This window comes from Pristis pectinata, chromosome 20 (assembly GCF_009764475.1).
Source record: "Pristis pectinata isolate sPriPec2 chromosome 20, sPriPec2.1.pri, whole genome shotgun sequence".
Classification (NCBI taxonomy): domain Eukaryota; kingdom Metazoa; phylum Chordata; class Chondrichthyes; order Rhinopristiformes; family Pristidae; genus Pristis; species Pristis pectinata.
Genome location: NC_067424.1, coordinates 15661754 through 15783649, shown reverse-complemented (window position 1 = coordinate 15783649; position 121896 = coordinate 15661754). Strand labels below are relative to the sequence as shown.

The window sequence follows — 121896 nt, the reverse complement described above, 5'->3', positions numbered from 1 at the left end:
AGTATCTCTGAAACATCTGGACGATGTGATTGGGTTTCAAATGAGATATTGGAGGATATTTTCCCCTACCGTTCCCCTTCCCCCTAAATCACGCAAAGATAACTGCGAGCATTAGGATGGTCAGTGTTACCCAAAACTGAAAGAAAACAACAAATAAATAATTCTAACTTTCTCCCAATGTCTGATGATTCATCCTGACGACACCCGGGTTTCCAGCCACGCAGCAGATTGGCTCGCAGGTTTACTTGTCTGTCTGTTCTCTCCCCGAGGCTGGGTAAACTTTGAACGAGTTGCAGCTTTCTTCTGGAAGCAGAGGTCCTGCAGGAGGAAACTGAGAAATCCCGAAATCCAGGCGATTTCCGCCTCTCGCTTCAGGAGGAGAGAGAAAGGGGGAGAGAGGCGGTATGTGAAGGGGTTTTAGTGGAATCACTGGGGAGGCGAATCTGAGTCACAAACAGCTACAAGCTAAGCGACCCAGAGGAGTTCAGAGGGAACCAAAGGAACCTTCCCGAGACAGTGAAGTTCGAAAAGAAAATAGTTGTAGATTTTTAAAACAAGTTTCAAAGTTGAAGAAAATTCCGAACTTTTGAATTAAATTTTTTTTGGCCTCAGTCAAATCGATAAGGTTTGCAAAGTTTATTTTTTAAACAAAAGACTTGTGTGATTCATTCAGCAGAAGGCACAACTTGGACCGGGAAAGTTTCAGGAAAGTTTGTACAGTGAACCACCCCAGAACCCCACACCAGGCGATGCTTCGCGCTTGGGCAAGTTATTCATCCTTCAGTAAAGTGGCTTTAGAACAGATTTAAAGGGACGGTTTAACGAGTGGCCGTAGCTTTGTTCGTTCACCGAGCTCCGTTTCCACCCGCAACCGATGTCTCAATGTCTCAAGGTAACAACAAGGGCTGCAGTCACACACAGCAGGGATCAGCAGCGCCTACAGCGCAAGGAACCCGACTGTCCCGGGACAGAGGTAAGGAGGCCCAGTCAACGGGAGGGTGAGAGAGAAATACTCGGAGCAGACAGGGATACACAGGCACAAATATAGACACACACACACACACACACACACACACACACACACAAATATAGAGGAAGCAACTCGCAGAAGCAGAAAGAAAGACGCAGGTACAGACAGACACAGACATACACAGGCAGAGGGCAAGAGAAACAAACGGGAACACACAAACACAGGCAGAGAAAAAGATACCCAGGTTGGAGTGAGACAGACAGACAGACACACACACACACACACACACACACACACACACACACACACACAGCATGCCAGAGGGATAAAAGAGAGGGAGACAAAAAGACAGAAACATTCAGCAGAGATAGAAGTAAAAGAATACAGTTAGAAACAAAAAATAAACAGTATACAAGGAGACACAAATAGAAAACATAATCTCATAAAATGAAAAATATAAATGGACACGCACATAAACAGAAACAGATGCAAATGTATACGGAATTACACAAAGGCATAGAACATTGACAGGTATAAAACACACCCACACATATAAGCATTGATCCAGTGTGGAACACAGATGTTACATCAGATACTGCATTAACATGCACACAAAAAATATGGCACCTTACATGTAATATGCAAACGTACTAAAATGTCATGTGCAACATAAATGTGCAAACTGAGACACACACAGAAACAGATGAAAGGATAACATACATCGACAAAAGGCATTTTGTTTTGACATAACTGTTGAGCACTTCCAACACTTTAAATATAATATAAAACAAATTCAATCACGTTTACTGATAGAACTATAGGTGACAAATTATTGGGCACCTCAGTGTACAGAAAAGTACAGATAAACAGGGAATTAGAGCAGTGGGTGATGGATGCATAGATTAGGATATATTAACAAATATACAAAATAGCTAGCCTATGGGAAAACACACACATGCACACGAACTTAAGGCACACCCATTTACGCATACGCTCCGAAAACATAACCTGATACAAAGACACACACACACACACACACACACACACACACACACACACAGTCAAGGCTCAACCAGACATAGATGGAGAAATAGACACACACCCAGATACTCATGCCCAGATATGTTGATGCACACATATGATTCCATTCTGTTTAATTACTTTAATACCAATGTTGTATTGTTGAAAACAAACAATGTTTAACATTTCCTTTACATTGAATGAAACATTGGATATTTTGTTTATGAACGAAATCTAACATGGTGCATTAATTGTGATGATCCACAGAGATGAGTTTTTTTTAAATCATTTATGAGCTAAATTGGTGCAATTGTAATCTGTGTTAGAAGGTTGTGGGTTTGAGACCCTTCAGAGACTTAAGTATGGAATCCAGTGTGGTACTGAATGGATGCTGTGCCGTCTTTCACGTGCAATGTTACGCCAAAGTCTTATCTATTCTCCGGAAGATACAAAAGATCCCATTTCATTATTTTGATAAAAAGGTTATTATGTCCAATACTTAACCCTCAGCCGTAATCTCAGCGCTATTTGTAGGAACTTAGGTTTATAGATTTCTGTTGCACCACTTCAGATGTTACACTGCAATCTTTGCACCATTCTGCAGTTTTTGGGCTTGTCATTGCATTTATTGTTTATTCTTACCATGTTTACTCTGTGACCGTCATGTGAACAAGGAATTTTATTGCACCATGGTGTATATGACAATAAACTAAATATTCAAAAGTGCTTCAATGAACTTCTTGAAGTTGTGGAAGAAACTATATAACAGCAAATCTTTCTTTATTAAAGTTATAAAACTGAGTGGTATACAATTCAATCTTATTGCTAAATATATAAATGCATATGAGCAGGAATGATGGGAGTACATTCTCCACTGACTTTTTGCAGAGAGTATTTGATGACCAGCAGACAAGTAGCTGTTTTAATTTCTATGTAAGGAATATCAATTTGCTTCTGGCTGGGCAGATTTGTTCTGACTTTCCAGCATTCAATTACTCTGTTTACCAACATGTAAAATAAACCTCTTGTATCTTAGTACCGAGGTGAGTTAGCAGCAGGCCGGATACATCCAAGAGGTTGCCGAACACACCAAGAACCTCCAGGCTCCCCTATGTATCTACAATTTAGAGGGTTATTTAGCCCATCTAACCTCACCTATCTGGGCTTCTATTCTTTCCATTCAGATCATCTAACTAGCTCCCAGATCTCTGCCCTTTTGCAACTCTGGTCTCTGTCACATCTACAGTTTTAATTGGCCCACCACTGGTGTTATGCTCACATTGGGAATTCTCTCCCTAAACCTCCCTGTGCTCCACTCCTCTCCCCTCCTTTGGAAAACTCTTAGAAAGATCCTCTTTGACTAAGTTTTGCTCACTAATATCTCCTAATATGGCTCAATGTCACATTTTGTTTGATGAAGTTTTTATGAAATGCCTTGGGAAATGTTACTGCACCATGTAAGTACAAATTGTTATTGTTGCAGGTGAATTAAAATATCGATATTAAAATAAAATGTGCTATTCATGAAGGATTTACAATGGGACATTATGGTAAAGTTGCCACAGCCAGATTAGAGATTCCCAAATTCATTCACTGAACAGCGTGGGTGGTCAGGGTATAAATTTCATAATATTCATAACCTTCCATGCTCGACTTCAGCTCATGTACTTCATCTAATTCTGGAAGGACAGCAAGACCTCAGAGAGGGTCAGAGCTAATTAACAGGAATGAAAGCAGCCATGTTGGATTTAATGATGTGGAGAGAACAGAGAAGTGGGATTGTTTTCCATAGAGAAGGAAACGTTAAAGGGAGTTTTATTAATGGTTTTAAAATAAGGGATTTGATAGTGCAATTCTGGATGTGTAGTTTTTGGTAGTATAGTTATGGTTGCCACACTACAAAAGGACATGATTCCACTGGAGAAGATACAGAAGAGATTCGCCAGGATGTTGCCTGGGATGGATTGTTTCAATTTTGGGGAAAGACTAGATAAACTTGGCTTGATTTCCTTGGTCCAGGGGAGGCTGAGGTGAGACCTGATAGAAATATTCAAAATTATGTGAGACATAAAATATGCTAGATATTAAGAAGTTTTTCCCAGGGTAGAGGTGTCTAAGATCACAGGGCACAGATTTAAGGTGAGGAGGAAGAGGCTTAGAGAGAATCTGAGGAAGAAGTTTTTTCACCCTGAGGGTGATTATAGTCTGCCATGCACTGCCTGAGAAGGTGATGGTGGTGGTAGGTACTCACACAACATCTAAAAAGCATCCGGATAAGCATTTGAAGTGCCAAGGCTTTACAGGCAATGGACCAAACACAAGTAAATGGGATTAGCACAGATGGGTTGGCAGGGAAATGGTGGGCCGAAGGGTCTATTTCTGTGTTGTATGACTCTAATTAGAGAGAAGCTGTTTCAACCAGCAGAAACATTGGTAATTGAAGGCACAGATTTAAGAAAGTTGGCAAAAGGACCAAGGGGAAATGGGGAGATGTGTTTTTTTTAATTCAGTAAATTGTTCTGATCTAAAATTTACTGCTTTAAACAGTGGTGGAAGTGGATTCAATATCGATTTTCTAAAGGAAATTAGATAAATATTTGAAAGGGAGTATTTTGCAAGGCTATGCTGAAAAAGCACAGGAGTGAGATTAATCGAATCATTCGTTCAAAGAGCCAAAACAAGCACGATCGGCCAAATAACTTCTTCAGATGCAAGTTGGAACATGTCATCCCTGATGAATAACAAGGAAGGACCAAGGAAAATGTCTCTTTTCATTCCAGAAAAGAGCTGAATTGTGGAGGCTTTAAAGTGCATACAGGATATTAAATGAAGTAACCAAAGTCACATTGAACATTGGTTTAAAATTTGAGTGAATATTTGAACAATGGGACACAGTTTAGAATTGAGAAAAGGAAGTTTAGGGTAGATTGTCAGCAGGGATTTATAGCACCTATAAAGTAAAGAAGCATCCCAAGGTACCACATAGAACATTGGCAGTGAGCCACATAATAACATATTAAGGCAGGGGACCAAAAGCTTGAGTTGAGAGCTGGGTTATAGACACACAGATAACAATTTTTAGATTGAAACATTCTCAGTTGGAAGTATTCCAATTAGAAACTAATGTGGGTCAAAGGTGAAGGATGAACAGGGTTGAGAATGAGTGAGAACACTAGCTGCAGAGTTTAAAATGAATCTAGTCTATTGTTCATTGGAGGTTGGCCAGGATAGCAGTGGAATCATAAAGAAGCTTGAAATGCAGAAAAGACCATCTAGACTGTTGAGCTGCCATTTATCTTGCACCCCAGACACACTAATTCATCAATGACGGTTCTGAAAAGTTTCTCACTAAAACTAAATCAGATTATTGTTCAAACCTCACCTTCCTTTGTATTCATAAACTTGTCTTCCTTGATGTGGCATTTCCATACACTTAACTTGTCCACTTTTAAAAGGTTCTTTTTAAGCAGTTGACTGGCACAATCTTGATTTTTCTTCCTGGCCATCTGTTCCACACACTAACCATTCAATGTGAAGGTGGTGAATGGGGGACGTAGGGGTAGTGGGGGTGGGGGGAGTGGGGAGGTGAGGGGAAAGGAATGGGATTGATGGGATTGGTGTCAGAACCAGCATGGACTAGATAAGCTGAATGGTTTCCTTCTAACCTTTCCATTCTCACATTCCCAACTTAGCTTGTCATTTCCTGGGTAATCCAATTCCATCAATATTTAAAATACTTACAAATATCCTAAAATTGTTTTGATAATTTAAAAAACAAATTATTCAGCTGGTTTCTTCACATAACTGTTAATGAAAAAGATGCTGAGATTACTTATGGGAACCATAGCCCATAGGTTTGTTCCTGACTTTCAGTTCTGTCTGCGCGGAGTCTGCATGTTCTTCCTGTCACCCCATGGGTTTCCTCTCTGTGCTCTGGTTTCCTCCCATATCCCAAAGATGTGTTGGTTAACTGGCCACTGTAAATCGCCTCTAGTCATAGAGTTATACAGAATGGAAATAGGCCCTTCAGCCCAACTGGTCCATGCCGACCAATGTGCCTAGTCCCATTTGCCTGTGTTTGGCCCATATCCTTCTAAACATTTCCTGTCCATACACTTATCCAAATGTCTTTTAAAGGTTGTTATTGTACCCAGCTCAACACCTTTCTCTGGCAGCTTGTTCCATGTATGCACCATCCTCTGTGTGAAGAAGTTACCCCTCAGGTCCCTTCTAAATCTTTCCCCTCTCACCTTAAACCTATGCCCTCTAGTTTTTGGTTCCCTTTCCCTTTCACGGTGTGCATTCACCCTATCTATACCCCACATGATTTTATACTCCTCTGTAAGGTCATTCCTCAATCTCCCATGCTCCAAGGAATAACATCCTGGCCTGCCCAACCTTTCCCTATAACTCAGGCTCTCAAGTCCTGGCAACATTCTTGTAAATCTTCTTTGTTCTCTTCACAAAAAATTCTACTTCCACTTCTATTCCGCTTCCTATGCCCATACAGACATGTCTATCCACGGCCTCCTTTACTGTCACTTTGAGGCCAAACACAGGTTGGAGGAACAACACCTCATCTTCAGTTTTGGTATTCTCCAACCCGACGGCACAAACGTTGATTTCTTTAACTTCCGGTGAACACTCCCCTCCCCTCAGTTTTCCCATTCCCCTGCCCTTTGTTTTCCCTCATTCCTGTGGCCCCCTCACCCCTTATCTTTCCCCTTCCCCACCTCCATGACTACCCGTCACGTCCCCACCTCTTTCCCTTTATTCCATGGTCTACTCTCCTCTCCTACTGGATTCTTGCTTCTTCAGCCATTTGCCTCTTCCGCCCATCACCTCCCAGGTTCTCACATCATACCCCCTCCCCCACCCATCTACCTTCCCCCCTCACCTGGGCTCGCCTATCACCTACCGGCTTATGCTCCTCCCCCTCTCCCTACCTTTTTATTCTGGCTTTGCCCTCTTCCTTTCCAGTCCTGATGAAGGGTCTTGAACCAAAGTGTTGACTGTTTATTTCCCGCCATAGATGCTGCCTGACCTGCTGTTCCTCCAGCATTTTGTGTGTGTTGCTCCAGATTCCAGCATCTGCAGAATCTCTTCTGTCTTTATTGCACTCTTTCCAACTTAATGATGTCTTTCTTATAACAGTGAAACCAAAATTGTACATGATACTCCAAGTGAGGCCTCACCAGTCTCTTGTTCAACTGCAACATAACATCCATACTCTTATACTCAATGCCCTGATTGATGAAGGTCAGCGAAGTGCAGTGTAGGTGGGTGGTAAGGAGAATTAGGGTGGAGTTGATGGGCATGTGTAAGAGTATAGGTTACAGGGAAATAAGTGGGAAATAAGATTGATGGGATTGCTCTGAGAGCCAACATAGACTAGATGGATGGCATGGCTTACTACGTCATAATGAAAGTATAGAAAGTAATTGTGGAGAGATGTGAGTGAGGGGGAGTGGAGAAATGCAGCTAACGTGAGTCAGTTGTGGAACTTTGAATTCCATATTACAGCTGGAGTATTAGTCCCATCCGTCCACTGTACAGGGGCTATATTGGGGCCTTGTGAGGCTACAGAGGAGCTCAAAGATGATGAACTTGTTCCACTCAGAGAAGAGAAGATTAAGGGGAGGTTTTCAAAAATATGAAGGGTTTTGATAGAACAGATGGTGAGAAACATTTTTCTCAGTAACAGCTTCATCAAAACATAAGAGGACACAGATTTTTTGACAATTAGTAAAAGTAACTTCAAAGAAGAAACTGTTTACACAGTGAACTGCTGACATGATCTGGAATGCATTGTCTAATAAGATAGTGGAAGCAGATCCAAAAATTACTTAAACAAAACAATTGGAAAAATGCCCAAGGGAAAGAAATTTGCAAGTCTTTGGAGAAAGAAGAGGGAGTGGGCCAATTGCATTGCTGTCAATGGACCAGGACAGGCATGATGGCTGGAATAGCCTCCCTCTGTGATATAGATCACAATGGTTCTAGAGCTCCATTCCCTAAACTTAATGTTACTGATTGCTCCTCTTTAAACTTTCTTTTACACATCAACGCTATAGATTGGTCCTTGATGGAATGTGACAGCATAAAGGAACAATTTTGTGCTACAATTTCCAAACCTGATGTGCACCCTGCATTTTCAAAAGTATCTGTAGCTTTTCCAGCCAATCACGTAAAATAAGCTTTAGGCCCTTTACCTATGGAAATGAGGGAACTAAGGCCTGTTTTAAATGCCCTTTTGAAACTGAGACAATGGCAGGGCTGCCTTCACCCTGGGCGGTCAAAGATCCTTTATGCCGACAGATCCTTATGCAATCATAAAGGATCCATAAAGATCCTTTATGCAATCAGTGTCTAATTGTTGCTTTGGAACTGGGAAGAACAAGAAACTTGCCCAACACCAGACCCATAACTTGAATATATAGAGAACATTTAATGTAGTAAAAGCTCCTAAGACTTTTCGCAAGAGCAATATTTGACAATGTTACATGAGGAAATATTAGAGCGAGTGAATATGTAAGATAAAAACTGTATTAAAGGAGGAGAATGAGCTGGAATGGTGGAGTGGGTTTAGAATTTGCAGAACTTAGGGTGCAGTGGTCTGAAGATTTGATCAGCAGTCATACACTGATTGACGTCCCATTGTTGCCTCCCCTTATTGAGGTCATTGCTCCCTCCACTCCCAGCACAATTCATCCATTGGGACGTAACATTAGGCATCAGTGCTTAGGATGATTAAGGAAGTGGTAGGCTGGATAGAAAGAAACTGGTTAGTTTGTTGGAGAGTGTCCGGAAAAAGGAGGCATTATGTTAAAACTGAAGTTAGGGTGTTCTGGGGTGATGTCAGGAAACATTTTAACAGCGATGGAAACCTGGAACTGTACTATTGGCTATTGAGGGAGATAGTCAATTGAACATTCCAAAACTGAAGCTGATAGATTTTTGTTAGATGAGATTATTAAGACTTATGCATCAATATAAATTGATGGAGTTAAAATACAGATCCACACTAAACCAATTGAATGGAGTATGAAGGAGCAGAATAGCCTTCTGTTCCCATGTCCTACCCCATATACCCCATGTTTATGTTTCTTTAAAGATTAGATGTTCAAAAGTAACAGATAGTATCTTAAATATGGCTTTCAATATTCTGAATTATGTTAAAATAACTCATTTTGACTCGCAATCATATGGCTTTGACATTTGACTGCCATTCCCCACCATTCTGGCTAGCTGTGCTTAAATTTTCCCCTTTTAACTTTGACTAATAGAAATCCAAGATCACAGACAGATCTCATGTTGTATGGGCACCCCACATTGTAACATCACATGGTAAAACAAGAAAATGCAATAGCCAATTTGCATACTGAAAGATCCTCAAAACAGTATTAGTGTGACCTGTTGGTTGGATTAAGGATAATGTCAGCTAGGGTACCAGGGATAATTCCCTTGCTCTTGTTTTGAAATAGTGCTATGTTTATTTTTCACATCCTCTGAGAGGTCAGATGGAGCTTTATTTTAATATTTTACCCAAAAAGAAGCACCTTCTTAATACTAAATGTTACAATTGATTTTGTGGTCAAGCCTCTGGAGTAGGGTTAAAGCAAAAGCCATCTTATGTGGAGGCAAGTGCTACCAACCAAGCCAGCTGAGGGAAGTAATGAAAGAACTTTGCTTCAGATGCTTGCGATTAGGTTGAGTGCAATTCCATTGCAGGTGACAGGGAGATCTGAATATCCAGTCTTCAGACAGGATAACATGTAAGCACAGTAGCATGAGTAGGGATAATAGAAGAATAGAGGAAGGGAAAGAATACAAAAGAAAATATGTGGAACTTCTTCTAATTATTTGCAGAGATTTCCAAGTATAGAGATTGGGTCAGGTTGAGCTAATTAAATACAGATTCTAATGTTTTTGACATGCTGTTTATAAAGTCTAGAATATTTTTCACAACATACTTACATTGAGGAAATATGATGGCATTTGTCTTGTTCTGAAATTATCCCAAATAAATGGCTAGGCGGACTCAGGAACCAGTGGAAACACTGGAGACCGTAACATGAGCTCTTTCTTTGCCTTCACCTTTCGAGTTTACAGTATTGGGGAATGTATGTATGTACTACAAAAAATGCACCGAGGTTTAAATGGTCGGATTGACAAATCTGGAACTACAGATGGTGTCCTGAATGACAAATAAAATCCTTCTTCACTGCTACATTTCCTCTACAGGATGGAGAGAGAGACTTGACCTCATAAGATGGTGTTCAAAGTCTTGGAATGCACCATTCTTGTAGAAATGGGGAGAGCTGAGAGCCATGTTGATGTAACGTAACTAGTCCTGATGTTGCAGTTCAAGAGTTTGCAGCTCCTGTTCTAAACTGGATGCAGATTCTGTGCCACCTGCAGCATGAATGGATAACCTTGTGAGAAAAATAAAAGCAGACTATTAAAACTTCTGTGAATATTTAAAAGTTAACAAAAATCAAAAGTCAATGAGACCTCTTGCAGATTGACACAGAAGAAGTTATATTATGGAAATAAGTGAATCACAGATAAATTAAATAAAAATTATGTGTCTACCTTCCTGGAAGAAGGAACAAGTGGAGAGCAGCAGGTTAAGAGAGAATGAGGAGCTGAAGGAAATTACCATTAGTAAAAAAAATATAGTTTTGGAGAAAGTAGTGTGATCGAAAGCCAATGAATTCCCAGCACCTCTTGAGCTGCTTCCCAAAGTTTATAAAGAGTTGACTTTGGAGATGATGTTGTTGTCACTTTCCAAAATTCCATAGATCCCAGAATGATTTGAAGGTACCAAATGTGATCCTAATATTTAAAATGGGAAGGAGAGAGAAAATAGGGAACTACAGATCAGTAGCACAGAAGATACAAGAGGGAGTGGTAATAGGGAATAATAGAAAATAATAATAGGATTTTGGCAGAATCACCATGGATTTATGTAAGGGAAATCCTGCTTCACAAATCTGTTAGTTTGTTGAGGTTGTATCCAGAGGAATAGGTAAAGAGGAGGCAACTGGTGTACTTGGAGTTTCAGGAGGCCTTCGATAAGGTGATACAGAAGAGGTTATTAAACAAAACCAGAGCACATGGGATTGGGAGTCATGGAGTGGTGTGGATTGAGGGTTGGTTAACAGATGGAAAACTGAAGGAATAAATGGATCATTTTCAGGTCAGGAGGCAGCAACAGTGGGATGCTGTAGGGATCAGTGCTAGCTTTCCAGTCATCAAAATTTACGTCAATGATCTGATGAGACAACTGAATAGGATGTCACGTTTGTTGATGATGCACAACTGGGTGGCAGTGTGAGTTGTGAGGAAGGTGTAGGGAGGCTTCAAGGGAATGTAGACAGGCTTAGTGAGAATAGCTGAAGACATGTCAGTTGGAATATAATGTGGAAAAAATGTGAAATCATCCACTTTGGTAGAAAAATAGAAAGGAGACATTTTTAAATGATGAGAGAATGAAAAAATATTAATGCTCAGATGGACCTGGGAGCCCTTGTACACAAATTACCAGAACTTAACATGCAGATACAACAAGCAATTAAGAAGGCAAGCTATGTGTTGGCCTTTACTGCAAGAGGATTAGAGAATAAGAATAAAGATATCTTACTGCAACTATATAGGGCCTTGGTGAAACTGATCCTGAAAAATAGTGTACATATAATCTTAACACAGGTTTGATCTCCCTACTGAAGGAAGGATATGCATCTAAAAAAGGGAGAACCATGAAAGTTCACCAGACTGATTCCTGGGATGAAAGGAGTGGCCTATGAGGATAGGTGAAGTAGACTGGCCAATGCTATCTAGAGGTTACGAAAACAAGAAGAAACCTTTTGCTTCCACAGATGCTGCTTGACCCACTGAGTTCTTCCAGCTTTCTGTTTTTTGTATAAAATGCTCCTGTGGCTTGGAAGAGTAGATGCAGAGATGATGTTTTGTCTGGCCGAGGTGCCTAAAACCAGGCATCATGGTCTCAAAATAAGGATTAGTTGTTCGGGGCTGAGATGAGAAGAAATTTCTTCACCCAGAGGTAGTGGCTGTTTGGAATTCTCTATCCAGGTGTGTTGTGGAGACTCGGTCATTGAACGCATTCAAGGCAAAGGTTGATAAAATTAAGGGAATCCAAAAATATGGGATTAATACAGGAAAGTGTTGCTTACGTAAAAGATCAGATGTGACCTTATTGAATGGTGGAGCAGTCACGAGGGGCCAAATAGACCATTCCTCCTCTTTACATTATTTTCTTAAACCACTGCACCTGGTGTGTGTGCATATAGATAGTGGCTGGAGTCAATGAGCAAATAGTGCAAGTGTGAGTGCCTCAGACTGTACAGCATTTATTTAATGCCTGGGACCAAAGATAATTTTCTAGTTCTGACATTGCAGGACTGCCCTCTTACAAGCTCTGGTCTGTTATTGTTGATAATAGATAACCTCTTGATTTTAAGCAGAAAAAGTTATTGCATTCACACACCACCTTTCATGACCTTCTAAAGTGTTTCATAGCTAATGAAAACCTTTAAAAATGTTTTAACCAATCTAATGCAGGAAGTAGACCAAACAACTTATGCACTGCAGCCCCTACATCAGGAATATGATAATTCCCAAATGATTTGTCTCTCTGTGGTTGGTTGGTTGGTATTTAAATGTTGGTTGGAGTAATGGGGAGAACGCCTTTGCTTTTTGCAAAATGCCATGAAGCTTTTTTTATATCTTCCTCTGAGGAGACATGGAGCCCTTAATATCTTGTCTAAAATCTGACAACTCCATATTGTCCTTTTAATAGTGCACCATTCTACCTGTGGGTTAAGGTATAACATCAAAGGGTTTGAGTCCCCAGGGGTGGATTCTGAAAGCAAGAATGGTACACATTGAGTCATGAAGCCTGGCCAGTTTCAGACTTCCATACTCATTGGTGAATGACTCTGGAATATAGATAGGATCACAGGTTTTTCCAAGATAACAATATATTAAATACTAATAGGGAATCCGTCTGTGATTTATTTCTTGATGGACATTGGTAGAGTACTTTAGATAGAAAGATATTCTTTCCCTTTACATATTCCTTCCACTGGCAGAAGCTTCAAATGAAGGAGTGCTGATATGGCACTACTGGAGCTGTCCAAGATCAGGTTGGCTTCGTTGTTCGCATTCATTCCTAAACAGTCACATAGCTGGAGACTGCAGCACTCAAACATATAATGGACACCTTCCCGGTTGTAATTGAAGAAATACTACATTATTGGAGGTACCAATTTTTGGAATGGTCAATAACTGCTGAAGATGCCAAGTGACTTTTATTTATAGCAGTGAGTGAAGTTCTCTTGGCCAACATTCATCCCTCAAGGCAACATCATTGGTGAACAGATTAACTGCTTGATTACCTCAGTTCTGTTTGCCAGATATTATTCCATACAACTTGGCTTCTGTATCTGCCCATGTAATCTCATTGACTATACTTCAAAATAATCCATTATTTGTGTGGAAATATGTGTGGTTAACTCTAAGCTGTGTGTTGCACAAATGCAAGTCACTTAGTGCCTGGCTGAAAGAGGAAAGTGTAGGCTGGGCTGATTTGGATAATTTATAGGAGAGTCCAAAGATGGAGTAGGTTTCAACATAATCAAGGGCCACCTCTCTGAGTTTCTTACCTGTTAGTCACTGGGGAAGACTTGGAACAGAAAGACTATCTTTCCTCCTTAGAATGAGCATTGGCTCATTTCACTCTATTTCTTTGTTGCTCTGTGTTCAGTGTCCCCTCATATTGCTGAGCTCAGTCTGATGAGTTATACCAAGCTGTGAGGAATGTCATCATATTTGTTGGCTTTCACCATCAGCAGACATGGCTGTCCATACCCCCTGGGGACTAAAACCTGAATGAGCAAACTTCCAGGTTCAGAACTATGCTGATTTATCTTTTTTGTTTAATTTCTTTGTTCACAGGATGGGGACAGCACTGGCAATACCAGGATTTATTGTCCATCCCTAAATATCCCTAAAATGAGAGGTAGTTAAAAGTCAACTGTGGCTCTGGAGTCACATAAAGGCCAGGTACAGTAACGACAGTGGACCTCCATCCCTCAAGTATATTCATGGACTGAATAGCTTTTATGGTGATAATTTGTTTCATGGTCACCATTACTAACAATAGCTTTTTAATCCAAGGGAGGTTTATTTCATTGCTTAGTGCTCCTGGAAGGATTAGAAAGGGATTCTGTCATTGTTTGCTAACTTGTGACAAGCAGAGTGTGGATGGCAGATGAAGGTAGAATTGACTGAAGCTTTCCATTGTAGAATAGTCCAAAGCCAGTAACTGTTTAGACACTTCCATGTAGAGCAATGACAGTAGTGGAGCTGTATACCAATGAATATCTTTGAGAAGGAGAGCAGAAAGTTAGAGAATTCTCCTCCTAGGTTATGGAGTTAGCCCACACCATTTTAATTCCCTTTTCTCTTTTGGATCTAGTTGCTTAAATTCATTACAGGAATAAGTGGCAGATATTTCTAAATACATCAAAATCTGTGGTTCCATGTGCTTTCAATATTTAGCTCTGGGTGCTACAGGCAAACAAATATTTTTCCTAAATGCTGTAACCACCAGATAGCATTGCCTGCAGTGAGCTGATGTGTTCAGGTGTTTGATGGAATCAGGTGACACTATGCTTGTTGACACTCTTGCTGCCAAGAACTGCTCTGGCTCAGATGTTTCCTGTTTTTTTGGCACGTGGGACTGGATTGCAAAAGGACTTTGTTTTCTTTTGGTGAAACTTGTGGTCATCTGGATGAGAGATGTGTGTGCAGAAACAGGATGGTTTCTACTTTTAACATCGGTTTTGGACTGGTTACAGTTCAGGTTAGATACAGAATAAAGCTCCCACACAGTAAAGCTCTGCGTTGACCCACCAAAAACCTCCCAGGACAAGGACAGCACAGTTTGGAGACCATGAAGCTCCATCAACGGTCTGTCCAGCGAGGACTCCTTAAGGCAGTTTTGTCCCGGAGATTCATGAGGAACTGGACACATTGCCTATAAAACACATGATAGCCAGCACACAGCCACTTTTACTCCCAGCAGTCTGGGCTTGGTTCCAACAGGATTAAAAGATACTGAATTCCTAATAAGTTTTGGCAGAGTGTGTATTGAGGTGTAGCTGACCACAATAATCTTGCACAAGCTCAGAATAAAAGCAGGCATGATTCCTTGTGTCATTCAGAAACATGAGAAGTTATTTTGATATTGTGTGACAGGCAATCATCAGCTGATCCTTTTTTTTTAATGAAGTTAATGGAAAGGTGAAATCGGTTGCCAATTCGCTTTTTGCCATTACAGATGGTCAAAGGCATCAAGTGAACTTGGTAGAAAAGGAATGTTTTTCCACAAAAGGCTACACTCCTGATCCCACCAAAGCTTCATGGTTAGGACAGGATTGTCTGTTTACCCTATTTTGGTTGGATTCCTTATGTCTATATGGGGATGGGAGAGGCAGGGGGGAGGAAGCTAGAATTCAGACAGCTTATTGTGGATATTCTTGGAGGCACTGCCTTTGGAAGCTGGAATACCTTGAGCTGATCAAAAAAACTTTGTGGCCATTGGTGCCAGGGTAGAAGCTCAGCCTTGATATCCTCCTGGAGTTCAATCCTTCCCTAAAATTTCCTGGACAACAGGTTCTCCCATTTCTCCAGATTGCCAAACGGATGGAGCCAGACCCTTGGAATTTCAATTGGGCAATGATGTCCCTGACTTCAACAGAAGCCTGCATGATTTCTGCATTAGATGTACAGCAAGTGATATTAGTCCCTGTCTAATACACGTTTTGGATTATTGCCAGGGAGATTAGAATACATTGTTCTAAGGAGCGACCATCATTGTTCCCTCCTGGAACAATTAAGTTTTGTTAGCACTGTACTGCATTGAGATTCCACTGATGTAACTCCATTCACTTAGCTTCTATCTAATCCACCTTCTCTCTGTATTGACCCCCACACACTGATCTCATGCCCTGATCAACAAACACCTATATTGCTCCTGGCTCCAATTCCCTTTATCTTCCCTGGATCTAATCCCCCCCGATCCCCCAATCACCCCTGCCATTGTATTCTCCAATGAAGACCACAATCTCCATCTCCCACCCTCCATGCACCACAAGGTGGCAGTACCAAAGTAAACATCCCTGGGCCTGCCTTTTCATATGGCTGCCTCCTCCAAGGTCCCACTTATCCGATGGCCAAACTAAAAACTCTCCCCAACTTCTCCCAGCCCCAGTTGGCCTTTCCCTCCCTCTGGACCAAGCATTGGTCCATGATGGCAGAAAAAGAGTGTAATGTTAATTTCCAAGCCCACTGGCATGAACGAATTGTACCAAAAAACAAACTTCCGGAGGAACCCAGTAGGTCAGGCATAAACGAAATCAGAATCGGATTTATTGTCACTGACTTATATGATGTGAAATTTGTTGTTTTGTGGCAGCAGTACAGGGCAACGATATAAAACTACTATAAATTACAAAAATAGTGCAATAAAAAAAGGAATAACATGATAGTATTCATGGATTCATGGACTCTTTAGAAATCTGATGGCAGAGGGGAAGAAGATGTTCCTGAATCGTTGAGTGTGGGTCTTCAGGCTCCTGTACCTCCTCTCCAATGGTAATAACAAGAAGATGGTATGTCCCGGGTGGTGAGGGTCCTTAGTGATGGATGCTGCCTACTTGAGGCACTGCCTCTTGAAGTCCTTGATGGTTGGGACAGTTGTGCCCGTGATGGAGCTGGTGAGTCTACAACCCTCTGCAGCCTCTTGAGATCCTGTGCATTGGAGTCTCTGTACCAGCAGCTGTAGAGAGAAATAGACAGTCAACCCTTCATTTTGTGTCTCAATGAACCTATTAGCCAATTGGCAGCCTCTTGCAGCATAATTTTTTATGCATTTACATACTTTGACTATCAATGCATCTTTTTTACTTTTTATCTCCCATTGGAATCTTTCTAGTCTTTAATAGATAACCGTGAGGGTCAGTCTTCTCTGTTGCTTTCCTTCTTGTTCCTGCTTAGCTCTGAACATGCGTACTACCTACATCACATTGAATCTTCCTCTTTAACTAAGTAGTTCTCAGGACCAACCCTCATTGACAGTATCAGTACAGCTTTTGAAAAGTTAAGTTCCCTGTCACCTAACTACTATTCCTTGATTGGTTTTGTTCCTTTGACCTACAACTGTGGGCCTTTGATGTCAACTGAGGATTTGCAATTAACAAAAAATAATGAATGCTTAATTTTTTTCCCAGCTGACACCAAGACTGACAGGGAATGGAACCTACAAGCAAAATCACTGAAATTAAGAATTTCAAAAAAATTGTGCATTGCTACTTTTAGATATTCAGATTGTAAAATTACTCATAATTATCCTTGATTCAGACTCAAGAAAATACATTGTGAGATGGCTAGAACCTTCTAAAATTGCAGTCTATAATATCACCGTAACACACAGCTGCAACTGAAGTGACAAATATATTTAGAGGGAAAAGAATCCATTTGAGCAGAAAGTGTTTTTGTTTTCATCTCTTTAGTAACTGGTCTCACAAAACTAAAAGTGGAGTTGTAATAAACACGTTTGGAAAAAATTGAAATTGTTTCTTTATTAAGGATTACAAATGGAATCTTCCAAAATACTGCAAAAATGGTACCACAACCTTTTTCGTCCTCATAGGCAGCCCCTCAGGATTGTGGACGACTTACTCCCACTCCAGTTTTGTGGGTTCTGAGGTGATGCCAATGTGGGAACCACAGACTCTTCCAGAGATGGGGCAGGAGGTGACTCGGGGATTTGGGGTAGGGAGTAGGTAGATTATGAGGTACTTTGCTCCCTCCGCCAGTTACACAGCGCTTTCGCATGCTCTCGGGGCATGGACTCAAGGTTCTCAATGCCATTCTGAATGCTCCTCCTCCACTTTGAGCAGAGGTTCCCTGGAGGTTTTGAACACATCCTTGAACCTTTTTCTCTATCTACCTGGTAATCTCTTCCAGTGATTGAGCACAGAAGAGAGGGTCTGCTTGGTATTGGATATCAGGAGCCTGGTATTGGACATACAAACAACATGGTTTGCCCAATGGAACCTAGTGCATATAATTAAGGCCTCAATGCTGTGTATGTTGGCCTGGGGGAAAATTTTTGGTCTGGTTATCCTTCCAGAGACAGCACTGGTGACATTTTCCAATACCCTGAGGTGTCTGTGTATATAGTCTAGGTTCCAGAAGCATATCGGAAGACAAGGATTGTTGCTGCCTGGAAGGGCATGAGTTTTATGCCTGGTCTGAGGTACTCAATCAACTAAAAACAGTGCTGTTGAATAATAGGACAGTGACTGATATTATCCAATGGATTATCACATGGTTAATATATTCAAAAGATTGTTTACTCCACTGCTGTCACATTTTGTCCTGTACTGAATGATACCCATCCACTGAATCTCTTTCCACATGTACATTCGATCCTGTAATTTTCCCTAGGCTTTGTCCATTTATGAGTTCTTCCCACTGCTGAAATTAATCATAATTTTATCCACAAATGCTATGGAGGATTTTCTGGAAAGGCATGTTAAATCAACAATGCATGACAGAGTGGGAATGTTTTCATGAGGACTTGTTATACAATTCTGCAGTGCAAAATATCCATGATCTTGCTTGCCTATTCTGGGAGACCTTTCCTTCAGGCATTCCAGCATTATAGTTTTGGTTGGCATGGGGGGAGGAGGGAGCTTCTTTGTGGCGAGGATAGGAACATCAAATGGCGGGGGGTAATCAGGGGACCAATAGTCAGATCAAGATATTGAGGGAAGTGCTGCTGATTGGCTGTTGGGATAGCAAAGGGAGATGTGATTGGGTTGGGTAGGGCAAATATGATTGCTTTGGGGGATGGGAGGTGGTGGGAATTGTGATTGGTTGAAGACATAGGGTGGTCTGAGAAGAGTTGGTGGGAACATAGCACATTACAGCACAGTACAGGCCCTTCAGCCCACGATGTTGTACTGACATTTTATCCTGCTCTAAGATCCATCTAACCTTTCCCTCCCACATAGCCCTCCATTTTTCTATCATTCATGTGTCAATCTAAGAGTCTCTTAGATGTCCCTAATGTACATTCCCCCACAACCTCTGCCGGCAGTGCGTTCCACGCACCCACCACTCTGTGTAAAAAAAAACTTGCCTCTGACATCCCCCCGATACCTTCCGCCAATCACTTTAAAATTATGCCCCCTCGTGTAAGCCATTTTCACCCTGGGGAAAAGGTTTCTGACTGTCCACTCAATCTATGCCTCTTATCATCTTGTGCACCTCTATCAATTCACCTCTCAAAGAAAAAAGCCCTAGCTCACTCAACCTATCCTCATAAGACATGCTCTCCAATCCAGGCAGTATCCTGGTAAGTCTCCTCCGCGCCCTCTCCAAAGCTTCCACATCCTTCCTATAATGAATTGACCAGAACTGAACACAATACTCCAAGTGTGGTATGACCAGAGTTTTATAGAGCTGCAACATTACCTTGCGGCGCTTGAACTCAATACCCCGACTAATGAAAGCCAACATACCATACGCCTTCTTAACAACCCTATCAACCTGTGCGGCAACCTTAAGGGATCTATGGACGTGGACCTCAAGATCCCTCTATTCCTCCACACTGCTAAGAGTCCTGCCATTAACCTTCTATTCTGCCTTTAAATTCAATCTTCCAAAGTGTATCACTTCACACTTTTCTGGGTTGAACTCCATCTGCCATTTCTTGGCCTAGGTCTGCATCCTATCAATATCCTGTTGTAACCTGCAGCAACCTTCTACACTATCGACAACACCGTCAATCTTCACTTCATCTGCAAACTTACTAACCCACCCTTCCACATCCTCATCCAAGTCATTTATAAAAATCACAAAGAGCAGGGGTCCCAGAACAGATCCCTGCAGAAGGGTTAAGATTTCTAGTTTCAGGAATATACCTTATCCATAATATAAAGTAAATTTAATTAGTAAATGCCTTATATTCATTGTGTCATCATTCTCTTACAATGCATCAATGCCACTCATGTTTCTTCAATCAAGTTTTTAACTTAAGAGCACCTTGCTGAGGCAGGTTCCTAGCACTGGGCTTGACTGTCGGGGACCTGTTCACACATGCCTTCTTTAGGTACACTGAAATAGGCCTTGCGCTTCTGCATGAGTGTCCCACGTCATCTGGATAATAAGCAGGCTTGGGCAAATGTCAGGAAGGAATAAAACAGACTTCTCTCTCTGGATTGCTGATTCTTAGTTTGGATTTAGGAAAGATAAAATCAAAGAGCCAGGAGTGTCTCCTTCCTCTAAATCTATGGGACATACTTTTATTTATGAAAAGGTGGAATGAGACATGGTGGTTTTAGGAAGTCTTGGGTGTAATTGCTGATTTAAGTCTGCCTGGAGGTGCTACATTGAATAATTGTGTTAGGAACTTTAGCTCTGATTAGGTGCAATGTAGTTTGGTGGTGTGTGAAGCTTCCATACACCCACTTCCACTAACAATGCAGAGTTTAGAGACTGAAGCAACTGAATATTTCAGGAACTGAGGGAAAAGCTGCAAACCTTCTCGGCGGCTGTACTGGAGATTCAGTTGGGGGATATCCAGAAGACAAGGCACATTTGAAAATTGTTACCAATTGATTGGCTGATTAACAGCAGCAAATAAAAGGAAGGTAGGTATAAACAGAGTGGCCATTTTGGGAGTGGCCATTGTGTGAGTGGACCAGTGTTAGGGTGGGGAGCTGAGGCTTTAGCTCAAGAGGCTTCAGCGAGAAGAGGCGAAGGTAAGTCTCCGGCAAGTTTCTTTCTTTCTCTGGTGTTTCCTTCAGTGCCAGGCCAGAGTAGTTAGAATGGCTCCAGGGTCAGTGGTGTGTTCAGCTTGTGAGATGTGGGAGCTCTGGGAGACATTCAGTCTCCCTGATAACTACATCTGCAGGAGGTGCATCCAGCTGCAGCTCCTTACCATGTTAGGGAAATGGAGATGCAGCTGGATGACCTTTGGCTCCTACAAGATAACGAGGAGTTCATGGGTAAGACCTATAAGGAGGCAGTCACTCCAAAGCTGCAGGAGACAGGTAGCTGGGTGACTCAGGAGAAGGACAGGCAGGTAGTGCAGAGTTCACCTGTGGCCGTTCCCCTTAATAACAGGTATAACGCTTTGGATACTGTTGGGAGGGACGACCTACCAGGGGAAAGCCATGGTGACCAGGTCTCTGGCACTGAGCCTGGTTGTGTGTCACAGAAGGGAAGGGCGGAGAAGAGGAGAGCGATAGTGATAGGGGATTCCATAGTAAGGGGGACAGACAGGAGATTCTGTAGACGTGAAAGAGATGCCCGATGGTATGTTGTCTCCCGGGTGCCAGGATCAGGGATGTCTCGGATTGGGTCCATAGCAGTCTGAAGGGGGAAGGTGAACAGCCAGAGGTCGTGGTACATATTGGTACCAATGACATAGGTAGGAAAAGAGATGAGATCCTGAAGAGGGAATATAGGGAGCTAAGTAGAAAGCTGAAAAACAGGACCTCAAGGGTAGTAATCTCTGGATTGCTGCCTGTGCCACGCACCAGTGAGAGCAAGAATAGGTGAATTTGGCAGATGAATACGTGGCTGAGGAGTTGGTGTAGGGGGCAGGGTTTCGGATTTGTTGATTATTGGGATCTCTCCTGGGGAAGATACGACCTGTACAAAAGGGACAGGTTACACCTGAACTGGAGGGGGACCAATATTCTTGCAGGCGATTTGCTAGAACTGTTGGGGGGGGGCAGTGGTTTAAACTAGTTTGGCAGGAGGATGGGAACCAGAGTGATAGGTCAGAGGTTGATGCATTTCGTGTACAAGTAGATGCAGAGTGTAGAAAGACCATGAGGAAGGACAGGCATTTGAAAGGGTAAAATTGCAATCAGTTGGATGGGCTGAAGTGTGTCTACTTTAATGCGAGAAGTATCAGGAACAAGGGTGATGAACTTGGGTAAGAGCATGGGTAAATACATGGAACTGTGATGTTGTGGCCATTAGAGAGACTTGGCTGTCACAAGGGCAGGAATGACTGCTGGATATTCCAGGGTTTAGATGTTTCAAAAGGGACAGGGACAGAGGTAAAAGAGGTGGGGGAGTGGCTTTGCTGATCAGGGACAGAAAAGCGAGGAATGTCCTGGAGGGATCGTCCACCGAATCAGTGTGGGTGGAAGTCAGAAACAGGAAGGGAGCGATCACTCTATTGGGAGTATTCTACAGACCACGCAGTAGCAGCAGAGACACTGAGGAGCAGATCTGGAGGCAGATTTTGGAGAAATGCAAAAATAACAGAGTTGTCATAGGTGATTTCAACTTCCCTAATATTGATTGGCACCTCCTTAATGTAAAGGGGATAGATGGGGCAGAGTTTGTTTGGTGTGTACAGGAAGGATTCCTGACACAGTATGTGGACAGGCCGACTAGAGGAGAGGCCATTCTGGACCTGGTACTAGGCAATGAGCCTGATCAGGTTTCAGATTCTCTCAGTGGGAGAGCATTTTGAAAATAGTGACCATAACTCTAACATTTACCATAGCCTTGGAGAAGGATAGGAGCAGACAATATGGGAAAGTATTTAATTGGGGGAGGGGGAATTATGATGCTATTGGGCAGGAACTTGGGAGCATAAATTGAGAACAGATGTTCTTGGGGAAGTGCATGGTGGAAATGTGGAGGTTGGTTAGGAAGTACTTGCATGGGGTTCTGGATATGTTTGTCCCATTGAAGCATGGTAAGGATGGTAGAGTGAAGGAACCATGGTTGACAAGAGATGTAGAATATCTTGTCAAGTGGAAGAAAGAAGCTTACCAAAGATTTAGAAAGCAAGGATCAGACAGGGCCCTGGTGAGTTACAAGGTAGCCAGGAGGGAGCTTAAGAATGGACTTTGGAGAGCTAGAAGGGGGCATGAGAAGGCCTTGGCGAGTAGGATTAAGGAAAATCCCAAGGCATTCTACATGTACGTGAAGAATAGGAGGATGACTAGAGTGAGGGAAGGACAGATCAGGGATAAAAGTGTCTGGAGTCAGAAGAGGTAGGGGAGGTCCTTAATGAATACTTTGCTTCAGTATTTACCAGTGAGAGAGACCTTGACGTTTGTGAGGATGGCATACAACAGGCTAATACTCCAGGGCATGTCGATGTGAGGAAAGGGGATATGCTATAACTTTCAAAAAACATTAGGATAGATAAGTCACCAGGGCCAGATGGGATATATCCAAGGTTATTATGGGAAATGAGGAAGAGATTGCTGCACCTTTGGTAGTGATCTTTACATCCTCACTGGCCACAGGAGAAGTGCCAGATGATTGGAAGGTGGCAAATGTTCCTTTGTTTAAGAAAAGGAGTAGGGATAGCCCTGGTAATTGCAGGCTATTGAGTCTTACTTCACTGGTGGGCAAATTACTGGAGGAGATTCTTAGAGACAGGATTTATGGGCATTTGGAGAAGCATAGGCTGATAAGGGAAAGTCAGCATGGCTTTGTGAGGGGCAGGTCGTACCTCACAAGCCTGATTAGGTTCTTTGAGGATTTAAATTGATTTAGGTAGAGCACTAGATGAGGTGTATATGGATTTTAGTAAGGTGTTTGATAAGGTTCCTCATGGAAGGCTCATTCAGAAAGTCAGGAGGCATGGGATCCAGGGAAGCTTGGCTGTGTGGATTCAGAATTGGCTCACCCAATTCAGAAGGTGGAGGGTGGTTGAAGATGGAGTGTATTCTGACTGGACGTTGGTGACCAGTGGTGTTCTGCATTTTGTGATTTTTATAAATGACTTGGCTGAGGATGTGGAAGGGTGAGTAAGTAAGTTTGCGGATGACATGAATGTTGGTGGTGTTGTGGATAGTGCAGAAGGTTGCTGTACATTACAACAAGACATTGATAGGATGCAGAGCTGGGCTGAAAAGTGACAGATGGAGTTCAACCCAGAAAAGTGTGAAGTGATACACTTTGGAAGATCGAATTTGAAGGCAGAATACAAGGTTAATGGCAAGACTCTTAGCAGTATGAAGGAACAGAGAGATCTTGGGGTCCACATCCATAGAACTCTCAAGGTTGCCATGCAGGTTGATAGAGTTGTTAAGAAGGGATATGGTGTGTTGGCTTTCATTAGTCGGGGTATTGAATTCACGAACCACCAGGTAATGTTGCAGCTCTCTAGAACTCTGGTTAGACCACACTTGGAGCATTGTGTTCAGTTCTGGTCACCTCAGTATAGGAAGGATGTGGAAGCTTTAGAGAGGGTGCAGAGGAGGTTTACTAGGATGCTGCCTGGATTGGAGAGCATGTCTTATGAGGATCGTTTGAGTGAGTTAGGGCTTTTCTCTTTGGAGAGAAGGAGGATGAGAGGTGACTTGATAGAGGTCTTCAAGATGATAAGAGGCATAGATTGAGTGGACAGTCAGAGACTTTTTCCCAGGGCAAAAATGGCTAACACGAGGGGGCATAATTTTAAGGTGATCGGAGGAAGGTATAAGGGGGATGTCAGAGAAGTTTTTTACACAGACAGTGGTGGGTGCATGGAACGCACTGCCAGCAGAGGTTGTGGGGGCAGATACATTCGGGAAATTTAAGAGACTCTCAGACAGCCACATGAATGATAGAGAAATGGGAGGGAAGGGTTAACATTTGGGAGGGAAAGGTTAGGTAGATCTTAGAGCAGGATAAAATGTTGGTATAACATTGTGGCCCAAAGGGTCTGTACTGTGCTATAGTATTCTATGTTAAGAGGAAGGATATCCCCCTGCCCCTCTCTCCTCTGTGGCTGCAGGTGCTGCTCTGCTGGTCTTCTTCCATTATTCCATTTTATCAAGGGGTTGTCTAGCAAGATCTCCACCTTCAAGTATTACCTTTCTCTTGGTGACTCCTATAAAGCTTGAGTAGCACAATGTTCACTCTTTTTAGGTAAAATCTTCAAAGTCCAGATGAAGATTTAGTAGAACATTGGTGAAATCTTGGCAAAGGATCCCAATATGTCTCGAAGTTCTCTTCAAGCATTGTCCAACTCCATTAAGGAGTGAACAGTGGAAGCCCTGCATGGCTTTGAGGAGCCACAGTAGTCATCACCAATGAACAACCCTCCTGTTCAGCTGGTTGTGGTTAGGAAAGTAAGTGAGTAAATTGGCAGCTTCTTTAATTGCCTCTGACATGCTTCTAAATTGTCAACCAAAGGCTTAAAGATCCTCAGTAGCCATTTCTGCAGCTGCTTCATCTCCTTTACTGAAGTGATATCTTGCACTCAACACCTTATCTTACCCACCTCAGAGGCACAGTTTTGCCTGAAGTGCAACGGGAAAATTACAATTAGAATTGTACAACACATTAGGGGTTAATGTCTGTTTGAAAGACCTGTCAAATCAGTAATATTTCCTTGTTTTTTCTCCCCCACATTCCAGCAATTCTTTTTTCTTTCAAGGTTATATGCAATTTTCCCTTTCAATTTTACAATTAAACAATTTCCCTTTCAGTTTGTGTATTCCAGACCACATCAACCTACTGCATAAAAAATCTTCTTGTCTCTGCTGTTTTATTTCGTCAATGATTATAAATCTGTTACCACAAGTTTGTCCCTCAGTTTTGAAAACCGCCATCAACTCTCTCATTAACTTGCTCTGCCCGAAAGGACAACAATCCTGCTTTTGTAATCTTGTCACAGGTTCTCCCTTTTCAGTCTATCAAAATTCATTTGTTTTGAACATAGTAGTTAAAATTGTACTTCAAAAATTATTCATTTATAAACAATTTGGTATTAGGGATACTTAAAGGCAAGAAGTTTATAAGTTTGCTTGTGTGGTCTGGTGGACAGGTTACTTTGTGCAATTTATGAAATGTGGATTAATGCAGATTATTTTGATTGACATCAAGAAAGATGTATCCAATGAGGCTAGGTTTTGTTATGTGCAGATCCACAAAATGAAATTGGCAATAGTTGTGCAGAAATTGGAATCAATTCAGTAATTTTGCTCAGACAAACTAGACGGGAGATGTAAGGGTCAGATTCTGATCGGAAGCTGGCACTTGTATCATTCCTGACCCAGACAGGGCTCAAGGCCAGTTTAGACAGCAAAAGTAGAAAAGTAACCTGCCTTGGTGAGCAGAAAAATGTAAATGGTGATATCAATGACAGAACCAGGAACAGAAGGGAGTTTATCAGGGCCATGGTGTGAAACGGTAAAATGGGTGGTGCTCTGCTCTGTTTTACTTTTGTATTGATTTCATCATCTAGAGTTGGAGTTACACTCAACAATGGAATTACAAGTTTAAATATCTGGAAAAGCATGCACAAAATTTATTTTGTTTAAATATGACCATATTTTCAGGACAAATCGAGAAGGCTGTTAATTCACCATATGAGACCCTGAGCTCTATAAATACAGGTAAATAGTGTAAAAGCAATGAGATGATTGGGTTGAATTTTGAGGGCTGGTTGTTGCACAGGATCGAATTTTACTTGGGGGAGTGAATGTTGAGAAGTCATAACCTTGCAACCAGTGGCTTTCTCTCCATGAATTGAGGGCCATGCTTTAAGATTTTGATGTGAAACATCCCCTGCATGTTGCCTTTCTTTCACCACCATCTCTATCCCCCAAGAACTGTAAGTACAGGAAGATTTAGTAGATCTCATACCATACTGATCCAATCGACCACCCCACCTCCTCTCCATCCCCCTAACCATACCATACCAATCCAAACAACCACACCACCCCTATCTGTCCCTCTAACCCTGATTTCAACATAGCAAAGGATGGAGAGGGACAAGATGGGGTTGTGGCTTTTAGACAGAACGGGTAAGCTGAGAAGAATATTGATCGCAGTATCAGAAAAATAGAGAGATAACAAAAAGGATGAAAGAGAGATAGAAAGAGTGAGGGAGACAGTTGCAGGTAAGATTGGATTGCCTGAATTGTAGATGTTTCTGTAACTCATCACTAATCACCAGGAGAAGCAGTGGAATGGGACTCATAAATCAAGGGGAGAGGTGCCTCCGGTCACAAAGCACTGACTGAATCTCTTAATTATAAAGAATTTCTTGCTATTGAAGCACTCTATAAAGTGTTCAGCTCTTATTAATTGTCTGTGTCCATGCGGAACATTGATGAGGGTCAAATGAACATCTACGATTTGAAAATGTAGGGCTGAGCAAGCTCCTTTTTTAAAAACTAATTTTGTTTAAAACAAAAATGTAAAAGCAGTTCGCCATTCATTTGAAAATAAGATCTAAATTCATTAGTGATTTATCTTTTCAAACCATGGTCACATGAAACATCAAGTTAATGTTGCATGTTGGTTTGCAGTTATTAATAACTGTTACACCTGGCCCAACTAGAATCAGACTCCGAGTTGTAACGCACATTGTCATTTTGGAGTCAGTCTTTTTCCCTTTACTGGGAGAGAGTTATGGGATTTGGATCTTCAGTGTTGGTCACTTTGGGATCAAATCCTGAAATAGACCTAAGAGGAAAATGAAAATTTCCCAAACCTTGTGGTATGAGAGAGGGCCATTGCTATCAGAATAAGAACAGCGTGTGTATATATACAGCATCTACAATATTTCACTGTTGTATTATATAGCAACTATGACAAAATGTGAAATGCCAAGGCACTTCATAGGAGATTTACCAAACAAGATTTTATAATAACCAATGCAAGTAAAAATTAGAGCAGATAGCCAGGAGCTTGGCCAAAGATATATTTTAAGAGGTACCTTTAAAATAGGAAAGAGAGGCAGGGAATCCTTGAGCTTGGCACCCAGCTTGCTTAAGTCATGGCTGCCTAGGGTGGAGCAATTAAAATTGGGCATGATTAAGAGGCCAAATTTAAGAGTGCAATAGATACTGGAGAGTTAGAGCTGGAGGTGATTATGCAGATAGGGAGGGTCGAGGCCATAGAAGAATTTGAAAACAAGGGTGAGGATTTCAAACATCATTGTCTAATGGGAGTCTAACAAGCAAGAAACATGGTGTGATTTGTAAACAGGAGTTGATGGAAGAGAGGACACAGGCATTGGAGTTTTGGATAATCTCAAGTTTCTGGAGGCTAGAATGATGGAGGAATTTGCTGGACCAGGAAAGTCAAAAAGATAACAAAGATTTTTCAGCAATAAATCAACTTTGGCAGAGGCAGAATAAGGAGGTGGTACATAGGATTATATTAGTGATGGCATCGAGGTGCAGTCCAATGCTCATCAGAGGCAGATAAGACACCCAGAGGAGACATAAGAGACTGCAGATGCTGGAATCTTGGGGGAGAAAAACAGACCACCAGTGGGCCAGGCAGTGGAGGGAAATGGGCAGTCGATATTTCAGATTGAGACCCTGCATCTGGACTCCAGGATGTGAACAGCCTGGTTATGTTTCAGAGGGTTTCCTGGAAGAGTAATTGCTCCATTTTACTTAGAGGAATAGGTATGCAAGTCTTCTTAACTAATACAAATGGACTCTGTGCTTCAATCTCATTGATTGACACCTTTAGCTGGCCTCCTGTGACATTGTAATTAACTCATGTACCTATTTAGTACAGTGTTAAAGCTGCGTAGAGGCAAGTGTCCTTGAACCTGGACTCACCTGGGTTCTGTATTGAATTTATAAGAGTTACAGTCTCTAATATTGCAATACCCATTCAGTGAAAATAAGTGGTAAGAAGTGCTCAAGATTACAACAAGAGGCTTTTGGTGGCTGCAGTCCTCTCCAGGTTATGCATGCCTGCAGTCACCAACATTTTGCAGTGTGGTTGCCAGAAATATCTCACCTTTTCCCAAACAGGAGACAATAGACAGATCTGGGAGCAGCCACTTTCTCTGCCTGGCTCCTTACAGTAAGATCACCAAAGTAATACTGGCATTTGTAATCATTATTAAGCAATCAGAACATCTCGTCTTCCTAGTTTTGTTTCAGAGGCTATGATTTCCTGTGTTTTATGGTTTACTTGCTCTCTGGTCCACTGCATAGCAAACGCTTCCAACACAGGAATGTTTTTGGGTATACAGTGAGCGCTGTTGCTTCCAAAACTACTGGTCATTCACACATTGCTCACACCACATGCATCAGCAGGTAATTGCAGGTGGACTGACTTTAGAGTTGAAGTGCAATTGGCAATATCTTCACTCCTTTCCTCTAATTGTTCTTCCCCTGTCAGCAAATAAGGATCACCTGGGCTTTGAGTTGCAGACAACAGTGGCTGTTCTTAGCACTCCAAGCTATCAGAACATTGTGTATACATTTTACTCTTTCACTTCATGGCATCCTGATCTAACCTGCCAAAATCCACATTTTCTTGCAGGAGCAGCTGGACAGTGAGAAGGTGCAATAACTGGCTGATCCTTTTCAGCCCAGAAGCACTTGGTGCCAATTATAAAACCAGAGCTGCATTTTTGGAGTCCTTCAGCCTAGAAGGAGACCATTCAACCCAGTATTCCAGTACTGACTCTTAGAAAGAATAATCCTGTTAGTTCCCCTATCTTGTCCTTCACTTATAGCTATGCAATATTCATTATCCTTTCAAATACTTTTTTAGTTATCTTTTTTTGAAATACCATCAGACCATAAGATATAGGAGCAAAATTAGGCCATTTTGCCCATCTAGTCTGCTCTGCCATTCAATCATGGCTGATTTTATTTTGGAATACTGAATCTGAGAGTGAACATTGAGTATGCTCTTTGTGCTTTGATGTAGAGCACAAAGTGGATAGAGTTTTACATAAATCAGTGTTGTCTCTTCCCTGTGTCAATGGGATATAGAAGAAGGAGTTTATGTGCATTCCTCTGAGAGAATTGTACAATGCTCAGAATATGAACATGATTAATCTTGAGGACCACTGTTGCAGAATAAATTTTACAGAGAAGAAATGCCCAAGGAGCCTGTTTTGTTTTCTCTTATTTTGAGCAGGTGAGAAGGTGAAGGAGTAGGGGGAGGAGAGAGAAGAGTGGGTGGACAGCAGGAAGGAGGAGGATGAGAGGAGAATGGAAAGATGTAGCACACCAGGAAAGGTTTGTAGTATAGGTTTCACCCTGCTACCTTTGTTTGAATGTGAAAATAGTGAGGGAGAGGAGAAAGCAGTAGAAGTAAGTGATTTGGGGATGTTGAGAAGGACAGAAGTTGCAAGGTGGAGATGAGAGCATGAAATCCATACTACAAAACTTTCCTTGTGTTCTGTCTGGGAGTGTGAGTGAGAGCTGTGTGCCAAGGGATGGAATGCTTCACTCTTCATGTTTCTGTGCATTTCTTGATTTAATTTCATCAACTCATTTACGATTATTCAAAAATATGTTGATTGGAATGTTGCCCTTCCCATCTATATTGGCTCCATATGGCAGCTCTAGCTCTTTAAATAACTCCTTTGTAACTTTGTTTTCTTTGTTTGTTAAGTTAGGGGCCCTCGGCCTTCACTCCCATTCCCTTAGGAACTCTAATTCAAGAGCACTTTGTACATGTAAAAACCTTCAGACACTCAGGCAGTGTACACCAGCACAGTTTATCTAATGGGAATCCTACACAGACAGAGACTCATTCCTTTGTTAAAAAGTCTTCAAGTCAAACTATGACAGGACTCGCTCACAGTGAGATTTTGCTAATCTTCATTTTTGTGCACGTTTTTGACCGGGTCAAGCCCTGTTTATCTCAGTTTAAAGATTGCAATTATATGTTGTACGAGAGCCAAGGTTAAGAAAGCTTCATATATGCCATAGAATGATGGTGACGCAAGAGACTGCAGATGCCTGGATTTGGAACAGCAAACAATCTGCTGGATGAACTCAGCAGGTCGAGCAGCATATCTATGGAAGGAAACGAATAGTCGATGTTTCAGGTTGAAATGTGATGCAGCATTTCGACCTGAAACATCAACAATTCCTTTCCTCCACAGATGCTGCTCAACCCGCTGAGTTCCTCCAGCAGATTGTTTGTTATACCAGAGAATAATGTAACTAGATAAAACTACCAGGTTACTGGCAAAACCTTTCTTAAGCTTCTTGCTGTTTGTCCAGCTGGGATTGTCCCCTTGTTTAAAGCATTATGTTGAAAGATTGACAGAGCAAAATCTGTAATTCAGGTGTTGATCCAACAACTTCTTCAGGGGAAACCTCAGTTCCTTATTTATAACAATAAGCATAGTGTTTGGTCACCATCTCCATTTTGATTTAAACAAAACTGCTGAATTATTTCCTTTCTCAAGAAGGATGAAATGGCTGATAATTCAACATTGACATCTATAGGCTTTTTAAAAATGTACTTATTTTTCAGCACTGGGCTTCAATGCCAAGGCCAGCATTTATTATCCATCCCTAATTACCCTTGAGAAGGTGGTGTTGAGCAAACCTCTTGTATTGCAGCAGCCCACACCATTCTGCTATGGAAATATATCACCAGACCTTCATCGTTACTGAGTCTAAATCTTAGAACTTCCCACTCCACAACACTGAGAAGTACCTTCATCAGAAGGTCTGCAACAAGATTCAAGAAAGCTGCCCAGAACACCCTTTCAGGGGCAGCCTTGACAGTAATGCCCAGATCGTGTAAAGTAAATAGATAAAAATGGAAAAGTGTACTCCTTCATCAGCTACTGGGGACAATATGTGGAAATCAGGAGGAGCTTTCCTGTTCTATATTTGACCTGATGCTTTGATGCTTCATTATCAGTGATGAGGCCTCCTTGGGCGACTCACTCCTAATTGTTTACCACTGTGCTGCCCTCTCTGGTGGGTCTACCCTACCAGTGTCTCAGTTCTATGTCTCTCTCTTAGAGTATGAGGATGACTATACCAGGCTGTAATGTGACTAGTGTATGGACAGCTCTCCCAATTTAGACACCAGTCCCCAGATGTTTGTGAGGATGACTTTGCAAGGTGTACTGTGCTGGAAACAACATTGACTTCTCCAGATTCAGTGCAGGGTTGATGACGGGTGGCCTGATCAGATTTATTCTTTCTCTGTTTCAATATAGCAAATAACAATACAACTCAGTGGTTTGCTAAGCCATTTCAGAGGGCATTTAGAAGTCAACTTCATTGGTTGGTTTGGAATCACCAGGTACGGATGGCAGGTTTCTTCCCCATTAGCCTACCAGATGGGTTATTACAACAATTGGATAGTTGTGTAGTGGTATTTTAAGAAAAGAATTCCACATTACTAAGTGAATTTGAATTTCACGGCTGCAGTGTTGGCTGGGACTCCACGCCACTGGATTACTGATCTGGTTGTAAAACTGCTGTACCACTACCGTACCCAATGGACAGTTCTGTGATGAACAGCTGATGGTACACCTAAATTAGCATTGTCATGTAGTTTAAAGATTGCCCACTGGGCTAGTAACCTCGGGATTATGAGCAAGTACATCTGTTGTTAAATTAATTTCAATTAACTGTTAATTTGTGAGTCAGTGCAAGAATAAGTATGTAAACCCAACATTTATGAGTGATGGATGTTGGTCACTTGCCCATCCCACCTACTCACTAAAGTCCCTGATCCCACCTAAATCTCACCGTAAACCATGACCTCACCTAGACACCTCACAACATCCCACAACCCTACCATAGACCACAGTGACCACTTCCCTTCTTCTCACTACATTCCTCAGTTCTAGCTTCCACCACATCAACCCACCTAACTTCCTCCTCAACACAGCCCTCAATCCCACCCACCCACCTCAGCACAGCCCTCAACCCCACCTTCTCAAAATGTTTCCCTTCTCCCTTCTCAAACATATGCAACTCATATTTGTCCCTTTTTATACAACCTACATCAGTGCACTTTCCTAACTCAGAAGTCATTCTCTAAGGAAGTGTCTCTTGTTAATAGAGTTCCCATCCTTCCATTCTTATTCCCTATTTTATTTTCACCTTTACTATTTTGTAGACTTTCCTGCCCTTGGAAGTTTTTCCAACAGCCAGGAACTTCCCTAAGGAGTGAAAGTAAATTAAAGAAAGTCAGTGAAGCATAAATTGTACACGTCTCATCAGTGAAGACAGCCGAATGGGTCAGAATGCCCTTTTCAATTCCCTCACCAGAATTTTTGTTGCATTGATATCCTTCTGGTAAAATAGTTCATTTTAAAACCTGAATCTGTTTGCTATGCTATTCAGTGTAGTTCTCCAGTGTCTGAGTTAATAGCAAACAGCAATGTGCATATTTATACTTTGAGATTGGATTCAGACAGCTTCATGGTCAGACTCATGCTTGAGGTTATGTGACTCATTGCTCACACACAACTTTTTCATTTACACAGGTTTATTTACGCTTTTGTCACATTTCCACAAATGAGTGTTGGAACAGAAAACAGATAAATAGCAAGAGCACAAATATCAAACTGTTTGTGTTGCTTCTGTCTGCAGCCATTTTTTACAGCAGAAATAGCTTGGGTCTGCAGAATACTGTGGAGAGATAAATGGTTGCATAGAATTACATAGAATCCACAGTGCAGACACATCCCATTGAACTGAAACAGTGTACACCACATAAACCTCTCTCCACTCTAATCAAGTCTTTTATTGAAGTGAATAAAAGGCAATGTGCATTGGGCTTCTGTAGGGTTTAATTCCCGATCTCTACCTTTGTGTGATGTATCAATGATTTTGATACATGTAGAGATTATCATTAAGAAATTTGCGAATAATATCAAAAGTGACATTACGGTTAATAGCATCCAGGAAAGCTTTAAGCTCTGGGGAGATGTTTAACTGGGCAAATGGAACTCAAAACAGAAAATAACTCAAAATAGAAAATCCATTTGAGGAAGGCAGAGGAAAGGAGGACTGGTTAAATAAGAAGAAACTGAATAGTGCAGAGAAATAGAAAGATCTGTGAGCATTTTCCACAGATCCCTAAAAGTAGCAAGAGACAGATAAGATGCATACAAAGCATATGCAATGCTTGCTCTTATCAGCTGAAGCATATTACAGCAGGAAACTCGTATCAGCTCCATATAAACAGTAGTTGGGTGACAGCTGGACTATCACATATGGTTGTGGCCACCACATCATGGGAATGATGCATCAGAGAAGGTGCAGAGGAGAAGATGTTGCCAATTCCAGAGAATTTTAATACTATTGGAATAATGGAGGCTAAGGGAAGTTTTAATTGAGATGTATTAAATTATGAGAGACCTGGACAGAGTGAGCAGAAAGTAGTTTCCATTGGCTGTAAGGTCATAAGCTAAGGAACACAGATTCAAGTAGTCGGTGGAAGGATTGGAGGGAAGTTGAGGAAAGAGTTTTCATCCAGAGAGGTACTGGGGTCTGGAATTCACTACCGGAAAGTGAAGCAAAAATACAGAATTATAAATTGCCTGGATGAACTCCTGATGTGTCATAACCAACAAGGCCACAGATTGGAGATTGGGATGTGGAATTGCATGCATGTCTCTTTCTTTCCTGACATCAACAAGATGAGTAAAATGGTCTCCTTCTGTCTTGGTAATGCTTCTCTTTCCAGACTCCCCTGTATCATTCTGTTTCTGTCTCCTTCAGGATGGCATCAAGACATGCCCTAATGGTACCTACGGTCTCTGCTTCAATTAGTCTATGTAGCCCTAAGTTTCATATTCTTACAGCTCTCCATGTGAAGGAGTCTATCTCAAGTTCAAATTATCTCCATGATGTGTTGAAGCCTCAAGCTGTCAACCAAGTCGCCCATCAGCGCAACCACAACTGAATATGTTCAACTTTTTCCTCCCTCTGATTGTGTTTGAAAACCTCTGGTTCTGTGGCTACTAATAGATGAATAGCATCAGGCTTTAGGGAGGATCTGCAGTGGCTGAATTTTTGGCCTATTTTCTCACATAAAAGAACTACTGATTGTGGTGGGCTTGACATGGTGACTCAGTCAATGTGAAGGAAATTTGTCATTCAACAGATCCTCCTACAATGCTGGGCACAAAGGAATGTTCTTGTGTCCCCAGCAACCATCCATGGCAAACAACCATTAGCAATGATCTGGAAAGTTAGTTCTTACTGTGTAAACAGCTATATTCCCCAAAATGCTGACATTCTCCTAATTTTAATTGAACACAAGCTTTGGGTTTTAAAATAAGCAAATGGTTTTTGAGAGCCACAGGAATATTTATTTACTGTTTCCCTCAGAAGAGCTACAACAAGCAACAAACAAATAAACCAGTTTTAGAATTTTTTTATTTGTTTGGAATGAGCTTTATGGCTCTTCTTGGCATTGTCTTGTGTGGGTTTCTTCATCCTTATCCCACAGAAGGATGATTTTTAATGTAAGTATGTTTATTGGCTTAAGAATTTGTATCTGTGCTTTTGCAAAATTGCCAAGGATTGAAAATAAATAAAATTAGTGTTGAGTTTAACTTAATCTAAAAATTCGCTTTAAACTTCCTCGTATTTTGTGGATCATGAGGACTGAATAATCTTTGCTGGCAACTCTACTTCGCTCACAAGTCCAGCTCATACTGAATGTGGGCTCTGATATCAAAAAGATTTACCCAAACAGAGGCCATTTCATCTCACACTTCACCCACAGGGTGACCTGCACATAATTGAAAGAAAGAATGTGAATTATGTGACACCGTTCATAACTTCAGGATGTCCTAATACACTTTGCAGTTAATTAGGTACTTTTGAAGTGTTGTCACTGCTGTAGGGAAAGCAATACTCAGTTGTGAAAAAGCATCATTGTAAGATTGACTCGATCTCTTTTTAAACAGTACATTTAATCTTGTTGCAGGTAATGAAGATGAAGGCAGAGAAGATCACGCACTGTTGAGAGAGGACACTGCACCATTCGAAGAGCAGGAGGTAGAGAACAAGACAGGGAGTCACAGTTCACCAGTAGATACCATAACGTGTAAGTCCAACTGCTTGTCAAATTCAGGCAAGCTAGAATAATTTCTCCTCTTCCTTTATTTGCCACTCCAGGCATCATTATCCAGAAACAGACATCAGTTTCCAGATTTACACTGATAATCCTCAGCTCCAACACACCATCATATCTCTTGAACCTGCCACTCTCTGTAAATTGGTAGGTTGCTTGTCTGAATGCTCAAACTGCTTTTGTAAAAATTTACTTCTAAAATGGCAGGACATGTTAAGAGAGTGGTTAGGAACCTGAAAATCCATGATTACAAGCTTACAATATAAAACCTTGGACATTCTGTTGCACCTTTATAAAAAAAAAGACTGCTTTGGCCACATTTCATCCAATTTGTATCATCTTGTTTGAGGAAGAATGTCATGACTTTGAGAAAATTTGGAGAAAAGATTTACTTGCATGGTTCTAGAAAAGGAAGATTTCAGCTACCACGTTAGACTGTTGATACTGAGGTTTTCCTCTTTGGAGCAAAGACATTTGATAGAGTATACAACCCCTTTGGTACCTTGTTCTGGTGGTCACTCCACTGAGTGAGCTTGGACCATGATTGTTAACAGGCAAACCAAACAGGCATCAGAACAAATTGAATTCAGCCCTCACCCATTTTCCAAAGATGACCCTCCCTCACGTCAAAAATTCACTCAGATCAATTTTGGTAACTTAACTATACTCAACCAAATCAATCCAGGCCAAGAATCAATTCTGGACCACGTTGGTTTGAGTGTCTCAGTACCTCACTGGGCAATCTGGAAATGTGGTCATGTTACATTACCCTGTTGTTTCTCTTTGTGCTCTTTATTAATACTGGGCAATAACAAAGCAGTAACAGCAAGGTACGTGGCACAAATCCTCAACTTGAGTGTATTGCTGTGCAAGATGTAAGTAGAGAATTGGGAAGGGTATGGAAAAGTAAGGAAAGGAGAAAAGGAGGGAACATGTGAAGGATAGGTTGGATGTGAGTAGGGGAGGGAGAGAGAGAGCAAAGGAGTCTTGCAAAGTAGCTTTACCTATGCCCTCGCACAAGATTTCAGTGTGTCTTTTCATGGGGGTGTAGGTGCAACATGGGGCCTTGCATCTTAGGTGGGTAATGTATTTGAAAGTTGAGTATTGAATCAAGACTGAAAAGGGAAGAAAGGGATTAAAGAAGCTACTTCATTCTCAAACCAGTCTTTGGGTTCCTGGCTGCCAAAGTCGAGCTCCTATTGCTAAATATAAATGCACAAATTGTGTGAGTTTTAACTGAAAGCTGCAGAGACAGAGTGAAGCTTCACCAATCAAACATGTTATGAAGGCATGATATCTTTGCAAGGAAGAAGGAACCTTTCAGGGGAGTTGTTGCAAATGACGACAGAATTGAAAATGTCAGGCCTTGAGCTTCACTTCAAGATTGTGAATGTCTTTCAGTTTGTATCAAAAGGGGCAATTCATGATGGAGGAACAAGAGAACTGATTCAACAAACTCACCACATTTCCCATCTCTCAAACCTTTCAAAACAAGAAACAAGTTGTAGAGACTTAATTTTGTGCAGCAAGTAGATGTGGTCTTGAATGCAATGCATTAAAGTTTTGTGGAAGCAAATTTAATACTAACTTTCAAAATGGAATTTATAAACCCTTGGAGTAGAAAAACGTTCAGGGTAACAGAGGAAGTTGACTAAACACCAATGCTCAGCTCCAGCTGGTTACTACTCCCAGGAGTTAATCCTGGACATCCTGACAATCATGGAGCTAGCCAGAATGATGCTCCAGCTGACTGTTCAACCAAATGTGGTCAGAAGCCCAGCAGAAAATTGGAGACCTGTCTGCACACTTGAAAAACGGTTTGGACAGCCTAGCCAAAAAAATCATACTGTCCATTTCAAACTTGGAATGCTGGCAATCTTACCTCTTTGCCATTGTTTGTCAAACAGTGGCACAGATGGTGATGCTTAGAAAATCCTACTGTATAGTATGGGTCTCATTAACAGTGCCTTGAATTGCATTCATTCTTTCATACCAATCTCCATGAAAATAGCCATTTGCCAAAATATCCTTTTTAATGTGGTTGCATTTGGCAGGAAACCTGAATTGTTCTGGATTCTTGTCTATTATTATACCTCCTGGCAGGTGGCAAAAATTGACTAGCCTGTCTGCAGGCAAACACAGTATGCACCACGTAGGGACTGTCACGACACACTCTTGGGTAGACAGCAGGATGCAAGGCCAAGAACAAAGCTTAAAAAACAGATTTAGTTTTAAAGCATGGTAAGTGACGTAATCAACTTTGGTTGTCACTGAAGACAGCTGGAAAGACTATATGCAAATGAGATAAAATTGGCATTGAAAATCTTTATAATGTGATTGTTATTATTGCAATAATATGCTTAGAGTAAATGCCCTGTGGGTCCAAAGTATTTTTCTGATTGATGTATACTGATAACTTCTTCAGGATATTTTTGTAGTTAAAACAGAATGATACAAATCTATTCCTTGGCATGCTGCTTAGGTTTCTTGTGAAACTCCGCTCTCCCATGTCATGACTACCTTTTTATCTACTCTTAGGCTCTGCCCATACCTAAGTAAGTGTTGGTGTGGAGGGAGGGGTGCAGTAGGAATAAGTTTGGGTTGATGTTAGGGATGGGGATCAAGGGAAAGATTGTCGGTGGATGGAATGTACCTGCTGTGGCCGCTTTAGATGATAGTTAACAGCATTGAACTGAAGTCATATAAAGGCTAGAAAGTGTAGAGAGAATGGGCTCCCTCCTCTAAAGGACATTAGGAAACTACTTGTATTTTTATGATTATCTAATTGCCTCATGATCATTTTTCTTTAAATTGAATTCAAATTGTCAAACTGCCATGGTATGATTGAAGATCTCATTGTCTGGATTATTAACACAAAGCATCTAGATTACTGATCCCATGGTACAAGCTGTAAAGCATCAGACAGCATGCTGATACTCCACAGGCTGAGAGAGCTGGATGGCATGGTGAGTCAGCATGCTCTACTTTTGTCACCAGACACTGTTTGAATCCAACACAGTGATGGGTTGCAAGTCTCTTCTATTCACCACAGCAAGGCTCTCCCGTGAGAATAAAGGGGGACCACTGTCAGATAACTATAGAAAAGTAATTTGTTATAAAAAAGGTTAATCGATCCCCAGGTAGATAGGTATAGATCCTCAAGCAATGAAGAAAGTAACAGAAGATGCTCTGCTATCTCCTACAAAATACAAACTGCTAGAGGAACTCGGCAGGTCAGGCAGAATCTGTGGAGGGAAATGGACAGCCGACATTTCAGGTTGAGACCCTTCATTTGAACAACTCATCATACCAACACCTTGACCATGACCCCACCATCTATACATTACAGACCTCATCACTTCAGGAGATCTCCCCTGCACAGCTTCCAATCTGATCGTTCCCCAACCCCATACTGCCCATTTCGAACTCCATCCAGACTCTATACAATCCCATGTCGCAATTTGTCATTGCTTCTTAGATAATAAAATTCTGTCTGGAGTGAAAGCTACTGCTGAGATGCTTCATGGTGTGAGGATGATTTGGGCAAGTGTAGGACAGGGTAAGTTAGCATCATTTTTAGACATAACCAAAATCTATCATTTGAAGGAAATTCTAATACTTAGAAATTAATGGTTAAATTAAGTCAGGCAGCATGAATTTATTAAAGGAGGCACAAGAGTCTCAGCTCTCCACTCTGTCCTGATGCAGGGTTTCAACCCGAAATGTCAACAATTCCTTCCATCACCCACACCTGCCAACCTCCCACCTCCCCCCCCCCTCCCCATGCCCAGAGATGCTGCTCAACCTTGCTGAATTCCTACAACAGTTTGTTGCTTATGAATTTATTAAAGCCAATCCTTGTTTGCCAGAGTACTGAAATTTATGAAGTAGTGACTAATTGTGTGGATAAAAGTAAATAAATCCATATGTAAGGCCAATTGCACTTTGAATAGAGAAACAGTGTAAGAATAAATCAGCTCTGATAAATTTGTACATGACATTTTTTCAGCCACAGTTAAAGTACTGCATGCAGATGTTGTTACCCCATAATAGAAAGGCCATAAAAGGCACAGAAAGATGCCTGGGAAGGGAAACTATAATCATGAGAAGAAACTTGAGACACTTGAACTATACCCACTAGAGCAGGCAAGGCTAAGAAGAACATTTCTGGTATTTGAATGTTTAGGTAGGATAAATAGGGAAAGATTATTTCTTCTTTTACAAGGCAATGCCAAGGGGCATTGATTTAAAGAGAATTTGGAGGGAGATTTTTTTTTCTTTTATTATATACTGAGTTGTTAGAACAAAATGCTTTGCTATCGGGAGTGGTTTATAACAAGAGCACGAGAAATAAAATCAGGAGTAAGCTATAGTTTCCTCTGGTCTGCTCTGTCGTGCAATATAAGATCATGTCCGATCTTATACCTCAAGCCCCTTTGTCTTGTCCAAAAATGAGATCATCTCCCATTCTTCCTTTCTCCCTTGAGTATTGACCAATCCTACTCAATCTCTCCCAGTCATCCTACCTCAAATTGTTTCTGAGACAGGTTCTTTAGGTAAGAAGACTAAAATTGTCTAGATGGATGCCATTGCATCTTTCAAAGGAAAATTGTTAATTATTTTGAAGCCAAGGAAGTACAGAACTACAGGGAAAGTTCAGCTATGCAAATAATTTGGATTAATGCAGGACTGTGGAAGGGAGCAGTGAACAATGTGATCAGTTTCAGCTGATGTGTGGTAAGGGAGGGTGGGACGGTAGGATTAATTGGAATTTCTGCAGAACTATTGGGAGGGAAGTAGTAGCGATGTTATTTGGATTGGTTAAGCAAAGAACCTGAATGGTTTCCTTCTCTAGTTGAAGCTTTTGTGGTTTTATGGAATGAATTTGTCTGTATCAGCCCAGTTCCAGGGCACGTTTGCGCATGAAAATTACCCATAGTTAGACACAAATTACCACTGGTTGATCGCTTCACACATTGACACCACAGGAGTGTTGGCGAGAAATGAAAATGTCACAGTGCTAGAGATGGAGTTACCATGTGCTGGTGTAAAATGGAGGGACATAATGTTGCAGCTATATAAGACCCTGGTCAGACCCCACTTGGAGTACTGTGCTCAGTTCTAGTCGCCTGACTACAGGAAGGATGTGGAACCCATAGAGAGGGTGCAGAGGAGATTTACAAGGATGGTGCCTGGATTGGGGATCATGTCTTATGAAAACAGGTTGAGGGAACTCAGCCTTTTCTCCTTGGAGCAACAGAGGATGAGGGGGGACCTGATAGAGGTGTATAAGATGATGAGAGGCATTGATCATATAGATAGAGGCTTTTTCCCAGGGCTGAAATGGTTGCCACAAGAGGACATAAGTTTAAGGTGCTGGGGAGTAAGTATAGAGGAGATGTCAGGGGTAAGTTTTTTACTCAGAGAGTGGTGAGTGCGTGAAATGGGCTGCCGGCAACGGTGGTGGAGGTGGATACGACAGGGTCCTTTAAGAGACATTTGGATGGGTACATGGAACTGAAAAAAATAAAGGGCTGTGGGTAAGCCTAGTAATTTCTAAGGTAGGCACATGTTCGGCACAGCTTTGTGGGCTGAGGGGCCTGAATTGTGCTGTAGGTTTTCTATGTTTCTAAAATACACTGCACTTACATAGTGACATACCTTTTGAAGTCAGGTGTCCTTGATCTGACATAAAACTTGCTTAATGGCTATGCAAGAAGGTAAGTCTTGTGTGAGGATCAGACATCAGTGATGGAACTGTATCAGTGTTGCACACTTGCCTGACCGATTATTCTCTTCCAGTATATAAATAACAAAACTTCTGTTCTAAATTCAGACCTCAAAATATTCCATGCAGCCCCTTCCCAAAAAAAGACTGCACTGCAATGCCACCTTCCCCAGCAGCATTTGAAAGTTACTTTGTCGTCAAGTAAGAGGAATCCTGATTTAATATGTCAACTTACAAGTGACCAATTCTCCATCAGCCCTGTTGCCAGAGGCCAGAGATAACATATCCAATTGTTTCACAAGCTGACTCGGTGGTTTTGTCCTGGAAGCAAACATCCCAGGAGAAGGGAACAGTGGCAGGAGAGAGAGAACATAGAAACCTGCTTATTTCAAAGGCGTGGGCACATTGCCAGAGTTCAGGCTGTGTTGAGATCAACTTGCTTGAAGCTTGAGACATAGCTACAAAGAGCAGTTTCATGGTTTGTAGTTATTAAACAACGGGAAATCTCTCAATTACAGTACCTACAATCACTGATTCCTGCTGTGGCCCCCAAGGTATTTGCTTTGACAAGTCTGGTTTGGGGAACAACTGTTCTCTCCAATCCTTCTGGGTTGAGATCTGCGGAGATGAATTTGCCGTAATGAGTTTTTCAAGATTTCCTTTGTTTTTTTTTGTGTGTTTTAGAGGGAGGAGAACAGATAGGTCCCAACCGTAAACAGGAAAGGAGCACAGTCTATTTATGCAAATGAGGTGCAAGTTCAAAAGGGTACAGGTACAGAAACAAAAGTCAAGTGCAGTTTATTGTCATGTGCACAAGTACAGTGAGGTACAGGTACAATAACACATTTTCTTGCAGCAGCATCACAGACACGTAGGTACAGACAACACACAGAATATAAATTATACATTGAATTATACCATCATGTGAAAATAAAGACTGCAAAGACAAGACATCACTGCAAACAATAGACTCAATCAGAGACAAGTCCAAGGTTGTGCAAGAGGTGGTCAGTAGTGTTCCATTGCTGAGGTAGGATTAGGGTTGTGCAGGTTGGTTCAAGAACCAGATCATTGTAGGAGAGTAACTGTTCCTGAACCTGGTGGTGTGGGACTTCAGGCTTCTGTACCTCCCGTCTGATGGGAGCAACAAGAAGATGGTATGATCAGTATGGTGGGGATGGAAGAGTGGGCATGAAAAGTCTTTAATGATGGCAGGTCAGTTCAGAAGGTTATTAAATAAAAATGCAAGACTCTGGGTTTCATAACTATTTGCAATGAGTACAAAAGCAAGAGAATTGTGGTAAATATTTAGAAATCACTAGTGAGGCCTCAGATAGAGTTTAATGTCCAATTCAGAGTATAGAACTTTGTCTATCAAAGCCTTGGTGAGCATGCAGAGAATTACTAGAATTATACATGGGATATTGGACAGTAGATATGTGGTAAGACTGAAGAAATTGTGATTGAATTTGGAACTGGAATTGGAATTGGTTTATTATTGTGACTTGTACCGAGGTACAGTGAAAAACTTGTCTTACATACTGTTCGTACAGATCAATTCATTACGCAGTGCATCGAGGCAGTACAGGTAAAACAATAGAGAACACAGAGTAAAGTGTCACAACCACAGAGAAAGTGCAGGTAGTCAATAAGGTGTGAGGTCATAACAAGGTAGATTGTGAGGTCAAGAGTCTACCTTATCATACTAGGGAACCGTTTAATCGTCTTGTAACAGCGGGATAGATGTCCTTGAGCCTCGTGGTATGTGCTTTCAGGCTTTTGTATCTTCTGCCTGATGGGAGAGGGGAGAAGAGAGAATGCCCGGGGTGGGTGGGGTCTTTGATTATGCTGGCTGCTTTCTTGAGGCAGCGAGAAGTATAGACAGAGTCTAAAGAGGGGAGGCTGGTTTCCATGATGTGCTGAGCTGTATCCACAACTTTCTGCAGTTTCTTGCAGTCCCGGGCAGAGCAGTTGCCGTACCAAACCGTGATGCAATCAGATAGGATGCTTTCTGTGGTGCATCAATAAAAGCGGGTGAGTATCAAGGGGGACATCCCAAATTTCTTTAGCCTCCTGAGGAAGAAGAGCTTTCTTGACTGTAGTGTCTACGTGGTTTAACCAGGACAGGCTATTGGTGATGTTCAGTCCTAGGAAATTGAATCTCTCAACCCTCTCAACCTCAGAACTGTTGACGTAGACAGGAGCATGGGCACTGCCCCCCTTCCTGAAGTCAATGACCGGCTCTTTTGTTTTGGTGACATTGAGGGGAAGGTTGTTGTCATGACAATATGTCACTAAGCTCTCTATCTCCTTCCTGTACTCTGACTCATTGTTATGAGATACGGCCTACTATGGTGGTATCATCTGCAAACTTATAGATGGCATTAGAGCAGAATCTGGCCATGCAGTCATGAGTGCATAGGGAGTAGAGTAGAGGGCTGAGGACACAATCTCGTGGGGCACCAGTGTTGAGAATAATCGTGCCGGAAGTGTTGCTGCCTATCCTTACTGATTTCCTTAAAGCATGAAATAGAATTATTCAAAGTGTTCAGAATTAAGAATGGTTTTGATAGGAAAAGTAGAGAGTGAGTGGTTCCACTTGCTAAAAGATTTGTAATCAGAGGACAATGTAGAAAATCAACAAAAGACACTGAGTTGAGATTAGAGAAAGTTTAAAATAAAACACCCGAGTTATTGTGATCTGGAAAGTCCCTGCTGGAAACTATGATGAAAGAAAATTCAACAGTACAGAAGTGACTCACACAGTCTCAGGTCCTGTGTTTGATGCCCATTCTGTGTTCCTTTACAGCCTGGAATGACTTGGAGATTCTGGGCTTGATAAAAAGACTCAAGTAACTCTCCCAAAACATTTAAGTTTATTGAAGTAATATTCATCGCCTTTCATTGGTTTTATCAATAATTCAGCAGTTCATAGAGTAAAGGCAGCAATCTGTAACCAATACCCAAATTGTAAAAGTAAAATACTGCAGATGCTGGAGATCTGAAATTAAAAAAAAACACAAAGAGATAAGGCAATGGCTGTGGGGAGTGAAACTGTTAAAGTTTCAACTCAATGATCTGTCATCAAAACTGGAAAAAGTTGGAGATAAAACAGATTTTGAAATTCAGAGAAGAAGAAAAAAGAACAAAATGGAAGGTCAAGAGCAGGCTGGAAGGCAGGGGAGACTAAATGACTAAAGGGATGATTGTACAAGGCAAAACAAAGTAGTAATGGCATTACGAAAGTTGATGTTTGAAAAAAAATCTTTGGAATATTAAAGGGTTAATTTACAAGAATATGTTTCAAAAAGTTGGTAGTATTCTCCTGAGGTCAGAGGTTGAATTGCAATCTTAATCCAGGTGTTTAAGATATTAAAGGTATTTGGTTGAGTAAATGCAGAGGAATGATTTTCTCTGCTGGGAGGGAATCCCAAACAAAGGCAGCACTATCCTAAAACTAGAGTCAGGCCACTTAGATGAAATGAGATGCACTTTTTCATTGCAGAATTAATAGAGATCTGGAGCTCTGTCTCTCAAAGGTTTGGCGATACTAAGGGGCAATTAAAATCAAACCAGAGATCAACAGTTTAAGGAGGGTGAATGGATTAAAGGATATGGAGAAAAGGCAGTTAAATGTAGTGTGGTACAGATTTAATTAAATGGAGCAGGGTCAATGGGATGAATGGCCTCCTTGTGTTCTTTTGTTTTTATAGTCCTTAAATCCATTTTACAAGAAATGTTTCTTCCCTCTTAAAACATTCCATGCTATTGACCACATACGGATCAGTTTGGCACTCTTGCCTCCAGATCACAAGGCTGTGGGTTAAAGCCAGCATCAGGGCTGGCGTGTTTAATCCAGGCTAACCCTGCAGGGGTGCTTCATTATCAGAGCTATCTGAGATTGGACTGTGCGTTCAGGTGAGGTTTTGTTTGGAAGGATTTTGAAAATCCCACTGTAATATTTGAGAAGAACGTTGAGCTCCTCAGTGTCTCAGCCAATCTCCCTCACCCATTGAGAAAAGGCGTGTCAACCAATCACATTTTTTAAATGATTTTTTCATGTCGATATTAAATGAAAGCATAGGTTTTATTCTTGTATTCTTCTGGACAGTTGATACATTTTCTTCTAACATAGAAGGAGGCCATTTGACCCATTGAGCCAATGCCAGCCCCCAGAGTACTCCCATCAGTCCCATTCTCCCTCTTAATATCCCTGTAACCTATTCGCTCTCACATGTCCCTCAACACCTCTGATTCTCATGCCACGCACCTACACTGAGGGCAATATACAGTAGCCCATTGACCCATCAATGTGTCTGTAGGTTGTAGGAGAAAACTGGAGCAGCAGGGCGGGGAGGGCGCAGCTAAACCCATGCAGATGCAGGGAGAACATGCAAACTCCATACAGGCCAATCAGAGGCTAGGATCAAAACTGGGTAAATGGAGCTGGGTGACAGCAGTGCTATCTGCTGCAAAGCTGGGCTACCCATGAGCTATGGCACCTCGAATAACCTACTGGAAAGTGGGTTAGACGTAGTTAAAGTAGATTATACCTTGGTTTTAAATCCCTCCAACTCCATTCCTACAGAAAATCCAGCAATGCCAAACATCTGACAATTGAATCTTCGAAATGCCTCTTGCGACCACCTGAACATAAATGAAAATCCAAAAAACTGCAGAAGGTGAAAATCTGAAACAAAAATGCTGGAAACAATCCGCAGGTCTGTGGAAAGAGGAATAATGTTAATATTTTAAATCTGATGAAGGGTCTTTGACCTGAAAAGTTAACTCTGTTTCTCTTTCCATATAGGCTTCCTGATCTGCTGTTTGCAGCATTTTCTGCTTCTGTCACCTAAAGATAGATATTTGATTCCCTTTAAGAGGAACTACAAACTTCATAAAAATTTAGACTTGTTAAAAGTAGTTGGAGGAACTGTATTAATTGCTATCTTGACAAAACATTTCAATAAAGCAGATTTTCCTGCCATAATTATTTTGAGATTCAATCTTACAAGCCCTGATTGTTGTTTTTGTGGATGAAGTACAGGCCAACCCCAGGTAACTGACAGCTTACGTTTTTACAGACATCCTAAAGTCGATTTTGTCCCTAAGTCAGAAAATACACAAACGTTATTCAAGATGTCAACCATACCTCCACAGTATTGTAATGAATGGCATCAGAAACACATTAGACTGATAAGAAAGAACAATTACTAAAAGTAGGGAGAGAGAGGAAACTCGTACTGTCATTTGTAGAAAACTTCGGTTCAGCTGCATTGGAGTACTGTGTGCAGTTCTGGTCACTCTGTTACAGGAAGGATGTGGATGTTTTGGAGAGGGTGCAGAGGAGGTTCACCAGGAAGCTGCCTAGATCAGAGAATATCAGACAAGGAGAGGTTGGACAAACTTGGATTGTTTTCTCTGGAGCACCAGCAGCTGAGAAGAGACCTGATGGAGGTTTATAAAATGATGACAGGCATAGATAGGGTAGATAGAGTCTTTTTCCCCCACAGTAGAAATGTCAAATACTAGAGGACACAGCTTTAAGGTGAGAGGGGGAAAGTTCAAAGGAGATGAGTGGGGTAATTTTGGTAGATGCCTGGAACACACTGCCAGGGGTGGTGATGGAAGCAAGCACAATAGTGGTGTTTAAGGAGCATTCAGATGGGCACATGAACAGGCAGGGAATGGAGGGATACAGATCATGTGCAGGCAGATAGGTTTAGTTTAATTTGGCATCATGGTTAGCACAGATATCATGGGCTGAAGGCCCTGTCCTATGCTACACTGTTCTATGAATGTATGTATGTACATCAGACTTTTGAATTCAATAATGTTATGGGAGTTTGTTCGTACCTAGGGGGTGTCCATGAGTCAGGCATTCGTAACCTGGGGACAGCCTGTATGAGTCTGTCGAGTAGCAGATGAACCAGGAACACAGTGGATTCCCTTTCTGAAAATTTAATTCCCCTTTCTTGCATCATCCCCTGCAACTTCCACTTTGAAATTGCCCTCCAATATGTGCACATTAGATTCTGTAGCTTGTAATGCTTTTTCTTTTGTTAATATTATGCACTTTAACCAGGCTATTAATTCGTTTAGGTAGTGTGCATGATGAATTAGATAGTATGTACTTCCTTGGAGTAATGAGTTAGATGGGCTGAATAGTCTTTCCTTGTTTCTTCTTTGTTAAATCATGGATATGTTAGAGCACAGGTAAAGGTAGTTCAGCCTATCCTGCCCATGTTGATACCAAATGGAGTGATCTAGCTTACTCCCACTTGCAAGTTATGTCTTTCCAGGTGCTCAGCCAGATACATTTCAAATGTGATGAGGTTTTCTGCCTCCACATCTCTTTCAGGCAGTACATTTAAACTCAGTTTACCCAATCCCCGTCTTTGAGGGAAAGGACATGAGTCATTGATGACACTCTACCAAGCTTTAGCAACTTAGTAGGAATCAAAGCTTGGCAGTACATTTCACTTGTTGATGTGGCACACTAAGTGACATGAAACTGAAAAGATTGCCACAGACTGATGTTGTAAAAGCCTCACCCTGCTGCCAGCTTTAAGAGCCCTCACTGAAATGGCTTCAGGCAGCTTCAGTCTGATTCCTTATAGATCTACTGTTCTGAGCACTCTAAAGTAGACTGGAGCCAACAGGGCCAGCTTTTATCGATAATAACGAGAAGCCACAGTTCTTTTCTGAATGGTGCTGTGGGATCTTACACATCGACCTGGGCCATGGATGGCATTGACTTAACATATCATCTAAAGAACGGCAAATTCGATCATTCAGCACCATTCCTTTCTGCACTGAATTTGATGAGTCAGATACATACTGGAGAACGAGAGAGAGCTTTGAATCCTGAGGCTAAGATAAGAATGTCAAAAAATGATAAAGGAATAGAAAGCTGGTGAAAGCAGTATCATGGACCTGGGGACATAGAGTCATATGGCATGGAGGCATACCCTTCGGCCCACTGAGTCCATGCTGACCATCACAAATCCATTTCCATCAATCCCATTTTCAGTCTCCCCACATTTCCCTCAATCCCCCAGATTCAACCACTTACCTACAGAAGGAATAATTTATAGTGGCCAACTAACCTCCCAACCCCTGTAGGTTCTATAATGCCTATCACTGCCTCAGGATATCCCAATGCAATTTTACAGCTCACGTTTGAATGCAGTCACTGTTGCAATGTAGGGAATACTATCACTTTGTGCACAACTAGTCCCCACAAAGAGCAATACCTGAAAGTGAAAAGACAACGTACTTTAAGTTAGACCCGAAACTTTAACCTACTGTTCTATTTCAGGTACCAAAAGTTCAGCAGTACTGATTTGAGTTCTGACCTCAGTTGAGATTATTTTAGGTAAGGCCTCCTGTAATGAGTGCTGACTCAGCCTGATGAAGCACAATGGAGTTTATTCAAAGCATAGTGCAGGCTATGCCTCTAGACGAGATAGGGCCTGGGAGAAGTAAGAACATGTTGTTTGTTTGATTTGTATTGAGTTGCATGTGAATATAATGCCAAAAAATTGCTAGCACATTTTCCACAGACCTTCAATACCAAACATATTCCTTTGGCTTAGTTATAAATAACAGATTGAGCTCCAGATGAAGGAGAGCTGGAGTTTGCCAGCAACAGGGAGATAATCCTTTGGGTGACGGCAAATATTTTCCAAACAGTAGAGTTTCAGAGATTTTAAGAACAGAGAAAGGTCACTAACTCAACACTGACTAGGCCTTTCAGTAAATTAATTCCAGCTTCTCATTCTAGTGTTCAATCTCTTCTCCATCTAGCAAATGGGTCTATTTAAACTGCCTGCATTAATATTCTTCCTTGACACTCTAGAATGTCTCTCTCACTCTCTTGGTGTGAACCTTCTCCCTGACTTTCCTGCTGCCTCCAACTTTCCATATTTTTAACTTTTGTCAATGACTTGCATTTCTACCACACATTTAAGGTAGGAAACTATCCTAAAGTGCTTTACAGGAGAAAAACTGGACATAATTTGACACCACGCCACACAAGGAAAAATTAAAATCAGTGCCATTAAAACCAGTAACCAAAAACTCAGTCAAAGAGATTTGTTTAGGTCACAGGGATAGGAAAGAGGAAGACTACTGAGGATTTAAACATAAAGATGTGAATCCTGTATTCGGATAAAACACCCTCAGCAGTTCTGTAATAAAATCCTGAGATCCCGATATGGCAGCTTTACTATTAAAAGTTGTACAGGTATATATTTCCATTGTTACGAACTGTGACGTCCTCTGGAATCTCTGGGTGATATTTCCAATTAGTTCAAAATTAAACACAGTTTTGTCTTGGACTATAACTGTGCAAAAATCCTTTTACAAAAGAGCTGAGTGGCTGGTGGAAGGTTCTAGATCTAGGCACCTTGGATTATGTTTAAGTGCAACCCTATGGATCTCTGAATCATCTCTCTGGATGGTCTGAAATTGGGATGGGTGTTGTCGCTGGCAACCGCAGTCTGTAATCCCACATAATGAAACTACAGCAACAGTTTGTTTAGAGACAACTCCTTTCATGATAGTTTAAAATTCTTATGAGCATCTTCTCCAAACTCAGATACCTACAATGTGGTGCGGTGAAGTCAATGGAAATAAAAATCAGGAACAAGATGCAAGATGATTGATTCATTATCACCTGTACCAGTTCAGGTCAGGTCAGCATGACATCCAATGTCTATAAACATACTTTTCTTCCAGATTTGGATTGGGCTGCCCCACATTTGGATACCTGCACAATATAATCCAGAGAGTAAAAGCCTTGACAAAGGATTGGCACTTCTTTTTCGCACCATAGAGTTAAATGAGGAGAGTAGCAGAAGGCTGACAGTTCATTAAAGGACACATAATTCCCTTTCTGTTCATGACTTTCAGGCCTGGATTCTTGGATTGTGTACTTAGCATGTGGAGCTCTCTATCGAGAATGAGAATGTCCGAATTCTCCCTCTTATTTACACTCGTCTCTTGAGGTGGAATTTTTGGTTCCTTATAACTTCAAATCATCAAGCTGCAGCAAAGTTTCAAGTGCAGCATATCCTTTTTACTAGTCCATGCTCTCAGTGCAAAAACTTATCACTTAGTTCATGGCAGAAGTTTGGACATCGACTACTCACAATTTACTCATCGTATGCCAGCGAAGCCAAGGAGGTTACACACTATAATTTCCAGTGTTTCACTGGTAGGTGAGTCTCTCCAAGAGGGTGGAAAATAATTCTATAAAACTCATGGTGGCTCACCACATTTCTACTGCTGTCATATGCTCTTTCCAGCTCTGGTTGTAGCAGAGGTTACTTAGTGTGGTGAGCAAATTTGTTGTTTCTAATTTTACTGGTGTTTTAATATGCAAAATTACTGCCATTGTTATTTTCAAATGTTTCGAGTTTATGTAGTCAACTTGGCAAGAAGTTTTCTCTTCCCCCCCCATTTGTCATACCCTCACTTCCCTTATTCACCCTAACCACCACACAAATTCCACAGTGAGCCAGGCCAATGATTGGTTAAGTAGTAGGCATGGTTGTTCATTAATATTTTCCAAAATCAACTCTGTCCTTGGGTGACTTGGAATGTAGAAAGGAAGCAGGAAGGGATGACTCAGGATGCCAGGCACTCATGAACCAAGCCAGTCTTTACATCAGGGGTTTTTAGTTTTAGTTTTTAAAGGGGTTTTTACCTTTGGTTCTTAACCCGATGCACAATGGAACAGCCAGATATTTTCAATGGGAATAAATCCAGATACTCCAGGGCATCTGAGATGTCCTCTTTCAGGGAACATGGCTTCCCCCGCACTATGGTTAATGGAGCCCTCTCCCGCATCTCCTTCATTTCCTGCACTTCTGCTCTCACCTCACCTCCCCACAGACAGAACAGGGATAGAGTTTCCTTGGTCCTCGCCTTTCACTCCACCAGCCTTCGCATCCAGCACATCGTTCTGGCCACTCTTCACCTTCCTTTCTTATCAGATTCCATAATCTGCAGCCCTCTGTCGTCTCTACTTCTCACCTCCCAGCCTCTGTCACTATTTCCGCCCTTCCCTGCCACACCTGGCTCCATTTGCCAATCATCCCCTCCTGACCCGGATCCACCTATTGCTTGCCAGTTCTTGCCCCATACCTCCCCTCACCTCTTTACACTGGCTACCTACCCTTTAGTCCAGATAAAGAGTCTCGACCTGAAACATCATTGTTTTGCTCCAGATACCAGCATCTGCAGTCTGTTATGTCTCCAAGCACAGATACTGGTGTCTGAAAGCTGAAAAATTTGGCAATTTCAAAATGTCTTGTAAAAAAAAATCCACTTTTCTAAAGTTCAAATTTCTCATCCCCACAGGTACAAATTCTTCATTTATAACCAACTAAGTTAGGAATAGGTATAGACAACTTAAGCTGGCTCAGCCACTTGATAAGATCTTGCTTGCCCTGATTATAACCCTAGCTCCACATTCCTATCTCCTGATGATAACCTTTTAACCCCTTGCTTATCAAGTACTTAACTGGCAATGCATCCAGTCTTATTAACAGCAGGTGTTGTAATTCCAACCTTATCCCATCTGGACTGAGGGAACACGAGGTGCTTATTTCATCATTCACTAGGATCCACATCTCTCTGGTCAGCTTGAGTTCTGATGCATACATTTGTGAATAAACCTGTGTACATTTCTTCTGTCTGTTATTCACAGCATGATAATATTAAACACTTCACTGGAAATGCAGAGGAAATCATCACGAGAAATATCACTGCACACCCAGCAGAATTCTTGGTTGGCTTGTCCTCCCCAAAGCAGCCTTCTCTGCAGCTGTTTCCACAATACACTGTATATATGAAATGTGCTTGCACAGCTTCAAGCTCAAAGGATCAGCCAACTTCTCTTCAGAAACTCTTCATCCTCAATCTCACCCTTTATGTCTATTTCTATGCTTCTCTAGCTGACTCTCTTGCTATTATGGTTGGGCATTTTTCTTCATATTTAGGAACTTTCCTGATTTTTAACTCATCCGTTATCAAGCACTTCCATCTTCCCTTTCCTTGCCTCTGTCAAATTTCCTATGTCATATTTCAGTGATTTTTCACAATATTTTAAAAATGTATTTCTCTGTGATGTACAACATACTTATAACAAGAAGCCATTAAGGGGAATATTTGTAGTTATTGTACAATTGGTCCAAATCTCTGCTCCATCCAAATGTAAGGGAAGGAAAGAGCTTGAATTTATATAATGCCTTTAACAACTTCAATGTCCCCAAAATAATTTCGGAATCAGAATCAGATCTATTATCACTGACTTGTATGTCATGAAATTTGTTGTTCTGTGGCAGCAGTACAGGGAAAAGATATAAAATTACTATAAAATACAAAAGTGAATAAATAGTGCAAAAAAAGGAATATAATGAGGTTCATGGGTTCATGGACCGTTCAGAAATCTGATGGTGGAGGGGAAGAGTCAATGAAATAAATTTGAAATATAACCATTATCGAAATGTAAGGAAAGATGACAGCTAATTTGAGTGTGGCATTCCACAAAATGCAATAAGATAATAACTAAATTAGCTGATCTTTTGTATTCGTTCAAGGCCAAATATTAGTCTGTTCACCATAGAGAACTCCCCTGTTTTTTCTTATTAGTGGGTGCAGCCATTTCTGCTCACTTGAGAGGGAAGCATTACCTAAACCCTCAATCTAACAGGAAAACTTGTTAAATGTCATATTGCTTTTTATTAAGATTTCAGTTCAAAGTCTGAGGCCAAGGACCTTCTACTTTGCTGCAAGTCTTCAGGAATGTGCAGAAGAATTAAAAGTTGACCACTGTACACACACATTTTAAACGTATATGTACATTCTTAATGTGGTTAATGATTAATGGGGTTGGCCTGTGCCCATCCCTGCTGTTTATTAGATCTTTTGTTCCTGATCATCACGCTGCTGTGATAATCACCCTACCTGCAGGTGGTAATCGAAAGGAAGGAGAACCATAGAGATTCATTGAGATCAACCTGTCCATGCCTGCGTTACCTTCCACACCAGCACATAATACTAGATTGGCACTGCACTATTTCACCTTCTCCCTAAAAGGCACTATTATGTGCTAGGATAAAGTTTTCCTTGTGCTTGACAGCTCAATGGTAAATTCAATCAATAGCAGTTGGAACTTTCCAAACTGTCAGATGTGAGTTTCAAGAAATGTTGTGCAATTAAATGGCCAAAAGAAGTTGTGTACATTTTATTGGCAGAACAAGCTACAGGGGCTAAATAGGCTTCTCCTCTCAATGAAACAGGGAGACATTCAAAATTGGAGCCATTGCTTGTAGTAATGTGGACCTAAAACTGGAGGTCAGTGAAGGGCTTAGCCTATGAAATGATCTCTTGGCCATCAGTTCCCTGACCAGGACATGCAACCACCTGCTGTCAATCTACTGTCAACATTTCATTTTAGTATATGTTTTCCGAGTGCAAGAAATCAATAGCTCATCTGGGAATGAAGCAAGGGATCTGGTTTGGAGATTTGCTTGGAATGGGTTAAAGGGCCTGTGATGCTGGCTCACTGTTAGTCTGGTTTCCAGATGCCATCTGAAGTCATGATTAGGAATTTCTGCTGGCTCGCTCTTTATTGCATAAACACAACCACAACCTGCCTCAAAGATCTAAGTGAATTTCAGCAGCAAATCATTCTCCCTTTCGGACACCAAATTATAATTTTACACATGAGTTGACACACATTACTGGCATGTGTCGTAAAGCTTTACCCGTGATCGCTCCTGGCCTTGTCACCTGTATGAGCCGGTTCCCAAACAGATTTTTGTCCTGGCAACTCCACCGAAGGCAGTATTTTTTGAGTCTGTACATAGGGAGAACAATTTTAACAGAAACCTATAATGGCAGCCCATCGCTTCAGCACAACCTTGGTAGAAAATGAAACAATACACAAAAAGTGCTGGAGGAACTCAGCAGGTCAGGCAGCAGTCATGGAGGGAAGTAAACAGTCGACGTTTCCGGCTGAGACCCTTCATCAGGACTGGAAAGGAAGAGGGCAGAAGCCAGAATAAGAAGGTTGGGGGGGGGGGGGAGGGGGATGGGGAGGAGGAGGAGCACACGCAGGCAGGTGATAGGTGAGTCCAGGTGAGAGGGGGATGGTAGGAGGGTGGGGGAGGGGGAGAAGATGTAATAAGCTGAGAGCTGACAGATAGAAGAGGCAAAGGGCTGAAGAAGAAGGAATGTGGTCAGAGAGGGCAGTGAACCATGGAATAAAGGATGAAGGAAGGGAGGAGAGGAGATGGGCAGGTCATCAAGGCAAGGGAAGGGAGCCACAGGAATAAGGGAAGGCAAAGGAATGGGGGGGGGGGAAGAAAAAAGAAGGGATGGGGGTTACCAGAAGTTAGAGAAATCGATGTTGAGGCCATCAGGTTGGAGAGTCCCAAAGTGGAATATGGGGTGTTGTTCCTCCAACCTGAATCTGACCTCAGTGTGGCAGTAGAGGAGGCTGTGGATATACATGTCAGTATGGGAGTGTGATGTGGAATTGAAGTGGGTGGCCACCGGGAGGTCCTGGCTGTTGCGGTGGACGGAGCAAAGGTGCTTGACGAAGTGGTCACCCAATCTGCGTCGGGTCTCGCCAATGTAGTGGAGGCCGCACCAAGAGCACCGGATGCAATAAGTGACACCGTCGGACTCACAGGTGAAATGCTGCTACTTCGGCATTCTGATCTATCTCCACAGATCATTACTGTTAACTCAACCTCTCCACTTTCATAAGATCACCCAGTGCATTGATAACAAATCTAAGTGATTAGCCTGCTTCCCCACTATCAACACCTGCCCCACCACAACTCACCACCACACACCCCCCCCCCAACCCCCAGCACCGACTCACCAGATAGTAGCTGAAGGAATGGAAAAAGTGAAATGCTTTCATTCATCATCCTGCAAATGCTTGCAGAGCAGCACATACTGTAGTTTATCCCAATGCTTGCTAACTTTGGAGAGGCAAGAGACTGCAGATGCTGGAATCTGGAGCAGAAAATAAACTGCTGGAGGAACCTGTGGAGGTAAATGGATGGATGCCATTTCAGGTCAGGAGGCTGAATCAGGACTAAGGGTGTAGAGGGAAGATAGTCAGCATCTTGAAGTGAGGGGGGAGGGGTGTTGAGACAGAGCTGGTAGGTGATAGGTGGAACCAAATTGGGGGGGGGGGGAATGTTGGGCAGATGGAACCAGGGAGGGGAGGGGATCGGAAAGGTGAATCAAGGGGGAAGAAACCCAGGTGGATTGGTATGTGGGTGATGGACAGATAGAACCAGGTGGAGGAGGATAACGAGGGGGGAAAGGATGGAAAAGATGAACAAAGGGAAAGAGAACCTGGATGGACTGGTGCGAGTGGAGAGGACCGTTGGTGGCGGGGGGGGAATGGGGGAGATGGGAAAGTGGAAAATTCATCATTCATACCATTGGGTTGTAGGCTTCCCAAGCGGAACATGAGGTTTTGTTCTTCTAGTTTGAATTTGGCCTCATATCATGGCAGTGGGGAAGACTCTTTAACAGGAAAGCTTTGCATTTGTATAGTGCCTCATACAACCACATGACATCTCAATGAAGCACCCTTGCAGTTTAATCTCTCAGAAGGTATACAGTACAGAAATCAATATGCACACTGCAACAGTAAAATAGTGACAAGATCATTTGATTTATGATCATGGATTGGGGGAAAAATATTAGGCCAGTTTAATGGGTGGAACTACCCAGCTGTTCCTCAAACATTGTCAAGAGCTCTTTAACACCGATCCAAGGGAATATGGGGAAATCATTTTAATGTCTCATCTGAAAGATTGCACTTATTGGCTGTGCAATATCGCTCCAGAACATGAGGATTGACTATACTCTGGAGAGCTCTGGATAGATTATGGATCTGGAGAGGGGCTTGAACTCAGAGCATCCTCATTCCAATGCTCTTTATATGTTGTTGCCAAAAATGCTGATAAATTCAAGTAAAGTTAATCCCAGTGCATAAGAGAAAAATGTATTTCAATACACTTTTTAATATGTTGAACAGGAGTGAGGGCCTGAGATTGCCTAAGGTTATATGCAGGGAAAAGATGTGGTATGGGGAAGAAAATAAGTAGAGAGAAGATTGGGAGGGTGAGCGGAGGGAGAAAAATTTTGGGCAAGGTGTTGGGGAAGATATTAGATGATGTGATGGGGAGAAGACTGTGGTGCAGGCGGGTGCAGTCTTTGAGAGATCTGAAGAGCCATGGAGGACAAGTCTCGTAATGGACACTGTTTGTGTTGGTGGAAGGGATAAGAGAGATAATTTTGAATATAAAAATCAGCATATTATTGAGATAATGGCTGCTTTTCTTAATGCTTTACAGCGCTAGCGACCCGGGTTCAATTCCGGCTGCTGTCTGTAAGGATTTTGTACGGTCTCCCCGTATCTGCGTGGGTTTCCTCTGGGTGCACCGGTTTCTTCCCACATTTCAAAGGTTAGGAAGCTTTGGGCATGCTATGTTGGCGCCAGAAGCACGGCAACACTTGCAGGCTGCCCCCAGAACACTCTACGCAAAAGATGCATTTCACTGTGTATTTCCATGTACATGTGAATAATAAAGAAATGTTATCTTCCAAACTTTGACAGTTGTTGAATCTTTCCACAGAATGGAAGAAATCAAATGCAGCCCTACTATTTAAGAAAAGAGGAGGAGAGAGAGAGAGAGAGCAGGGAACTACAGATCAGTTAGCCTAACATCAGGAGTGAGCAAAATGCTAGTTTCTGTTATGAAATAAGTGATAACACAGGATTTAAAAAATAATAGGATTGGACAGAGACAACATGGACTTATGACAGGCTTGCAAGACTTTTTTAAAATATGTGACTAGCAGAATATAAAAGGGCAGATCAGTTTAAGTGATATATTTGGACTTTCAAAAGGCCTTCAGTGAAGTACCACAGGAGAGGCTAATAAATGAAATTAGAGCACATGGGAGGTTATATACCTGTGTGGGCTAGGGCAGGTTAATTGAAGAAAAGAGAAGGTAGACATAAATGGGTTATTTTTAGGTTGGGATGTTGTGAGTAGTGGGTGCTGCTGGGGCCCCAGCTGCTCACAATGTACAACAAGGATTCGATGAGTGTAATATATCCATTTGTGTTGATGATACAGTGGGAGCTGTGAGGAAGATGCAGAGAGGGTTCCGAGGGATATAGACTGGCTAAGTGACTGGAGGAGGATGTGGAAATTGGAATAACATGTGACAAGGTATTGAATCATCTACTTTGATAGAAAAAATAGAACAATTGATTAATTTTTAAATGAGTTTAAAAAGTGCTGGTGTTCAGAGGGACCTGGTTGCCCTTGCACATGAATTGCTGAAAATTAGCATGCAGGTACAGTAAGTAAAAAGACCAACAGTATATTGGCCTTTTTTACAAGAAGATTTAAGTGCAAAAGTAAGATGATTTCTTACAATTATACAAGGTCCTGGTGAGCCGCACCTGGAACTGTGCATAGTCTGGTCTCCCTGTCTGAGAAAGGATATACTTGACAAAAAAAGGGATTGCAAGAAAGGGTCACCAGATTGATTCCTGGGACAGGAGGATTGTCCTGTGGGGAAAGATTAAGCAGACTGGGCCTGTACTCTCTGGGTTTAGAAGAATGAGAGGTTATCTCATTGAAACATGAAAAATTCTTACGAGATTTATCAGGGTAGTTGCAAGCTGAGATATCTAGAACCAGGGATCACAGTCTTATAATAAAAGAATGGCTATTCAGGACAGAGATCAGGAGAAATTTCTCTTCATCCCACTTCAGGAGGAATTCTCTACTTAAGAGTGCTGTGGAGAATCATTCATGTGATATATTTTGGAAAGAGATTGATAGATATTTAGATGTTAAGAGAATCAAGGGGCTTGGGGTTAGTACACAGAAGTGGTGCTGAAGTTAAAGACCTGTTATGATTTTGATGAAGAGCAGAGCATACATGAGGGGCCAAATGTCTAAACATGCTTCTACTTTGTGTTTCTAAACGTAGTTCCATGCTCTTAACAGGAATTTACCTGATGGAAACAGCTGGAGAATTTTTTATGACAGTTTTCTCAGTAGTGGCTCAGGTAGGGATGAGATCTTTTAGTAACAGGAACAGGCCTCAACCCTCTGGTTAAGACCAGCTCCAGTGTTCAGGTCCTGAGCTGTTCAGTAGTTGTTTATCTGCATTAAAGAACAGTGCAAGTGATATCACTGACTCCTGGAGCAACCTTCCCAATGGCCTCCTGCATGTGTGTGTCATACTCATGGGGTATTAGGATAGAGTTTACTGAAACACATCATGCATGCAGAAAGTTGGACTTAACTTTCTCTAGGACTTGAATTGTTTCAGTAAATCCTAATTGTGTTCAGCATTCAGAATTCAAATACCCTTTTTAATAGATAGGGCATAAAAACACTGCACTGTACATTGGAATTTCTAGATCTTATTGCACAGAGAGTGGTTATGATCTAGAACATATTGCCTATAAGAGTGGTAGAAACAGAATCCGTCAAAGCTTTGAGAAAAGAGTTGGATTAGCACATAAAGGAAAGTAATTTGCAAGAAAATGGAAAAAAACTGGTCTGGAATTTAACAGATTACTCTACAAGGAGCCAGCATGGACTCAATGAACCAAATATTCTCCTCCTGTTTCAAAATGATTCTATGTTTCAATATCATCTGAGTGAAAAAAGTTCTACCACCTTTTTCTTCATTCTTCCATTGATAATTCTATCTATTCATCAGCCAGTGAAACAGTCTTTCATGACTCAAAATCCACAATAATCTTTCAAACGTTTATTAATTTTTTTTCAAAGAAAACCAACCTATTTTTACAAATTCTGCTCATGACTACAACCTTTCAGTGAATCTTCACTGCATCTTTTCATACCTTTACAATCTTTGAGATATGAGTTGTTGTAAATATACAGTATTGAAAATGAATATATATTTCTAGTGCTTTGATTATGTTGCAAACAATTAGGCAGCATTTCTGTCGGTGTCATATAAGTTTTCATAATATGAGTTGCAGACTTTTAATTGTTGTGGGAGAGCAGGTTATTTAAACAGAGGTATATGTAGTCAACAGGTATTTAAAGAGCTACAGCCCACATTCCTTGATAAACAGACATGTCTAACCCATGTTCTAATGTTCTAATGAGAAACTCAGTTTGCAAGAAGGGCAGCATGGAGGAACAAGATGGAGAGTTAGTGCTGCTGCCTCCATGCTCCAGGCACCCATGTTTGAGTCTGCTCCCAGATGCTGTCTGTACGTTCTCTCTGTGACCACGTGGATTTCCTTCAGGTGTTCCAGTCTGCTCCCAGATCTCAAAGGCATGCTGGTAGGTTAACTCTTAGTGCAGAGAAGTGGCAAAAAGAATCAAAGAGGAGTTGATTCTTTGTGTGAGAGAATAAGTTGCAGGGGTAGAGGTAAATTAGGAGGAGGGCTATAGGAATAGTGGGATTGCTCCCCTGGGAGCCGACACAGATGTGAAGGACTGAATGATCTCCTTCTGTGCTGTTATAAGTATAATGTAGACAGGCCAGCTCACATCTGATTAAACATAACGTGGTTCTGATTGCATTGATTATAGAGAGAGAGAATTACTCACACTGATTATTCATTTGCCTTTTACATCTCAACCACTAATTGTATATTTTCCCAAACACATTCTTAGCAAATGTAATGTATGGGTGTGGTTTAAACAGACATAATAATAACTTCTGTATGCCAGAGCTGTGAGATTTTTTTCACATCCTGCTTTTTCTGTAGTTAATACACAACCTGTTTTAACCTGTCATCTCTGCTTGTTAATTCAGGTGAAGCGTGCGCAAATAGCAAGGATGTAATGACCCTTGAACATTCTTAAACCACTGTGCACCACAGCATCTACCACCTGCAGTCACTGACCTGAGAAATCTTTACTATGCATCTAACCTGTGTTTTGATTGTATTGGGAACTTTTAATGGGAGAGTGTAGAGGAAGCTTTACTCAGTATTCACCTGGTGCTGTGCATACCCTGTAAGGATTTGATGAGCAGCATAACTTTACTATCTAACCTGTGTTGTGTCTTCTCTGGAGTGGTTGAACGGAAGGGAGCTTCATCCTTTGCCTAACTTCTGCTATACCTGCCTAGGAGACTTTGATATTGGCATTGGATACCAACAATAGAAACAATACACAGTTCCCTCATTACCATACCTCATTTTAATAGGCATAAGGTGAAAGTTAGAAAAAGAATCAAAGTGAAAGTAAAATACTTAGGAGGCACTATAGACATTTGAGGAAGCAAAGGATGATTTAAGATTCTATAGTACTTCTGATTTTAATGGCAGCTTTCCAAGTAGCAAATGAACTGACTGTCACATTTTGGCTTTGAGTCACTGCTTTGGATTGTTGAGTTAGTTAGTCATGTGGTGGTAGTGTTTCAGGGATTATGAGTTCAAATTCCACCCAAGAATTTTAACAGTTTTAGTTTTAAAAAGATTTGCTCATCAATCAGCATTAATAAAAGTAACTAAGACACAAACCATTTGACACAAAAAACAAACTGGTTCACCACTGTTCCTTCAGGGAATTGAACCTGCTGACATTTTTTGGCTAGAATTTGTGCAAATGTAGAGACGCTCCATGTGTTAATTGGCACTTTGACAGATAATTTGTGCTGCTTCATCAAAAATCGCACTTTGCCATTTATTTCTTCCAGTGAATGCAAGAGAAAGAAAGTGTGAGAGACTGCCAGAGAGATAGAGAGAGAGAGAGAGAGAGAGAGAGAGAGAAGTGGAGGGGGTTGGTGGAAGACAGAGAGAGGAGAAGACACAGCTGGATAGCCAGAGGTAAAAACAAGGATAATCATAGAGTTGTACACCACAGAAATGGGTCCTGTGGGCCATCACATCCATGCTGACCTTTTTGCCCATCTACACTATAGAAGTGTGTGTGAAAGAGGGAGAGCTATAGGGGGAAAAAGACAAATGAAACATAGAGAAAGGAAAGGAAGCAGAAATGCAGAGAGGTACAAACCATTCTACTGAATGTATCAACCAAGTCCAGAGAAAAATCTGGAGACATTTTCAAGAGTATTGAAGTTTAATTGAAATCAGTGAGTTTTCTTTCTCTGTAGATGTGTGAATTTATGAAGAGTGTTTTCAATTATTAAAAATATTTACAAACTAGCGAATTTTGAGGTCAAGACGTATGGTCTAAATTTACAGTGCCTGAAGTGAACAGAAGCGTCCATTAAACTTTCAAATAACATTCACCATGAAGGAAATTTTAATTTATGCTGTCTGTTTGTGATTTGTTAAATTTCATTTCATTATTTTCCCCATAAGCTTTAATGTGTATTTAATCTGTTATCTATCATCTGTTCTTCAGGAATAGTATTGAGATTCTCACAAAGGATCGTGAATCTAGGCATGAAATTAACCCGTTCATTTGCACATCCAAAGACTGCCTGTGTCAGTAGGACAGCGGGTATAGCTGAATCATATTATTAATTGTTTTCACACACTGAAAGTTAAACCAGTGTTCTTCATGCCATGGAGCAGGTAAATATGCTTCATTTCCTCATATACTGCTGGGTAACAGTTAAATACTCCATTCCTTGGGAGAGAGGCATACAGCAGGTAAACACGCTTCATTGCTTGGGATGATGCTGTGGAACAATCAAAATTAATTCCCTAGCACAGAGGTAAATGAATTTCCTTCCTTCAGACAATATTGTATGTCAGATAAATCCAGCTACTTATCGTAATACCTACATTATGCAAAGAAAATTAAGACAAAAGCTATTTAACACACTTCATGTTAGATTTCCATTCAATCTATATAATTATTTAGTACTACCCACTTGCCCGAATGGCCTGGTTCTGTGTTATATATGCTCAATAATACTATGAAGCACAGACTGAGATTTGAACCTGTGATCTCTTATGGCTGTGCAGTAACATTCTGCAATGTTATTTATTGTTCTTTTCTTCCTTTGATCACTATGAAATCACCACAGTATTTGTCCATACTTGCACTGCCATTACTCAAAACTTGGGACTAGCAATATTCTAAAGTAGATCACTAATTTCTTCGGAAACATTTGAAGACACAGTCATCACACATCTCACTGGAACTCAGTCCTATCCATCTGAATATTTTTCTAACTTTTCCTTGAAATAGCCCCAGTGGTGGCTATTGCTTAGAGCCAGTCTCCAGAGTTTTAGTGCTTAGTATTCCCTCTAATCAAAAGACTTAAAGTAAATAAGAGAGAGATAGAGATATCAGGAGATGTCATCTAGTTCAAGAAAAAACCCAACAGATTGTTGGGTCTCTTTCTGGAGTGCCAGGTAACAAGACTTGTAATCTGTGAATAAGGAGTGAGGTGTTAAGTACTTAAATTCATCCGTGAATCTCTGCAAAACAAATCTCAGTTGGCTACTCCTTAACAAGAGCCATCACAGTCAATCCAACCTGTTCTTTGCTCAACTTTCAACTGCATGATTATTTGGCTCCTTAGGGATCAGAAGCAAGGCCCTGTCAGATTTTACCATTCCCCAACCCAAGAGAATAATGGGAGCTTTGGTGATTTTGTTGGTACGTTGCTAGGATCAGCAGAGAGTAAGGGAAAGCCAAATCACGAGGAGAGAGAAGGGAAAAGGATATTGCAGTAGGTGTAATCCTGTTTGTGAACAATAAGTGTAACTTTAAAGATGTTGCCACTTTGGGGATTGTTAATGTTACTAACTGCCCTCTGGGCTGTGACAGCATGTATAGATCCAGAGGGAGTCTGTGAAAAGCACTTGAGCAAGTCTATACACACTGCAGTAGCCTTTATTAGAGGTTAAGAAACCACTGAGAACACATACTTGGAGACACAAGAGACTGCAGATACTGGAATGTGGAGCAACATGAAAAGCACTGGAGGAACTCAGTGGGCCAGGCAGCATCTATGGAGGGAAATAGACAGTCGGTGTTTTAGGTCGAGACTTTCATCTGGACTGAAAGAGTAGAGGAGAGATGGCCTGTTGATAGCCAGATAATTTTGATGTGGACCATCATGCAGATGGAAGGGACTTGTTCAGTGCTGTAAGTTGATGAAAATGGGTGACAGCCTGCTAAAGAGACAGTTAAGGTTACCATCAGAGCATGAAAACCAAAAATGTTACGAATCATTTCCAAGTGTGTTTTCATATTATGATAGGATTTCCACCCAACCCTATCAAATTGTTGATGTAACTTAATCAACCATTAAAAAGAGAAACCATGATGTAGAGAAAAGTGTTACAGTCTATCAAGAAAAGCCTCAGCAGTAACTCTCTTTTGGTATACCAACAGTGCACTTAAACATGATTACAATAGTGAAGCAGTGATTAGCCGTGTCATGGACAGTGCCATGTCAAACTTATTAGTTATGCATCTTTTATTTCTGATCAAAAGCGGGAAAAATTACACACAGATGGAGAACGAGACTTTGGAAATTATGTTTGGATTTACCAGGTTTCACCATTTCTTACTGGGAAGTCCATTCACACCCAGTTACTGATCAGGTTATGCTGACCAAAATCTGTTACTTCCATGATGAAACATCAAGAAAGCAGTGGTGAGCAATCCTATTTTCTCAATATGACTTTGGCATTGAGAATAGGGTATCCAAATGTTACAGTGGATGCCTTGCTTGACTACCTTATGAAGAAGACAAAGTGAACTTAAAAATTGAGATTTATTCTCTACAGGCGGTAGAAGGCACTTTCCCTGTCACAACAATGACAATGGACTGATTAAGGAACAGGGTTGAAAGGAGACATGAGGTTGTTTCATTGAAGACACTATGAATTGTCCACCAAGGTTGCATAAATTGGAGACACAGGATAGTGCAATTGAATGAATTGCAAATCAGGATTTCAGAAGAATTCTTAAAGGACACTTGGGAATTGTGAAGATGAAGGCTTTTGCTAAAGGATTTGTTCTTTGTCCTGTCATTGACAATGATATAGAAGAAGTAACAAGTAGATATACTGTGTATGGGGACTGCAGCAGACATACTGTTAAAGCACCATTTCAGGTGTGAAGTGGCCCAAAATATCATTACAATAGGTCTATATAAATTATTTGAAAAAAGACGAGGGCAAGTATTAATTGACAACCATTCAAAGTGGGTAGAAGTCAAACATGTGGGAATCATACAACAACCATAGTGTGCATAGTCTTCCAGAAGAAATTAGACAAGATTAGAGCAAAGGAATAAAGAACTATTTCACTTCTCCTTCACCTCACTTCTCCTTACTACCCAGCTTCAAATGGGGTAGCAGAAAGAACGCTTTGAACAGGTAAGGAGGCATTGAAGAAACAGGCCATAAATGATCATTCAAACATTGCAGTGAAACATGGACTTATAGCAGTTTTCCCAGCTATCAATTGATGGCACACTCCTCAACAGCCTTCAACAGCTGAAATGCTATTGTAGTCTTGTTCACCTCTATTTGAAAGCAAGTGGGAAGGAAAGGTACTTGAAACAGTGTAAGCATTACAACATAAGTCACAAGGAGAAAAGCTCAGTATGCATGTTAAGAGCTTGTGTGCTGAGACCTTCCAATGAGTTGGAGTTGATCAGGCAGGGTATTAGGGAGATAGTATAATTATATGATTCTCAAAATTATCTTGTGAAGATGAGAAATTTTAAAACTCTAGGTATACCACTTGCTCCTAAGGCACAGTGCTCAGGATAATAGTGGAGTAGAGTGAAAGATGAAAAATGCAGTTTCTGAAGTGAAAGCCACAATTGTTTAAGAATGATCATTTACTATTTCTGTTGAAACTCAAGATGAGGCAATGTCCTTGAGTCCAAACCTGGATGATACTTCAAGAACACTGGGTGAATCTGTGAGTTTAAAACTGAAACATTAGCACCAATGTGGAGTTCACAGAGAGTGTGAAATACTGTGACTAAGTTAAATTTGTAATATCACTCAAAGTGTTTCTCGGTGTGTAGCATATGTAATAATGGTTGTGAACAATAATTGTTAATTTAATGCTGTCATCTCTTTAAGGATTTTGCATGTGACTTACTGCTCTGTGGGCTGCATAGAAAGTTCCATGTAGAGCACTTGAATAAATTACAGTTTGTTTGAGTTCCTTGTGCCTCATGTATACCAGCTTGTACAGTCTGCAACAGACTTCATTAGAGGTTAAGAATCCACTAAGTACATGAACATTACAGATAATATATTTCAAATTCAAAGTACAGGAAAAAATTTCTCAGGTTTCAAAGCATTGAAGCTTCCCCGGCAGCTAGGAGTTAAAACAATTCACTCTGATGCCAGCTTAATAATGGCACTCCATTTGTGTGTTTTCATTCTGGCTCGTGGTGCGAAAATGTAAGATTGAAAGCTTGTATTTATTAACAGCTTTATTCTTTGGCTGCTATTAAGGTACAGAGGAGTGTTTTTGCTTTGTGCATGCACGACATGCAATGAAGGCATGAAGGACGAGTGTGTGTGTGTGTGTGTGTGTGTGTGTGTGTGTGTGTGTGTGTGTGTGTGTGTGTGTGTGTGTGTGTGTGTGTGTGTGTGTGTGTGTGTGTGTGTGTGTGTGTATCACTGTTAGTCATGGATTTTTCTTCATTTATTCCTGGTTCTGATCAAGCCCTATTTATTTTCTCATCTATGCATAAATAAGTGGTCTTAAGGAGTTTTCAAAAGAGGCAACCATGTCGGTATGGGACAGGAGTTACAAATAGGCCAGGCTGGTTAAAGGGAAGCAGGACTCCAAAATGGGTTCCTATGACAGTCTGACAGCTTCAGGGACCTTTGCTGAGGAAGCACAAGAATTACTGGGAAAGGAGCAGGGGATGGATGGGTGGAATAGGCAGAGGTAAATGCAGGAAGGTGTTGCGTGTTGGGGGAATTTCTGCAGAGTTTTCCTCATAATGCAATCCACCTTCAACCCCCACATTGAAAGCCCTTGACCCTTTACAACTTGAATTTATGCAGTGCAGCATACCAAGGCTTCCTCTCTTCCATGGTGGTTACATCTCCACCTCTTTACTTCCAAGGGACCAGTGTGTGCTAATTTCAGCAACTCAAAACCCAATTAACTTCATCCATTAGAGGATTGGCTGGAGTTAGCCAAGTGTTTTCCAAGTGTTTTCTACTGCCTAAATCACCCAGAACTTCATCGACTGACAGAGAAAACTGAACCCCATCCCTCGCTACTTCTCTCCACCACAAACTAACTTCTTAAGTCCCTCTTCCTTCTCTAGTTATCCTTCCACTGACAAATATTTGGAGTTCATCTAAAGCAGTTGTTGCTAAGGTTGACTTTATCCTTTCATTTACCTTTGATATTCCCCCAATGAAAAGGGACTTGGGGGTCCTCGTGCAGGATACCCTAAAGGTTAACCACCAGGTCGGATCAGCGGTAAGGAAAGCGCTGGCATTCATTTCAGGAGGAATAGCGTATAAAAGTAAGGAGGTGTTGATGAGGCTCTATGGGGCACTAGTGTGACTTCATTTGGAATACCGTGTGCAATTTTGGGCCCCTTATCTTAGAAAGGATGTACTGATGTTGGAGAGGGTTCAGAGAAGATTTACGAGGATGATTCCAGGAATGCAAGGGCTTACATATGAGGAACGTTTGTCGGCTCTTGGACTGTATTCATTGGAGTACAGAAGAATGAGAGGGGACCTCATAGAAGCATTTTGAATGCTGAAAGGATTGGACAGAGTAGATGTGGCTAAGTTGTTTCCCTTGGTGGGTGAGTCCAGGACTAGAGGGCACAGTCTTAGAATTGGGGGTACCCATTTAAAACAGAGATGAGGAGAAATTTCTTTAGCCAGAGGGTCGTGGATTTATGGAATTCATTGCCACATACAGCTGTGGAGGCTCGATCATTGGGGGTGCTTAAGGAGGAGATTGATAGGTATCTAATTAGTCAGGGTATCAAGGGTTATGTGGAAAAGGCCAGGAATTGGGGCTAGATGGGAGAATCGTTTAGCTCATGGTGAAGTGGCGGAACAGGCTCGAAGGGCCGAATGGCCTACTTCTGCTCCTTTGTCTTGTGGTTTCCACCTGAAAAGTTGACAATTCCTTTCCTCCCAAAGATGCAGCTCGACTCAGATTGTGTGTTTCTCTGACGTTCCCCTCGGTCTTAGCCCTCCATCTATCTTTTTCTCTGTTATAAGGAGCTAAAAGAGAGCTAACAGGTCCCAGCTCTCCTTGCCACCAGACTTGCCTTATGCTCTCAGGGCCCCATTTTCACTGTACTGCTGATAACTCTTGCTAACCCTGGCATTGTTTATATTCCCTTTTCCTCATGTGCTGTCTCCCTGTCCCTCTTGCATCAACTCCCACCCACCACATGCACCTTGAGCTCCTCTTCCTTCTCAACTACTGTCTGTTCAATTCCCCTTTCCTGTCCCAAGTCCTTCCACAAAGTTGTTAATTTCAATGGGACAAAAATAAGGCAGTATTTGCACAGGCATACAATCAACTAGCAGATTACTGCAGATGAAAATGAAAATATATTCCAAGGAAAATGCAAATTTAGGAACAATTTTAAGTGTCCCATCCACACCCCTGATTTTTTGTATGTTTGTGTGTGTTTCTGTATGTTTGATTTGAATTTTACATTTTTGTGTGGGTATGTGAGTTTAAGTTTTTTGTATCTGAGTATGTATGTAAGTTTACGTATGTTTATGCATGTGAGTTTGTGCTTGTTTGTGAAAGTGAGTTTGTGTGTATAAGTGTGTACAATTGTATGTGGGTGTGTAAGGTTCTGAACGTCCTTGTATGAATGTGTGCTTGTGTGATGAAGGAGCTGCCAAGGCATATTTTGGATTTACATCATTTCCGCAAGTACTGCCTGCAGAGAGGTAGAGAACTTTAAAAACTGGACTTATTTTAAGTTTTGCAAGGTTTCAATAAAACCTCTATTTGATAGCTGTGCTTTGTTTCTGTTTGAGAAAAATGATCATTGAGCTAATATTTTTACAGACAACAAACACATGCATTTGATATCATGTCCAAACCAGCAAACCTGCCCCAGGCTGGTTTTGCATACTCCAAAGCACGAAGTGGCATTGCTTCTGTTACTATGATCTGAACTCCTTCAAAACATAACCTGCATTCAGGATTTGCAGAAAAAAAATTAGCAGTTAGCTGGTCAATGTTTTCATCTTTCTCTGCCTCAAACTTGTCCAAAGCTGATTGGTTCAATCTTCTCTCTCTTTATTGGGTATATGATTGCTACATGATGAGTGAAGGTGGTATCTCAAGTCTTGTATACACATAAGATGGCTATAATTATTTTGTGGCCAATTGATAATCTCATACAAAATTGTCATGGCCCACACATTTGCTGTTTGGTGGTGATTGATGCAGAAGTGCTACATGTAAGGAGATTGACTAAGATTTAAAATCTTGTAGGCAGGACATGGTCAAAACAAACAAATTGACCATTGGAATGCTACTTGTTGTCTTTGTGAGAGGATTGTTAACATCAGTCCAGTCTTCTATTGTTGGGTCAAAATTCTGCATTCAGAGTACAATGGCAACTTTCAGTCTGTACCTACTCTTTGTTTTATTTACTGATCTTTATTCTCAAGCCTCCATTTTGTGTTTCTTTTGTTTGTTCTGTTTTAAAATAATGTTATTAAAACATCAACTAACCAAATTAAAATATTGCCCATGGTGTCCAGGAAGCACTCTCTCTGCAGTGCCCACCTGTCCCAGAAGGCCTCGAGTGACCCTGTAGACACCATGTACTCCCTCTTCAGAAGAGGGCAAACAATCAGCAAACCCTTCCCCCAACCCCGAAACCACTTGCCCCTCTCTGCACCGTGCCCAAAATCAAGCGTGTGAGACTGCAATGTAAACAAACTTAGCCATGCTCTATCTGCCGTAGGAGTCTTTGGTGGAACAATGGTTTATTCTCTATCTAACCCTGAAGTGGTGAAATTTATATGAAAGAGAGACAAGAGTGCATAGTGACTACAAAATAATCCATGTACCAGATCAAATATAAATGATTCCACTTTACTATTGGAAGAGGATGTCTTCCAGTGTCCTGGGGCCTATATCTATGAGACCTTTCTGTACACACATTTCCTGCTTTATAACAGGAACTATGTTTCTAAAAGTACTTTATTGACAGTGAAGTGCTTTGGGAGGTCCTGAGGGTGTGTTTGCATTGAACATGCATGAAATATAGGTTGTGCATTCACAGGACATGAATTCTTGCTTATCAAACTATCTGTGTGAAAGAAACGGCAATGACTAGACTCATTGCAGGATTTTTTTTTACAGTCAGTGAGTTATAATAGATTATTCTACCCCAGAAAAATGTGGATGCTATTATCATTAAAACTTTTCAAATCCGAGATTGACTAATAGATTTTTGGGCACCTACACTATTTAAGTGATTTGGGGATAGAGCATGAAAGTGGACCAGCTGACAGATCAGCCAGGCAAGAAGGTGCGAGAGATTGTATGCTTCATTCTGCTTATATTCAGTGTGTTCTTTTGTTGTGTGAGGCCACTGGGTTCTAGTTTTGCTATGAGTGTTGAAACCTGTTCTGGAGACCTCATTTAGTCTATCCTCAGGTTCATTGAGGTCATAGAGTCATGGAGCTGTACAGCACAGAAATGGGCCCTTTGGCACACCGTGTCCATGTTAACCTTTTCTGCTGATCTACATTAATTTCATTTGCCCACAATAGGACCATATCCTTCTGAGTCGTACCCATTTAAGTGTCTGGGTAAATGCCTCTTAAACATAGTAATTGTATCTAATTCCTCCACCACCACTGGCAACACATTTCAGATATAAACCACTTACTGTGTAAAAAAAAGTTTATCCCTAAGATCCTCTATGATATCTTCTTTATCAGACTGTTTGAAGATTTCTGAACAGTTGGATAAGATTGTTAAGAAGGCATATGGAACACTCCCTTATTAGTTGAGGTTTAGAATTTAAGAGCAGAGGGGTCAAGCTAGAACTGTGTAAAACATGAGGTGGGTCACAGTTTACTGCATCCAGCTTGGTCACTGCACTACAGGAAGGATGTGATAGCACTGGAGAGGGTACAGAGGAGATTTATAAGGATGTTGCCAGAAGTGGAAAATTTTAGTTTTAGGGAAAGATTGTTTAGGCTTAGTTTATTTACTTTGGAACAGAGGAGGTTGAAAGGCAATTTAATTGATGCATATAAAATTACAGAAGGCTTAGATGAACTGGACAGGAAGGATCTATTTACCCTTAGCAAAGAAGAAAATAAGTAGGAGACATAGATTTAAGATAACATAGATAAATGAGAGGAAGTTGAGAAAAAGATAATTCACCCAATAAGAACAAGGTTGTACTCACAGCCCCAAACAGTGATAGAAGCAAAGACACAATGTGTTTTAAAAAAACATATGAATGTGCACATTATATGCAATAACTTACAAGACTCTAGATCCACACCTGGGAAATGAGATTAAAACGAATAAGTTATCAGCTGGTATGGACGTGGGTGGCCTCCTTCTGTGCATAAATATCTATAATTCTATTTTGTTTAAGGAAAAATATCAGTTAAAACATATCAACTAAACATCACAGCAACAGAACCGAAGCCATGCATGAACAACACCACAGGAGGCTTGCAGAGCTGTCACTTAGTGTTTTTCTACAGGGTATTGCTCAGGAAATCATGCAAAGTCTAACACAAGTTACACTCAGTTCATCCCCTAAAACTGCGCCTACTAATCCTCTGCTCCTGGGACCTGCACCAACAGTACTCTCTCCAAGTGTTATACTGTAATAACACTGTACCTAATACTAATGTATCCCATGGTTTTACAGTGATGGACCTGTACCCACCATACCCCAGTGCTGCCTAGCTAACCTGCAATTTAGAAGGACAGACTGTAAAGCTTCCTCAGTTCCAGTGAGGACTTTAAGTTAATTTTAGACATCACAATCACAGCTTGCTAAAATCCCAATGGCATTGCTGGACATTATAAACCATGCTGCAATATGTCAATGAATGATTCACCATGATTTTTTTCCCCACTCTAATACAGAGAATGAATCCTGTGAACAGTGAAAATCATGAATCAAATCAGAACAGCCCACAGATGTGTTAATGTCTCTGCTCTGGTCTGTTTGTTTTGTTCACGCCACCAACTAATTTGGCTTCCTTTTAATTTTCTAACAAGGTCCAGACCAAGACTTATCCTTCTCATTCTCTTTTCTCTTATTAATACTTTTGATGCCCACATCCTTTACTGGCTATATTATAATTAAAACAAAAACTGACCATTCCCAGGAAACCCCTGACTGAGCATTCCCAAAGACGCAAAGTAGGGAAAGACAGTGGGGACTGGAGATGGGAAAGAAAGTTAAACCTTGGAATGAAGTTTCCAAACCAGAATGAAGTAAGGAGCTGTATTGCAGTGATCAGTAATGCAAAGCAAATTGATTCAGATAGGAACCAACCACAGAATGTTTCTTAAATTAAAAAGTTAAAATTAAATTGCTTGAGTGACTTGATGTGAAGTGAGATGATTGATTTCAGTTTCCCAGGGTCTTTATATTCTCTCCAATGCACAGCTTTTAATTAGCACAGGCAGATAATGTAGTGTATTTGTATAAAATGGGGCCATATTAATTCAATCAGGATTCAGGCACCATTATCTCACCTTGGACATGCAGGGCCTTTTAATTGAAATCTCATTAGCTGTACCTGTCTGCACATCTCTGTGGGTGATACCTTGTCTTCTGAATTTAATAAATTGTGGGCTCAATCCAGAACCAAGGATTTGAGTACACAAAAATTCCAGTGTAATACTGAGTGAGTACCACACAATTGGATGGTCCATACTGTATTAATGATGTACTAAAAGAATGTTGTACTGAGGAACAATACCCAGGGAGTGCAGTATTGACAGAGAGGCAATATTGAGGGTGTGCTGCATTGTCTGAGGGTCATTGCTAAGGTGCTGTCCTTCAGTGGGCCTGTACTGAGGGAGTGTCGCACTCTCTGGGGGTCATTGCTGAGGGACTGCTGCACATTCTGTGGGTCAGTGCTGAGAAAGTACTGTAGTGTCAGAGGGTCAGTACTAAGGGAGTGCTGCACTATCCAAGGAGTGCTGCAGTGTCTGACTTCCTTTTACTTTTCCAACAGAGTCCAGGCCAAGGCTTATCCTTCTTATTTCCCTTTCTGAGGGAGTACTGCTCTGTCAGTAGGCCAGCATTGAGGGTTTCTGAGATGGTGCTGCACTGTTTGTGCTGAGGGAATGCTCCACTGTCTGTGAGTCAATACTGAGGGAGTGTTGCAGTGTTTGACAGTCAATGCTGTGGGAGGATGGCTCTGTTAGTGGGCCAGCACTGAGAGTTTCTGAGGGAGTGCTGCAGTGTTTTAGGGTCAGTGTTGAGGGAGTGTTGCACTGTCAATGAGTCAATCACATACTGATAACTATTTGTTGAAGCTTCAATCCATATGGTAAAGATGCTTCCACAGAATTGTTGGGTCGAAAATTCAGCAAATTTATCCCAGTAATGATGAAGGAACATTGTGGTCTGCTGCTTGCTGTGTGACTTAGAGGGGAGCTTGATGGAAATCCCATGTGCTTGCTGCCTTTGTCCTTCTAGTTGGTGGAGTTAACGTTGGAAATTAAAGTTTCTTTTATTTTGTCTTGTCAAAAGGTCAACCGAAGGCTACCCCTTCAACAAGTTACTTCACACCGGGAAATGCTGCACTAAGCTCTGCGTCATCGCAAAATGCAGTCAGACAGGACACCCAGCCAAACAGCACCATCACTGAAGCTGCTTACAAGCCACAGAGTCCAGTTACCCTCTCTCCAATTGGGCCCAGAGTGCACAGCAGTGGTGTGGCATACTCAACACCATCAACCTCACACAGCAAGCACAGCAAACTGCAGTCCTACCCATCCATCAACAGCCACAGCAGTAAGAAGAGCAAATCCAGTTCCAGGTCAACGGCATCTCAGATCCCTTCCGATGCAGAGGAAGGTGAGTGTTGGCCAGATCACCTGTCATGGATAAAGCATCTGCATCTCTGACATACATATTTTATTGTAAAGAAATGACCAATAAACAGAATGGCCAAGGACTTGCCGACATTGATTTACAGTATTCGGTCAGGCTCACCTCATGTGATTTCATGGTGAAAAGTTGCTGCAAAATGCCAGCCCGAGCTCAGGGGTGAGGCACTATGTTCTGCTTCCAAGTCTTGCCATGTTGGTAAGGGCAGAACATGCTACATCAATGAAAGTGCTGACAAGAAATTTTATGGGTAGCTAACCCAATCCCTCAGTTTATCTGACTGTCAAACTGTCAAATGCTATGAAAGTTTCTGAATGTCCCTGATCAGAAACGGTCAATACATTCCAGAATTTTTAAAGTGGATCGAACTATTAAACACAAATGAACAATTATTTAAAAATTCTAAAAATATAAAATGTACTAAAGCACAAAATTACATTTTAAAAGCATCTATGTAATTTCAAAGAATTAGAGAAGGGTCTGAAAATAGTAACATTTAATCCCTCATTACTATTTCCCTCCAATTAAATCAATATAGGAGACCCCCATGCAACAGGTTAGACCTGCATCAGTTTTTGTCCTAGTTCCATTTTGTGATTCCTGGGAACTGCTGCAACTTTGCTCTCTACTACTAAACTTTATATTAAATCTACTATCAGAGTACAGTTGAGAAATCACTGGCAAATAGCAGCCAGCAAATTTGGGAAATCCATGTTCTTTTGCATACACATTCAAATCTTGAATTGCTGGCACTAACGTGGAGGACTCTCAACTTTGTCCAGCAGGAAAAACACTCACTGATTACAATGGAGCCCAACTTGTTATGGTGAATGGCTTCTTGTGGTGTGTAACCTTAAATAAACAAATAACATTCAGGATCCAATTCCTGTTGAAGAGCTAATCTTAAATGGTGTTGCTGAATTGACTTGATTAAAGTAGTGACGGATAAAAGGAAGAGATAAGCACCATTGCTGCTCACATTCATCACTTGGAAACCGTCAGACCCCTTTGGAAAGTGCATGAGGTTGGACATTCAGTGAGAGTAGAATCAGGACGGCACTCAGGGTGGATCAACACACACAAAGTGCTGGTGGAACTCAACAGGTCAGGCAGAATCTATGGAGGGAAACAGTCAACGTTTCAGACCAAGACCCTTCATCAGGACTGGAAAGGAAGAGGGCAGAAGCCAGCATACGAAGGTCAGGGGAAGGGGAGGAGCACAGGAAGGCAGGTGATAGGTGAATCCAGGTGAGAGGGGGAAGGTGGGGAGGGTGGGGGAGGGGGAAGATATAAGAAGCTGAGAGGTGATAGGTAGAAGAGGCAAAGGGCTAAAGAAGAAGGAATCCGGTAGGAGAGGGCAGTGGACCATGGAATAAACAGAAAGAGGTGGGGAGTAGATGGGCAGGTCATGAGGGCAGGGGAAGGGGCAAGAAAAAAGGTGAGGGAGCCACAGGAATGAGGGAATACAAGAGGGGGTGGAAGGAGGGAGGAATTAAAAAGGGGGGGGGAGAAGAGGAGAGGGGTTACCGGAAGTTAGAGAAATCGATGTTAAGGCCGTCAGTTTGGAGACTCCCAAGGTGGAATATTAGGTGTTGTTCCTCCAATATGGCAGTACAAGAGGCCATGGATAGACATGTTGGTATGGGAGTGGGATGTGGAATTGAAGGGAGTGGCCACCGGGAGATCCTTGCTTTTGCAGTGGATGGAGCAAATGTGCTCATGGTGGATCAGTCTGTTACTACTGAAAAAATACATGGTTACTTGGGTGTAGTAAGGTTAATACTGCCATAGGGGTAGAAACTGGAAACACAAATTAAATATGAGAAAGTATTTTCAAGCTGAAACTGGTACTCTCATGACTAGGAGCAGTTCACCTCACGAAACATGGAATTTTAGCATTGTGTTTGCCACAAGTTCAGACACAATCTCAACTTTCTGCCCATTTAAGTGATACTACCAAGGACACACACTATTAGATAGAATACAGAAATCAGCTTTCTTCCTACTCCTGATCCTTACCCAATTGACCCCTGGTATAGCGAGAGGAGAAATCGGACAGGGTTCCTGTATGTGATTTGCCTCCAAATGACTCCAAGTTTAGAAAGAGGGGAAATCCATAGGATTCCAACTCCCAAATATTGTCTGCTGACCATTGGGTTAGAGTGAAGGATATCAGCCATGGTCTCGGCTTCTGATTACCTACCAGTGACTCCCATGTTAGAGAGTGAGAAAATAACTCAGGTTTCCTGTTTCCAATTAACCATCAGTGACTCCTAAGTTAGAGAAGAAATCAGTCACAGTTCTTGCTCATGATCTCTGGCCAATGATTATGCTATACACTGGGTGCAAATAGAACTGGGCTTGGCTCTAATATCCTCTACAGATGGAACGCACATGTAGACAGGATCTTTACTGGTCAAAGTCAAAATGATAAACACCTCTGATATCTCTCTATCTCTCTTCCATAGACTGCTGCGTGCACTGTATTCTGGCCTGCTTGTTCTGTCAGTTCCTCACCCTGTGCAATATCGTACTAGACTGTGCAACCTGCGGCTCCTGCACCTCCGACACCTCCTGCTGCTTCTGCTGCGGCTCAGAGGAGTGCGCGGCCTGTGACTTGCCATGTGACCCAGACTGCGGGATCGTGGATGCATGCTGCGAATCGGCGGACTGCCTGGAGATCTGCATGGAGTGCTGTGGCCTCTGCTTCTCCTCTTAAATGTGAATCCTGGGAATCTGGACTGGTGTTAATGAGCGTAGGACCAGATGGTTGGTTGTGATGAATCTTCGAGGTTCTATGACAAACAAGGAACAGTTTGCAAATCTCTTTTGCCCAAGAAATTGATGGTTGTCAAGACATAAAGATACGACGGATGTCAGAGTGATGTTAGTGGCATCTATTTCAGTTTTTTATTAGCAGACTAGAAGGTTTGCCAAATGTTGTTCAAACCCTTCAACCTCCAAAGCTTTCCGTGAACACATTTTTGTTGTTCGCCTTTATCCATTAGAATATTCTTCTGATAATCTCATGTTGAATCAAAGATTCAGTCTTCAAGGACAAGATCCTGATGTTGCTTCATCAGCAAGTGGAGCAGGAAGAGGTATTGTAGGTGGAAGGTTGTTGAGGGGAATCTGGTCAGATTGTGAGTGAGCACTGCTAAGGAGGAGTTAGTTCTATGCTCCTGACCCCCACACTGCTCGGTCAACATCTACCTCTCATGCCTCCCAGTGGATGATTTACTAAGAGGCTTTGACAAAATCCAGACAGAAAATCAATTCACTTCCTATGCTTGACAGTGTTACAATATTACATTGGTTTCTGGTAGGAGAGGATGTTCAGCCCATCTAACCCACATATCCACAGTTTTTTCTTTGCTGCATTTCAGGCAAACCTGAATCCCATTGGGAGAGTAAAAGATGGCTAGTTTTGAAACCTATTAATGTTACTGGGGCCCAGAAATGGAAGATTATTGCACCTGTTTTACAAGAGAAAAATAGAAAGGATTTAACAAACTGCATCCTATAGATGCCTAAAAGATATCCTTTCCAACATTATGTCAGACCACTAAAATAGGAGTTAGGCCCTTTGTATACACTAATAAGTAACCAGAACTAGTTAGTGAAGGTTTTAGGTTTCAGGCCTCGCATTGCTCTGGTCTGTTTTTCCACGTGTGAAGTTTATTATGAAGAATGAAAATTTCTATGAAACCAGGAAAAACAATTGTTTCCTGAGTTCATTATATTTCCACTGGTCACCTTGTGTTATTATGGTCCCTCCCATTGCCCTGCCCCTTTCCTCCCTTTACTGCTCCTGGTCTCCGAATTTCAATAAAGTGACTCAAAGAATGAAACACCTATAGAGGCCCTAGATGAGATCATTTTTAGAAATCGTAGTCAAGATTTAATCCTGTTCTACTTGTATTGTGCAATTATTTGCTGAGTTTTCTTCTCCTGCTGGGTGTGGAATGGAGATTCATCCTTGTTGCAAGTGCATTGAACTTTGCTTCTAAAGTTCAGTTCCATTGATCAACTTACCACTTTCCCATTTAACTCAGACAGTAGAAGACAAGTTTTTACCCATTGACATTATTCTCCATTACCTTGTAAAGAGGCAATTAAGACTAAACTATAGATATAGAAAGCTGCTTGACCACAGCCAAGTCCAACACTGGTCTTTCCTTTTCACCACAACCTTCTCCAGTTCTCCATTCCCTGCTCCTAGACAATATCAGTCGGGGTCGCAAATAGAAAAAAAAAACAGATGCCCAGAAACCTGAAATTAAAAGAGAAAATGCTGAGGACACTCAACAAGTCAGGCAGTATCCATGGGGAAAGAAACAGAATTAACTTTCCAGGTTGATGACCTTTTGTCAGAACTATTGATAAAAGGTTCTGATAAAGATCATTGACCTGAAACATTACTTCTGTTTCTCTCTCCACAGATGCTGCCTGATCCACTGAATATCTCCCAGCATCCTTTCTTTTTGTACCTGCAAAGGTTTGCTAGACAATTATCATGACCAAGAGCAATGGCTAATCTCCCTCTGTCTGACCAGGGCCACTGTGCTTAACCCCAATTTGTCTAAAAGATTGACCTAGCTGGAAGCAAGTCTGTCTTGTGCAGTCCCTAGCTATCAATAGAAATAGACTGCTCAGTGGATGAACTCACTCAGTTAGGTTTTTAACCTTAATCACATCTGACCATGTGCTTTAACGGCAGGTGTGACATAGATGACCAAACTTCTGCTTGATGTGTGATAATATTTTCTTTGGAACATGTAATCAGCACAAGTTATAGGAACTAATGTGCAATGGATGAGAAAATAATATAAGTTTTACAATGAGGTATCAGTATGACTTGAAGTCAAATTGAAAAAAAGAAGGAAGCAGAATATTTGTTTATCATGGTGACATGCTGTGGTCTGTCTTATAGAAAGCTAAAAGCACATACAGTAATAAATTTTTAAAAAGGACTTAGATAAATATTTGAACAGATGCGTTTGCTGGCTGGTGGGAAAAGAAAAGGGGAATGGACCAATCGGGTGCCTTTTTCAAAGATCCAGCACAGTTCTAATAAATTGAATGGATTTCTGTTATCTTCTTTGAATTCTACCTTGAGTTAACATAGTAACTGGAACTACTTATTTATCCCATTACTGGAACACTGTTGTATCAATCTACTAGAACACTGAAACAGAACACAGCTGAATTAGTAAGAGTGTTGATTGTAATTTCTGTGTATTCCAGTTTGATGCAATATATTTTGAGTTGCTGTGTGATGCTATAGATTGAATAGTCACCCAGGCAGAATGGCCCTCTTGTGAACGGAGCTATAACAAGTTGTCTGCAAGTTTAATATTTTGCCAAGATTTTTTACTTTTAATATTTTGCCAAGATTTTTTACTTTTAGGGAAGCTCTCTAGACCTTTCTTGTATTCCTCAATTATCCACTAAGCGTAATGGTCAAGGTTGTTCAGATGATTGGGACTGCTCGGTTTACAATGCTCCTGCACCCCACACACTCTTACCTCCTCCCTATGTTCTCACATTGAAATCAAGATTCATTGCACCAGATGCTCCAAAATCTCCTTCCTTAGGATATCAAACTGTGAAACTCCCAAATCCATCAAGTGTAACATTAAATAAATGGCTAACAGTTAAAGAATTAACATGTAAGTTGCAAGAAACATTATTCATTCAAGGCAAAGAAAACTGACAGGAAAAGCGATCCAGTTTGTCAAGAGAAATTAAAGATAATATTAAATCAAAACCAAAGGCTAAAAGTGTTGCCAAAGACAGTAGTGTGCCTAAGGATTGGGAACATTTCAGAATCTAGCAAAAGGAGAAACAAGGCATCGATAAGAAGAGAGACACAAGAGACTGTAGATGCTGGAATCTGGAGCAAAAACACAAAAAGCTGGAGGAACTCAGCAGGTCTGGCAGCATCATTGGAGGGATATGGACAGTTAATGTTTCAGGCCAAAATCCTTCATTTGGATGGAAGATAAGACAGTCATCTGATAAGAAGAGAGTGGGATACAAGAGCATTATAGCCAGAAACAAAAGGGGATTGTAAGAGATACTAAAGATATGTAAAAAAAGAAAAAAATAGCTAAAATTAGTGTAGATCCCTTAAAGACTGAGACAGGAGAAAATATCTCGGGGAGTAGGAACATGTTTCCATGGCATAAAACCTCTCAGAAATAATGGAGAGCTACAGGTTTGGGGTGAATGAAGAGCTACAAGAAATTAACATCATAAAAAATATAGTAAAGGAGAAATTAATTGGACTGAAACATGATAGATTTGCAGGCCTGTTGATCTGTATCTTAGCCTTTTGAAGGGGTGGCTATGGAAATAGTGAATGCACCAGTTGTCATCTTCCAAAACTCCATCAGTTCTAGAATAGTCCTTGCATATTGGAAGGTAGCAAATGTAACCCCACCTTTTAAGAAAGGAGGGATAGAGAAAACAGGGGACTGTAGATCAGCCCATTGTAATGAAAATGCTGGAATCAATTATTAAGGAAGTGGTGATGGGGCACTTAGAAAATAAGAACAGGATTGGGCAGAGTCAGCATGGAGTAGTGAAAAGAAAATCATGTTTGCTAAATCTGTTAAAGATTTTTGAGGTTGTAGCTATCAGAGTAGATCAGGATGAACTAGTAGTGTGGTGCTTTTGGACTTTTTGAAGGCCTTTGAGATGTTATACACAAGAGATTATTAAAAATAAAATAGAGCACAGTATATTGGTTAATAGTCAGAAAAAGTAGAAATAAACTAGTCATTTTCTGGTCAGAAGATGGTGAGTAGTGAGGTGCCACAAGAATTGGTTTTGATCACATACTACACCATTGCTTTGGTTGAGGGGAGTGGCACTTTAAAATTAGAGTTGGGCTGAGTAGAATTGAAACCATAAGGATTTTACCATGCAAAGTGAGAAACTGAACTTTCTGTCCCTAAAAGAATATGTATGTGCCTAAAAGATTATTTCTAGGTGTGCAGTGTATTATCAGGAAAACACAGGTAAGAAAACAGCTATTGTGGATTATAGAATAACTGAAGTGTTTAGTGACACAAGTTCAGGATGCAGTCATTCTAACCTGCAATTGTTTGCTGTAAAAATAAAGGCAGATTTGCATTCCTACAAAACCTTTTGCAACCTGAGGATGTCCCAACGTGCTTTATAGAAAATGAAGTATTTAATGAAGTACAAATTAGGTAGCACATTGGTACAGCTAGAAAAACTGTTGTGTCATGGCCCCAGTGACTGGGGTTCAGTCCTGTTCTCTGATGCTGAGTGCATGGAGTTTGCACATTCTCCCTGAGACTGCATCAATTTCCCCTGGGTGCCCTGGTTTCTTTCTACATCCCAAAAATGGATTGGTTGGCAGGTTAATTGGTCATTGTAAATTGCCCCTGGTGAATAGGTGAATAGGTGAATGATAGAATTTGGGGAGAGTTGATGGGAATGTGGGGAGAATAAAATGGGATGCATGTAGGATTAGTGTAAATGAGTGGTTGATGGTCAGTGTGGACCCAGTGGGTGGAGGGACCTGCTTCCACATTGAGTGATTCTATCACTAAGATTGCTACACCATTACAATACAGGAAATGCAGCAATCTATTAACATATAGCAAGCTCCCAAAAAAAATCCAATTTGATAATCTGTTTTAATGTTGCTGGTTGAGGAATAGGTGTTGGCCAGGACACCATAGCTAATTCCTTGCTCTTTGGAATGTGTCAAAAGATCTTTTACATCCACCTGAGAGAATAAACTGGAATAAAACAGAAAATACTGGAACTGCTCAAAAGACCAGGCAGCAACTATGAAGAGACAGAGTTAGTGTCTCAGGTCAATGTCTCATCAGGACCATCAGAGATATCAAAACCAGAATAAACTGGATATGGATTTAATGCCTTGCCCTAAACACAGGATGGTACAGTATTTCATTAGTACTGTTTTGCTTTTTAAGACCTTAACATTCAGAGACAAGAGTGGTATTAACAGTGAAACACATATAATTACTGTAGTGATACAGGTAAACATTTGATATAAAACTGCTAGAGGTCTGACACCTTTCCTGCCGATCATTCCAACCTGATCATGGAAGCATAGCTGTATACATGGTATTAAAGGTATCTGCAGAAAAGATTTATCTAGCATGAATGGGCATGGACTTAAAATTATCACTGGAAAATAGAAGGGATGGTGGCATCTTGTTCTTGGAATGGAGAAGGTGATGAGGAAATTAAAAAGGTTACAATTTTGAAAGATTTAGATAGGAATATCATTTTCCATTGTCTAATGGAGCAAAGACTAGAGGGTACAGTTCCAAGGAAATGGCAAAAGAGCAAAAGATGGCAATAGTGAATTGTAAAATGAGTGCTTAGGACGTGCAGTGCTCTGTGTGATAGGTTGCTGGTTCAATACCAGCCCTCAGAATGGAATTGGTTATAAAATTGAGGTGGGAAAATATGCAAGATTTTGGAAAAAAAAGTGAGGGAAACTGGGACTAACTGGAATGCACTTCAAAAGACCCAGCACAGACTCAATGGCCTGAATCATCTTTTTCTGTGCCATCTTATTGGTCTATCTTTTACCCACCATGACGACATACACTTCTTTCCTTCATTAGTTCTTATGCAACATAAGCCTGTCAAACTCCAGACTGATAATTTATTGCTAGTATGTAATATTACAATCAAATTGAATGAATCGTAATGTTCTCATTTGAAAATGCAGCCCATTGTATTTGTATTCCTGGGCAATTTTGTGTTGTCACGCTATTAGTGTAATATTGTTTAATATGGGAGATGGAATGGCATAACCATAGATGTCCTTGCTACCAGCAATATAGTTACTAAGGGGGTGTGAGGACTTGTAAAGTTACCCCTCAATAAGTCACTGCTGGTCAAATGCTGTAGAGCAAAGGTGCAGTAATATGGACAGAAAAACATAATATTGTCAATGCTGGAAATCTGAAATGCTGAAAATACTCTGCAGATCAGTCAGCATCTGTGGAGAAGGTAACAGAGTTAACATTTCAGGTCAATGAGCTGTTATCAGAATTGCAAAAGCATTGACTGCTTCCTATGCTCTGCCACTGGTGATTGTGCCTTCAACTGCATTGGCCCTGTGTTCTAACATTCCCTGCCTGAACTTTCTCTGCCTCGTTCTCCCTCTTTAAGGTGCTTATTAAAACCTACCTCTTTATTCAAGCTTTAAGCCACTTGTTTTAATATTTCCTTGTGGCTCAGTGTCAAGTTTTGTCTGTTAATGCTCCTGTGAAATACCTTGGGATGTTGTACTACATTAAAGATGCAATATAAAGGCACATTACTGTTGTTGTCTCTTGATCTTTCCATTGGCCAGTTATACATTTTCCTGTGTTGGAATTATCTAAGGTTCTGCTCCTGTAGGTAACACAGTACTCTTTTTTGGAAAATGTATAAGATTCATGTAAAATCATGTGCCAGTGCATAACACCTGGGTTCAGCATTGATGAATGGATTTTGTCTTAGGCAGCGGAGGTTGAAGGAAACCCATGGAAGCTCACTACAATCACAGCTTTCTAGAGAGTTGGGAGTGGTGTCAAGCTTCCAATTTATCCAAAATCCTTTGAGTTTAATTTCTGCCTAATTAACCTATTTTAAATTCACCAAGGCCCACAACAAGATGACATGGTTCTTGGTATTGAATAAATATGATAATTACTTCCAATAAAAGCTTTATTCCCCCCCTTGAGTCTTCTCCATTCTTTTCATACTGCTTGGTGAGATGTAATGTTTGGAGAGTGATTACCTTTCATTCCTCCAATCAGTGGCTAGTCTCCAGTTGTCCATCAGAGTGTTGATTGTTGGAAGTTCATTTCCATGTACAATTTATAGTCTGGAGAGAGGCCATTTGGCCCATCCAGCCCATAGTGGTACTCACCCACCAACAGAACAACATGTGAACCCATGTACACATTTTAACTTTAACATGGGTCTTTGCTTCAGCAACAACATTATTAGTGTACTGCACAACTTTCCAATCCACAGTTTAAAAGTGTTGGGGCCACAAGGTTGGAATTATGGCCCAACCCAATGTTTCCCCATAAGAATCCTGATTCCTGGTTCCTCATCCCACTGACTCCTTCATCCCTCTGTTCCCCTGGTGCTGACCCCAGACTGAGCCTGGGACTATCCTGGGCTGCGTGGTTCAATTCCACATCTGGCCTCGTCGGTGTATCAGCTGCTGGAGTTCAGGAGAGGAACAGAACAACTGTATTCAGGGTCACTCTTGACGGTGCCCTAGAAATTGCTGCGTTGTGAGATAGGTGAAGTTGTTTGCTGCACCTCTCAATTCTCAATCTGAACTGCATCGTGCAACAAGATGCAGTTCAAAGAGTGATAGATGTCTTGGAAGGGGTCAGAGGAAGGAAATTAGAGAAGGATGTTTTTCTCTGGGTGGCGCTACCTTGCAGCAGTCCAGAAAGCAGATGTTGGCACCTTAATTAAAGACATCCACTCCCAGTGGGCAGACGTGTCTGTGTCAGAAAGATTGGGGTTAAAGGGACAAAGGATCTTCCAAGGGATTTGTGGCAGACTGTAAATTGACAGTTGCATTTTGTAAAAAAATGTGTAATGAATGCAAATTAAATGTTAATTTATTTATAACTGTCGCAAAAATCAGACAAGACCCGTGTTGTTTGAAAAGCCCACTTGTATTAACTGTGCCTGCCCCCTGATGTGATTCAAATGAGTGACTTATTGTGTTGCCATTTCCTCGTGCTTTATCTGTTTTGGGTCTATAATCCTGGCACTTTTGCTTTGCACAGTTAGAGTGTGAACTTACACTAAAGCCCTCGCCAGTTGATTGCGTCTGGTGAAGCTAATAATGGGAACTTTAGCAAAGAGGTCAGCTTGACCTAACAGCAAGTATGACACAGTAACCCTACAGTACTGGATGCAAATCTCCTTGTTTAATTAATATTTCCACATGTGTACCTTTATACAGCTTTGGCCTGATAGCAATTCACTTGGAAGGTGGTGGGTGAACTGCAACAGAGTTTAATGAACGTATTAAATATGTTTCTAAGCTCATTAAAGCTTTTAGAATCAGAAAGTTTTCTGTTTAGATTTTTGTCCATATGAGTGTTCCATTACTAAGAGCACTTGAGATCTGTCTGGTAGGTGTAATGTCTCTTTTGTCCCTGGGACCTGAGTTTAAATTCAGAACAGAATGAGGAAGCAAAATTTTCCTTTGCATGTGTTCTAAATGTGCAGGTATAATTCATGGGTTTGTCTTGGATCATTAATTGCTCATTTTGCATTGATCTTATTTGATGGCTTAATGTCTAAGTATCTAATAAGCATTACAATCCTTATTCAGAACTCAGCAGAGACCAAGAATTATGTGGTGTGGTTTCACTTTCATGATCTTCTCCTTTCTGTTTTACCTGGATCTTTCTGCAAACAAAACTAAAGGCAGGTTGCATGTGTGCTTGAATAAAATGTGTACTCTGTCTGCTCCTTCAGAAATATCTGAAATAACTAGTGGAAAATCGTTCTTTCCCCCATCTCTTTTTCATCCACCAAATAAAGAAAACTTGCAGACTTTTCACAATGCTGGGATATTCCCACAGCTGAGCATGATGTAAATTATAGCAGCTTCATTCATCGTCATACCTGAGATACTGGGCATGTTCAGAACTATGTAACGTATTCTTGAAAGGGAAATGTAACATCGTAGTACAAAAATTGCAACATAGCAAATCAACGCCGCACCAAAGTTAAAGGAACACAAAACTTTTGAAATGTAATGACTTTTCTAGTACAGGAAATATGACAGTCAATCTCTGCACAGCAAGATTCCAGGAACAACGCGCTGTTAATAACCAGATCATCTAATTTCATTGGGGTTGGTCAAGTATATATGTTAGCCAGTAGATCAGGGAGAATTCTCCAGCTCATCCTTGAAGGAATGCCATTGGACACTTAGAGAGTAGTTAGTTTAATCACCTTACTAAAGAGGATGCACCCCCAATAGGTCTGGCAGCCTCTCAGAATTGCACTGGGAGTGTCAGCCTGGAGTATTGTGCTCATTTTTCTATATTGAGACTTAAAGCTGCAGGGGACCTGGACTACAGCCAAAGCCCCCATTTCTAAGACAGATAATGTACCCTTGTACCTCCTTTCTTGAAAGCTGTACGTCATAGGGAAGAATGCTACCACTGAGCCAGAAATGGAACTGTACGAGTTCCAGCAGTTCCTTAATTCAGTAGTTCTTTAGGAATTAGTAGAGATATCAATCTCAGCTAAAGTCTGATAGAAGATGACAGTAGGTTAGTTGATCAAGTTCAGTCAGGTCTACGTTCTGCCAAACTGTTTGGGTTGGATGAGGTTGGTCCAATCCAGCTGAGTATTTTATCTAGCTTAATTCATCTCAGTGTCAGCAGCAAGATATGTGTGTGGTTTTTTGCAATGGAGTGGATGGGGATTGTTGCCCACATCAGGAAGTGGATTCCCAGTCATTGGCTTTAAGTTTGCCCCAGTTCCACCATGCTCATGGAGGGAGGACAAGGGATTTGCTACTGCCTGACCCGCTGAATTTTTCAGCATCTTCTGTCCTTTATTTCAGACTTCCAGCATCGGCAGTTGTCTGATTTTCATCTGGAGTGCCTTTTTCTAGGTTGGATGTCCAGTCTGACTTGGTACACTGCAAATGCTTCCAGGACAGGTCAAGCAGAACAATAATGTTCAACGTCGGGCCCAGACTGTTTATTTTGGTTGTGATCAGATTGGATTTGGATTGAGTGTTAATTTTATACTTATGCAGCCCTCTCATCTATGTGGCAGATGCTGGAATCTAGATGAAAAACACGATGATGTTGGAGGAACTCAGCAGGCCAGGCAGCATCCGTGGAGAAAAGCAGGTGGTCAATGTTTCAGGTCAGGACCCTTCTTCAGGACTGAAGATAAGAAAAGGGGAAGCCCAATATATAGGAGGGAAAAGCAGAGCAGTGATAGGTGGACAAAAAGGGGGAGGCGGGGTGGGCACAAGGTGGTGAGAGGTAGATGCAGGTAAGAGATAGTGATAGGCAGGTGTGGGGGAGGAGGGGAGAGCAGATCCACTGGGGGATGTGTCAAAGGTAAGGAGAGAAATAAAAAGGGGGTAGGAAAAAGAGAGAGAGGCTAGGAAAGGAAAGGAAAAAGAAGCATGGTGGGGGGTGTTTGTGGGGAAGGGGTGTGGAGATTACCTAATTTGAGAGAATTTAATGTTCATGCTGCTAGGCTGCAAGGTTCCAAGCCTCCTCTACATTGGCAAGACCAAACACAGATTAGGTGACCATTTCGCAGAACACCTGCGCTCCATCCGTAACCGCGATCTGCATCTCCCCGTTGCCAGTGCCCCTTCAACTCTGCCTCCCACACTATCACAGGTATGTCAATCCTTGGCCTCCTCCACTGCCAGGAGACTTCCAAGCACAAACTGGAGGAACAGTGCTTCATTTTCCGTCTTGAAACCTTGCAGCCTAATGCATGAACATTGAATTCTCTCACTTTAAGTAATCCCCACACCCCTTCCCCACCCCTCCCCCCAAACATGCTTCTTCCTTTCTTCCCTTTCCTAGCCTATCTTTCTTTTCCTTACACCCCCCCCTTTTTATTTCTCTCCTTACCTTTGACCCATCCCCCGGTGGATCTGCTCTCCCCACCTCCCCCGCACCTGCCTGTCACTATCTGTTACCTGCATCTACCTTGTGCCCACCCCACCTCCCCTCTTTTGTCCACCTATCACGGCTCTGCTTTTCCCTCCTATATATTGAGCTTCCCCTTTTCCTATCTTCAGTCCTGAAGAGGGGTCCTGACCCGAAACGTTGACCACCTGCTTTTCTCCACGGATGCTGCCTGGCCTGCTGAGTTCCTCCAGCATCATAATGTTTTTCCTCTCATCCTTGTGATGGTCTTGTCAGGTTAGACATTATCTTCCCCTGACCTCCATGCTTTTCAGCAGTGGCTCACTGGACAGTGAGAGGAGCAAGAAATCTGTCCAGATCATCCCTTTGCAAGTACTGAGGCACATAATCCAACCACGTTAGGTGTAGTTTAGTAAAACATCATTCACTGAGGCATCAGTGGAGCGATTACGGACAGCCCTAGATACTGTCCTGATGTAGAAAATTACAAGCAGGGTATAAGGAGCTTGATAAAAGAGCTTCAGTGCTTATATACAAATTACAATTTCATTTTTTTCTAATAACATTTTCATTCAGAGTAGGATTATCCTTCCAGCAGCATTTCTGTGCCTTGCATATTAAGAAGCAGTATCTCCATCCGTTACTGGCATAGGGGTATAACAAACCTTCTGCTCTGAAAAGAGTCCCCTCATAAACCAGTCACTTGCGTAAACACCCTCTGTTATTAATAGAAGTTGCTTTTTTTAAGTTTCTCAAGGGAAGAGTTACAGAATCAGCAAGCCTGCCATGTTCCACTGAATGACTCACTTTGCAACTATCTAATTAACAATAACTTATTTTTCAAAATTTCACAAGCAGAGAAATTGGGCTCCATTGCAAAGTTGTTTTCTCCCCCATGCTACAGGTGTTGAATTGCATTTCATTCACGAATCAGGATCCAACATTTGCAACCTAGAGAATCGTGTGGCCCTTGGTCCATCACGCACACATCAAAACATAAGTGTAGTCGGCAGCTGGGGGTGATAGCAATATTAGTGCAGCACTAGTGATCCTTCCCTGCCAAATCAAATTACTCATGCACCATGTATACTGCACATGGGAAACCTGGCAACAGGAAGAAACCACCACCCTCCCCCTCACCATCCACGAGATTTAAACAGATACACAATTACTTGCAGATTTGTTGAAGTTCAGTACTGCTGTTAAAATTGTTCCACAGTTTGCAAGCAGGTTCACCTTCAGTCCAAAGAAATTGGATGTTTTGGTTATGCCCTCAATGGGTCTCTTGCATGACAAGAAGCAGGTGCAGGCCAGCCATAGATCCAAAGACATGGACACTTTGAATAAAGAGGCAGTAAAATAAGGACTGAGGGACTATGGTCAAGAGGTCCATCCTCCAAGTGTTTTTTTTAATTCATTTTTCACTACCATCTGGACATTTCTGGTAAGGCCAGCATTTACTGCCTGTCCCTAATTGCCCTTGGGAAAATAGCAGGGAAGCACATTCTTAAACAACTGCATTCCTTCTGATGAAGTTAGCCCCACAGTATTGTTGGGTAGGGAGTTTCAGGATTTAGACTGAGTGATATTGAAGGAATAGCAATCGATTTCCAATTCAGGATGGTGTACAACTTAGAAGGGAATGTATAGGGAGTGGTATTCCAATGCACAGGAAGTCCTTGTCCTTCTTGATGCAGGAGTTGCAGGTTTGGGAGGTGCTGTTGAAGTAAGGTATAAGGTAAGGTATCTTTACTAGTCACATGTACATCAAAACACACAGTGAAATACATCTTTTGTAGAGTGTTCTGGGGACAACCCACAAGTGTCGCCACACTTCCGCCGCCAGCATAGCATGCACACAACTTCCTAACCCGTACGTCTTTGGAATATGGGAGGAAACCAGAGCACCTGGAGGAAACCCACGTGGTCACGGGGAGAACGTACAAACTCCTTACAGACAGCAGCCAGAATTGTACCCTGTTTGCTGGCGCTGTAATAGCGTTACACTAACCGCTACCACTACCATGCCTGCCCAGAAAGAAGGCACCGCTGAGATTCAAACTCAGAATCTCCTGTTTACTAGACAGATGCTTTAACCAACTAAGCCACAGTGCTGGCAGACATTGGAACAACTGTACATGGGTGGTGAAGTGAATGAATGCTTACCATGATGGACGTACCAGTCATGGGGTCTGCTTTGTCCTGGATGAGAGGATGTTGGATCTGCACTCACACAGGCAGTTGGAGTCACACTCCTGCATAACGTCTTGTAGATTGAAGGAATGTTTTTACGGTATCAGGAACTGAGTCACTCATTGCAGCAGATCAAGCCTGCGACCTGCTCGTTTAACCACAGTATTTATTTTTCTGGTCAAATATGAACCCCTGGATGTTGATGGTGGCAGACTTGGCAAAGGTAAAGCCACTATCAGCAAATTTTCCCGCTGCTGATCTTATGATCAAACAAAGGTCATTGATAAACCTGCTGGAGATTGTTGGGCTTAGGACTGCCCTGAAGGACAGTGATGTTCTGGGGTCTGAATGATTGGCCTCAACCATCCTCTTATGTTCAAGGTATGACTCCATCCCTTTGATTCTCATTGATTTCATTTCTGTCAGAGTCCCTTGATGTCACATTGGATCAAATATTGTCCTTATGTCAAGGGCAGTCACTCTTACCTCACCTCTCAAATTCAACTCAGACCAACAATGTAATGAGGTCTGAAGCAAATGGTCCTGCCAAAACTCATAATAGACTTTGGTTACTTCCAATATTAGGTTGTTTTCTTATGACATAGAAGGAGGCCTTTCAGCCCATTAAGTCTATGCTGGAACTCAGACTGATCCCATCAATCCCGTTCCTCCGCTCATTTTCCAGTAACCTTTCCTAACACTAACCCTAATCCCAGCCTATTCTCTTTCATGTGTCTGTCAACCCTCCTCTCCCCGCCCCCATCTCCAATTCTCCTAAATCCACCTACTTCAGGGGTAATTTATAATGACCAATTAACCTACTAGCGCACCTTTGCAGTGTGGAAAGGAACTGTAGCACCCGAGGAAAATTGGTGAGTAAGTCCATCACTTTGCTAATGATTGATTGTAGACTGAGTGTCAGTAATTATATGGATTAGATTTATGCTGCTTTTTGCGCACGGAAAGGATATGCCTGGGAAATTTCCTGCGTTGTTGGGTAGATGCTAGTGCTGTAACTGTGCTGGAAAAGCTTGTCCGGAGGCACAGCCAGTTCTAGAGCAAAGGTTTTCGGTACTATAGCTGGGATGTTGTCTGACGCCATGACCCTTGCAGAATCCCATGCTGGTTCTTGCTATCACATGACCAAAGCCAATCAATCATTGGCCAAAAATTGGCCTTTGTGATAGTGGGAATTCAGGAAGAAGCCATGATGGACCAACACTTCTGGCTGAAGATGGTTGGAATGCTTCGGCCTTGACTGCAGGACTCACATGCTGGACCCCACCGTTGTTGAGGATGGGAATGTTTCATTTAGTTGTTTAATTGTCTTCCTCCATTTACAACCAGGTGTGGCTGGACTGCAGAGCTTTGATCTGATTCATTAGTAGTGAGATTGTTTAGCTATGTTCACCACACATGGTCCTGTGTTGCAGCTTCACCAGATTTGACACCTCATTCTTATGTATACCTGGTGCTCCACCCAGCATGACTTTCTCCACTCATCGTTGAAGCAGGGATGATCCCCTGGCTTGATAGTAATGATCAAATGAGGGAAATGCTGGGCCATGAGGTTACAGATTGTGATAGTGTATATTTCAGTGGTTGTTGTTGGTCTACTGTGTATCCAGGATGCCCTGTTTTGAGCTACCTCATCTTGTTCTGAGGCTCCCCCATTTTCACAGATAGAACACATAACACTATAGAAGTCTAGCACTAACATCCTCCATACTGATGATCACTAAGATGTGCCACTGACTGGAAAGAGGACTTCAGCTTTGGAGCTGTACCAGGAGGGAAGGTCCAGTGACTCTCACATTCTGTCCTTCTGGTTCATTCCAGGAACTGCAGCAATGTCCAGCCAGCCTGCCAACATTAAAGGTGGCTCTTGGGGAACAACTAAATCCCTGGACGTGGCCAGGGTGAAGGCAAGATCATATCTGTAGAAATGTTACAAAATGTGGAACTGACTATCTGTGAGGTATTATGGGACTTGACCACATTCCGCCAGCTTTACAAGCAGTCTAACAGGGCTCTATGTATCTGTACTGAGACAGCACAAGCTAAGATCACGAGGTTACTAAATATTAAAGCCATTGTCCAGGCCCAAGAACGATGGACAGGATATCTGGTAAACATCATGGGACAACCCAGAGCTGTGCATAAGATGGTTAAACCATCACTTTATCAGACACCTGGGTTGGGTATGCATGTGATGTATGTAACAATTATTAGTGCTATTGGTCTGCAGCCAGTCAGGGATGGACTGAAGAAATCTATAGTAATGTATGTTCTCCTTTGTTGTGTGGAGAAGCTGTCTGGGATACTCATCAACCTTCTCATGCAGCATCATAATAAACCTTTGATGCTCGTAACGGACCTGAATCTCAGGTGATTCTTTAATTGTTCAATTTCCCCTAACAGTCTCCAGCCAAGCCTCCAGCAACTAGGGTCAAACACTTCTAAATAAGAGCTGCAGAGCCACCCTACCATTTCATGGAGTGCTAAATGTATAGTACAGTTACCTGCATATGAAGTCATTAAAGCTTTGACCTTATTTGTCACTATCTGCCAACAGTACTCATATTGGGCCATAGAGTCAAAGAGAGATGCAGCACAGCAACAGGCTCTTCAGCCCACTGAGTCATGCCGAATCAACCAATCTATTAAATCTACCATCCATTTATACAAATTTTATGTTAATCCCATTTTTTATTCTCCACATATTCCCATCAACTCCCTCAGCATTCTATCACTTACCTATATACTGGGGCCCATTTAGAGTGGCCAATTAACCTGCATTTCTTTGGGACGTGGGAGGAAACCAGAGCACCCAGAGGAAACCCACTCAGTCACAGGGAGAACAAACTAATTCCTCACATACAGCACCTGAGGTCAGGATTGAACATGGGTCTCTGGCACTGTGGGGCAACAGATCCACCAGTTGTACCACTGTGCCGGATGTGTAAGTCCTAGCTGGCTTCTTCAGTGTGGAGCCATTTTTCTTCCTTTCACTAAAACATATAAAAGAGCATCTGAAGATCTGGGTGACTGCTCGCATCACATCTTCTTTCAAGTGTTCAAAACCTGGTGCCAGCCAATCACAAAACTGCAATATCTGAATTTCTGTTAATCCAATAAATGAAGCAGCTGGTGCTGACTAAATCTTCCGATTATTACAATTGGACTTAAGTATGAACTTCAGGTACAGCTGGCACCTGCTTAAACTGGTATGGGTTACTCCCATATCAAAAACCCAGTGTTCTTCTTCCAGCACAATGTAATTTCTCCTTTTTCCAACATGAATTATTTCCACAGAAGACATGGGAAGATGGGTACCATACAAAAAATGTATGAAGAATGAAAACCAGTCTGTTAGGTGAGGATCTTGGGTGAGAATGACTCATTTTGTTGTAGAATTGGATCAGAAATTCTATGGCATGGACCAGTTGGTGCTGCGGGTGTGTTTCCTGGAATACTGACTTAGGCCTGGGATTGATTGTGTCTCCAAAACCAACCCTCCTCCAGTTTTTCCAAGCTGAAAACTGCTACTCTAAACAGACAGACTCAGTCTTGTAACAAAGGGGCAAAACTTTGGTGGGACAAGTGCTTGTTCAAAAGATAATACAAGACCTGCAGGGTAGAATTGATATCAGAAAGCCCGTTCTCAAACACAGTGCTTTATGGGTAGAAAAATGCACCCCCCTGAATAACAAATGTAAGTCATTCAGCCCTTAGAGTTTGTACCACCATTCAACTAGATTGTGGTTCATTTATATCTTACCTTCATTTCCTGGCTTTGCTCCATATCCCTAGATACCCTTACCAAACAAAAATCTATTAATCTCACTCCTGAAAGTTTCAATCTCACTTCATGATCTATAGCCTTGTAGCATATTTACATTTTCTTCTACTGTCTGAATGAATACTTTCTTCATTATATCACTCTTCTTTTGCACTCCCCTTTCCAACAAATACTTTGTCTGTATAGACCCCGTTGAATCCATTTGACATATTAAATGTGATTAAATCACCGCTCAATGCAAGGGAATATATGCTAAATTGGAGAAAATTGACCTCATAATTTACTCCTTTGCATTTACTTCATTCTATTGAATCAGAACTGTATTCTTTCCAGTGCCAATATCCTGAGGCGAGGAACCCAAAGCTTTTCGCACTCAGAATAATAAAAAAAGAAGACTTGAATAAGCTATCAGAGGACCGCAAGCATCTATGAATCTAGCTGTTCAGCAAGATTGCCACCTTCAGGAGAGGAGGAATTAATAAAGCAAGATTATCATCACCTATTGTATGCAATAAACATGCAACTCAAGCACATTGAATTCTACTTCTGAAATTCTGTTCTACGCACTGAATTTTAGAAGTGCAGTTTTATACTTCTTTAATTAAGTTTCAAGATAGGGTTGTCACCGGCAAGGACAGCATTTGTAGCTAATCCCTAATTGCCCTTGAGATGGTACCTTCTCCAACCACTGCAGTCCTTCTGATGAAGGTACTCCCATAGTGCTTTTGGATTTAGGGAGGATTTCAATCCAGCAACTACATTGTATGTAACAGGTGGTGAATTTCTACCCTAACATTTCTATTTTGCATTATGCAAAACATTTCCTTTTGCATTAATTACTTCAGCCACTTCACAGCTGTTTCCTTGCTTCCATTTTCAGCTGAAGATGTTGTCCCCTAGCTGAGGATAATTTCCATAGAGTCAGATTATAGTGCTGGCCCAGCGAACTCACCACTCAGAGAGGAAGATTTCACCTGTAACACATCACCCATCATGCTCAAGCTGATCTCTGGAGAACTTCAATTAACAATTAGCAACTATGTTAAGAAGCTAATGGGTGTGAGAATTGTTTTCAGTTTTTCAGAAAGCTTAAGATAAAGTATAAACAGTGAGGACATGAGCATAAGAATGTTGGCTATTAATGGACAGAAGAGGAATTTTTGCAACTCATTGTAATAGTATTGAGAATACAAAGATGAGCTTCAATTGGAGCTTGAAGACCTGATCAGCCAAATCCAGTTGAATGGTAGAGCATGTTCGAAGGGCTGATGGGGCTTCTCAGATTCCCATATTACGAGAGGTAAGAGAGAAGCACGATAATTATTTGGTCCATGTAAAAATCACTTTGAAGCCTAGCGTTTAACAGACCTCTCCCTCACCAGCTTCTGTTTAATTAAGAATTCAAATCAAATAGCAATTTAGATAGTGAACCAAACTTTAAACACTCAAATTCTTGATGTATTATGCATTCTCTCTGAGGTATTTTTTCCAATTTCAAAATAAAATTATGAAAGCGCAGAGCGGATTGGTTTGCGATTACAGTTTGCTTTTGAATCTTCAGAAAGATTGTATCTTGTTCATGAAAACAAATCAGACTCTGCCTGCTTATAAAAAAAAATGCAAAAAAAAGTGATATTCAACTCTTTGTTAAATTGCCAGAATTTGTGGTAACTCATTTTAACATCTAATCTGAAACAGGCGTCCTGGCAGATTGACCAAGTCATGTGGGACACATATTCCAGCACAGTGTGTCTCATTGTACACAAACTCCTAACTTTATTCTCTAAAACACACACAGGCCAGAAGACACACCCCATCAGGATTGCTTTAGTGATGAATGGTATCCTCAGCCCTTCCACAATGTAAGGAATATTATTCAAAAACCATAAATGAAGCACCAAAGACTGGAGTATAAAAAAAAACATGTTACATCCTGTTCATTCTATACCAACAACCTTGGTCTTTCTGAAGGTTTATGTTGCAATGAAAGGGAAAGACATCAAATAAAAAGCTCTGCGACAATAAGCTTTATTTAACTTAGTCTGTAAAATCCTGTCCTGGGTATTTGAAGAAAATGCTTACAGTCATGTTCCACAATATCACTTGCATAAAGCCTTACAATCAATGGATTTTTTGAACGGTCACGGTTAAGATCCCACAGCTAGCAGATAAGAAATGTCCAGATAAGCAAGAAATGGTGGTGGTAGTCAAGGAATAAATTTTGACCAGGATATCAGGTAGTGCTTTACCATCATTTATCCCCGTCATTTATCAATGAATGGAGGTTTAGTTTTATATCCGAAATCAGCACCACCAGCACGGCAGCACCATCAATAATGCAACATCACAAGAATACAGCACCGTTAACACTGCAGCATTACCAGCAAATCAAAACCACCAACACTGCAGAACCATTGCATTAAAAGCAAGACACATCAAACTGCAACAGACCAACAATGTAGCATCTCAAACATTGCAGCACCACCAGCATTGCAGTGCAGCATCACAAATAGTGCTGCACCACCATTATTGCAACACATTAAGCAATGCATCACTATTAACACTGCAGTACATGCACTACTGCAGAAACACCAATGCTGCAAAATCACAAAAACACAGCAGTATCAGCAATGCAACATCACAAACAATGCAGCACCATCAATGAAGCAGCAAGTTCAACAGTGCAGTATCACAATCACTGAAGCACTACCAAAATTACAGCACTACTGTTCAAAAGTGACCTAGATATGGCTGCAGGGTTACAGAGAGTTAAGAGTTAAGACAGTTAACAAAGAAATGCAGCTACTGGACATAAGTACAAAGTTAAGGCAAATAAAGTTCAACATATTTTATCATCTATTGGCGAAGTCATTGTTGAATAAGTTAGAATATTAGACTGACTTACAGTGCCAATGGAAAGCTGTGGTTAATCTACAAATCCAACTAGATTATTAAGAAAGACTGGTGAAATAGGACTGCCAAATTCCTACTGGGGCAACAGTCCAAGTGAGATGAGGATTTAGTGCTTGTGTAACTCTTGACATTTATCGTAGAGTAGAGACATTCAGGCAGAGCGAGAACTAAGCCCAGTTCTGTGAGATTAGGAACAGGGTTTCGTTATTGCTCTTGGTGTACAAATTCAGCTCTTTACATTAGTCTGTTAGGCATAAATTATGTTCAAAAGCCTCATAAATTCCTTAAAAGCATTCAATCATGTATGTACCAGTATCAACCTGATGCATTCCAGGGATAATGGGTGGAACCCACTGATATATGTGCCTGTGATGCTGCTGCAAGTAAGTTTTTCATTGCACCTGTGCATACATGTACTTGTGCATATAACAATAAATTCTACTTTGACTTTGACATAATCATGACTCATAGGCTGAAGTAAAATGACATTCCCCTGTCCAAAAGCACCATTTTACCCAATTATCCTAAAATCTAATGTAAGGGTTAAATTATTAGAATCCTTGAACGTTGACAATTAATCAATATGCTTAAATATTAAGGAGATTTGATGATCAAAAGAGATAGGGCAGATGGTAAAAGACTCCCTTTTGATGGGAAGTCCTTATATCCAAAACATTTGGGAAAATTTGGAACACTGCCCTCACAAGAGTTGTAGAGTTGGGAGCAGAAGCAAATTCTCAAACCTGAGATCAATTTTATTTATCACGGTTTTAAGCCTTACATAATCAAGTTCAGCAAATGGAATTCAGATACAGGTCAGCTATTGAATGACAGAATAGGTCTGAGGGGCTCAATAGCCTCGTCCAGTTCCTAATTTGGAACATCCCTGCATTCACTGACATGTTTTGTCCTACTTTCATTCCAAATTTCAAAGTCCGCGATTCAGCCATTTTGGTAGCACATGTTTACACAATGAATGAACTACTTACTACTCAGCCTTTTCTTGCCTGTTGCTTATGCATTTATGGATCCCTTGAGAATGTTCAGAAGGAGAAAGCATGTAGTCCCTTCTCTCCCTCCCTTTGAGGCCAGATATATCTAGTAAAATTATAGTAAACTATGGCAGCAGAAGTGATAGGCCTGGTCTGAATCATTGTCTTTCTAATTCAGGAGTCAATTTAAAGGCAGCTGTAATGTCCTATGTGGTCAAATTGCTCATCAAGATTCACCACATGGATTTACACAAGAAGACAGGAATGCCAAGTAGCTCTTATCAGAGGTGCACTCCATTGAAAGTCATCTCAGCTGCAGCAAACAAGGTGAAAATTAGTTCCCAGTCAAAATCCCAATAACTCATTGGCGGTAAAGAGATTTGCTCAAACCTGAAAGCATGGAAGACATGATATAAATGCAAGCATACGGACCAGCCCAGTAATCCAAACACTTCCCAGCCAGTGACTGGGTGAAACTGAATCCACCTACTGAGTAACTGCCTGGCAAAGGAACCAAGCTTTCACTGGCTGCCACAGTCTGGCTGGCTCCATGACAATGATTAAACTCAGAAGAGTTCCCTGTGTACCATTCCTTCACAAAAACTGATCACATTCATGGAAAAAATAACAAGTCACAAATATGACAACTAACAATACATAAAAATTTTAGCATTGAAATAGGCTTTCAACCCACCTCCTCTTTTTTATTCCTTACTTCAGATCTGGGCATTGCAAGCAAAGATAGCATTTGTTACCCATCCCTAATTGCCCTTGAGAAGATAATGCTGACCTTCCCACCTTCTTGAGCTGCTGCAGTCCTGATGAAGATACTCCCACAATGCTATGGGGTAGAGAGTTCCATGATTTAGACCAGCAATGAGTGATACGCTTCCAAATCAGGATGATCTGTAACTTGGGAGGGACTCTGTTCCCTTGCATCTGCTACCTTTGTTCCTCTTGGTGGTAAAGTTAACGTGTTTGAGCATTTTTGTTGGAGTAGCCTAAGTGAGTCCCTGCAGTCCATTTTGTAGATGGCACACACTGCAGCCAGAGTGCTCCATGGCTAGAGAGGTAAGACGTTTAGTGGGGTAGCCATGGCACCAATCAAACAGGCTGTTTTGTCCTGGATGGTATCGAGCTCCTTGAGAATTGTTAGAGCTGCAGTCAGGAGGAGAGTTTTCTATTATGCTCCTGAATTGTGCTTTGTAGATGGTGCAAAGGCTTCGGGAAGACAGGGGTATCTTAATGTGAGTGATTCACCCCATCAATTCCATAAAATACCCCTGCCTTTGACTTACTCTTGTAGCCAGAGATATTTCTGAAGCTGGTCCATTTGAGTTTCTGGTCACTGCCAAAGTTTATGATCCACACAAGCCACGTACAAATCTATTAATTCATCCAACCCTAATAACATATTATTCTATTCCTTTTCTCCTAAAATATGTCCATACATGCAATGTTGATGCTTCCCTTAAATACTTGCCATCACCACTCCCTAACCCTAACATACCAAAGAAATTAATCACTATCTGGATGAAAACATTTTCTCCTGCATTTTTTTTATTTATTAGTGGCTGTCTTATATTTTGTTCCCTAGTCTTCGTCTCCAACATAAGTAGGAACAGTTTCTCTACATTGCCATTTTAAAAAACACTTCATAATTTTAAAGACCTCAATCCGGGCAACCTTCCTCTTTCCCTTTGTAATATTTTTCTTCAATGATACTTATAACTTCTTAGTTCCTGTATTAAAAAAGTTAACGTGTTTGGGCATTTTTGTTGGAGTAGCCTAAGTGAGTACCTGCAGTCCACTTTGTAGATGGTACACACTGCAGCCAGAGTGCTCCATGGCTAGAGAGGTAAGACGTTTAGTGGGGTAGCCATGGCACCAATCAAACAGGCTGTTTTGTTAACTAGACAAAATTTTGCACTTTTGTCTAGTGTATGATGAAGACCAGAAGAGTGCACAGTGCTTTGTGTGTGGTCTAACCAGTCAGGTTGAAAACTTCTCCATTTTCTGTTAACAGTTTATGTGGATTCTGGGTGGTGGAGCAGGTCAAAACCAAGCTTAGAATTAATGAGGTAGATGTTTATGGTCATCCTGATCAGGTTAGTGACCAGACTGAAACAACGTAAAGATAATGGATTGAAGGGAGACAAGGGTGGAAGCTTGGAGCACACGGTGGGGTGAAGGGGCAGGTTACAGGAAGAACACCTGTTTACGGAATTAATAAGGACCAATGTTAACAGAAGTGAAACATACAGGTTGAAGTTGTGGTTGCTCTCAATGAGAAAGTTACAACCACAGTAAAATTCAGAAGATGCAAAATGAGATCAGACAACTCAAGTTTACTTCTCCTGGTGATTTATAAGCTCTGCATTTTAAGTTTGAGAGCATGCATCTTTATAGTATTCACTAAAAAATTGTGGCTCAGACCACTGGTTAGGCTATAGCTAGAACACTGTGAGCAGATTGGACATCACATTATAAAATCATAGACAGCAGACTGGGTAATTCATGAGGTTATACCAAAGGAAGGGCAAGTATACCTACAAGCAAAGACTTGAGGTAGTAATACCAAACAAGCTATAGACTAATATAAGGATATTTAGGAGTGGTTTGTAATCCACTGGGTGAACAGAGAAGTACAGTATCTTCCATTTGGAGTTAAGAGAATATTTCTTTACACAGAAGGTTGTTGGAGCATGGAATGTGCTGCCACAGCAAATGGTGCAGGCAGAGAGCATTGCATATTTTTAAAGAAAAAAATGGGTAAATGTCTGAGTGGAAGGTCAGAGCCACAGGATAATGAGAAAAGCATTGTGAAGAACCAGCACAGATACAAAGGGGCTGAGTGGCCTTCATCTAGTTGGTACACTTCATTCTCTTCTATCGGATTTGTCAATACCTTCAGTTCTCATTCAAAATAATGTGGCCTCAGACTTCAAGTCATTTTGTTTCTAAATTGGGAACTCCATAAGTCCTCATCATTTAGAGCGATTGTAGTGAAACACAATACAATGGAGAGCTTTCTCAGTATGAAGACAGTCCTTCATCTCACAAAAGGACCGTGCAATGGTCAATTCTACCATTGTCATGGACAAGAGCATCTGGCATGAATAAACTGGTGGGGATGTAGTAGATTCAACACTCATGTTGGTTTCTCATGACCTGCCATAGACCCAATCTGGCAGCAATGTCCTCGGGAGCCAACTTTGTCAATGGTAGGTGATTTGTTCCATTTTGTAGACTGTGTTACGAAGGGAATACTGAGGATTTCAACAGTCTGAAGGCCCACACAAGAATGAACAGATTGGTGGGAGATGCTAGGATGGTGTTGTAAGACAAGTTCGAGGGTCTCGAGGGACAAGGACTCTGGACACAGTCTTTGGAGTTAAAATTATTTATTTATAAAAGACAAATGCGGGACAGGATAAACGGGAACAAGTGCACACATACACACACGCACACTGGTGATCATGAATGTAGGGGGAATTGCAACAAAAGTGAGATGCACACATGCACACACAACAAACTGGGTACAAACGATCAAGGAAGAAACAATACATTGCCTGCCACCCCTCGACTCAGTGCAGGCACAGCTCTACGCTACTGGGAATCTACTTAGGATGCTCCTAACCCTTATGGAAGTGCATACTCTTACCAAAGGTCTCTTCAGCATTGTTTCACGATTCCTGGAGCACTCAAAAGAGAGAGAACCATGCACATGTAGCACTCTTTATAGTGCTGGAGGGCTGGGTGGTTCAGCCCAGGTAGTTCAAATGAGCCAATGGCCCAAGGCCAGGTACACAGGTGTTTACAGAGGCTAATGGTCAAGTGTGGACTAATGGGTGGGTGGAGCCAGCCCTTGACTGAAAGTGATGTTACTTTTGACCAGGTGATCAGTGGTGTCACGTGACAGCCATGACTCTTCACAATACAGATGGTCTTCAACGTGAATGGAGCTTGACAACATTAATCTGAAGAGCTCTCCTGGGTGTCATGTGCCATATTATGTCTATGATTCTATGATTGGGTTCTTCTGTGGTGGGTCACTTGCTCCTCCCTACAATAAACTAATCCATCAGCACTCTATGTCAATGTTCTCAAATGAAGAATAACCTCTTGGTCTGACTACTGGAAAGCTGCCAATGTTCCTGGAACCACACCCAGCCTGGGAAGGAAGCTGTGCAAACCTAACTGCAGCTTTTATAGAACTTCTGGGGTATTGAAGCCAATCAGTAAGGAGGTAAGGTGCCAATCAATAAAAGGATGGGAACAATTTCCCTGTGCAATGTGAGAAATCTCCTGTGAGATATAAAAAGCAGAGTTGTGGAACACTTACTAAAGTATTCATCTGGTATGAATTGTCCCACAACCAAGATTAAAGGGCAGTTCAAGTTATCTTTGGATGTGGGTCTAGATTTACAGTGATGAGAAACAGCAGCCCCTAAAACTTAAAATTTCATAGTGAGAACAATGACTAAAAGCCAAAAGTCTATAGCAAACCGTAATATCATTTAAAGGGTGCAAACAACATCTTAAAACTGGGCAGCCACTCATTTTCTCTCCCTACAGCCCTGATATTAATCACATCATTGCTATTTCAACCATAGTTTAATTCCCCAGTTGAAGTCTCCAGTCTTCAAACGCATCCCTCACTAGTGTTCTTCCTCACTGACGCCGTAGTGGAAATGAAGCAGAAAACTGACATTCTGATAGATGGCTGAGCACACTGAGACCCAGAGCAGCAAATTCGTACTCAATCTAATTAAGTGGAATCATCAAATAGAAGCACTGTTAGTGATCAGGACTTTGCCAAGTGCCTCGGTACCTTGATGCCTATGTACTGGTGCATACTGAAGCATACTGCTTGATCCGCTGAGTTCTTCCACCAGATTGCTTGTTGCTCCAGATTCCAGCATCTGCATCCTCTTGTGTCTCTGAAGTATACCTTTCCCTGGCATGTTACAAAATGATCTCCCCTAAATGTTTCAAATGGTCATTGATTTTTATTTTGGCCATTGAATCATGGCCTCTTCAGACTCAAAGAAAGGGTCAGCTTGATCACTCATGAATCACCTCAAAGGAACTGACTCTGAACCAACTTCTACTCCTGGTGCATCCCCGTGCAAATCTTGGTGAATGGGATTTGAAAGCTATAGAGGTTCTTCCCCTTGTACCCCCACAGGTTTCGACTAGACATCATGTTTTCCTAAGAGGTGTAAGTCACAGCCAAGTCCTAAAGGGGTTCATGAATAAGACTGAAAACTGAAACAGAAGACAACTAAGACAGCAGCTATTAAACTGTGCCAAGCTTGGGTTTATGGGGCCTGAAAATTCCAGAGGAAAGTCTGACAGGGGCAAAGAGTCCCAAAGTTTTAAGGTCTTTCTGGCAAATAATTTGCAATAGAATATCGCACGCTATTCCAAAACTGAATAAAAATTCTTGACTGCTGCTGTTGGTTGGACTGAATTTTAGTACAGCAACAACTGTAATTAAGAAGCAGGTGGCTTGAATTTCTACATTGTACCATATCTTTTGCGGTCCAAATTACTTTTCTCTGCTCCAAATTGGAGAGATGACTTTTATGTCAGCTTTCACCGGTCAGGGATTGAAGTCATAAAACCTAAACCACAAACCTCAAGTTATCTGATCATTCACTAGATATGGAGGATTTTAGTATTGGTCTAGAACTGCCGAACCCACACAGAATTCATTCAATCTGATGCGCAGGTTACAAGAGAGTTCGTGACTACTTTGACTGCCTATGTGGCTAACTGAGTTATATATGGTTGTCTTGTGATAATGTCACAAATAGAATGAGCTATATCTGCCACTGAGCACTTTAGGAGTTCTGACGAAGGGTCTTTAAACTGTAACTTTAACTGTATTTCTCTTTCTGCAGATGCTGCCTGATTGTTTCTGTTTGTATTTCAAGTTTTCAGCATCTGCAAGCTTGTTCTGTTTTTCAGTACTTGCTGATTACTGATCTTCACCTGTGGCATCAAGGACTCAGTGTCCAAAGTCTCACAGGGAACCCCTTCAGGCTGGACTTGGTGTAAAGAGAAAGAAAGACCAACACTTTGCAGCACGTTTCATGGGTTAAAGATGCCCCAATGCTCCTTATAACCCATGAAGTACCTTTAAAGTGTACCAACTTACCTCCAAATGAGAAGATAGTGAAGTGGAATCTTGATCCCAGACCCATGGGTTAAACATGAAATACAACAATGTTTGTGCACTTTATTCTGCTTCAGAGCACAACTGGTTGATATTCCCAACTGAGGACAAGTTTTACCAGCCCCCTTCCTCCCACCGCCGCAAGTCCCATTCTGTAACTTATTCAGAAAATCTAGGCTGATTCTCTGGTGCAATAGTGAGAAAGTGGTGACAGAAATCAGACGAGGTTTAAACCAAGACCCTCATCTACCCTCTCAGATGAGTGTTAAAGTTCCCAAAAAGAGTAAGGAACATCTTCCTCTGGGTCAAGACCTAAAAATTAGATTATCTCATGATTATCACATTACTGTTTATAGACCTTGATGAGTGGAAATTAGGTGTTGTGTTTCCTACATTACAACACAGATGACATGTCTAAAGTACTGTAAAGCCTTTTGGGATCTCCCGAATTAGTGAAAGTTTCATATAAGTGCAAGTCTTTCTTCCGTTTTCTTTCTACATGGACTGAATGGGGTGGCTGAATGTGCCTGTGTTTTCTTTATTTCCTCTGCCTCTTTGCTGTGCAGTGTCATTTAGGAAAGAAACAGCAGGGAGAGGAGGATGCCCAGCAAGTGACCCTGTCTGCACTCATCCCTGCAGAGCAAGTCTGAGCTAGTAAGCATAGACGCAAACAGGAGCAGACGGGAGCAAGACATTGTGATTCCATTTAAGCAAAGTCAGCAGTTAACGCAGCCGCAAGCAATACAGCAGATAGTTCCAGTTGAGGCTAGATGAAAAGGCAATCATTCATCTCCTCTTTAGTGCTCCTACATTTAAAAAGCCCCAGTCCATTTACAAAGATATTAGCTTCCTTACTGGTTCACCAGGTAGATCAACACCCTCTAGTGCTGTATCACACAAAGTCTGACTGCTTCCTGTTTACTTATTTCTAAGATCTGGGTATCACTGCCAAGCCTGGCATTTATTACCTCACCTCAGCTACTCTGAAGAGTGTTAAGAGTTAACCACTTGATCTTGGAATAGAGTCAAGCATAGGTCGCAGTAGGTTGAGGGCTTGTTAAGTCTTCCAGACTGCCTTGGAGTCTTCCAGAATTAAAGATTAATCTCCCTGGACATCTTATGAATGAACAAAGGGAAAAGTTACAGGCTCGATTCCTTATAATAGTTAGCCCCTTCTGCTCCTGACTGGAAGGCACTTCTGTCACTCGAGCATTTCAGGTGCACAGAATCAGGTTGGATCGCCAGTAGCAGAGGTTGTCTGACTATGCAAGGGTAGGACTGATTCAACTGGAACACTGCATCCGAAGGAACACTCAACATCACAGTGGAGATCTTGTTGAAGGCAGATCAGAAGATAGGTAAACAGGCACCTCAGTCCATTGGAGACACAAAAGAGACTGCAGATGCCGGAAAGCTGGAGCAATGCATAAAGGAGCTGGAGGAATTCAGCGGGTCAGGCAGCATCTGTGGAGGGAGATGGGCAGTTGACGTTTTGGGTCGAGGCCCTTCATCAGGACTGGAAAGAAAGAAGGGAGATAGCCAGTATGAAAAGGTGGGGGGGAAGGGCTGGAGCACGCAGTCAAAGAGCTGGAGAGCAGTAGAGAATCACAAGAGGGGGAGCAGTGAGACAGGGTCTCACCGAACTCCCGGCAAAGAGAGGAGGAAAATTTCTTCAAGGTAGGCATACGTTGAAGAGGCTTTGCAGAGGAGCAAAAAAATGGAGGCACAAGTCTGTCATCTAGTAAGAAAAGCCCATATGCCAGTGGGCTTTTGCAAGATGTGCACCAAAGTTATACTCAGATTATAGAGGAATGTCTATTACAAAAATGCATGGGAATTGTTGCATGTTTTCAGGAACCAGTTAAAGAAGCTTTAACACCAAAAAAGCTGCATCCATAATTGCAGCCACAGTTGGGACTATTTTGGTGATGAAAGCTTGTTGGAAAAGGAGCTCTGGCTTGTGTATAGACAAATGAACATTTCTTAACACTCCATCAGCAGGGTGTAGAGCAAGTGCAGGCCTTCACTTCAGACAGAGCAGCAACACATTTAAGAAACCCCTTCACAGGCAAACTTTCACCCAGTTTACTGAGTGAAGCCTGCTTATTTTGAAGTGGTCTAGTTTACCTCTCACACAGTTCTGAACTGTTCTACAGTGCACACAAATTTTTACTTCGTCTTCCATCTGCATGTTTCAGCAGAAATCTGGATTACACAGTAAGTGGCCTCGGGCAAAGAGAAATGTAATAAAGTATAGAGACTGAAAACAGGAATATTCAAATTAGGAGCCAGGTAGGCCACTCAGCCCATCAGCCTGCTCTACCATTTTATAACATCACAGCTGATCTGATTATAACTTTGATTCTGAATGTCTATGATAACCTTTCACCCACTTGCTCATCAAGAATTTATGCACTTCTCCCTTAAAAATATTCAAAGATTGTTTCCATTGCCCTTTGTGGAAGAGAGTTCCAAAGATTTTTGACACACTGAGAGAAAAAGTTTTGCCTCATCTCAGTCTTACTGGGGTGACCCGTTATTTTTAAACGGCAACCACAAGTTCTAGATTCTCCCACAAGGGAAACACACTCCTACATCCATCCTGTCAAAACACCTCAAGATCTTTTGTTGCAGTCAAGTCATCCTTCTAAACTCATGAAGGGCTAGAGGAACTCAGCGGGTCAGGCAGAAGCATGTATGGAGGGAAATGGACAGTCACCGTTTTGGTTTGAGACCCTGAAACGTCGGCTGTCCATTTCCCTTCATAGATTCTGCTTGACCCACAGGGTTCCTCCAGCACTTTGTGTGTTGCTCCAGATTCCAGCATCTGCAGTCTCTTGTGTCTCCATTCTTCAAATCTCCAGTTGATACAAGCCCAGACTATGCAATTTTTCCTCATGTCAACTTGCTCATTATGGGTATTAGGCTAGTGAACATTCTTTGAAATGTTTCCAATACATTAACATCCTTCTTGAAATGAGAAAACCAATACTGTACACAGTACTGCAGATGTAGTCTAACTAGTTCCCTACATAAATGAAGCATAACCTCCCTACTTTTGTATTCTATTTGCCTAGTGATGAATGATAACTTTCTGTTAACTTTCCTAATTGCTTGTAATATCTGTGTTACCAGCCTTCTGTGAATCACACACGAGGAAACTCAGATCTGTCTGCATTTCAAAGCTGTCATTTCATCATTCAGATAATATGCTTCTATTTTTATATTTCCTGCCAAAATGGACAATTTCACATTTTCCCACATTCTACTATATTTGCAAGATCTTTGCCCACTCACTTACCCATCTATATACCTCAGTAATCTCCTCATGTCTGCTTCATTACTTACTTTCCATCCTATCTTTCTGTTATTATCAGTTAGCAACCATATTTTTGGTACATTTATCCAAATCACTTTGGCATCTTGAATTCACAACATGCACTGGGTTGTTTTAAAGTATTTGAGGCACAGTTAAGTCATGGTCATGGCTATCCCTCGAGGTCAAGGATGATGGTCTTCGTTCCGTTGATCTATTCATGGGCTCTCAAGTAGCTTATGAGTCCAATCTTGGCTCTGCTCCCGTCACCCTCCCCCGATTGCCGAAAGACTTGAGAAGTAGCCCACAGAGCGATGACGCCTGTGTGTGTATTTGTTTAACGTGTACTTGATGTTGCACTATAAAAAGCACACGGTACTTCACAAATCAACCAATTGATTCCAATGGCACGGAAACCACGACGATTGGAGCTGATGGATTTGTTGCCGCCTTCATCTGCCTTCACAGCCATTGAGTTCAAAGTAACTTTGTCAGCCTGTTCCACCGCTGAGGTCTTGGTTGGATTGTTCTTTGTCAGGCACCTCACCATCGCCCTTACCGCCATGGGTGACCCTACCAGGAGCATAGCTCCAGACGGCATCACTCTCGGGATCTCAGGACCTCTGGCCGCTGTCTGTAAGGAGATTGTACGTTGTCCCCGAGTCTGCGTAGGTTTCCTCCGGGTGCTCTGGTTTCCTCCCACATTCCAAAGACGTACAGGTCAGTTAAGTACGTCCTTGCTATTATTGGTCTGCACCTTGTGTGGCCCACGCTCTTCACGGTAGTGTAGTGGTTAGCATAACGCTATTACAGTGCTAGCAACCCAGGTTCAATTCTGGCCGCTGTCTGTAAGGAGTTTGTATGTTCTCCCCAAGTCTGCATGGGTTTCCTCCGGGTGCTCTGGTTTCCTCCCACATTCCAAAAACGTACAGGTTAGAAAGTTGTGAGCATGCTACAGTGGCATGCAAAAGTTTGGGCACCCCTGGTCAAAATTTCTGTTACTGTGAATAGCTAAGCAAGTAAAAGATGACCTGATTTCCAAAAGGCATAAAGTTAAAGATGACACATTTCTTTAATATTTTAAGCAAGATTACTTTTTTATTTCCATCTTTTACAGTTTCAAAATAACAAAAAAGGAAAAGGGCCCGAAGCAAAAGTTTGGGCACCCTGCATGGTCAATACTTAGTAACACCCCCTTTGGCAAGTATCACAGCTTGTAAACGCTTTCTGTAGCCAGCTAAGAGTCTTTCAATTCTTGTTTGGGGGATTTTTGCCCATTCTTCCTTGCAAAAGGCTTCTAGTTCTGTGAGATTCTTGGGCCATCTTGCATGTGCTGCTCTTCTGAGGTCTATCCACAGATTTTCGATGATGTTTAGGTAGGGGGACTGTGATGACCATGGCTAAACCTTCAGCTTGTGCCTCTTGAGGTAGTCCATCGTGGATTTTGAGATGTGCTTAGGATCGTTATCCTGTTGTAGAAGCCATCCCCTTTTCATCTTCAGCTTTTTTACAGACGGTGTGATGTTTGCTTCCAGAATTTGCTGGTATTTAATTGAATTCACTCTTCCCTCTACCAGTGAAATGTTCCCTGTAACGCTGGCTGCAACACAAGCCCAAAGCATGATCGATCCACCCCCGTGCTTAACAGTTGGAGAAGTGTTCTTTTCATGAAATTCTGCACCCTTTTTTCTCCAAACATACCTTTGCTCATTGTGGCCAAAAAGTTCTATTTTAACTTCATCAGTCCACAAGACTTGTTTCCAAAATGCACCAGGCTTGTTTAGATGTTCCTTTGCAAACTTCTGATGCTGAATTTTGTGGTGAGGATGCAGGAAAGGTTTTCTTCTGATGACTCTTCCATGAAAGTCATATTTGTGCAGGTGTCACTGCACAGTAGAACAGTGCACCACCACTCCAGAGTCTGCTAAATCTTCCTGAAGGTTTTTTGCAGTCAAATGGGGGTTTTGATTTGCCTTTCTAGCAATCCTACAAGCAGTTCTCTCGGAAAGTTTTCTTGGTCTTCCAGACCTCAACTTGACCTCCACCGTTCCTGTTAACTGCCATTTCTTAATTACATTACGAACTGAGGAAACGGCTACCTGAAAACACTTTGCTATCTTCTCATAGCCTTCTCCTGCTTTGTGGGCATCATTTATTTTAATTTTCAGAGCGTTAGGCAGCTGCTTAGAGGAGCCCACGGCTGCTGATTTTTGGGACAACGTTTGAGGAGTCAGGGTATTTATAAAGCTTTGAAATTTGCATCACCTGGCCTTTCCTAACGATGACTGTGAACAAGCCATAGCCCTAACAAGCTAATGAAGGTCTGAGACCTTGGTAAAAGTTATCTGAGAGCTCAATTCTCTTGGGGTGCCCAAACTTTTGCATGGTGCTCCTTTCCCTTTTTCACTCTAAAATTGTACGAAATAAAAATAATACACTAATCTTGCTTAAAATGTTGAAAATAATGTTTCATCTTTAACTTTATGACTTTTGGAGATCAGTTCATCTTCTACTCACTTAACTATTCACAGTAACAGAAATTTTGACCAGGGGTGCCCAAACTTTTGCATGCCACTGTATGTTGGCGGCGGAAGTGTGGCGACACTTGCAGGCTGCCCCCAGAACACTCTACACAAAAGATGAATTTTACTGTGTGTTTCAGTGTACATGTGACTAATAAACATATCTTATCTTACTATTGTCCCACTCTGCCTTCCTGTATTCAACATGTTCTGAGTAATTTAATCATTTGCAAAATATTTTCTTTCTAAAGTTGAGAAATCCCAGTGCGAGACTGAGGAGCAAAAGCAAAGAGACAAAATAGGGTTCCATGATTTGTGACATTAATTTTGGGTTTTAAAGTGTGAAGATCTTTTATTGCATTCATCCTTGGGATGTGGATGATCCTGCCAAGGTTGGCATTAATTGATAACTTCTAGTCACCTCAGTTTGGTACTGCCCAGCAGTTGAGCAGTTCAGAGACCAGTTAAGACTCAATCATGCTAGTGGTAGGATTGGAGTTACATATAGACCTGGAATAAGACTGTAGGTTTCCTCCCCTAAAGGGACATTGGCGAACCTGTTGGATTTTACAACAGTCTGGGAGTTTAATGGTCATATTTACTGGTAGTAGCATTTTTATTTCTGGATTTTTTTAACCTAAATTTGAACTTGCAATCTGCCCAGGTGGGACATGAACTCTTGTCCTCTGGGTTATTATTCTAGCCCTCTGTTGTAGGAAGAAATTAGAAACGGCTCGGCTTCACTAGAGGTGACTGATCAGCTTTCAATTCAGTTTTTTTTCATTTCCTCTAGTGATCCCGACTGCAACTACTCAGTAAAGAAAGCAAATTTCTGTGGCTGTTGCAAATCATGGATGTGTTTTGAAAGCTGCAGAAACGAATTCCTTTCAAAATGCGTAATTTAAGAGTTAAAGTAATTGCAGAGGGGCAGTAGAGAGAGGAGCCATTCACACAGCAGTACCAGGAGAGAGAGAGAGGGCAGGAAGAGGCACCTCGTAAACCAAATACTGATTTCCTTTTCGACTCAGCAAGGTTTGCTTGGCTTGAGCGCTCCAGTGAAAAATGAGAGGAGATAATGTTTGCTGGAACTTTTTTACGGTTGTAGGGTTGAGTGTGAACTAGCCAAAACTCGAAAGAACGCAAAGCATAATGTTGTGGTGTCGATGTGAAGGAGGAGGAGAGAAAAGTTTTTCTGATGCTTAACTTGAATTTGGAAAGGAAGACCTGCGTTTATATGGACATCCTAAATCACTTTAAAAATCATTTAAATACTTTTGATGCATGGACACCTTGCTTCCATTTGCAGGATGTTGGCATGGATAGCAAGCGCACCATTTATTGCCTACCTGTAACCGCCCTGGGGTCAAGCAGCTCACCACATCATTTAGTTAAGAGTCAACTACAATGCAGTTGACATATAGGCCAGGAGAGGTAAGGGAGGAAACCACCATCCCCAAAGGATATCAATAGATTCTTGCATTAATCCAGCCGTTCCATCCTCACCATTATTCCAGATTCCCCAACTTCCATGTTGGAACTTAAGCTCCTTTCACTAGAACATGAGTCCAGTTCTGTGAATTGCTAATCCATTAACTTTTTCTTATAATGTAGGAAGTATAGCAGCTATTTTTCATGTGACAACATCAAAGCAACTAGATCATCATTAGTGATGTTGATAAATATCCACTAGGAGCACGTCTCTGCTTTTCTTTGAAAGTGTGTAGGGGTCACACAGCATGTAAACAGGCCCTTCAGCCCAACTCATCCAAGTTGATTTGCATCCTCCTCAAGAGTAGAATAACATCTCATCTGAAAGTCAACACTATTGTCGGTGTCCTCACCATCAGTCCAGCAAGGTCTTGGCTGTTGCTTAAGATTTCTGGTGATGAAGAATTCTGCCAGATGACCTCGGGGAGCAATCCAATCGGGTCCACCATATCCTTTTCCCATAGGCTTTGAGGAAGTTCTGTCCAGGTCATTTCCTGAATAATGAATGGTCAGATGTGTTCTTCTGGATAAAGACTTATACAAGGAACGGTTGGTGTAGCCCAGTCCAACTAAATGGGATGTTCTGTGACAATATGGCCAGACCCATCCTTCACAATGCCAGAGACAGATAGAATTTCAGCAGGTGTTACCACCTGGTGTTTGTGTACCCAGGGTCCATGCACAGCTTGATACAGCCACACTAAAAGGGATCTATTGGGATGGGGGCCCTGTTGGTTACACTCTTCTCTCCTTTTTCTGAAGACACAATCCATTTGATCTCCAGATAAACTGGAAAATCATTCAGGTGGCTGTGGCAAGCTTGGGATATGGGCTAAATGTGGAATACAACAGAGTACAGCAACACTGAGAGAGCCTCACACCAGATGACCAGGTTCATTCCTGCAACTGAGCGGGAGTGCTACTGTTATAATCTCAGGCTTTGTTTCACTTTGGCTATGCACTCCAGCACAGTTCCTGGTGCACATCCCAGCACCTCTGAACCATATTCCCAATGCTAGTAGGTCATCAGACCTGATGGTAACTGGGACAAAGGATCAGTCAGTCCAGTTGCCAAGGAATATGATTTAACCCTGACCCCAGAGGCCAATTCGTACTAGTCGTAGATGCTCACCAATCTGTGATCTGTCAGTGAACATGAGCAGAAGACCACAACATTGTCCATATGCCTGGAGGTTTTTTAATTTCAAAAATAGACTTTATTCATGAAAAATATATACAGGTACAAATAACACAGTGCGTGGCCCTTTACATTCACAGTGTCATTCAGACTATACATTCACAACATTATCAGTTCTATACATTGTTAGTGTTGGCACATTTTGCGTACACAGCACCATTGCCACTCAAGTGGCCTCCTACAAATTTCAAGTGTTTGAGAGTCTTCTACACTAGACTTAGCCCCTAAATGTCTAGTGACAGAAGGACCCTAGACTGCAGTCCTTCCCCACAAAGTATGCATGGAAGATTTTTTTATTTCAAAAATAAAATTTATTCGTAATAAAAAAATATACAAAAGAATAAACACAGTGCAAAACTTCTTTCATTTTTCATGCCATCTGGTCAATACATTCAGTTGTGTTAATACTTTTTTTAAACCGTTGCACCGTTGCCACTCATGTGGCCCCCTGGGGTGATACATCCTTTTAACGTTTGAGTGGCTTCCCCATCCGACTCAGCCCTTCCATGTCTGGTAACAGAAGGACCCTAGACTGTGGTCCTTCACCACAGAGCCTTTGCAGTAGCTGCACCAAAAGTCAGGGCATCCCTCAGCACGTACTCCTGCAGCCTGGAATGTGTCAGTCGGCAGCATTCTCTTGCAAGCATCTCGCTGTGCTGGAAGACCAGCAAGTTTTAGGCAGACCAAAGACTGTCCTCCACTGAGATGGAGGTTTATGCTCAAGTCTCTGGAGAAGAACTTGAACCATCAATTTTTGATTAAGAAGCAAAAGGGTCATGCTGTTATCACAAACCCTTTAGACTCAAATCGACCACAATGTTATGCTCAATGTGTAAGGGTGGTCTACTTGACATGCCTTTCCGCTCCTCCAGCTCTAAGAAATTTCACAATTAGCAAGAAATCTCATACTAACTCAGCAGAATTTAAGTTAAGATTTTGTAGTCTGTTCTGTCCTCAATGTGGTCATACCTGGTGCAAGTATATTAAAAAAGTTCACTTTAAAATTTATATTCCAAAGCATGTTTTCTTTAGTTATAGCTTTTTGCTCCCTTTTAAATTAACTTGAATTTTGAAAGTGATAGGAAATTGACCACAGCAATTTCAATAACATCACATTGAACATCAGTGCAGGCCTGAGAGGTCTCCCGGCCTATTCCTGCTTCAATTTCTTATGTTTTTACATTCCTTGGAGCAAGTTCTGGAGAAAATCTGTACCACCTTTCCAGCTGTCATCTGATCCATACTGTACCTATTTCACATTATTTTGATAAGATATCTTTATTAGTCACATGTACATCGAAACGCACAGTGAAATGCATCTTTTGCATAGAGTGTTCTGGGGGCAGCCCACAAGTGTCGCCATGTTTCCGGAGCCAACATAGCACGCCCACAACTTCCTAACCCATATGTCTTTGGAAAGTGGGAGGAAACCAGAGCACCTGGAGGAAACCCGCGCAGACACACAGGGAGAACTCCTTACAGACAGCAGTCGTATTGAATCCGGGTCGCTGGTGCTGTAGTAGCGTTATGATAACCACTACACTACCATGTCTGTGGTTTTTGTATTCATTGTCTGTCCTTTCTCTATGAAAATAATCATCATACAAATTGAAATACACCTAACACTCTATACTTTTAATAGTTTGCTATAGAGTATACATTTGTTCTTATTTTGTCTCTGAAACATTATGCCTTCACATTTCTCCAATGTTGAATGTTATCTGCCATTTGTGATCAAATCTGCCAGATATCTGTGTCTCCTCTGGAGTTACATGTGAATCTCCGGTAGTGCGGTGGATGTGGTTTACATGGATTTTAGTAAGGCGTTTGATAAGGTTCCTCATGGTAGGCTTCTTCAGAAGGTCAGAGGCCAAGGGATCCAGGGAAGCTTGGCTGTGTGGATTAGGGATTGGCTTGCCTGTAGAAAGCAGAGGGTTGTGGTGGAAGGAGTGCCCTCGGATTGGAGGGCAGTGACTGGTGGTGTCCCGCAGGGATCGGTTCTGGGACCTCTACTTTTTGTGATATTTACAGATGACTTAGATGAGGGGGTGGAAGGCTGGGTTAGTAAGTTTGCGGACGACACTAAGATCGGCGGTGTTGTGGATAGTGTGGAGGGCTGTCGGAACTTACAGAGGGATATTGATAGGATGCAGAGCTGGGCTGACAAGTGGCAGATGGAGTTCAATCCGGAGAAGTGTGAGGTGGTACACTTTGGAAGGACAAACTCCAGGGCAGAGTACAAGGTAAATGGCAAGGTACTTGGCAGTGTAGAGGAGCAGAGGGATCTGGGGGTTCATATTCACAGTTCACTGAAAGTTGCCTCACAGGTGGATAGAGCAGTTAAGAAGGCCCATGGGATGTTAGCTTTCATAAATCGTGGGATTGAGTTTAAGAGCCACGAAGTGATGATGCAGCTTTACAAAACTCTAGTTAGACCACACTTAGAGTACTGTGTTCAGTTTTGGTCGCCGCATTATAGGAAGGATGTGGAGGCATTGGAGAGGGTGCAGAGGAGATTTACCAGGATGCTGCCTGGATTAGAGCGTATGGAATATGAGCACAGGCTTAAGGTGCTAGGGCTGTATTCACTGGAAAGGAGGAGGATGAGAGGAGACATGATAGAGGTATATAAAATATTGAGAGGAATAGATAGAGTAGACAGCCAGCGCCTCCTTCCCAGGGCACCAGTGCTCAGGATGAGGGGGCATGGCTTTAAGGTTATGGGTGGGAGGTTCAGGGGAGATGTCAGGGGGAGGTTTTTCACCCAGAGAGTGGTTGGTGCATGGAATGCACTGCCTGGGCTGGTGGTGGAGGCAGATACATTGGACAGGTTCAAGAGTTTGTTGGATGGGCACATGGAGGAATGTGAGATAGAGGGATATGCGGGAGGAAAGGGTTAGATAGTGTGAGGGTGGTTTGATGGACGACACAACATGGTGGGCCGAAGGGCCTGTTTTGTGCTGTATGGTTCTATGGTTCTATGGTTCTATGGTTCATCAGTTTATTACCATTCGTATTCTTGAGTCATCTAAGAAAAATCGTCAATGTTCCTCTTCTTCTTGGGTCCTGGACATTTTAATGTTATGAGGGTGGCAGTGGTGCCAATACTGATGCCTGGCACATCACCATTCACTACTCTCCAAGCAGATAACACTCACTAACCACTTACTCTGTGTTTTCACTCACTTAACCAATTTGCAGTCTCTGCCGTCATGCTCCCTTTAATACCACATGCCGACATTTTATCAGCAAGTCTCCTATGCAACACCTTATCAAATGCCTTTAGAAAATCCAGACATAAACACCCACTGCATTTCATTTTCACAATTCACTGCGTTGTTTCTTGAAAGAATTCTATTGAATTTGTCAGACGTGACTTGCTGTATATAAATCTGTTCTGGCTGTCCTTAATTAATCTTTTGTCTTGCAGGGTGATGAATTGATTTGAATCAAATTTTCTGGCCTCTAGAAGCTTTCCCACTATCAGTATTAGGCTGACCGGTTTATGGTTATTAAAATGATCACTTTTATCATTTTTCTTTGATGTTTGAAGGACTGTGCTGCTTGCGTTATCCCCTCTCTGACTTTAGCATCCTAGGTTCAGGGTCTGAATCACACCATTCTACCCAAGACTGAAAATACAGAAAACCTGATTGTTATCATGTTGTTGTTTGTGGAAGGTTGCAGTGTGCAAATTGGCTGCAATATTAGTCGCATTGTATCAGTAACTACAGTTCAGGTTGGCTGTTAAGTGCATTGGATTAATGTGAGGTTGTTAAAGATGTTACAGATTTGCAAGTTTATTCCTTCTTCACAGGTATCCTGAACCTGAAAGGAAAGAAAGATATCTTTATTAGTCACATGTATATCGAAGCACACAGTGAAATGCATCTTTTGCATAGAGTGTTCTGGGGGGCAGCCCGCAAGTGTTGCCATGCTTCCGGCGCCAACATAGCATGCCCACAACTTCCTAACCCATACATCTTTGGAACGTGGAAGGAAACTGGAGCACCCGGAGTAAACCCACGCAGACACAGGGAGAACATATAAACTCCTTACAGACAGTGGCCAGAATTGAACCCGGGGTGCCGGCGCTGTAAAGTGTTACGTTAACTGCTACATGACCGAAAGAGCTTCTTGTTTACATTTTGTTGCCTTCTTTGTAGATCCTGCTCCTCTTTTGTCAATTCCCAGCTTTTCCCCAAATATAAATCACAAGCAGAGCTCAATGATGTCACAGGCTCCTGACTTTCACATCATAGGAAACACCTGGAGTGAGTTGGCCTCTGCTCCCACTGATCTTTTGCCACAGTTATTGCCTCAAATAAGAACAGCTAACACAGCATAGACACAAGATCAAACCACGTTGCAACAGGATCAGTCTAGGTCTCTATACTATGAGTTTGCACCCTAACTGCCTTTAAAACAGTGAGCTGATTGAGATTCTAAACTCTATTTTGAACCATTCACATATTGAAATTGAACGCACACTTTTCAGCATGTTGCAATCCATCCTCAGTCCTGCTGGGGTTAACATCAGCAGCATATGGAAGCACAGCCCTGACCAGGCACAGCTGGAGATTGGACTGAGAAGGCTGTGCTCTGTTGGCAAGTCCACATCAATTCAAGCATGCAGCAGCCAGCCCCACACAAGTCGAATCTGAAATAAAAAACCTCCTTTATGACCTTGAAGCAATAGTCTGGGCCAAAGATCTGCACAAAACCAAAGGAAATGAAATTCTGGATTCCTGGGCAGTGGTAAAAATGTTTCAATCTAAATTTTTATATAATTTGTAAAGCCTGATTTTTTTTTAATTACAGTATGAGCACATTCTGCCAATTTATTGCAATAATATGTAACTTCTTAATACATCTTCGGTTTTCTATTACAAACCCTTCAACCATAGACAATCAAGGAGGGCTTCTTCACACAAAGTGCGAAGAATATAAAAGCTGAAAGCTTCCAGACTATAATTGATAGATTTTTCTTAGTCAGGGGGATTCAGATTTATTGCTCCAACATAGTTAAGATACCAACCAGCCATGATCTAATTGATCACTGGAATTTTGTTGAGGGGCTTAAGTAGGAATTCTCCCTGTTCCTATGTTCACATAGGAACCAGGCCTTACACTGGGGTGACAAGGGAACTGAGTCCAACATTGAGGTACCTGGGGATCAGGCCAACTACTAAAGGGAGCATCAAATAATCTGCTGCAGGAACTCAGCAGGTTGAACAGCATCTGTGGGAGGAAAGGGATTTTTGATGTTTTGAGTCAAAACCCTGCATCAGGACTGTTGCAGGGTTTCAACCCCAAACGTCGACAATTCCTTTCCTCCCACAGATGCTGCATGAGCTGCTGAGTTCCTCCAGCAGATCGTTTGTTGCTCCAGATTCCAGCGCTTCAGACTCTTGTGTCTCCAAGTACTGGGGGGACTCTATCTGCTGCGCCTGGTCTTCAACTGGTACCAGCCTCCATTGGATTGTTAACATTGCACTGGGGCTAGCCTCAGCATTCCAGCCACCTTCCCACAGTTTCTCTCGTGGCTGGTCAGGAAAACTGGCATCCTGTCTCAGAGTTATGCAGGGCAGCCCATTTTTTGCTGGGATATGGGAAGTCCTTACCATCTGGGACAAAGCTAGATCCTTCCTTCATCACATTGTGCCTCTATGTATCCAGCTAACTGACAACGGAGCAGCTTTGTTAAGGCAACTTCAGAAGGGGTGGAGGGTGTGAGCAATTACCCAAAAGCACCAGACCAGAATGTTTTCACTTCTACACTGAACACACGGTGAAGATGCAGCTGGCAGATGACGGTCTGTTGGAATCAAAGCCTGCTTGCATTCAGGCGGTGCCTAAAACATGCTATTTACTCTCATCCTCTAACCGCTTTTCAAAACGTGCGTCTGCAGAACGACTACGTTGTTTGGACAGCCCAGTGACTGGAGAACAATAGCCGCACGCTGATAATAATTTCCCAGCCATTGTGTTGGTGAATCAGCCTGTGCAATGTGCAAGGGGAGAGGCTGAACGAGCTCTACACCAGAATTAAAATCATTTCAACTTTAGCAAATTGACATGTAGACCCTCCCTCAACAATCTGTGTTTTAAGCTTTTTTTTAGATGGTTCTTTGAAACAAGTAGATTTTAATGAGCTTTCTCTTTTTCTGTCCATCTCTCACTCTAGTGGTCAATTTGAATCTGATCTCCAATGTTTCAAAGTACCCAACATGAGGTAGGTATGGTAACCTGTATTTTTAATTTTAAATCAGGAATAAAAGCTTGCCTAAAAATAATGGTTCCAACTGCTGTGAGTAATAAGGGTTCTTTTTGCAGAAAATGTCATGAATGGCCCCACCAGGGTGCAGAGATGCGCCCCAATAACGCAACATCACTACCATCTCCTGTGGTAAAGGTATATAAATAGCATTCGTATCTTTAACATCATAAAACGTTGTCATGATGGGGTCATTGGACTAAGTTTAACGCCATGGCACATTAGCTACAAATTGTATTTATACCTTTAATGTCATAAAACACCTTCATAATAGGGTCATGATGTCAATGATGGAGTTATTATACACTTGATCAAAGAACTAGGTTTAAGGAGTGCCATGAAGAAACAATGGAAGATAAGAGTTCAAAATCAAAGAGGCTGAAAGCATGGGCACCAATGATGAAGAGATGAAAACAAAAAGATAAAAGAGTATGGAATTACAGAGTTCTTAAAGAGCTATAGGGATGGATTCCGAGCAAAGGATGGATAAGGAAGCGGAGGGATTTGAACACAGATCATGAGCATTTTATGCAGTGCATTACCTGGATTCTCTCAAAGACAGCAGCAACATTTTTCATGGTTAAGGACTAACTGAACAGCCGGGGTAAAAATCTCCCTTAACATTTACCACAAAACTCCCCCTTTCTCAGGACTAAGGCTCAGCTTCCTGTGCTGGATGCCTGCATAATTATTCCTGGTGAGGAGGTACTTGTCAGGGAAGAATAGAGTCAGTCTGTGAGGTCTTCACTGTTGAGAGCATATGGCAGCAGGGATCACTGGAAATCCAGCACCGTGGACCATTAGTTCCAAGACATGAGTTTGATTCCCACTATGACAAATGGAAAACTTAAATGCAAGTAGTTAAATCTGGGTGTTTTTTGTTAAAGCTTGTATCAGTAATGACATCCAAAAAATTCCCAGATCATTGTAAAAACATACCTGATTCACTAATATCCTTCAGGGAAGGAAATGTCATCCCCACTGCGTTTGATCCATAAGTGATGCCATGGCCCCTCGAATGCAGTTACGTCCTCAGTTCGGGAGTAATTAGAGATGGACAATAAATGCCAGCATCGACAATAACATCCATATCCTTTGAATAAATCAAAAATAAAGCCTGCAAATGTTCAGTCTGTTGACTCATGGGCAAATGATGAACAGAGTGCAGAGACGTCAAGTTCAATGCAATCCAGGAGGAGAAACAAACGGAGATACCAAGGAAAACTATCCAGAGATCATCTGTACAAATAACTGTGGTAAACAATTATTAAGCAAAGGTCTTTTGGGATAAAATGGGTTTGGTGTGAATCAACATTTCCTGTGCCTGATCTCATTTTGCTCATTTCAGGGTCTTGTTCCCGTATCTTGACCTCAAAACCCGCAACAATTTAACTGCAGCAAAAGCTGCTCAGTTACACCGACAAAATTGATGATTAATCCATTTGCAAACATTTGAGGCCTAATTAGGGAAGGCCAACACCAGACGCCCCAGGTTAAAAATCTCAACATCCAATTATGTGTGTAATGGGTGTTATTGGCTGGCTGTGTGTAAACTTGCCGACACTAATGGTGCACAGCTGTGATTCCAACAATGTCTAATTGTGCTGAAGGATTAATTAGTGGCAATGCTTGGTATAGGGCTGCTCCACACTCGGGAATAATGAGATCGGCTGCACATAACTAGAATATTTCATTTTGATCGGGACAAATGAATCCAGTTGTAGCAGCTACTCATTTCTTGTAATAATATGTACTGGTGGCATATATATACAAAATAATAATTGTGTCCAAGGATTTATAAGGATGCAACGATTACATAGAGTGTAACACAGATGGGAGATTGATATGCAGGGTATAACAATAGAGGCAAGAGTTATGCTGAATGTAACACAGATAGAGGAGAATTCAGATCAGCTATTTCAGATAACTTTCTCCAATTTAGTACACTGTCTCCTCTATATCGAGGTCCAAACACAGGTTATATGATTGTTTTGCTGAACACCTCTGTTCAGTTTGTAAGTGTGACCCTCAGCTCCCAGTCACCTGTCATTTTAATTCTCCACCACACTCCTGTACTGACTTGTTATCTCCCGGACCTCCCACAATGTTGCATTAAAGCTCATTGAAGCTCAAGGAACATCATCTCATCTTTTAATTAGCCATTCTACAGCTTTCCAATCCTATCCTTGAGCAACAGGCTGGAGGAATTCAGCAGGTCAGGCAGAAACTACGGAGGGGAATGGACAGTCAACATTTTGGGTCAAGACCCTTCATCTGGACTGAAAGATAGAGGGGAGATAGCTAGTACAAAAAGGTGGAGGGAAGAGGCGGATCAAGACCTGGCAGGTGATAGGTGGATCCAGGGTGGGGGGGGGGGGGGTGGCGGTTGATGGGTAGATGGGGGAGGGAGGAATGGGAATAGCACCAAAAGCTGGGAGGTGATAGGGCTGAAGATAATGGAATCTGATATGAGAGGAAGGTGGAGATTGGAATCAAGAGAGGGAGTAGTAGTGGAGGAGAACCAGTGGGAGGAGTGTGTGTATGTTGGGCAGATAGAGAGGGTGGAGGAGGGGAAAGAAATAGGGTGATGTGGGCTGGGTAGATAGGAGGAAAGAGAAAAGGGACAGAGTGGGAGCAGTTTACAGGGAGTTGGAGAATTCAAAGTTCATGCCATCGGGTTATGAGGTGTATGCAGAATATTAGGTGTATTGCCTAACCCACTGAGTTCCTCCAAATTTTTGTGTGTACTCCAGATTCTAGCACCTGCATTCTCTTGTGTCTCCATCCTATCCTTGAGTTTGGCAAGTTCAAATCATAACCACAACTGTCATTTTGTGCAGCTCTTAATAATGTTCCCAATATTACCATTCACCTTCTCTCAAGCAATCTTTAACTTAGATTTTATCACCTACCTTTCTTTTGGACCATCGTCCCTTTTGCCATTTTGGCAGTTATGTTCTCCATCCAGTCCCGGACCTTCCCTTGTGGGCTTTACTTCCTTCCCTTCTTTCTCTGCCTCTGTTGTTCAATGGAACACCAGATGGGAGTGAATTACACAGACTGAAGGACGAATAAGAAACAGTCACACATCGTGAATGAGTTACAGAGTGCAAGAGGGAATTACACTGCAGAGACGGAATGGAGTTGTGACAATTTCAAATACATCCAGGAGAGAATTACACATCAATATGATTAACAGTATGTTAGAGAAGTGAAAGAGTTACCTGGTGTATGAAACTGGCAGAAGAAAGCCATGTAGTTAGTGGTAGTGCAGTGCAGATAGGGAAAGGTTATAAGATAAGATATTCATTTATTAGTCACACGTACATTGAAACACACAGTGAAATGTGGCTTTTTGCATTACTGAGAATGTGCTGGGGACAGCCCTCAAGTGTCGCCACTCTTCTGGCACCAACGTAGCATGACCACAGCTCCTAACCTGTACGTCTTTGAAATGTGGGAGGAAACCGGATCACCCGGAGGAAACCCACGCAGACATATGGGAAGAACGTGCAAACTCCTTACAGGCAGCGGCGGGAATTGAACCCGGGTTGCTGGTGCTGTAATAGCATTACGCTAACCACTACACTACCGTGCCACATGGTACTGTT

At 41.6% G+C, this 121896-nt stretch overlaps 1 protein-coding gene and 1 non-coding gene across 3 annotated transcripts; one reads left to right on the top strand and one right to left on the bottom strand.

The window, feature by feature from the left end:
• Positions 1–311: 311 nt before the first annotated feature.
• mdfi (MyoD family inhibitor) lies at positions 312–83043 on the top strand. 2 transcript variants are annotated; one of them, XM_052035047.1, is made up of 5 exons: positions 312–402; positions 677–973; positions 35753–35872; positions 73356–73682; positions 76184–83043. In XM_052035047.1, exons 2-5 carry the CDS (start codon positions 883–885, stop codon positions 76432–76434), a joined length of 789 nt encoding a protein of 262 aa, XP_051891007.1. In that variant the 5' UTR covers positions 312–402; positions 677–882; the 3' UTR covers positions 76435–83043. The 2 variants fall into 2 exon arrangements, with proteins under 2 accessions (XP_051891007.1, XP_051891009.1); XM_052035049.1 differs by lacking the exons at positions 312–402; positions 677–973; positions 35753–35872 and adding an exon at positions 59879–60019.
• Positions 83044–89441: 6398 nt separating this feature from the next.
• Positions 89442–89515, bottom strand: trnat-agu (transfer RNA threonine (anticodon AGU)). Its single transcript has one exon. It is a non-coding gene; the product is annotated as a tRNA-Thr (tRNA).
• Between the last annotated feature and the right edge of the window lie 32381 nt (positions 89516–121896).

What these genes read in the sequence shown, in the direction of transcription:
- mdfi (XM_052035047.1), top strand. Translation starts at nt 883, where the DNA reads ATGTCTCAAGGTAACAACAAGGGCTGCAGTCACACACAGCAGGGATCA. An exon ending in CCGACTGTCCCGGGACAGAG is followed by an intron (nt 974 to 35,752) that starts GTAAGGAGGCCC and finishes ATCTTGTTGCAG; the next exon opens with GTAATGAAGATGAAGGCAGA. An exon ending in CCCTTCCGATGCAGAGGAAG is followed by an intron (nt 73,683 to 76,183) that starts GTGAGTGTTGGC and finishes TCTCTTCCATAG; the next exon opens with ACTGCTGCGTGCACTGTATT.